At 37.1% G+C, this 127,893-nt stretch overlaps 1 protein-coding gene across 5 annotated transcripts; it reads right to left on the reverse strand.

The window, feature by feature from the left end:
- Window positions 1-2,642: 2,642 nt before the first annotated feature.
- On the reverse strand, window positions 2,643-106,548 carry CPNE8 (copine 8). 5 transcript variants are annotated; one of them, XM_084531318.1, is made up of 20 exons: window positions 106,240-106,547; window positions 94,063-94,103; window positions 87,488-87,534; window positions 73,716-73,819; window positions 70,845-70,884; window positions 67,991-68,067; window positions 56,261-56,324; window positions 53,015-53,118; window positions 51,643-51,747; window positions 46,616-46,657; window positions 40,467-40,542; window positions 32,705-32,758; window positions 29,260-29,321; window positions 22,599-22,645; window positions 21,652-21,833; window positions 19,607-19,734; window positions 15,880-15,982; window positions 12,441-12,498; window positions 9,523-9,596; window positions 2,643-4,620 (listed from the first exon to the last, which is right to left on the reverse strand). In XM_084531318.1, exons 1-20 carry the CDS (start codon window positions 106,359-106,361, stop codon window positions 4,432-4,434), a joined length of 1,719 nt encoding a protein of 572 aa, XP_084387444.1. In that variant the 5' UTR covers window positions 106,362-106,547; the 3' UTR covers window positions 2,643-4,431. The 5 variants fall into 5 exon arrangements, with proteins under 5 accessions (XP_084387444.1, XP_084387445.1, XP_084387448.1 ...); XM_084531319.1 differs by lacking the exons at window positions 94,063-94,103; window positions 106,240-106,547 and adding an exon at window positions 92,576-92,730; XM_084531322.1 differs by lacking the exons at window positions 94,063-94,103; window positions 106,240-106,547 and adding an exon at window positions 92,472-92,580.
- Between the last annotated feature and the right edge of the window lie 21,345 nt (window positions 106,549-127,893).

Here is a 127,893-nt window from a genome sequence, read left to right on the forward strand (position 1 = left end):
CTTCAGTTGTTCTTTTCATTAAATAATGGGCCTGACTTTCCTCCCCTTTCTAGCCTGGGATTTGCTAGCCTTTATGCACTTACTGAGTGCTTCACTGTCCTGATTTTTTTTATACTTGCCTGTGCTAATCTTTTACATTTATCCATAGCAACATATTCTCCTTTTCTATTCTTTTTGATGTTTCTGTTTGAAGAACTTCTGATACAGTCATAATAGCCTCTTACTATGCTCCATGGTTTCCTGCTGCACTGACATAATTTGTCATTTGTGTCCTTTTATTAGTTCTCAAAGATGATAATCATTTATCATTCGGATTGTTTCAGCCATTTTTTTTGAATTATTCTGGAATGAATTTCATCTGACCCTATTTAGCTGAGACTTCCCAGCTTTTCAAAATGTATCTTTCCAGCAAATACCTGTTCTCCTGAATTCTTTATCTCTCTTTCAAATATTTCCCTGGGGACCACCTTTAACAAACCTTTTTGTGTATAGAAGCTGATTTGAAGTCCATGGAAGTTCTGTTGTGTAGGCTGCCACCTTTCCCTGCAATTACAGAATTCTATTCTTCATAACTAAGATCAAACTAATTTCTCCTTCCAGATTACCAAATGATAACTTGCTAGTCTAAATGAAACCTCAAAGTCATTCTCAAATGATATCCCCCATGAGACAGTGCCCTTCCTAATCTGTAGGACGTTTATACAGTTTGCACCCTGCATGTTTGTACATTTTGTCCCATCATGTTATACTTTCCCTTTCTTAAATGTAAATACTCTCTGTTATTCTTTAGTAATTAGAATAAGAGGACTATTAATTATGAAATGCTATCTGCAACAGTTTGGTAGAATTTGCAACCCAACATGTGCGTTACCAAAGCATTACCTTGATCGTGAACTCTGCATAGAGCTGCTTGCACCCTGCTGCCTGGCCAGGACACCTTGTTGCTCCAAGTCCAGCTGGATATGGGAGAACTAGATGCAACTCTCTGGTTGGAGAAGTGATAGTCCAAACCTGGAAATCCTATTGGAAAGTACAGCAGCTAGCATTTCCTGGGAAGGAACAGGAGTTTTATGGCTCATTATTCTTCAGAATAAAGGCAGAAGGAGAAATGACTCCATATGATGCTTTGCAGAAATTAGTTATAACCATTGACTCTCATTGTTATTACTGGTATGAAGGCCTGCATAACAGTATCAAACATGTTACAGAATTAGGATGTTGAACACAGAGACAATGTCACCAGTCCGGAAAAAATTCCTTTTCCTACTAGAATACTTAGTCAAATGATAATAGATTCCCAGAATGGGTTGGGTTGGAAGGAACCTTAAAGACCACCCAGTTCCAACTCCACTGCCATAGGCAGGGACACCTCCCACTAGATCCAGCTGGCCAAGGCCTCACATCTAACCTGGCCTTGAACACCTCCAGGGATGGGGCATTCACAGGTTCTCTGGGCAGCCTGTGCCAGGGCCTTACCACTCTCTGAGTGAAGAATTTCCTCCTAACATCTCATCTAAATCTCCTCTCTCTTAGTTTAAAACCATTCTTCCTTGTCCTGTCATTGACTGCCCATGTAAAAAGTTGCTCTCCATCTTTTTCATAAGCCCCCTTTAAGTACTGAAAAGCTGCAGTGAGGTCTCCCTGGAGCTGCCTTTTCTTCAGGCTGAACATCCCCAGCTCTAACCCACTGGGGACCCACTCTAACACATCCACATCCTCCTTGTGCTGGGGGCCCCAGGGCTGAACACAGGGCTCCAGGTGGGGCTTCACCAGGGCAGAGGAGAGGGGGATGACTCCTGTCTGGGGTTGCCCTGACCCAGGTGCAGCACCTTGCACTTGGCCTCGTTGAACCTCATTAGGTTCACATGGGCCCACTTCTCCAGCCTGCCCAGGTTCCTCTGGATGGCATCCCTTCCTTCTGGGTATCAACTGCTCCACTCAGCTTGGTGTCATCTGAAAACCTGCTGAGGGTGCACTCGATTCCACTGTCTATGTCATTGATAAGGATATTAAACAGTACTGGTCCCAGGACAAATCATCCCTCTGATTACATCTTTTTCTTTCCATTAATTATGTTAAATTTACGCTCCAATACCAAACAGAAGGAAAAACAACAGTGTAGAACAGAATAGGTTGGAACTGGTGCTGAACAGAAAGAAAATTGTGATTAATTATTAAATTATTTATTAATTTTTGTTAATTAAATTGATTAAATAATACCAATCTTTAAAATTTCCTCACTTGTTAATTTTGAGACTGATCTTGGCATTAATAACAGGTCCTGATTAAATGAGAGCTAATAAAGTTACTCCTTTTTTTTTTTTTTTTTAATAACTCAATCTGAAATGAATAAATGCTAGATAAAACACCAAATAGATATATAAATACTAGACAAAAGGTGAAGAAATAAAAACTTGGAAGACCCAGAAACTGATTAATGTAAATTGGTAATTTTGGCTTTCGGATAAAAACCTGCTAAAAACATGGACCCATGTGAACTCATACAAATGTCAGCATAAAGATTCATCTAACAGAACGAAGCAACAGAAATATAGTATTAATTCAGCCATTTATAAAGTGCCAACAATGCAAGCGTGAAATATAAAGGCAGGAGATGGAAGGAGAACACCACCACTGTTCAGTAGATTTAAACATTCTTTATGATGCACTTTCATCAAAATTTGTAATTGTCAGGTATCAAATTTCATTCATGCAACACCAATCCACTAAGAAATACATATTTTGGTGAGAAAATTAAAATTCATATTTATGTAAAAACTGTTTTGAAACAAAAATAAAACAATATTTATTTCTACAAAAAAAAAACCTTTCCCCTTCCCCCCCCTTACCAACAGAATAATTATCTGGAAAAAGGAACTTCCCGCATGAGATAGTTAAAGGAATTTAAATATATTTAAAAATGGAAGATTCTGCTTTTATATAGTTATATGCCATTAATATTGAAGATACGCTTTCTGGAAAAAAACTTTTCATGCTTAAAAAACGCACCTTAGTTTCATACTGTACATTACCACATACAGTAGTAAGAAACAGAAGTAGTAAACAGTTTATATGCAAAGAAAAGAAGTTACATTACAAGACAGTTACAATTGTGACACACAAAAAATAAAAATGTTCAGTTTTAACAGTATTTGAAGGCAATTCACAATCATTTCAGGAGTTTTGTGAAATTTAAGGCCATTAGTTCTAAATAAAATATATCTGACACAAACTCACAAAACTGTGTATTTCGTAAAAACTGTACATGCAAAATCATTTCATAATTATATATGAACAGGCATATAATAAAATTTTTGGGTAGTTCAGTACACAAAATTGTGCACAAAGCAACATGGTTGTGCAATTTTTAAACCAGTTAATTAACATTATCATTCATGCATCCTGAATGGAAATGTGATTAAATGACAATATAAACCCAAATATTAAGAGCCAGCATCCCTTTGAATGGGCAATCTAGACAAAAAAGTTGTAATTTTAAATTAAGTTTAAAATGATCCATTATAAAACATCTGCTGTAATCACACCAAAAGACTCTTCTGATGCAAAATTTCCAGTGCTTTAAGGAATGCATGATAAGATTTAATGAGCTCAGTGAGTCAACTGTAATACTCAAAGTTCTGATTTGAGGTAATTTTCTTTAATTACTTATAGCAAGTAACTCTTCTAATTTGCTTCAGTAACTAGTTTAAAAAACTGTAAACTTAGATAAACTTAGAAATTGGAGAATCTCTGAAAAAATACACATACCTCCCCCTTGAAGTTTGGAGTTGGTCCTAAGTCATAGACAATTTATGATATTCACATTTTAGGAGCTTATTCTCAGAGTGTGAGATGAATAGATTACTAAGCACTGATTGAAGCAATTCAGGTATTGGAAAACACGTATACATTTGTCCTTTTCTTAACTTCCATTTGTATTTGTCTGGACAAACATTCAAAGAGATATTGCTTCTCTTGTGGTCTTGTGACAAACTATTGCAAGCTAGAAGACGTGTGAATCAATATTCCAAACTTGTATTCTTAAGAATAGTTATAAAAGTACTGAAATTTAAAAATAGTAACATGTAAACATTGATACAGAGGAATAGCATTCCTATACATTTATGTACACACAGTATTCAGAGAGGACATTTCTTCTGAGTTGAAATCCTGACTTGTGCTTTCCCCTCGAATAAATAGATCAAAAAAGCAGGGTTTCTTGTCCAAAAGAAGAAATTAAAAAAAAAAAAAAAAAAAAAAGGACTCGGAGAGAACATACACATTTTCATCTTAGCATTTAAAAGCTTTTCAGTTGCTCATGCAACCTTATGGAGAATTTTGGTATGTGAAGAGAATTTTTCTAGCTCCAAAAAGCTACTGCTGCATCCAGAGACTCTCAACTTCTGAAAAATGCTAAGCACTTTGGAGCACTCAAATCTGAGTCTGTAACACATGAATAGGAGGTGTGTAGGGTGGTGGTGCAGGTGATGGCTTTATTCCTCTGACTCTCATGTAGGACAGAAACTGGTCTGGGATCTCAGCTAAAACATCTTTAGCAAGTCTTGCCATGCTTAGCACGTGGTTTCCACTTCTGTCAATGTAATCCCGGAATGGCACAAACTACAAAACAAAAGATACATTCACACAGGTCATTATGCAGACACAGAAGACATCTTACAACACAAAGATGAGAAAGTTTGATGTAGGGAGTTAAGGTATGTGAATATACCACCTTACACATTTTATATATGCATATACACATGCATATTTTGTATTTTATCTACACACATTCTAACTCAATTTAAAAACATCTACTTTCTAATAGAAATAGTATCAAGCTTTCACTTGGATGAAGCTCTTCATATTCTTAAACCATGGCTGGCTCAGATTCCCAGTTACATGCTTTATTGACATATTCTGCTCATCTCTCAACCCTTTTTATACAATAAAATAATTTCGTTTCACAAAGCTAAGAATAGCTTACATGTCCTGTTCGTATAGGTCTCTCCTAACAGACTGTCTCTGCTCTGGCAATTTGTGCACAGAACTTTTGCCATCTGAAGTGAACAAAACAAGAATGGATGACTTTATATTCTTAATCATTTTTCATTATACTCAGTAGGGCTATGAACCAACTCAATACTTTATACCTGACACTAACAAATGCATTAAGGCTCTAAGCTAAAAAGATTTGATTTCAAAAAAGAATGTGCTATGGGATATCCAGATCTGCAACACCTAAAAAGTTACCCACCAGCTTTTCCTTGAAATTCACTGTAATTAACAAGTTGCTTGTGCATCTTAAAAGTAAGGAAAAAAACAAACAGTATAGGCTTCTTGATTTTTATTCACAGCAGGCAGCATGCAGAGATGTAGTTGGTTTAGTTATTTAATCAGTTCTGCCAATAGGAATGTTTATTTGAAATTCTGCTTCTTGCTCAAATTTTGGGGTCTATCTCAGGATTGCAGTTGGGTGACTTTTCGAAATCGTGATTTATTTTCAAAAGCTATAATATGGTTGGCTATGCTAGAATTCAAACCTTAACAGTACCTTTTTTCTCCCTCATGAAACAGAGAAGACTCAATTGTTAACTTTTCTCATATAATTCTCCAGGATAAAACTAGAACTGATTGAGAAGCCAAACCCAGAGATGTCTCGTCTCCTGGCTGAACTCTAAAATGAGCAGAACCTTTTCCCCATTATCCTAACCCGAAAAAAAAAAATTGTCTTTTGGATGTGCATCAAGCAAGACTTTATATTAAATTTCATTTTTCTAAAAAGCATTAAAGCTTTCAAGACTTAGAAGACCACTGAATTACAGTGAGAGTTTAACTTACACCGCATTTCTGAGAATCTTCCAGGAAAGACAGAAAAAAAGCACAACAAAAGAGTACTTAATATATTAAACAAATAAAGCAACTCTTGAAAAAAAAAATCAAGGTAACCTTTCAGCAATAAAGAACTTAATTAAATCATTTTTACATCAGCTCCAGAAAGCACTTCTCACCCTGGACTTATGAAACTAGATGAAGTTTATTGCTACCATTCTGCTACGGTTTTGCAATGAACTTCTTTATTATCAGTGGAGTCAATATTAAAAAAAATGCTTAAAGCAGGCAGGATATGAAAAACATAGCTTGTTCATCAAAAGCAAAATAGTTGAAAATTAAAAATTGTTCTTAAAAGGCAGTATCTCTATAGATTCTATAGGGATACATGGAAACAATGGCACATGCAGAATGACATGAGTGCATGCAACTTGCATGTTGTCTTGTTTTCAAAATCCACCACAAAAATCACAAGAGCGAAGAAGAGGGTAACAAGGGAAGATGAATAAAAAGACTGGGATACTATTACATTTAGTGGTGCTCACCTAGAAAATTAAGCCAGCTCCGGGATATCCGACAAAATTTAGGGATCAAATGTTCCATTCAGGTGAAATTTGGGAATTTGAAGGTTGGGTTTGACTTGAGGCATAGACAGCATTAGCAGTATCTTTCCTATGCTTATTCTCAAGCTTTGGAATCTGTTCAGTATTGTCCCTATCAAGGCATCAATCTCCTACCAAAATATGTTTAGAATTGAAGTAGGAGTTAACTCTTTGCTTCACTCCCTGGATGAGGATCTCAGCTTGCCAGATAAAGAGCTTCAGTCCTCGGTGCTTAAACTATGTTGAGTTACACTGAAACCTGTGACCAAATTAAGCATAAACAGCAACTGATTGGAGTATTTCCCCAGCAAGCAGCTCCCTAGAAGATGATGACTCAGTCACTGAATAGCTGAGTCTGGAAGTGACTTCTTGAGATTATTAAAAAAAAGCACCATTGGTTTCCAAAAGCCAGCACAGCACTGCCCAGTTTCAACAGCTTGCTCCTTCTTAAACTGCATCACATTACTGGTAAGAATACCTCTAACTGTCCCCAGAAGCATTTAGTTAGAATAACGAAAAAAGGAAATATCTCTGTAGCCTGTAAGTTTGCACATTCAGCTGTGAAGGGATAAGCTTGGTGTTCATTTCCCTCTCAGAGGGTTATTCCTTTTCTAATGCAGTCTTATGTAAAAAACATATGCTCTCCGGTTTAAAACAAACATGTCCCATTTCAAGAGATCACCTTAAGCACAGCCATGAAAACTCAGACCACATTTCTGAAGCAAATGGAGGCTATTTGAACAGTGAAGTTGTTGAAATGCAATTACACAATACAGATGGCCTGAATTAGTTCTCCCTCCCCTCTCCTTGAGGTATATAGGTATTAGAAGAGTTAGAGGAACCATGGACAGATAAACATATGCACAGATACACAAGGACAGATGGCAAAGACAGCAAGGCCTAGAGCTACCACACAGAACAAGCGGAGGTAGTAGAAATCTTTCACAGAATGAGAGATGTAAGAAAAATTTAAGGGAAACTGAACAAATGCAAAATGCTTTGCCTGTAGCTTGAGAGTTTATATAAAATTTTAATATATGAAATGTTCAAGAGAAACAATAGGTACCATTACCATGAATAAATATTTCCCTAAAAAAAAAAAAATAAATAGAAAAAGGATAACAAAGGAGAAGAAATTAAATAAACTGAGGAAGAATTGGTAGACATATAATTCAGACTCCGTACAATACTTATGTTTGTTAGCAAGGAGGGAAAAACAAAGATCATGTCTTTCCACGAACTGCAGTCAGTAGTAAATAGAATCAATACAGTGAGTCACTTATAGCAGGCATATTTCTCCATTCCTAATTTACTTATTTCACAGTAATACTGACTACATGTATTAAAATTAACAGTCAGGTTTACTACCTAATTTTAACTAACCTAAAACACACAAACACAAAAAAAAGATTATCTTTTTATATTTGAGTAGTTTATTTCATAAAAGCAAGTCAGTTTTATCCTACCATTTACAAAATAAAGGTCACACTAAACTTAGAGGGTTTGACATCATCCCTTTTTATTTATGTAGCTAGACTATAATGTATTTGGTATTATTTAGACAGAAAGTACACAAAATATTACTGCCTTCAGCTAATTCAGTATGGCTTCAGGCAAAGTTCTGATTGAAATACATTCATAGTAAATAAATGTTTTATTCCATTTCTGATATGCAATGAATTTCAAGGAAACACAAAAAGGTATTCACTGAATTTTATTTTTTATTTCAGCTGAAATTAGAATATTTCTGATGCGTAACATTTTCACTAATCTTTTGTATAACATTTGAAGAAGTCTATTTGTTTATGCTCACTGAATGTAAAAACAGCAGCTTTAGGAGATTCTGTTGTTTGGAGAAATTATGTATAATTACCTTGCACATATTTAAAGTACACAGTGCAATGCATGCCAGAGATACGTGAATTAGCTTTAACAATTCTGACACGGCACAGGGCTTTCCAGAAATATTAGTCTGGAATCCTGAAGCACTTCCAGTTCTGAAGGCAGCTTGTTTATAGCTGACTTAGGCCAGATACCTTAGGCAGATATAATTCTTTCTACAGTCACCAGGTTGATCTAATTTTTAAGTAGTTTGCTACTTTTCAACTGTCAACTTCTTAAACACTTCCTTTAGCAAGAAGGGACTAGTATGCTGAGCCATCAAACATCCTTCTCGGTGTTTGGTTCCCCTTTAGTATCCCATGAAAATAAAAATGAGTATCTAATTTCTGATTTGATCAAGAAAACAATTATGAAATTAAATCTTTCCAGGAGTGTATGTAATCAGTAGGCCAAAAAAGGGGTGCCAGGAGCATGGATGAAATACATGGTTTGGACAAGCTGTGGACTTATAGAAATTTGCTGTTCTTGGGCAGAAAGGGCATTATGGTGGGTATGTGCATGCAGAGCTACCATACCGCCCTGCAAGTGGCTGCTTAGGTGTGAATGACAATCACAGGGCTGACTGAATGGTGGTAACAAGCAGGAACAGAACCAGACGGCTTTGGCAGAGAAGTGGAGGAGCCGGTGGAATGCAGGTGAGAACAGCACTTTTAAGGTTTTGTTCAGTCACCTAAACAAAGTTGCCTGCTATCATCTGTGATACCTTGAGGCATGAGGCATCTGCATGATCATACGTGGCAGACAGGACATAGGAACTGGGAGACTCATGGTCTGCTGTACTGGCAGTTAGAGGCAAGGGAAGATACCCTATACATCTTAAATCCAGTTCTAGAGGTCTAGGTACTGTTGATTTCCGCAGAAGTTGCAGTTTTCCTTCATGGAATCACAGTGAGATTGCAGTACCTGGAATGCAGAGGCACCTAACTCTTCTCCCATGGCTGTATAACCCTAAGACTTTATCTCAGTGTGCTACCAGTTAGGGATCATTTTCTATTCCATGCATATCCAATATTTTGTGTTATATAAAGGCTTAGAGGTATCACAGAGTTTCTGAGCTTGTTATAAACATCCGTAAGATAAAGTATGTCAGTGCGAAGGTAAAATGAAAGGTGGGAATATAGATAGAACAAGAAGTCAAAACAAAAAGGATTAGTAAAATGTAATGATTAGGGCAATTTTTCTCTCCCACCTGCACAATGTCTCTTTCTGCAAACTTTCCTCTTGAAGAAATCCTGACTACATCACCATCTAGTTCTTCCATAGCTTAAAAAAAAAGAAAGAAATTAATTTATCTGTGAGAGTTCAACCACCCAAGGAAAGCATTACTGAGGAAAACTTTGGTCAATTTACACTTTTGGAGGAACAAAACCATCAACAGCTATCTTAAGGTAACTCTTTAGATTATTTGCTCTATAAAATACATCATGCATTGCAGTTATTTTGTACTTTTTCATGCTAACAATACCTATTTTTTGCCTTTATTCTCATCTTCAGAACAAAACACACCATGATAAGGTCCACCATATCCTTCCTGCTCCCAAATCAGCAAGCATATCCTTTTGGTAAGGCTATATTCATACTTTCACAGGTGGAGAATTCATCTTCAGAAATTATTGTTAACAGAAGGTAACATGGGATATAGCACAACAAGGCAATAATATTCATACTGGTAATGACTGTTATTACATATGAATTAGGAATTTTAAAAATAATTTTCTTAAATTTACTAGCCAGTTCTTGCATTTTTTTTTTGAACAAGGTCCAGGAAAACTCTGAAATTGTCAATATACCCAGAAGCTATTCTAGACTTCTGTGTGAAGGCATACCTGCTCTACAGTCAGTGTTGCAATGGATGGATCTGGGATTACAAAATAATTGCTCAGCCCTTGGATCAGCAATCCTACAATCTTTCTTTCAGTACACTGTATGAAAATCTAAGCCCTGGAGCACTAGAGCTTCTTAGGGCTTTACAAACTGGGCTGAGCTCACTGAACCCAAAATTTCAAAACCTATTTCTTCCAATGCAAGATCTCGAAAGCATAAATAAAGCTATCAGGATCCAAGTTCAAAGAAAAGAGAAGGATGTATTTCTTCAAAAATTAGTTAGTAGGCCTGTAGAGCACATTGCTAGATATTGCTGTTGATGCAATAAATGCGTGTATGTTCAAACCAGAAGACTGGACAGGTATTTGAAGAGAAGACCCACTAACAATTTCCAAAATAAACATAAACCACATTCTGCTCAATAAATTCAGAATTGAAGACAGTATTCAGGGAAATACCTTTTTTGCTTATTTCATTTCTAACATTCTCTAGATAAACGCCTGTGGCCATTTCACAGTCTGATCACTGGGCAAAACAGAACACTGATCTGAGTCTTTGTAGTCATCCAGACATCCTTATACAAAGCTGTGCCACAGGTGAATGACATCTATCAAAGCTTCAGACTTTTATCTATGCTCCAGACTTTTATCCCTCTGGTAGCCCCCAGGGGCTTTGAGATCTAGAGTGGGCAGTGATATCTGGAGAGAAGTAGCTCAGTCTCTCTACAGCAGAACTAGAGCTTGACTGGTCTTTGAACTGTAAGAGTATGCCTGGAATGTACACACTCCTACACACACATTTTTTCAGTGTCTACATCAAACATGGAGATTGTTGTTTTCTTCCAGAAAAACAAAAACAAAAACAAAAACAGAACAAACAAAAAACCTAACAACTTATGTATATTGGACAAATAATTTCTCTGCTTCTCTGCCCTTTTGAGTGTTGAGGGATTTACAGATCTGGCACACATCTAATAGGTAAATTTCACTCATGGGGCATCAGTCCAAAGATGGAAACTGTATCCTGCAATAGAAACAGAATCCTGCTTTAACAAAAGTTATAGGGATGACACCCCCAAAACTCAGTAAAGACAGCCTCCAGAAGTAAAAGGAAAGCAGAATCTACATGACCCTACAGTCAAGAGGAGTTTGAGCAAACTCAAGAACTGGACAAAGAGTGAAGGGGAAAAGGCAAAGGAAGGGTGAAGAAAAAATAAGTAACATAGGTGTAGAGTTTGAATTATCTGGGGGAAAGTAAAGCTTGCAAATTTCTCTCTTAATGCATTTTTGAAGAGAAATGGTCTCTTCTCATTGCTTGTGGCATACAATCATCGGAAGTATGAATGTCCATTTGGACAATCTCATAAAGGAATATGATACTTTAATATACCACTTGTCAAAAAGCATAAGAAAGTCAACACCAATAAATTATTTTTCTTGTATCATTTTTTCCTCTTGTTCTCATACTCCTGGAATATTTGTATAGGAATTTAAATGTATAGTCATTGAGGACTACTTACATTATATACCTGTGGTAGTACTAAGTAGTTTCATGTACAAAAGAAGACATACTGTCTAACTAGGAGTACTAAAATGGAAAAGAAAGAAGGATGTGTAACTTTGAGAAACAGATATAAAAGGAATGTCTACACTTCATTGTGCGTTGATGTGCAAGATGCCACTTAATAAATTAGTCCAAATAATGGAAGCAGCTTAGTCATTGCAATAGAGAGTGCTGTTCTGGAACACCATATGAAAGCATATGCAAATAATTTTGGTGATTTCTTTCCTGCTGTAATATTCTCCCAATGCTGGTAGACAGTAAGGTTCACTTCTGTTATAAAGTGAAACCCACTTTAACCCAGATCACCTCTTCAAAGTTATTTACTTTCCTTAGTATTTTATTACTGCAATAAGAACAAATGATCAAATTTCCATTCAGCTGACACGAAATATGCATGCTGAAAAAATTCAAAATTACTTGAGTATACTTATTTTACTCTTTTTTTTTTTCGCTACTCATCTTCTAGAGCAATGTAGATGCTCAGCACCCATATGCTTCTGTGACTTTAACAGAGAGCCTGAGGGGCTATACAGCTCGACATGGTAGCTTGTAATCATACTGAGTTATCAATCAATCCAGCCGGAAATGCCAACAGTGCTTACTGCTTGTTCTATATTATGTTTTTTTTTTTTTAAAGAACAATATTTGTTTGAAAAGCCACATATCACTAATATGTAAACAAACATAAAACATTCTAAAAAAAAACACTAAAACACTTACCATCAAACTCTGCTGGTCCTACCCCCACTATAATTATTGACATTGGAAGCTTTGAAGCCTTAAAAAGAAGAAAAAAAAGAGGTTTAATACATTGCATAACCTCTGCCACTATTACGTAAGATCCGAGGACAATATGAACAAAAAATGTGCAGAAGTAATGCTTGAAAGAGCAATTCCTCATCCTCACCTCCTAAAATGCTGAGTGCAAATTGTCTGCTTAAGTGCAAAGCATCCAAAGCATCTTGGATGAAGACAAAAAAGGCAGATGATCATTTTGATTTATTTTTTCCTTATAAAGTCTTTGAATCATATAGGATCATAATTAAACACAACTATGCTAGGATTTAATACTAAGATGACAACTAAGAAGACAAATTTCTCTTAGAATCTTTTGTAAACTGACAGTAATAGTAAATATGTACCTAGTGACAGTCTGACATTTATTTGAATGTACTCAGTTGCTTCTCGATATTACATAGCTGCTTGGAATTACACGATTCCCTGTATTTTTTACATAGATCTTATGCCAACTTTTCTCAGAAGAATATATCACCTATTTGAGCAATATCTACCTGATATTTCTTCCATGAATGAAATTTTATTCAAGTTAATCATCCATGCCACAAAGTAAACAAGATATTGAACTGCTTTATATTTAAGATTTTTAATTTTACTTTATCTTTTTCATTCAATGAAAAAAGGCAAAGATGATATCTGGCTTTCCCTGACTGAACTCTCTGTAAAACCTTTAAAATTACAAAGACAGCATCATAAATATTGGATTTTCCTGCCCTGATGGCAGCACCAGATATCCAGTAGAGAAATCATCTGAAACTGGCTCTTTTGAGGAGGGTAACAACTAAAAAAATCACCTAACAAATGTCAGGGCTGACAAATGTTCCTTATTGAGATATTCCATTGAACTGTGAAATGTCTACAGTCATTTTAAACAGGAGTCTACACTGGCCAAAAATCATAGCTGTATGCTTTCTGCTAAATTAAACTCAGCATCACTGAAGTTTGAAGTCAGGTGGTTTTAGAACATACTGTTATAGCTTTCTTCCGGATTATAAAAAGTGTTTTTCTGCATGATCTAAAAGACATTCTCTTTTTAGATGCACCATCCCCACTTCCCATTCTTCATCTGTCATAACATTGCATATAAAACCAACTTTCTTCTAGCAGAAGGTTTACAGTTAATTAGTGTATACACATTAACTAAAACAGTGAAAGTATGACATTCTGTAAATCACTAATGTGCTCACCACTCTACATTGTACGGTGTGTGCTATACACTATCTGCAAATTCACAATGAAGTATTCCTACGTAGTCTATCTTCCAACTCAAATCTTGTAGCAAAGTAAAAAGATATAATAATCCCTAGTTAATTTAAATACTAAAGATATTGGTTAAAGACCAGACGTTGTCATGGTCAACTGGCTCTGGGTGTCCCTGTTGGAGCAGAGGGGCTGCACCAAATGGCCTCCAGAGGTCCCTGCCAACCTCAGACATTCCGTGACTCAAGACCATCAAGAGAGTGTAACTGTACCTGAGTTGCAATTAACTGTGTAAGACACTGATAGTAAGTATAAAGTATTTTTCAGACATGAAGTCTCTACTTAAAATAGCATGGAACACATTCTGTTTTTCAGATGTTTTCTACAATCTCAGCATTTGAGTGTAAATAAAACATTCTTCATGGACGTTCCTGTTTAGGAAGACACAGTAGTATGTGATACAATACATTTGAAACAGTAAGTGGCAAGGTCAGTGAAAAGACAAAAAGTTCAACTTTTGCACATAAACTTGGTGTTGGCATTTACTGAATGACAGAGTAACCTTTAAACGATTTAATAAAACAGCATGTGTGACATATATGCTGTAAAAAGGAGGATGTATAAAGCACAATTAGCGAGAAAAAATGAAATATACTCTTCCCAAGTCTTATACATATCAACTTGTATTTAACATCACTGCCCTTTTTATTAATTCAAATATTATTACGACTGAAGAAAATGCTATTGCATTTGATTAGTTCAGTCATGGTATACTCACACTGCAAGAACTACACAGAAAATTTAATGAATCTTCATCAGAAGTAATATTTCTGAATTTGTGCTCATTCCAAGCTAACAATACATCTGTACTTCCAGACAGTTGCAGAGTAACAGCTAGTGTTCCTATTATTCCAGTAGCATTTTCTACTCATGGAAACAAGGCTTTTCTGTATTTCTTAGTGACAAATTACTTAATCTTACAAATTCACAATCAATCAAACTTGCTGGTCTCTTACTTACCCTCTATATGGACTTCGAATTGAAGGGGACAGTTAAATCTAAAGCTTTTATTTTATTTTTTTTCCTCCATGTAGCTTTTTTGCCACGTAAAGGAAGCTAGATAACAAACTTCCAGGGTAGGCTAGAGAATGAACTTCCAAGATAAAAGCTTGTTTATCTCCTATAAAAGTAAGAGTGGCTTTATCCTATTTTGAACTGGAAGAGGTAAAAATTTATCATATGGTTTGAGAGAGTCCTTATCAACATACAAACTCTGTCCATATGCTGCCAGGTAGAGCTTGAGGGCATCTTGCTTTCCAGTGAGAGAGGGAACATTTCAGTAATATTTTGTTGTGCACCCTACAAGTGGAATGGTACTACTGTAGGAAGTAGTGAAAGCGGGCCTTCAAAAATATGTCACTTAATTCTGTGCCATTCATTTTGACGTGATGCTTAATTATTTTAATGTAGGCTTTTCACCCATCACTTTCCTAGTAACTAGATCCACTGTGGTGTGTTTAAAATTATTGGTATGGATCTTTTCAAGCTCTAGATGGAAGCTGGTTGTGTGTGTAATTTCATCTGACATTTCCCAAGGGCGAAAGAAGAACAGAATGTGTTTGTAATGCAGAATATTACTTATACGCATAGCAGTTTTGAAGAGAAAAATATTGAAAATAATGAAGAAACTGAGAAACAATTAAGAATTTTTAAAATTCATGGGAACTATCTAAAAGGCTATCAGCTGACAGTCATACCTGACCTTTGGGACCAGAAAGTTTGGGGTGGTTTTTGGAAGGTGGGAAAAAAAAAAGAAAAATCAAAGCTGTATGCAATTATTTGAAAAATAAACAGAGGTTCACTATGAAATGCTGCATGGTGGGATGTGCATGAGGGAGGAGGGATCAAGACACAGATTATAAAAGTTGTATGAATATACAGCGTTAGATAGAAGAGTATCATTTCTCACAAAACACTAATTAAGCTGAGACACAACTTCTGGTTTCCTTTAATCTTTGTGCATATTTTTTTTTTCTGTTTGGAAAGAATGGTTAATTTACAGAACTAATTTAATGTCTAAAATAATAACAGGCTTAGTTTATTGCCTAAAATATTTAAACCGAGAATTATTTTAATTTTCAATACTTTTTGCAAAACTTACATTCACTATGGATTCTTTCGTCTGAGCCATATCTGAAATAACTCCGTCTGTAATAATGAGAAGGACAAAGTACTGGGAGCCATCTTTTACTGAAGAAGCGTATCTAAAGGAAAAAAAAAAAAAAAGAGCATTATGATAGTAAAAGAAATCCCTTTACACAAAAGGAGCTAATATGAGGAAAAGATGTATTTTTTAATTTGACTACTAAGGACTAACAAAAATAATTAATTGTGATGGATCTCCAAAAGTGAAGACATTCATAGTTAAGATGGGCATTCTACTTTCAACTGAGAACATTTTAAAGTATATAATAAAATAACTGTAACTAATACAATATTGATACTGATAATCTGCACGTGTTGAATCAGTTAAAAATGGGGCCTGTATCACCATCAAAAAAAGCATGGACACAATGCAATTTATAGAATCATGGGTCTTTAGAAAGTTATTTAATAGCTATTACCTTTGGGAAACATCGTTTGGTATGCAGAGAATATATTACTATTGAATGGTTGTTTTTATAGCACAAATAAAATTTATCAGGAGTTAGCACACTACATAAACACCATTATTTTTCTGTCTTACAAAAATAAGTTACATACCATTGACCTCATTTTCAGATTTATAGTTCATGTATAGATTTGTAATATGGCTGAACATGCACCCTGAAATGTTGGCTAAGGTATTTACACCCCTTTATATCACCCATAAATAGGCCCTCTAGACTCAAGCCTCTCCCTGTACTGTATATAAGACAAAAAACATACAGTGCCATCCCAGTCCTGCATCAGCCAAAGGAACCAAGAAGCAACTACTCTTTGAAAATGAACAGCTTTTGAAGATTTGGAAAGTTCTGAAAGACAGCGAGTCTGCAGCAGCTTCACTGAACTCTGTGACCTGCATATCAGAAACCAAGACTTGAATTTGTTTGCTTTCAACTCCCAAGGGTCAAAGTGTCCTGTATAATTGGTTTTGCATGGAGCATCATGTTCCACTTGCTGCTTCACTCGACAGCAGCATTCATGAAGGCTCTTGGTGCTGTCAAGGAGTCAGGTAGTGGAACTCTGTAAGAAAAATGGCCATGAGTAGTGTGGAGAGCAGGGGGAAAAAAGAATTCTCCATATGGAGTTATGTACTTGGGGATGATACAAATGCCCAGGTATACAATAAGACTGTCAAAATTCACTGTCTTATTTCAGAATTCACTGTCTTATTCACTGTCTTACTGGACAGGGTGTGTTCTAATGATGTTCGTGGTGTTACTTCGAATATTCTAACTCTGATGTAAATTTGCAAGTAAGTGCTGCTAGTAAACAAGAGGCTGTAACCATAACACTTGCAAGACTTTGAAGGATTGGGTATGAAATGGAATCTACAACTCTCAGAACGCCATCACGCTCCTCCTTCTCCTTCCCAGGATATAGATGGGTATAAAAGTCACATGGTCAACAACCTGTCGAACAGCTTCTGTTTGTATGTTGGCAGTAGGGACTGGAATCAAATGTATAGATTAACAAGATGTACCATGGAATACATTTTCCCTACAACATCAAGACTTCTTTCATCTCATTTTTCCACAATACTCATAATCTTCTCATTAATGACTTCAGAGACAAGGGATGATCAGATGAGAGAGTAAAATAAAAATGCAATACCCCTTAAAAGCACTTAAGTCTACATGTCTACACTATAAAGAATGGAACAGAAATTTGATTACTTCAAAATATCCATGGAAAAGAGCACAGTCTGCAGCCTTTTGGAAGATCGTATACAAAGAGGAGAGATGATATAAGACAGTAGAGAGAACCTGGTGTAGTTTGGATAATTTTTTAGCTAGGCATTATCCTAGTGAGGGAAGTATAACAAACTCATTACCTGCTTGAAGACCTCTGGAAGAGTTCTGAGATCACAATAGATCTGAGAGCACAGTAATATCTGACATAGTTTCCAGAGATTTCATCAGAGATGTATTTTTAAGTAGGAGGGATGTGGGAAGAAGAAATTTCTTTGAGACTGAAGTTAGGTTAAAAAAGCAGGCTAGAGGAGAGGAGTAACTATCATAATTCCTACCGCCATGTCTATATGTCCATAAGAGTCAACAGAATAGCTGAGAAGCTGAACTTTGAGGGAAATGCTGTTACTGAGTCTAGTCCATGGATTGTATTAATGATGGTCTTGCAGTAGAAATGAAGACATCTAGCTTTTCCACTTCTAATATAGAGCGACTCATTATCAGAATGAGTTCCCAAAGTTTGCAATGAGTTGATAGTTAGATGGAAGTTCACTGGAAGAACTACAAATGACGGTGACAGGCTTCTGCAATTATGGAAAAGTTGACAAGTATTCAGAAGAAACAAGTGGTGAGAAGAACTCAATTTATACCAATGTTTTGATGGTACTAGGTCAAGGATTTCAATTTTTTTTTTTTTTTTGTAATGAACAGGAGGCTTCATGTTAATTGCCAAAATCAGAACCAGCCAGCTCAGTTGGTACAATCAGTTTGAAAGAAGATGAAAGTCAATGGGTTTCATTTCCAGTTAACAAGGCAATGACACATACATGGAATTCATCTATCACAGGAGCTGGCAGGTTTCCTGACAGAAGACTACAGTCTGAGGACTGCTTCTGCAGAGATCATGTCAAATTGAAGACTAAAAGGAGATAGGTAGTTGCTAAGGGAAAGCAATGGAATATACATGTATATGATTTAAATAGTGTGATGCAAAGATATAGAAATTAATCCTAATGATAAATAACTGAACTCAGCTCTCTAGCCCTGCTGGAGTGCACAGCCAATTATCTGTACCATAGAATTTGCAAATTATTACTACTGGGCAGTAGAACAACAGCAAAAGCAGTAACAAGAACAGATAAATAAAACAGATAAGCAAATAAATAGAACAGGTAAATATTTTTTGCTACAATAACTGCAAGCTCATAGTAAAACATTAACCATGCAATTATTTACATATCCCTGATGCTTTGTTTTATGAATATTAGTTCTTTCTATGTATCTATGAATAAAATAACATTTGTTCAGGTAGTTACTCAGTTAAATTATCTGATCTGTACCTCTTTTCCTATACCAACACATGGAGGAATACTGTAAGACAAGATCTTGTCTGCTAAGATAAGGCAACATTATCCTCCTTGAGAAACTTCTAAAAACACAGGAAAGGTTATACTTCAAGAAGTTAGAGGAGGTGTTGCATAACACAGCATTGTGGCTCCCCAACAGAGACTGTACAACTGCTTTAACAGTACCCTTACTAGCTGAGAATCATAGCAAGAGTCCTGCAAAATGTATTCGACACTGAGATTAAAGGAACTGCATATCTCTAAAAATTACGCTTTAAGAATTTTTTGATAGATTTATGTCTTATCCATGAATCGGAAATTCTGATTACTGTGCTTCAGATGACAAAAAGGGAATATAGCAGAGTGATCCCATGAATAATTTTTTCTTTATGAATTCTCCTAGGATTTTAACACAGGGTAGATCAACTGGATCACTTCTATTTACTTTTAATCAGCTCTCAAAGTCTGTGTAATACTATCACAAGGTCTTCAGATCTACTTAAACATATAAGTTAATCAAGTCAGAAGAAGAAAAAAACATCATAAATACCTTTTTCAAATTTTGGCATCATATAACTGTTGTTAGTTTTCTACATGCAATAACTATACAAACAATACAAAGTTTCTGTAAAGCACTTCTTATGCTTACCTTGCTACATGATTAATTACAGGGGCAAAGTTTGTAGGTCCATAAAGCTGGACAGATTTTAGACTCCTATAATATGCCTCCATTACTCCATCAATGCCATGGCAGTACGGATTTTGAGGGTTTCCATTCTAATGAAAGTAAGAGACAAATAATCACTAAAAATAACCATGAAGGAAAAACGATGCAGCTTAGTGAAAAATTATCCAGTGTCCATTTTTCAATGGCAAAGACCTAAGAATTTAAGGATCTCTTCAAAGAGTTTGCTAGCAATGTCCAATGTATGAGTTATGACTGGTTCTGAATATTAATTGCCTTTAGAAGGAGGTTTTAGCAGCCTCATGTTATATGCAGTCTGAATCACTGGCACAGGTTCCCAGACATAAATACCATCTTAAGGGTAATTAAACAGTCTTTATATGGAACAGTAACAAGCATTTCTCTGTGCACATTTAAGGTATGAATTATGGGACAAATGTAAAACTGGAATCGTATTTAGGAGCACAGTTATGTCTCAATAATTTCTTATTTTAAAAGCATGAAGAAAAAGAAATGGGAGCCAAATGCTGATCTTCATACAGTATGTGAGTATAAGGTAAGCTATAACCTCTTCGTTGTTTTGGTATACTGTTCTACATTGGAAAACTCATTTTAGATCTAATATAAACAGATGAAGAAATGAACTTACTCTCTGGAAACCCATAGAATTATTTGGGACTTGCACATAAGACTGTAAATTCTTTGGGTAGGCATTTTACTGCCTAGTTCTATTATGACTCTATGAGGATACCTATTTTCAGATGATATTACAAATATAAAAGCTAAATTGCAGATTAATGATCTGTGTCAGGCTAGATAGATAACCATGTAAGGCTTCAAACCTTCCAAATCACCTTACTCTCTTCCTTATGCCAACACCTCATTGACTTAATGTGCTAGTATCTTATTCTGAAGTACACTGCATCTCCCTTAGAATCTAGAAAAGCGAAGGGGATTTTTCATGGAATTGATCTGGAATGTTAAAAAAGATTGCTGAAATCACTGCTAAGAATTAAATGGGAGACAACTATGCATGTTTAGGTCTGCAAGAAGGAAGAAAGACTGTTTATTCCTCCTGTAAAAGCACCCACAATACTTTATGTATTAATTGAATTATTTTTAGAATAAACTTTTAAAATCTGAAAGTAGCCAGGAATAATTCTGCTGTTTTAATAGTCTTAATTACTATCTGTTTCCATGTTTTTGAACTTGCTAAAAGAATCCCAAGGGAAGTCTGTAATTCAAAATAATATCTGCAATTACATCTGCTTTAATTTGCCATCCATATGGAAAACTTCTCCTTGAAATGTGGCATTGGTTTCTAGCACACACTAACAGATGATTTACACATCTACAATCACCAGTCTATTCTGCCATTGTCTTTGTTGCTATTTAATTGAAACTCACCTGATACACCTACATTTGCTGAGAACTCTATCCTACTCAGGTAAGGACAAAAAGCTCAAAATAAGCAAATAGATAAATATCCACACTAATCTCAAACACCAGTTTCAATGCGTTAACCTTTCTAGCAAATCCAGTTAGATTTTAGCTTTGTAATTTAACTGGCCCATATACAAAATCTGATTTGTTCCTGTAACCTCATCCTATACTCCACTCTAGGAATCTCTAAACTAACAGCCTGTAAAATATAAAGAGATCCCAGAAAATGAGAGAGAACAACAACAACAATAAAAGATGATCTTGGATCATGGTTCACTTGCATGTTAAGATAGATTAGCTTCAAGCTGAAATCTTACAAATATTTATTTCTCATGCTGCTACAGATGAGGCTTATTACTATTTTTGGCCTACAGGGACATCTTGACTCTGGACTTCTGTCAGTAACTTCACTAGCATGAACATTTTGAAGTAGTCTTTCAGACATAAGAATTAGCATATTCTGTTCTTTACTTGCCCAGTAATTACTTAACACTAAAACCTTAATTCCGCAAATTTGGTTGCAGTAGAGAAATTCAAAAAATATTTATATATATTTATTAGCTTACCAATGCAAATTCATGTGATACTCTTCCATCTGGAGGCAGCCTAGCTCCAAAACCTAGAGCTGGGAACATTTTATCACTATCATAGTCCTGAATTATTTCACCTACTGCTTTCAGTGCCATGCCGTAAGCATTCAGCTGATAGGGATTCATATAGTGCAGTGAAGTAGGCTGTGAAGGATTACCTGTTGAAGCAAGAGTCAGGTTTACTTTACAACTGAATCACTCCCAGATTTTCTCTCCTAAAAATGATAGAAATCTAAGAAAGCAGAAATTGAAAAAATCATGAAAAGGAAAAAAATAAATCCTATACACATAACTGTGGTTAAGTCAGGTAAAAATGCAATGTTCTGAATACAATTTTAATAGGTTAATAGTAGTAGCTATAACCTTTTCCACTACTGAAAGGGCAGCAAGAAATTGTCATTAAACTTGTAAATTTGTATCACTGTTATAACATACAACATGTACTTTTAAGATGAAATATACAAAAGTATGATGAGATTTGGAAAGTAGTTCTGGAGTAGAATCAAAATTTATTTTAGTTTCACCACACTTAGCCTTACTCTACCTGAAACTCCTTTGTTTTGTCCCTCTCAAGGGGGTCTCTAATTTAGCCAACTTTCTCCCAGCAATAATAAAAACATAAACAAAAAAATCAGAAAGTACAGGAATATTTGCAAACTGTTCCTACTAATTTAATTTTGCACATAGATTTAATAGATAAATAAATAAATCTAGCTGTTCTGTTTGTCCTGCTTTTCTGGACAGGAATTGGTTTCTAGTCTGTAACTGCTCAGCTGATTCCAGATGGTACAAGTATACAAATACTTAGTAATACAAAGCAGTTAAGCACAACACTGGTACAGGTACACACACATATCTCAAAAAAAGTGCTTTAAAACTGAACACAGCACATTAATAAAGAAGAAACTTATTTTTATTCTTACCATTTGAGGCTGTGAAGTCAATAGCTACTGTGAAATTGATTTGGGTTCTGTAAAATAAGCAAATACAAACTTTATCAATAGCTTAACTGTTATATGGAAAAATAAACAAGAAATTATATCAGTTGAGGACAAAGCATAGGACACTGACTTTCTAATACAGAAAAAAAACCACATTGAAAACCCTTCTATAGGATTCCAACAACATGCTACACAACACTATTGTATTAGCATATTGAAAAAAGTTTATTTACTTCATCCTTCCTATGTTTTCCTTTGTTCATCATTTAGGAAAAATTCTAAATCAACAGTAAGGTTATTATGATCCATGTACATTATTAATTCATTCTCAACATTAACACTGCTTTTTCCTTGGACATAGTTTAGCTTTAGTCATGGATGACTCTGACAAAGCATGTAGGGTTTTACTAACCTGCTCTTAACACCAAAACCATGTCTTTGGTTAGAATGTGCTTGAAATCATGCTATATATAAAATCTTTGGAGAGGATAGCATATTTTTTGGCAGGAGATTTCATTAATGTGAATATAGTCAATTGTTTGAGTGAGTGCATCAAGGGACATTTTGCAAGATAAAATTAAAATCTGGCAGCAATGATTTTGAGCAGTTGCTAAGTTAAAGCCATTATCATGCATTTGTTAGCATAATATTGTTGTCAAAAAAATCATTCACTGATGTACTTCGTGAGTGGCAATCCCATTCAATGCAATTCTGTTCCATAACTTCTTTCAGGACAAAATACTACCATTCTGGAGATAATCTCTTAGCTAGTAAGACTCTGATCAGGCAGAACAGTTTGGATGGATCTGAAAATTGCCTTTTTACTCAGACTAAGTCTTTTACATCTTCCTTCAAATTTCTGCCTCTCGGTGTGCACTACAATGAACTTACTGACCAAATTAGCAAAGATTAAAGCTCTTCGAAAATTACTGAACAGATTTAACTCATGCACATTTAGATGAAATATCAACAGTTTGACACCTGGCTTTTGACAAGATCTTAGATTGCTGTATTTTGTGTAACAAACAGTAGCCACAAAATCTTTCATTTGGTATAAGGATGCTCAAAATTTAAAAAAGCATCTGAAATTGAAGTTCTTCAAGACAAATTTAGATGCACGATTAAACAGTCCAAATTTTAAAACACACCAAGAAAACTGAAGCTTTATCTAAGATGGTTAACTAATTGTTTTTATAAGTCTTCTAAGCTTAGAGTTACATCTGAAAAACGAAAAATAACTGCAGTGAAATAATGATTATTTAGAATGGATATGCTGAGGTACCTTAGGGTTTAACTCAGGACAATCTAGTTTAGACTTTAAAACAATACAAACAGCTGTTTCCTATGGTGCTGATGAAATCTAAACAAGTATTCATATGAAAATTGTGAATGAAACTTGGGGTGTTTTCATGAGTAGTTGAATGCTGTTAGAAGGGACGTACAGTATTAGTCTGAACAGCAAGAAGGTAATTTTACAAACAGTGCTCAAAAGCACACAAAAACATTAACTGTTTGGCAACCAAAGATTCTCAACACACATATAAAAAGCAGAAGGCATGCACCTACACCTAGGAAATCTTGAAAACCAAAAAACTTCTTTTTCACAGTAATATATGAATGCTATGTTGTTATCTCTGTACATTTTTCTAAAAATCTTAAAATGCCACTAAAGTGCACTTAAGATGCAATATGAAACAAAAATACCTCACCTTTAGGGAATTTTCCCAAACTTAGTGGCACTATATGAGTTAGATTTTAGTTTAGAGAAGCACAGAATCTCCATAGTACTATGCTACAGAAACTGGCAATTTACAAGACAACAATTTCATGCACACAAACCACAGAAGACCCAAGGCATTCTAACTGTGCTGAATTTTATGGTAAAGCCACACTCTGTTTAGGTACAATGGCATAAGGAATTATTCAATTATGTAATTCTTCATTTTGTGAAAAGATAAAATCACCGTACTGGCAACTGTTTGACCTATACAGATATCAAAGTAAAAATAATAATTAAGAAGGGCTAGAAAAGCAGTGAGTATAAGAAGTACTCAAAAATCAAGTTCCTGAGTTCAACCCCAACCTATCAACTCATATGCCCATCATTGATAACGTGATCAGATACAGTCTGAAACCCACCCATCTCTCCTATCCCCCGTACCCAAGAGCAGAATCTGCTTCAAAGAACAGGCAAGGGATGGGCAACACTCAGTATTTCCTTTTATCCTCAGAGCAGCCTGTTGCATTTACTACACACTACCAACTCCCTGCCCTGATGACAATACTGTTCACTTCTTTAGTGACTTTTAATCACCCTTATCACTATTGCTTCACAATTAATTTATTTCCTCAGCACACTTGTAAAGCAAAGGGACCTTACAGTTGTTATACAGATGCAAAATTGAAATGCTGGAATTAAGGTAAACATTTCTATTCATTTTGCATGCTTTTGTTGTTGCTTTGTTTTGTATTCAGCTGATACAGCATTGCACCTCATTTCTTCAATATAAGCACGCAGCAGTATTGACCTCAGCATTGACAAGGAATGTACAGTGCTACTGCTGACTTGGTGAGATGCTTAAAAAAGAAAAGTCTGATTCATGTGATTTGGCTGCTATCACAGAACACCACTGTGGGAGACTAACAGATAAAATCATTGCTTGGGGAAACTTAACTGCTCTAACAATGAGAATTCTGTGATGGAAAAAAGTACAATATTATGAACTCTCCTTTTTATTACATACCTCATATTTTATTAAAACATGGCCTTCCGAAAGTAGAAGGTTCATGATTTGTCATATTTGGTCATTCCCTCAGATCAGTGTTTTTTTTATACAGAAAGTGCAATTTGAAGGAGGAACTCTAGTTTCCTACATTAGAAGGTGTACCCAGTAGGGGATACTGCTCTGAATGGCAACACAAACTTTGTCAAGAGAAATCAAAAGACCTGCAGAAGGAGACACTGCTACATCTAATACCCTTAAAGAACACAGGATAGTAACATGCTAGCAAATTTCCCACAGTGAGAGGCAGGAAGGCCCTGGGAAGTGGAAAGGACAAACTACTTGAGGCAAAGGTCCAAGGCTTTTTTTTTTTTTTGTCATTATTTTAAAATATTTCTAATTCTCTGGATTTTTCAAAAGTTAAGTTATTTCTAATCAGGAAATTCATTTACTGAGGTTGTGCCCCTGCTTTTCCAGCTGCACACTCCTCAAGCAGCTTAATGAGAAGCTCGTGACACCACCACTTCAGTGAGGTTGCAAGGTCATGAGACAGTGTGCAAAAGATGCTAAAACATTGCCATCTGCTTGGCAGGCTGAGGTGCTGAATGTCCTGACCCAGGGAGGGCTCAGAGAGGACGTCCAAGCACAGCAACGTGCCTTGTGGACTCAGAGCTGGAGACATCACTAATGCCACCATCTAGCTGGTAGAGAGACACCACAGATAGACCTTCACCACACAGCAGGTATTTTGTTTGTGTATTTGGGAGAGCAAGGTAAAAGCCAGACTCTTTCAATAAGGGTTCTACCAGAACTGATAGACATAAGGGAACAAACTAAGCCTGGTTGTAGCTTTTGACTAGGCTTGACAGCATCCGATTTTTAAACGGCATGTTGGAAGAAAACACGAATTGCCTCCTGTGGCTTCAGAGAGAAACAGCTGGTCTGTTAGCAGGGGGGAGCTGGTGAAGGTTTGAGAATCACTTACTGTGTGGAAATCTGTAACTGAGCTAATGGAGTAACTAACACTGCCAAGGGTCTGTATCGTCACCATGGCATTTAGTCTAAAAAGTCCTCGGTGACATTAATTTTTTTTATTTCCTCTTTGCAGATGCTTGCAAATGCAGTTTCAGCATAAAGAATCTTTTATTGATAAAAGCTGTATAATACAGAATATTCCTCCTGTAGAGTTTTATTACTTCTAATTATTCTCCAAGGATACAATATACCTGGTTAAGCCTCTAAGATACACCGCTATGGCAGCCCTTGCTTCCCAGCTATAGCTCAATGAGGTCTCCTCAGAACATCAAATATGTATGTCATTACGTTAGATGCTGCACTGGTTGGATGAAAATAGCTGTCATAAAAGCAATTTTAAATTTCCATTTTGGCCATCAATGATTCAGTAAAGCTCAGTTAAAAATGAATGCCCAAAGCCTTTAGGATCCAAACAGCATGTGGGTGTTCGTATCTGAAAACCTGGATGAGGGCAAGTTTTAACATGATGGCGGGGAAACATTTCCACTCTTCTTCTACTAATCTGGGACAGAAAAGATGACAACACTTTTGGATTGAAAGAGAATTCAGCTCCTGAAATTTTCATGATTTACAAATGTCTAAAGTAGCATGTTAGCTCACACCCTACTCTAGTAAGTCAATCTAGAAACTTTGTACAGAAATGTCCTTTCTGTATACTTAGTCTTGCAGCTTTCTCTCTTAGATAAAACAGAGCAACTTATAAACTAATCTACCTGAACAGATATTTGTTTGTTTGTTTGTTTCACAGTCATTCCTATAAGCCAGGATTATTTCAACTGCATTCCTCTTCAAGGCAATATCTCATATTCCTGGCTAAGTCATATACTGGGAGGTGTTTTGATAGGAAAATACGCTATTAATTGATATTAATTTGTAAGTGGTAGGAGGTATCTGATTTTGAAATATACTTTTTTTTAGCACAATGTGCTCTCTTTTAAATGTGGGAAGGTCAGTGTAGTAAAATGTGATTAAGTGTCAAGACACAAGGAAAAGCCAGCTACCAAAATGGTGCTACTTGATGCACCACAGATGTAAAAGAGATATCCATCTCTTTCTGACCATACTGATATAAAAACCAGTGTTCTGAAATAAAACTAAATTAGAATTTATGGACAAACTACTATTTCATTCTTCATGGCTCTTTAAAAAAAAGCAACCATCACGTTGATGATACTTATAATGGAATACCCCAATTAAACACATGCAGACTCAAAATACAAATCAAATCAATACTGTAATCCCAATTTGTTACAGTTAAAGCTGTCAACTTTTCCATTAAATCAGTATTAGTTCTAGACACTTCAAATCTATTACAATGAAAATTCTGAACATGAAGTATTTCACAAGCATCCATTTATAGAAGAGCCAATATCGTGCCTATTGCAGATTCAGTGTTTTCTTTCCCTTGCTTAACTAAATGAAAGAAAAACAGGGAACTAAAACCAAAATGTTGGAAAACATACTTGATGGGAAAACAGACTTATAGATGAGGAAATCTTCACTTCCCCCTCCTTTCAAAATTTGTTAACTGGACTGAAACTGATATGTAGTAGTATTAAATGAGATGGAAGGAAGGTAGGAAGGAAGGAAGGAAGGAAGGAAGGAAGGAGGGAGGGAAGGAAGGAAGGAAGGAAGGAAGGAAGGAAGGAAGGAAGGAAGGAAGGAAGGAAGGAAGGAAGGAAGGAAGGAAGGAAGGAAGGAAGGAAGGAAGGAAGAGAAAAGCAAATAAAATTACTTTGAGATTCAATCTCCTGGTCTTGCCTCCATAGAACAAAACTGCATAGGTTCCAGAAGGAAAGGTAACATTTTATAAAAACCTTTACAGTTTTTCACTGTCATGTACTTCGAAATAACTGTATGAATCACCAAACAAGTCTTTGTATAAAATAATTAAATGATAAGTATTACTGCTCAGACTTTTAAGCACATTATACTAAATTATACTGCAACCCTTTATAAAAAAGAGGAAAAATCTTTACAAGTGGTAATTATTAATACCACAAGAGTTATTTGATTTGCATTTACAGAGAAATACACAAAATATCAATAAGAATAACAAAGTATTATTTGTATTCAGAATTTCTATTATTTATCTACAGAATGCAGATAATTGAGCTTATTAACTGGCATTGTAACATCTCGGTGAAAAATGTGATAACTCAACCTGAAAGATTATATGTGTGTCCACTCTATTCTTTTCAAATTTAGACATAAAACTTGATTTCTCCATTACTTTTCTATACCCTCCTTGCAAAGACAATCTATGAATGAATGAGGAATAATAAACTGTGGCATAGATGCATACGATACACTTCAAAGAACAAACATATCAGAGGTAGGACCATTTCTTCATCCATGTACACATGTACCTCATTCTACGCAAACTTTGGTAAACATGGATGGATGGTCATTTCCTTTTGGGAAAATAACGATAAATGAGAAATTGAACATGTTATAAATTTTAGATAATTAATATGAAAGAAATGCCTTTGAAGGGGAAAGGCTCTAAATAAATACCAATTTTAAATACACAAAAGGTCAGTGTAATCAGAAGAAATAAACCAGCATTTTACTAGTGTAACATAAAGAGATGGATATAGAATATAGATAATTCCCTTTCAGTTAATCCAGTTATCATTGGTTGACTAGATGTCATTACTCAACGTCATTATTTTTGTACTAGTACCTATTCCAGCGTTATAAATAAAACTCCATAACTTAACTGACATCAATAACTATTTGTAGGTTTTACATAAGAAAGTACAGCCTCTATCTAAACAAGGAAAGAAGAAATTGGAGCCAGCGTATGCAAAGTACAAATACAAATTATTAGTGAATTGCAATGAGACTGTGAAAACAAGAAAAAATTGTTATCAATCACATACCCGCCTTTAATATAGTCAAGGAATGAAACTTCTGTTTCAATTAGGAAGGAAAGCAATGTTACCTGAAAGCAAATAAAAGAGAGGAAGATATGAATTGTCATGTTCCAATTGAACAAGTAGAGACATAAGCACAAGGTGAAAAAAGAACATATGAAAAACAAGGAAATAGTTTCAAGAAGCAGTGTTTGAAAGGGAAGAAACAAGTTTGGAAGTCTACTAAATTTATTTTTTAATTGTTGTCGTTTTGTTTTGTTTTGGTGTGTGTGTTTTTTTAAGTGAAAGATAGGGAATGGAAGACCATTTTCCAGGGCATGTTACCACGTGCATTTCTTCTGATCACTGTATACTACTTCTCTATGTGAATATTAGAGGCCAGATGATAATATATATCTATTCTTTTTGAAGTACTCGTTGAGTACTTTAACTTTGTTTAAAGAACTCAATTACAATTATTTATGTTATTTCCTGTCTCATATTAAAAGTGGTATTGAGTATTGACACAATCCAAGAATGAAGAAAAACTAGTAAGCTGTATATACATATATATATATATGCACACACACATGTATATAATATAAATACTTAAAGTGGAATACACTACGTAAGTATGTGAAGATAAGAAATTTCTTCGCTCTCAGCTTTCATCATTCAGAAATTACATGGGTCCAAGACACAGGCAGTGGCCTAAAGTGTTACTGGCATTTGCAGCACTCAAGTCACAGAAATTTAACTAAAGATCTGATGTTCAAGATTTTCATATGCTGCACAACATTCATGAAGCAAAGGATTCAGCCCGTATTATTTTGATTTTATTTACAAAGTGACATACAATTATCTCAGAACAGAAAATGCATCAGGCAATCAGTGAAAACTACTTATGCAACTATTCAAAACAGGTTCACTCAGAGAGTTTTTAAAAATAAAAATGAGGTTGATTTTTGTCCATAAAACCAAAATTTTATTTGCTTCCAATTGCAGTAAAATATAAAAATTGCAAACATTTCTATTATGTAAACTTACATTCAGAACAAGATTACAGGTAGTAATTGTATTCTCTCCTACTTCCTTCATCACAGCTTCTCTGTGGTTCTTAGTGACTTGCAAAGTTTAAAACCGCCAATTTACTTTTCTTGTTGAGAACAAAAGATCATAACAAAGTTCTACCAGTCTATAAGTAATAGTCTTGAATATAAGACTAAAATTTCTATGCGTTTTCCCACTTCAGAGTCATTTCAAGGGTTCATCTATTATTACAGGTGGTCAGTCACCGTGTTCCTAATTAATTTAAGCAAATGTTTTTAGTGAATCTAATTTTAAATGGTAAAAAACACAGACAACACTTCAGAAATGGCTAAAATGTTTACTTCCATACAGACAGTAACTACCAATGCTACAATTTCTGTATAGTGAATTTTAAATTTGACTGCTTCATTTGAAACTAATCATATTCAGAAACATTTCTGCTTAGCGTGTAGTTTGAATGTCTGAACTTAAAATGACCTCCTAAGTAATAATGAATTGAGATGGCAACTATCTGTGTATTCCTTAAAAGCAGCAGTGAGATAGAAGTCAAGGATCTATATCCATTTTGCTAACATTTTTCCAGAAGCCAGCTTTCCATTAGTGAGAATGATGGTGGCTTTCCAAACCAAGTCTTGGTAAGTGGTTTGAAAATTTAGGTATCTGTTGGGACAATTAAAACCTTGGGTGAATGACAGAAAGAAGTAAAAGCAAAACTACAGGCAAACACACAGGGAAGTGACAATTTGGAGAAACTTAAGGGAAACTTGAAGACAGAATAGAAGTAAGAGCAAACAGGGACAAAAAGGTATTGATAAAGAAATTATAAAAGCAACGGTATAGGACACTGGCAGAGAAGGAAAGATTAAAGAAAATTACTAACACCAAACCAATCATTGTAAATTTCCATGTAATTAGAATTTATTTGAACACCTTAAAGTCTAATAAAAGGAATATATTAGCAAAACATAAATTATCTAATGAATCAGATCTTGCATGGCAAATTTTCATGGACAGACTGCTAGTGACTACTTCTCTTTTAAAATAAAGGTAGAAAATAAGTCATCATTTTCCTACTGATGAACAGACTTACAGAACGTGAGAATGACAACTTGTTCCTTCAAGGCTATAGTTCAGAATGGAAGTAGTAGCCCTGATAAACTTTTAATGTGAAAAAAAAACATACTTTTTTTTTTTTTAATCATATCTAAAATCTGCTTAGATTTCTAATATATAGTTTTTCAACATTTATGTTTATTTTTTTCAGAGATGATGTTTTCAGTATCATGGATGCCAGAACACGGAAGCTGAGAAAATGCTGAAGGGTGTCCTGGTTTTGGCTGGGATAGAGTTAATTTTCTTCCTAGTAGCTGGTATAGTAGCTGTATTTTAGATTTCTGATGAGAATAATGTTGATAACATTCTGATGTTTTAGCTGTTACCAAGCAGGGCTTACACAAAATCAAGGTCTTTTGGCTTCTCGTGCTGCCCTGACAGTGAGAAGTCTTGGGGTGCACAAGGAGCTGGGAGGGGACAGAACCAGTACAGCTGACCCAGACTGGCCAAAGGGATGTCCCAAAGCATGCAGCATCATGCTGAACAACAAAACTGGGGGAATTGACCTTAAGGGACTGCCATTGCGCAGGGTTTGGCTGGGCACCAGTCAGTGGGCAGTGAACAATGGCATTGTGCATCACTTGCTTTGTTGTTTTGTTTGTTTGTTTGTTTTAATTGTTACTATTCCCCGTCCCCGCAATTTTCTGTTCTATTAAACTATCTTTATCTCAACTCATAAGTTTTTTACTCCTTCCCCCTCACTCCCCAGTTTTCTCCACCATCCCATTGGGGGTGGAGAGTGAGTGAACGTTTGCTTGGTGCTTAGCTGCTTGCTGGGTTAAACTACTACAAGGAAATAATTTGCATTGCTAGCAAATGGTTCATAACAGAATATGGACAAAAGGACATTAAACGCTCATTCCAAATTATACTAACAGATCTTTCAAGATAGATTTACAAAAGCCTGTTGGTAATAACAAATTATGACTGTTTTTGGTTTAGCATAGTAGGCATGACTTACTAGCTTTTACTGATGCTAGCTCAGTGGTCAAATTTAAAAATAAAATTGAGTCCTGAAAATGCAAATATGTTTCAGATAAAATTTAATAGTGTCCAGTGATATAACTTCAAGAATCTGTCTCCAATGTTGGTATGATTCATTTTTAAAATCATTTGCAACTTAACAGCATGCTTGAAAACAACTTCTATCAACTTTATTCAAATGAAAATCTGAAAAGAAATGCTGTAGTACAGTAAATAGTTTATTGTTGTAGCCTTCACAAAGGTTCTATTCTAACCCTGTTACAAGTCAACTATGCTGTATTTCAAGAGAAAAGAGTACACAGTAATATTATAAATATATACTTACTGTTCCAGAATTAATATACTTTTTCTTTTTTCCTTTTTTCTTTGGATTTATTACCTAGAAACACAGATACAAGTATTAAAGCAGTATCATTTGTGACTGAACAAAAGATTATTGTTAAGACACTTTAAATTAGGAAATAGTCTATTTTCAGTGGAATCTAAATTTATTCAGCATTCTGTTTACTTATGCACCTCAATGAGGGGATATACACATATCTCAAAAACAGTGAGTTTATCTTCATGGTACCTGCTAGGTAAACCAGTGCTGCTACCCATATTTGACAAGTAAGGGATTGAAACAACAGAGGTGAGTGTTCATTACACCTGAGTGCTCAGTGAAACACTTCTTTGAATTTTCACAAAATCCTGCATTTTTATGTACACTTGATCCCAGTGTCCCAATGTACAGGGTTGTAACTTCTTTGGCTTACAGTGCACCTCTTCATATCTCAGTTAATCTGTCTCCAGCTTCTCAGTATTATCTGAGAAACATGGGAGTTGTTCTACTCCTGGCTTCTGCATGTGATGCAATGACAGGAACAGCAATTGCAAGGCAAGGAAGGCCCAGATCATACTGTTTCAAAACAGAAACAAGCTAGTTATTTCATGAAAAATGGCACTGACCACCACCTGACTGGCATACGTGCACTCCCAGTACACAAGAACCTTCACAGAACCAGACTACTAGGCATTAAAACATTTTCTTGAATGTCTTGAAGCCACATCCATAAAATCTCTTGCTGTAGCCATGGGAAAAATTGCTTCCCTTCTCAATACCTAAAGGCAAGTCTCAGTCAGTTTTGTTACATGCATGTTAAAAATGTGTTCCTGGTTTATTCAAAATTGCACATGGAATTGGAAGCAAAACATTATTTTGTTAACTAGGTTGATCGACTATCTCCTGTATAACCAGGAAAACTAAAATCCCTGTGGCTTAGTGCCAAGTTTTACTGTAAACTACTCACAGATGTTCTGTGAATGACAAGGACTGAAAATGTACCCAACTGTAATCTCAGTCCCTTAACTGCTATAAAATATTTCATCGATTATGCCTGAAAATGGGAAAACCAGTAAAACATCTTCCAAAAATTCTCCCCCAACCCTAATGAAATTACATTTAAAGATTATATCCCTTGCACAGCACAGAACAACTGTGAAGTGAAGAGCAGGAAGAGATAACCATCATTTGAGGTCTTCCAGAACAGGCTAAACAAGAGTGACTCCTTATTTCCCTCCAGTAAGCCACAGTGCAAGCTGCTGAGTATTCTTCAAACCTTTTCCTGTGTAAGCCCTCTAACTTCCTAAAAAATCCCAAACAACCCATCCCCCTCCTAATTACAGTGGCTGAATGGGTGAGCTGTATAGTAGCAGTTTAGATACTATGCAATAACTCTTGCTGAACCAGAATCTTAGCCAGAAGGTGACTCCAGCAGAAAAATGCCCAGACTAGGAAGATGAAGGTAACAGACTGCCTGCCTGCCCTGTGGCCCTTTGCTCCAGAATCCAGTGGTCAGCCTGAGTTAGCAGCATATTTCTTGCTAGCAGTCATTAAGTGCCCAAAAAGAGATTTATCAGAATCTTTTGCTTCAGATACCTTGACAATTGTCTTCTTAGGAATGGCTAGGAAATACACTCAAGCTTGGACTGAAATATCAGGGGAAATGAGGCATCTACTTGGGAGCAAAGACGAAATAATTCACAGTTTCTCTGTCCCCTATAATTGCAGGTTCTATGATTATAATAATTATGAGGGATTTGCTTAAATTTCAGTTATCTTTAGTATAAAAAAACATTTGTTAGCCTCTGAAAGCCTCACACTCCTGCATTAACCTAGAAAGCTACATGAGCTCTTACCTGTTAAAAACAAGTCTATTGAACAGAGCTTGTTATAGTAATGTTTCTAACACAAAGCCACTCACACACAAATTTCTCTATCTGCCTTGGGGCAGTCTTCAATGGCAACACAATTAAAAAAGAATTTGTCTAGTCTCTTTTGTTGCGATACTGCATGGACAGATCATGTAGAAGCGGTAGTAAAGTACAGCAGGTTGTGATGTGGGGAGGGAAACATGGGATGTTCAGGAAATGTACACGTATGTTATTGCTGGGAGTAAGACATTGATACTGTATTTAAGAAACTGCAAAATCACTGGAAGGTGTTATGACAGAATTCATTCCTGCTAGGGTAGGAGTCATGTTGGTGATACAACAAGAGAGGACAGTTTCACTGAACACAGTAATCTGTGCTGTGACACTATCTGTGGGAAGCTGCTGTAAATTACAGTAACTCTAGGGTTCATCCTGGAACTAAATAAGAAAAAACAAGGCTTTAACTTATCTTTGTCCTGCTTTGCACTGCTGCATCTTTGCTCACCTTCAACATAAAAGTGCAGCACATAACTGGAACAACCTTCTTCCCTACCTTGCATTGTTACTTGCATAAACCACCATATCTGTGATCACTTACTTTAAGGAGTATGATACAGTACAAAATACTGAAGTTTAATGCCAATGGACCAAGACCAAGGGGTGGCTTAAGGCTTGAGGAATAACAAAGATCTGCATACCATACAGAAAAAAACAGCCTATAGCTGCATAGGCTTTCCTTCTCTTCACTTGCAAGAATATCTTTCCATGGGGAACTAAAACCACAGCTCCATTCAGAGAGCCACTAGGCATGCAAACTGCATGATGCTTGAACTCATGATGTAAATGCAGAAGCTGACCTAAATCCTTCAAAAAGCATACCTACAACTGAGAAGGTCTTATGTATTTATATTTAGGGACAGAAAAGGCGTTGAAATTAAAATTATCTACCAGGGTAACCACGATTATATTAGATTTGTCTTACTTCTAAAGTACCCTTGGAACAAGCAGAATTTAGAATGTTCTGATTATGGGATTAAGATCACATCCACGAAAATCTTACAGACAGGTTGGTCAGGAGTTTCACCAGTCCGGACACATATGAAGTCTAAATGTAAGAATTAACTTTGCTATCAACATGCAGACAAGGAGAGAACAGGAGCACGTCCCTCAAGACAGCCAATCACAGAACTATCCCAAAAGCAACTACAGCCCATATAAATCCTCAAATGAGAAGGTGGCATCATACAGAAGTGCCTGTGTTGCCTGCATTGTAAAGTGAAGGCAAAGTAGCTGTCCATTTAAAAGAGGAGATGCTCCATTATAACAAGACTACGCTAAGTGGAGATTTGGTCAAAAAAGGTATTCCTGGTTTTCTGGAGGGCCCCAATGACCACTGTTGATAGTGATGCTGGGGAGCCTTAGATACTGCTTCTTCCTGGGGAAGGTGGAGGGTTAAGAACAAAATCTTGGCTTTTGGTAACACTTGGAGGCCACAGATAGAGCCACTGAACAAATATGAAGAAAAGTATCAAACACAAAGTCACAAGTCCCACCCACAACAGTGCTCTAGAATACAAGAAAATAAATACTGTCAGAAACCTCCAAAGCAACAGAACTGTAAGTAGAAAAAAGTGTTAACTGTCTTTTTTTTTTTTCAGTTCCTATACTTGGTCAGTGTTATACAGGACAAGGGTTGAAACTGCTGATGCAATAAGACCCATTGTATGCTAAGAGAACTCCTCCAGAGAAATGGGAAGGCTCACTGTACGATGACATTTTCCATTTCAATCCTGCTAGCAATCAGACCCAAGAGTGGGGACGTGTACTGTGGTGTGATGACAACAATCTATTGCATGAGGATGAGTCAAGGTCTAATCCAAACGACCAACAAGGCTTTATGAACTGAGACAAAACGAAGGTAATTTCCACCAGGATGCACAGTTGCCTTTTCTATCTTTCCCTCAGGAATTCTGGCAGATGTGGCATTTTCCTGGGTTATGTTCATTCCTCAACTGATATAAAGACCTTGTAAGCTCATTACTGAGTAGACCACAGCCTTTTCAATATGAAAGAAAGGAAAGCACAACTAAACTTAACCTCATAAACAGGATGGAATATTCCTATGCACTAATAAACTCTGAAAGGGACAAAAGATCCCATATTCCATATTCAGTTTATCTTTATAAAGGATCTGTTACAAAGTTATCAGAAAGTTTGGAAAACTTTTGGAAATCATGAGGCAATGCACATCAAAAAAGTCTACCTTTAACACTGCTCTTTGGGTGCATGACTCCAAGATCAGAAGCACTCAATACAAACTTCACACACAGACTTTTCTAAGGTTCCTCTGTTCCCAGCGTATAACCACCCTGGGACAATAAACATAGCACAGACTGGACCCTGCCAAAACAGCAGTTTTCTTGTGTTGTACGAATGCTCATATCCAGAAATGAAAGACAGCAAAAATAATAGAATTGACTGAGGAAGACAACAAAAAAGTGAAGTTAAAATCAAAGAAATGCTCTTTGCAGGTCTCTGAAAAGTGAGGCTACAAAAGACCTATAGAGCAAACCCTACAGAGCACTTTAGCTTAGAGAAAATGAAAATACTGGGCACAATCCATCCATGTAGTCTACGAGCATATGTGAAATGGAGGGTGCTATAAAGCTTTCACACAAATGGCTAGATATATGCCTACATATATGAAAATGCAGTAGTGTGCATTTTCTCACAGGGAAAAATGTGGGTCCCTGGAATACGTGTGTTATTTCCATGTGAAAATTGCTACTCTAAAGCCTCTGTGGGGAGTACCTCTTTATGGTAATGCTGCTTTGATTAGGCAAACCACCTGTGCTCAAACACCATCAGTATCACAAAACAGCTGTGGGTTTCTGTGCAAAGACATCAGGAATGCATACCACCAGAAATTAGATGCTCAGGTACTGCAGTGTACTGAAGCACTAGTCTGCTGCTGGGAGAAAAAACAATGATGAAAGGACACACACAGCATTCAGGCAACTACACTTAGTCACCTATTACCTGCACCACCTCAACTAGTGGCAAGTACTTCCTGACTTCTGGTACATACGTGTGTACACACACACACACACCAAGGAGGAGAAACTCAAAACACTTCATGTGGTCTTACCATGGGAAATAAATCAATTCATAGAATCACCGAATCATTGAGGGTGGAAAACCTCTAAGATATCTGGTCCAATCTTTAACCTAGCACTGCCAAGTCCACCATTAAACCATTCCTTTCACTGGAAGTCTGGAAGACAACTCGAAGTGTGCAATGCAATACAGTGCAGATGCTTGACATAGGCCCAGGTAAGTGAGTACGTGCAGAACAGTGTAGGCAGACTTCCTACCTCTGGTCCCAAAAGGAGGATGACTGTGCTTTATCAGTACCAGAACTGATCATTAGGCTATGACAATTTAAACAGAACTTCCTAGCTCAGGCAGCATAATTGCAAAACATCTATCCTGCTTCTAGCTGTGGAACACATCCACAGCTTTTGGAGTTGCTGTACTATACACTGTCTACCAAAAATAAAGCTGATGTGACCAAAATACATTTTACATATTTTACTCCTATTCCCTCTCCTCATTTAACACACCTTGAAATCTCACATTATATTTTTCATTTCAGATTGAAATTCTTCTGAGATATTAATTTTAAAGCGAAGTTTTAATGCATGAGTCTTAATGCTTTGACTTTTGTTGTAATTTTTTGTCTGTGCCAAAACCTGGAATCATTTTTAAAGGGACTTTTCCAAAACAGAAGAAAAAAGGCTGAAAATGAATCCCTTCATGACACCTTAAGTTTGTGCAACTCAGGTTTTGTTTGTACAAACATTTTGATTTCTTCTGACAATAAATTACAGCATACTTTAATGATCTAGTAAAGTTTGACCATGGGTGAAAAAAAGTCTATTTTTTTCCCAAATCCCAAACAAATTGAAAAAGAACCCCTAAATGAGGGACTTGCTAGATCTGAAATAAACAAAGCTATATAATTTTGGCAATATGGCCTTGAGGACAAAGGGAATGTAGATGTAGTCTACATTTACCTACAATACATGAGAAAGTCTTATGACAGTTAGAAGTTATCTAACGATGTAGAAGCCTGTATTTGAATTGATAACTGCCTGACAGTCCCAGCAGCTGGCAGACGAATGAATATCAAACTGGAAATAAGAAGCAAATTTTTAAGCAAAGATGGTAACTGATCACATGACAAAAAACAACCAACCACCAACAAAAAAAGCCTCAGCAAGCTAAATTCTGTCACTTGTAATCCCATCATCAAAACTGTTAAGATTCTGAAGTCTGTACAAGATCAAACACACAGGGATCTGTATGTGATGTAGGTATCATCAGGTATTGGCATAAAAGAAACTAGCATAGGATCACAGAATCACAGAATGGCTTGGGTTGGAAGGGATGTTAAAGACCACCCAGTTCCAACCTCCCTGCTAAAGGCAGGGATGTTACCCACTAGGTCAGGTTGCCCAGGGCCCCTTCCAACCTGGTCTTGAATGCCTCCACAGATGGGGCATCCACAGCTTCTCTGGGCAGCCTGTGCCAGGGCCTCACCATTTTCTGAGTGAAGAACTTCCTCCTAACATCTCATCTCTATCTCCTCTCTTTTAGTTTAAAACCATTCCCCCTTCTCTTATCACTATCTGCCCAAGTAAAAGGTCGCTCTCCATCTTTTTTTATAAGCCCTCTTTAAGGCCACAATGAGGCTGAACGTCTCCAGCTCTCTCAGCCTGTCTTCACAGGAGAGGTGCTGTAGCCCTCTGATCATCTCTGTGGCCCTCCTCTGGACCCATTCTAACAGTCCCACATCCTTGTTGTGCTGGGGACCCCAGACCTGGCTGTAGGACTCCAGGTGGAGCCTCCCAAGGGCAGAGCAGAGGGGCACAATCCCCTCCGTTCCCTGCTGGCCGTCCCTCTGGTGATGCAGCCCTGGACGCAGTTGGCCTTCTGGGCTGCAAGCACACACTGCTGGCTCGTGTCAAGCCTTTCATCCATAAGAACCCCCAAATCCTTCTCTGCAGGGCTGCTCTCAGTGAGTTCTCCCAGTCTGTGCTCATGTCTGGGATTGCCCCAACCCAGGTGCAGCACCTTGCACTTGGCCTTGTTGAACCTCATTAGGTTCACTGGGCCCAATTCTCCAGCCTGTCCAGGTCCCTCTGGATGGCATCCCTTCCTTCTGGGTTATCGACTGCACCACTCATTTTGGTGTCATCTGCAAACCTGCTGAGGGTGCACTCAACCCCGTTGTTTATGTCATTGATAGGGATATTAAACAGTACTGGTACCGAGATAGACCCCTGAGGGGCATTACTTGTTACCAGCCTCTACCTGGACACAGAGCCATTGACCGCAACTCTCTGTATGCGGCCATCCTGCCAATGCCTTATTCACCAAATAGTCCACCCTTCAAATCCATCTCTCTCCAATTAGGAGATAAAGTTGTGTGGGACCATGTCAAAAGCCTTACAGAAGTACAGGCAGAACTTATAACAAGTGTAACAGTTGGTAAAAGGAGAAATCAATGACAAATTGCCTATGCAGAAATGAGGCATATCCCACTAGTTCCTCCAAGTTATATGATGCCAACCCAGCCATCTGAAGTTCTCTTCTTGTCCTACTACAGCTCAGTGCCTACACACATGCACGCATACCTACTCTTCTTTGTATCTATTTATAAAGCAACACTTTTAGATTCTCTGTTCTTCTCTATAAAAAGAGAAATGGAAATTAATTCCAAAGCTTTGATTTTGACAAGCACTGTGCAGATTTGATCAGTTCACCATGAAATTACTGGAAGTTTTCTCATTTATTTTCTGAAAGCAAGTAAATATACTCAAAATACTTACCTCATACACGTTGAACTGAGACTGCCCTCTTGACAACTCTCTGTAACTTGTTGTGAATTCTCCAATGAAATCATGACTATATAAAAAAAATCAAATCAAATGCACAGTATTTACTCATTTAAATATGTAATATACATATTCATAAAAATAGAAGTACAGCCAGTACAAACTGACACCCAGAAAAGCAGCAATGTCAAAAGATGCAATTTGCTTAAAAAAATTCATTTTCCCTCCGTTGTGCTTACTCTATTAGTAATCAAAATGAAGAGATGATTTATTAGCTTAAATCTTTCTGCTTAGCTTAGCCACATAATGGGGACTAGGTTGTAAATTAGTGATCTGTGCCCCATGAAAAACCAAACAAATAAAAAAAAATCTAAAAGAATTTCTTTATTTCTTAGATTCTTAGAGAATCTAAGAAAATAGAGTGGGCTATCAAAGGTTATCACTACTTTCTCACTGGATTACCACTGGCACCACAGATATCTAAACGGTGTGTGTGACTGTATGAAAGGGAAGTATCCAGAGTGAGAAAGGAGTAACTTACATCAAAAAAGACCAACCCTACAAGTTCGTGTAACGTGACATTCAATGGTATTTTTGAGAGGAAGAGCAAGGCTTATCACAGTTGCTGCCTTTTCCTGTCCAGGAGGAGAAAAGCAGTTCACTGAGGCTACTCAGGACTGGACTCCATCGGAAAGTAGATCTTACCCTAACACTAAGCAGTGGTTACAAGCTTTTCCTTTCTGAATTCTACTCCTGTTCCAAGAATAAGTGTCACAGTGCCGTGCTGTGTCACCCACGTTTTGAAAACTGCTTTGTCAACCCATAACCAGGGTATGGCATGTAGCCAAGTAGCTGCTTGGAGCAGGGTGGCCAGAGGGAGCGTCCTGGGTGAAGCATCCTTGTGAAAGGCTTCTGGGGTCAGGGAGCTGGAGCACGGAAACCACATGGCTGCTGCCAGAACGGACTGACCTGCAGTGTCACATCTCAGAACACCTGGAGCAGGCAGCCAGCACCCAGGTGACTGCCAAACAGCTACACAACTGCCAGGGGCATCAGTGCCCATTCTCTTCCCTCTCCAGCTGAACACTTCTCACTGCTGCTCCAGCTCCCGTTCCCTCCTGGCCCTGTCTCTGTTTTCAAACTTGTTCCCTAACAAGGCATTGTACGTCCTCTACACTCTGCACTCTGCCTTCATTTCCAGTGAGCTATGAAACTAATTTAAACTTTTTTTTTTTTTTAATCTTCCCTTCAACGGCAAACAAAAATACAAAGTCAAACTTTATAATTTTATCACTTGTAAAATTAGTTTTTGAGAAATACAGCACGTTTCTAATTATGCTATAAATATTAAAAGCAAATTTAAATAAACCTGCATATTTCAAGAAAAGGAAAAACAAACAATCCATAGCAACATGAAATTTCTTTATTCATTCATAATGAAATAAGAAAGAAACCCCAAATAAAAATCTCTTGTTCTGAAATCTGTGGGAATTCAAAAATATATGTAAACCAACCAAGTAAAAGGTTCAGCCATCATGTAAGATCCCATGAAATAAGCAAAGCACCCAGTAGAAAGCCTCAGAAATCCTATATAGTGAAGTGTTACTGACTACTCAGATTCAGGAGAGACCACCTGTCGTGGAACAATCCCCCTCCACTATGGAGATTAGGAAGTTGCTTCTGAGAGAGACTTTTTTCTAAAGAAATAAATTTTAGAGATAGTATTTCCTTTCTCTAAATGCTCTCAAGATTGCAACAATAGGGCAATAGAAAAAGTATCATATCTATATAGGCTGTAGCACATAAGGTGCGTTTAATTCTGGGTCACCACAGCACTGGAAAAAAAATGCACCTTGGTTGAAGAGGAACCTTTCCCTTTCATAACAATTCTTACCTTAAATTTTCAAGTCAGTTTGCTTATTTCAAAAGCAGAAATTCAAGCAATAGCTCAATGACTACATATGAATATGCTGGAGCAGACAATAAGCAATTCCAGACGGGGTTGTCTCTGGTAAAGGTACTTAAAAATCTGTACTGCTTAGAAGTAACTGTTTCCTTAATTCTGAGAGACACTGGAATGCTTCCTTTTTTCCTGTGGCAATGTTCACAGACTGGTTAAGAGCTAGGAAGATTTAATTCCTCTGACTAATCCTGTTAAGAAGGTGTGGACATAAATTATCATTCTCAGAGTTCTCTGCTCTTAAAAGATCATTAACCTAGATCTGAATGCTCACTATTCAGATGGATGTATGCTCCTCCACTAGACTGGCTCTGAAAAACAAGCACCTACTGGAAGAATAAGAAGATCCCTCCCCACACTCCTCATCACACAGCACCCCATGCATTTCCTTATTAGTCTCTGAATTGAGAATCCAAATAAATACTTGTCTTTGGCAGAGTTTTGCCTTCCTAACACCAAATATTCATTGGCTTAAACAGTTTTGTCCATGAACTGTGTATCAAAGACTCCTACTACATCAAATAATCACTTGAACCCCAAATCCCTAAAACTGCCACATCTGGTACTATGCTTCAAAGTGCTGAAAAACACTTTCAGAATTATTAACTTTCCTTTTTTAACAATCTAAATAAAATAATAAAAACAAACAAAAAAAAATGGAGGAAAGGATAATTATCACGAGAAATGTCAGTAAGTAAGGTGAAAAGCCCCAGCATTTAATAATCAACTAAGCAAAGGAGAAGGAGATCAAATATGGAGGACAAGAAATAAATTCAAAGCACCTGGAATCTGAGGTTTATGATCTCTCTTGCAGTGTTTAGGTTCTCAGATATATAATTTTTTTAATTTATTTTTATCTGTTAGGCTCATTCTATATCCACTGGACTGCTTTCCTACTCAAATTTTTATGTCAAATTTTTATGCACTGGATATCAGTGCAACATGTCCCAATACAGAATCTTCCAGATGTTTTCAACAATAAATGACATCAGAATTCAGCACTGCAAATACAAGCAAGTTAGTATTTTTGTTAAGAATGTATAAGCTAGAGAAAATAATCCTGTGCAGTTAACTATCAGTACAGAAGTTTTTGTACTGCTTGATTAAAACCATGGAAAAACTGTTTTTGTTGGAAATGTTAAGTCTACTAAAATACACAAAAAGAAGAAAATCTTTTAAATGAAGTATGGAAGTATCCAATGTTGCATATTATCTTATTTTTTTCTTCCTGTAATACCTGCCTATATGTCATTGATAATGACACTAAACAAAAGAAGTCACTAGTTTAACACAAGTGGACTTCTCTAAAGCAACAAAAACAACTTTTGTGACTTTATAGCACCAAATATTTGGGGGGTTATCAAAGCTCTTAGAAAACAGGGGTATGATTCAGAACAACTGTTTCACATTTTGACTATTTTTGTATGAAAACTGGTTTGAGACAATGAAATGCTTAATAATTAGAAGTGTTAATGTTACAATTGTCTAGTGGCACATTTTAGTCAAGAAATTGTAAGTGATGTTTGAAAATAGATGAGAGTTAAGAATATACAATTACTCAATGTAATTCATGAACTTGACAGTAAGTAGCTCAACCCTCGAGCTGTTTTCTCAAAGCACAAATAACAAGGGATGAGGAAAAAAAATGGGAAAAAAAAAACAACTCTAACTGAAGACTGTTGAATAAAATAATATTGTTTCATAAATCAAGTATACGCACACTAATGTTGTCTTTGTGATTGCAGAATAACCTGCAACATTCAGTATAACTTGCTTTGATATCTCCAGGCTCTCTGATGATCTTTCAAAGGTTGTTTTTGCCCAGAGTACACAACACTGGAGCCAAAAGTTGCAGCCCAGTGAGGTAATCAGATTGCATATCAACTGTTCATTAATAAAGTGTCCAAATTTGTGTAACAGTGGCTTAGTACAAAAAACTGATACACTAATTAAGCCATCTTGAACAGGATTCTCTTCAGGTCCATTTAGTTAACTCAAAGGTAAATTAGTCAGTTATGTTCTTGCTATGATCATAGGAAAGGTCATAGGAACCACCAAATGGCTATTTATTCCTGTTAGGATGGAATCAATCAGAATGTTGAAGACAATTTTCACCTGTTTGTTACTGAAGTAGCTTAAATGTTTAGTTGCTTGGTTTTTAAATTGTCTGAAGCTACATGAGATGGGCACTGTCTCGTCTTTGAGGAATTTAACATGTGAAACGTCAATGTTGTCTGCTTCCAATTTCAAAAACGATGGAAGGCAAGAGGCAAAAAATCATACAGTTAGAATAAAAAGGAATACATGTAAGTAATATTCTTTATTTATTTTCATTAGACACTAGTATTACAGGTATTAGGAATGAGATGTGAGGAAAAGCAGATAATGTTTCAAACTGTTTGGCACAGTAGAGGCTAATGAGTTCCACAGCATGTAAAAACTTTCACTGCGAACTGCAGCTATACAATATTACTTCACAGATTTCTTCCCTTTCTTTCTAGTCATACCTCAGTTTCTGATTTTGGAGGAAATAGGTCAGCACATGGGGCTCAACACATTAATAAAATACTATCTTTAATAACTTGTAAATATTTTAGTTTTCACTATCAGATTACTTTCACAAAATATTGTAGTTTAACTACAAGTTATAAGTATACTACATTTTTTGAAGATTTGGCAAATCTAAGTGAAAAACAGAGGATGTTAATAGAAATTAATCTTTACAGTGATGCAGCAACTTTTTCTAATAATGCTTTGATAATTTAAATCCCCATATTTTTAATTGCTAGAATATGTTATTTTGTCCCTTCAGGGAATAGCTAATCAAGAAGGATGAATCTGCACTAGCAGGTGGTATTTATAGAGGGTAAATATGTGGTAAGAATACTTAAAAACCAAGAGACTTTATGATAGAACCAAAAAGACAGTATGAACTGAGAAAGCTGAAACTGGTTTTGGCACTTGTCAGCCAAGAAATGAATGGCAGCACAGAATATATTTGCCTATTATGATCAGAAGATCTACTGGGCCACAGAAGCACAATATCATTAGCTATAATACCAGTAAAAATTGCTTTAGTAACATCAGAGACATTACTATGTAATATATATGATATACTCTTAAAAAGTATGCATATTGCATATTAAATATGCATATTAATATATAGAAATATACATTATATTTCTATTATATATATGTATATATAATATATATTAATATGCAGTAAATGCATATTAATATATAGAAAATATAAAGATTAAAAAGATATAATGAAGACAGACCAGCTGATAGAGCAATGAAAATCAATATATTCTTGTATTACATGCAAGATCTAGTACCATGATTTATGAATATGCTTCCTATCCAATATATTAAGATACAAGCTCAAGCATTTTTTAAAGAAAAGGTATCAATCTAGTCTGACTGAAAATAATTGTGTCTTGTTTATCAAAACAAGGACAATTTGAAAAGCTGATTTCTTCAGAAAAAGACCGTATACTCAGTAAAGACAGTAAGGTTGAACAACTATAAATTCCTCATCTTGAAATTAGCTAAAGAAAATCCACATATATTCCACCACCCTCTTTTTAGTGATGGAGTTATTTAAAATCAGGTCTTACTGTTCTAGAGTTTACAAGAATGTTTTGATGAGGACAGGCATAGAAATGAACATTCACATCACATCTGAAATTATGATAATCAATAGGTAGTTTCTACACTGCTATATCTAGGCAACCATGCCTATCAGTTACAGGCTCAGGCATTTTATCCTACTTGAAAAGAAATGCAGCAGTTCGTGAAGCAACATTTTAAGCACAGAAAGGAGTTTATAAAATGGATTATCCCTCCTTTCATACATGTACAGTAACTGTTAGAGATCACAAAGCATTCCATCTTACTTGTTCCATGTATGAACATACACGCATCATGTTTGAAATGGGATGATACATCAACATTTACCTTAATTGCAAAACAAGACAGAACTGCAGTACAACTTTTTTTTTTCCCAGTACTTGTGACTAAATATTGAGAGTACATATATTGAGAGTATATATTGAGAGAATATATAGAGAATATACTAAATATTCTCTAGCTCAGTTCTGTCCACTATATGTTTATACATTTTAAAATATATGTAATACATGTTCATGGAAAATCCCGAGGTTTAATAATAATGTCTTACCTTCCATCTCTATCCCAATCATACACTTCTACTTTAATCGTCCTAAAAAAAAATAAAAAGAGAAAACAATATATAAATTCAAATGTACTCGATTGCCTTTAATATTTATATTTTAATAGGATATGGATACATCAACTGTACCAAAGCCAGAAGACCAATTTTTCCAGTCATTTCTCATGGTGCAGAAAACAGCAAGTCACTCGGGCTACCCAATATATATTCATAAATGAATTGTAAAATATGGTGAAAGCGAAGGGAACAAGTAAACATATTAGAAGCTTAACCAGTATATTTTTACTTGCTGATGCTCTGATTTTTTATTTTTGTATTTTTTTGTGGTAATTGATCCTTTAACCTTAAAGTATTATCTATCAATATTTTTAAAGAAAATCAGCAAAATGGAACTTACTGTGGTTGTTTCTTGGTATATGCTATTACTTAGAAGATCTTGGGGTATCTACTGTGGGGTAGTAACATCTTATAGAAAAAAAAAATCTGTATTTGAGAAGATTACTCTTCTCTCAAAAAGAAGAGAACTTGAGGTGAACCTTATGAAACAAAAATTCTTGGCATAGCCCTGTTTGAAAAAAATGTTCACCATACAAAGTAATGCACACTTCTATAATTCTATATGTTTTGGTTCTCTGCTAAATATTCTGCTAAATATCTCTGCTAAATATTCTGCAGTGGTAAAAAATGAACATTGTGTGATTCAGCCAAGACTTTGTGAAGGCCCTGTGGCTACAGATGAAAGAAATCTGTAGTACTGCAAACACTGCACTTTTTTGACCCTTAAACTCCCTCTTACCCCACAACAGAGGAAGAGGCTGCTTGGATGTCTGACCAAAGACAAAAAAAAAAGTGCAGCATCATTTCTTTGAATTCTTGTAAAACCACGAGAATGGTTCTTTAGTTTTTGCAACAGATTATATTAGATAACCGATAGATTAAGCAAAATATCCAAGGCTCTGGCTTCCTAGAATGAAATGGGATCAGCAGCTCATGGAAGCATGGGTGGGAAAATGACAGAGGCAGCAATTTTTCCCAAACTGACTGATTGTCTTGGTCACCCTGTGAATATTCACACTCCTCTTAGTGAATTAGGAGCTGGTGGGCAAGTTGGGTAATAAAACATTAAAGTCTGGCAATATACATTTACCCAGTGTAAACACTTATTCAAGAGGAGAACTAATAATTTATCTAAATCAGAATTGAGAGACAAATTAGCACATTATTATATCCATTAAAAATAATGAAATTACAAAATAGGCAAAGGAGGAGTTGTTTTTTTCTTGATGTTTCCCTTTTCAACTAAAATTTAATTGCCCTAACAACATGATTTTATACATTTGTAGCATTTCAGTTTGGGGTTAAATTACCTTAGAATGACAACTAATTAAAATTACAGTTGTTCTTTTGTGGAATGAAATCAAGAACACTTCCAAACATGCTTTATCCCACTAAGTGTTTGGTTGTGTAAGGAAATGGTATTTAATTTAGTCAGAAAGGCAGTATCATGGAGTTTCCTTCCCCAGACAAGCATTATTTTACTTCCAGGTTTCAAAACCTGTAACTACTAAAACAGATAAGATACTGATAAATTAAGATTTACATGAGGGTCAGTGGGACTTAAATTTTGAATTGTCCTACAAATCTGTGTTTGAATATCTACATACCTACCTAGTTAATACCTGAAATACCTACATTAAAAGAAAGCTACAGAAAACTTGAATTAGTAAGATCAGTTCTTAAGGTTGTTGACATAAATTCTCAAGAAGTACAACTTCAGTAAGAACAACTCTTCTTTGAACGAAGAACCTTTTTCCTCAAAATTTATTCCACATTAAAAAGATTGATCACCAACCTTGAGTTTCACCTCTTCTGCATGACACATGCATGGCTATATGCACTGTATTAAAGGCCTTTCAAACTTTCATGTAGTAGTATTTCAGCCTGCTCTACTCTGCTATTTTACCTTAAAGGACCCAGTTTCTCTATTTTCATTTTAGAAATTATAGTTACACAAAATTGGGATTTAGGAAACCTCTGTCTTAAAACTTTCATGCAGAAAATAACTGTGTGTAGGTGCTGTTTGAGAGCTCATATTAAGAAAAAGAAGAGAACAAAAATCTTAAAGTTACTAAATACTACTGTCAAAATCCCTGTGGTGGTTTAAAAGATATTGTATGATGGTATAGTTTGAGAGAAGCTAAGCAAATCCTTGCCATTTCACAATGAAAACATGGACAGAGTTCACTTGGAAGCATTAGCTAACTGCAGAATTACTCTCCCCCAAACTAGAAAGAATGTTGACTGTGATACATACCCTTACCAATTACATTACTCTCATGTTTCAACATCTATCACAGAATCCAGAGCATCATCTGTCAAACTACCATTATCCAAAAGAGACTTTGGGGTTTTATGTTTTTATGTATTACCAAACTGATCTCAGGAATCTAATCCTTACCTTTAGAAATAAAAGTTTTCACATTAAACAAATGAAAAAGCAACAACAAAATCTTTTGACGCTTCTTTTGGGCCATCAACAAATAATACTTTGAATTTGATAGCTAAAATGTATTTCTTCAATTGAAATATGATTATTATAGGAAGGACTACTAAGTTCCATGGAGACATTTATTTATAAGGCATTCACTGAGTACATTATGTAGAAAGAATTCAAAGTACAATCAACATGAGAAAACAGTAGTTACACAATAATTTGAAGCATGCCATTATATTTTTTATTCTCTTTTGGAATGCTGGAATTATTTCAATATTGCTACTAACACAGTATCTTTTTTTTTTTTTAATTATTATGAAAGCCTTTTCTTTAATATGGTAAACAGTGACAAGTACAGAGACTAGCTTTATGAGCACTATTTTGCTTTGCATTATGCACGTATGTGTTTAAAATTCTATTTGATTAGAATTTACTTATTATGAGATTTCTGCATTTTTTTTCTATCTCACTGAAAGAGAAATGAATATGAATGACAGTAACTGTATTGAGTACTTCACAAGGAGATTATTAGGAATGTAGGAGAACCCTTTTGCCTCCAATTTGAAGCAACGTGACACCAAGTATTGGAAGAGTATGACATAAAATAAATCAGCTAAGATCCAGTAGGAAGCATTAAGAATGGTCATTCCCAAGAAGAATTACAAAAATTTCACTTTCCTAGAAAAAAATCACAAATCAATTAGCTTTTGACCTTTCAATTTTTAATAAGCAGCTTATAAAAACAGAACTTTATTACCGTGAAAGCATTCTGCATAGCTTATTGAATATAAGCACCTCTTACTGTCCTGCTTCTTCAATACTGCCTACTTAGTTTAAGTCAAGTGAAGCACAAGTCAGTACAAGTGTTGGTTTCTGTTTATACCCTGGCATCAGCTGGTAAATTACAAGTTGAAGGAACGTCTCCCCAAAAGGCTAGGCTTTCACGGTAACAGATTAAAATAATTTTACTTCATACATTTCACCAATTAATTAGCTTAATAAAGTAATGTAGGTATGATATGGCAAAACCATGTGCTACAACAATTTAATATGTACATGAATGAACAGTAGTTACATACATGGAAGCTGAAAATGAAAGGTTAGGTAGAGAAAAAAAGTAACTACTTAGATTCCAAATTAAAGATTCTTTCAAAGACACAATCACAGGAAAGTGATCAATTTTGAATAAATTCTTTATTTCCCTACATGTAGCAATAGGTTTCAAGAAAGGATTGGGCTTATGCTGATGGGAACATTAGTTCAGGGTTAGAAGAGTGCAATACGAAACTCTTCTATCTTAACTGGTATTCTATCTTAACTGACTTTTTATATGAACTGATAAAATACATTCAAATTATAAAAGATAATATGACTATACCAAACTCAACTTAATGAAACAGATTTTAAGGGGAAACAAGGCATTTGAACTGTATTTTTGACCTTTTGCCTTTGAAATACCCAGACAAGTACATCTTGCATCTCTTGTATTTTCTCTCTTTTATCTTTCACCCAATAAGGCTGAATTGAATCTATGCACTACATGCAGCTTACCTATTACTCATATTCCTATTCTAGTCTTCATATATTTCTTTCATATTTCTTTCATTATTTTAATCTAAATATTACATTATACACTGCTAAAAGAGTTATGACTAATGGTAAGTCTATACTTCCTTAGAGTCTTACTAAAATAATTTCAGTACTCCAGATTTCAGGTAATAAGGATACATAAATTACCAGACATTTATCTGGGTATATAATAGTAACAGTGATATCTCAATGCTTTTCAAAAAATATGAATAGTGACAACAGAACTAGTCATTAGAAGGGACTTAAATATTTCTCTTGTTGATATTGTTAGAAGTTAGCATGCCCATTTTTTAAGAAGTCTAAACATATCCATAATTCCTCAACTTAACTAACCAGCTTGATATTATTGGTAAAACATTAGTAAAGCCACAGTTTATGACCATGTTTTTCAAAGATGGACCCTTTTGCATTGAATCACTGAAAATGTCAACTCCGAACAAGACCGTAATTAACTTCTGGGTTTCTCATGTATTTATCTCTAGATGAGATCTACTTACCTCATCTATCTATATATTTTAAATGCTCTCATTTATCAGCATCTTCTGACATTACAATGTCAACCAAAGAAGCCAAACATTGGTGTACACTTTTCACTCAAACATTATATATTAAACATTAATCCTTGTGCATACTAGTAACAGTGGCCAGTCATGTTAGTTTTATTCTTTCTAACTCCTTCTTAACCACCATAGAGACTGAAGAATTGTTTTCCCGACATCACTGCTAGCATTTCCTACAGATTTAGCATATTGACTTCATTTTTGGAAATTTAATGTGGTGTTCTGAATACATAACATCTTCTCAAAATACTAAGTAATTAATCTAAACAACATCCATAACCGAATTGTTTAGAAAAATGGATCTATAAAGAATACATGAGTTAGGAAAAAAATAAAAAGTATATGCTAGGAAAGCATAACCTACAGCTTACCGGTCATAGTCTCCATTACACAGTGCTCTGACAGAAATCTTGAATGCCTGCCACACTGGATTTAATGTATTTTTTACAACTTCTGTTTTGTGGCAGATTGTAAAACTGCAATAAAAAAAAAATTAAAAAAAAAAAATTAAAAAAAAAAATAAAAGAGAGAGATATTTGGATTTATGTACTTTTTATTTTGTGTCAGCAAACAAGGAATAAAAAGAGCTGTAATCTGTATTCACTGATACAATGTCCATATAAAGTTTAAGCTAAGAAAAGAAAAGTAGTGAAATGCAGGAGAAGGAAGGCAAGGAGAACTGACGAGAACAGACCTGTTTGTGAGTGATTACAGACTAGGTCACTACGCAACTCTAAACCTAAAATGTTTTCACCCAAAACTTCCACCAGACTTACAAGCACTCAGTGAATTAGTTCAGGGAAGAGCACTCTCCATCCCACTTGTTTAAACAGGCTTTATACAGCCAGAAATCAGTCACAGATCCAGAAGGAAAGAAGTCTTGAGAGGATTTGACTTTTTTTAGCAGTTAAGATACTTAGCCAAGGGAATCTTGGCTATCTGACTCTCGTTCCCCAATTAATGTCTGTATTTTTTAACCAAGGCTGTCTCAGGTAAAAGATATAAACTTACACAAGGTTCCACAACCACTTTATCGCAAATGAAATGCAATGTTTTAATATATATTTTGCTTTCTCTATATGATGCAAAATTAAAATACGTCTGAAACCTCATCATGGAAAGCAAATTGTTCAAAAGAAAACAGGAGGCAAGGTCACTGGGGGAATCAATAATGAAATTCTCCATACAGATTTAACTAAAATTCCCATCTGAAGGAATATGTTCCTTAAATTTCACAGGCCTAAGTTCTTATCCATGCTATTTCTGAGAAGGCATGGCTAAAAAAAAAAGTTTTCGATTTGAGGTATTTTAATTCTATTTCCAAGAACACTGTCAAAAAGGTAGAAGATATTTCCAAATTTGCAGTTTAAAGAACTTTGACCTAAATCAACATACATGTATTAGAATATTCTGAAGCTATTATTTTTTTGGAATATTCTATTTAATTTAAAGACAAGCTGTATCTTAGCAAAAGTCACACTATTTAACTATTATGACTAATTTTTTGTGTTCTATATTTACCAAACATTCAACTCTTAAAACCCTTAATTGCAATATTTGATGTTTGTTACAATCGTTTTATTTCTATGCAGCATAACATTATTTATTAAAATTCAACAAACATAAAAGGAATGCAGCTTAATCTGACAAATATGTATATAAAAAGAAAACTATATTACCATCTGCAAATAAATAAGTTGCCTACTGTTTAGCAGCAGACGTACTTAACAGGCATCTATCTACCTGCCATCTTCATTGCTTCGATGAAATACCAGGAAAGGATCGGATTTCCCAAAGAAGTCCTTCTTGTCTAGTTTGTTCGCACAAAATTGCATTAAAACTGAATCCTGAAATTGATAATACAGAAAAATTACAAAGAACATGCAGTTTGATAAAAGAAAATTATCATTGACTACTGACTATACAAACAGAAAACAAACTAAATGAGAAGTATCTGTCTTCTAGATACTCTCTACTCATTCACATTCTTGCAAATGTCCTTACAGTGCAGCTTGAACTGCTGGAACCAAGAATTTGTTTGGAGAAGCATAAAGTTCTATGCTAAATGATTCAGGATTTTCCAGTACTTTTTGACATCCAAAGCTGTCTTCTGAGATGCATAGGCAAAGAACATATCAGAATTAATTAAAAAAGCTGCAGTGAGATACAACTACGCCTTATTTCTTCAGTGACTTACACCTTCAGTTGTCTGCTCCTGCAGTCTGTAAAGCAAAAGGCTTAGCAAAGAAAGAGTCTAGACATTTCCAGAAAACGTCAGCAAGAGGAAGACCACAGAAAACACGGTCCACCACTGACTGGGGCAGGATTGACATCAAGAAGCTTGGGCACCTGGGACCAGTAATAAGTAAAAAGTAATTTGTACCAGCAATAGGTAAAAAACGAAATACAGGAAATTCCATTAAAATACAAGAAAAAAAGCTTTTTACTATGAGGAGTAACACTGGAACAGGGAAACTGTGGAGCCCTGATTATCCTTGTCTATGCAAGTTCTGAGTGGGGTGAATCTGGAAGAACATGAAGGCCTCAGAAAGCACTTAATATTTATCTTCATTACAAGGGAAAGAAAAAAATCCTGTTCCAACTGTGGGTTTAATTACGTATTCATGACTTTTGATTGATTTGTTATAACTGGAATGGCAAAGCTGATCTTGATGGTTAAATCATAATATCAGGAAAAAATATTCTGCAGTCTCTCCTAAGGTTACTTATAAATGCTCAGGGTGATGGCGAACTAGTCTTAGGAATGGTTAAGTAGGAGCATAATTTCTGCAGGAAATCAATTAAATGATATGTTATTTTTGTCATTCAATTAAGTGTGAACATTTTGATCAGTTACTACTTCCAGATGTTCCAAAATACTTCCCAAAAAAGGAGAAAGGCATTTTCCATGACCATACTTACCATTCGTACTAGTAACACAGACATGTCCTATTGCTACACCAGAGAGCCATCGCTTACTGTCACCTTTCATATCATCAGGTGTGATAACACTCTGCATTTACTGATTTATTCTCTTTTAATGAAAGTAGAGATGTGAACACAGGCTAAGAAGATGCCATTGTGTAGAGCAATGGCAAAGTTAGTACTCATCCCCCAGCAGATCAAACATTTGTGTACAGAAAAAAATGAGTAAGAAGCCAATTTCTTGAATTGTAGTTAGATTAGTTTTTCCCTTTAAACATGACAGATAAGAAAGAAGAGAATTAGGATCCTTCCTCAATAAAAACAAAAACAAGATAAAACAAACAAAAAAGAAGGCAACAGCAAAGGACAAAAGTAATAAACAAAGCCTAACTACAGGTGTCAGAATTAGGAATAATCTATCCTAACAAATTCTAGTTCACGAACAACATTTTTTCTGGTTCCACTTGCTATCAAACTTGAAATAAAATTAAGTGTCCACTGCCACTTTCAGAAATCCTTGTCACAAAAAGGCATGCTTTTTGTAAGTCTATTATTCCACCACTCAATAGTAGCAGAGAAAAGGTAGCATATATGAGTGCACTCCCACGGACACTGTTAATGGGAGTTAAGTGAGACTGAGTCGGTGCACCCTATTAGCATAACAGTGCAGGACTGGTAGGTTGTCTGACAAAGGCAAATAAGATTTTAGCCTGTGTGCTATTCAAATACACCAATTCTGCAGAGAAATAACACAAATTTAGCCAAGCTGGAAAAAAAAGGCAAAAAAATAAGCATTTATTTCTTATGGAATGTATTTCTTCAGATATCTAATGAACTTAAGACCTAAACAGATTAGCTACTGGATATATCAGTAAAATACAAAGTCATTACTATTGCAGAAATAGATCAAGAATTAACAGCTTATGACCCAGTGTGAAAGTTAAGGCAACTGTGAAGCGTTATCCCCCAACGTCACCAAATTGCGAAAGCTAAGCCCCAGAAACAAATCTCTTCAAGCCTTAAGACATTTTTGTAGGTTTATGTATCTAATCTTATATTCTCCAGATCCCCTGGATCTCACCAAACATCTGATATTATTGCTTTCCTCATTAAGATTTGCTATCTTGTCATTGCAAACTCTTCTAAGGTACACACTACAGCCTCGTTCATTATATACCGTGTTTGGGCTAACTCCCCCACCTTCAGATTCCAACCCTTCTTTATCACCCTGTGCATATAATCCTTCCTTATTCTTCCTTCCAGTCTCTGTTTCCCTATGATTTACGGCTTGCTGCTAGCTCATTCAGTGCTGGGAAGCCACAGAGCTGGCCTGGCTCCAGGTGCTTTCTGACCAGTAAGCCTTCTCCTCTGTCCAATCTACTTCTCCATGAGCACCTAGGAGGGGGAAAAGTGGTGATACACTTTGGGAAGGTCATGACCGTACCGTGTCTCTCCCCTTAACCAGCCAAATTCCCAACTGATCCCACACACTGAGATATTCTTTTGATTTCTATTAAATAAGTAATATTATAGCTACCATTAATAGGCCAAGGCAGTCTTAACTTGAAAGAAAACTGTTTACATTCTTCTTGTATGGAGATTCTTTTAAATATCTAAATAACTTTTGCCAATAAACATTAATTTGATATTTCTTTAAATAATATGACTATTAGCATGAATTTTTTAAATTACAAGGCCAATTTTGCTGCGATGTTCATGCAATATCAATATCCTGTAATGGAAATGTAATTCCACAACTGAAACAAATGGATCTTTGTTAAAAATTGGACACTAAGAGATTAAAATACGATTACTTGGAAAACCAAAGACTAGATTTAAAACTCATTTAAGAGTCAAAAACCTTATGCTTCAAGTTGTTTCTGCTTATTTCTTTACTACATAAAGGTAAGAGTAACTCATGAGGGAAAAATATCCTTACTTCTTGCAGATATCAAAAAATATAAATTTATATATATATATGTATATTTAACAATCTGGTGCAGGGTAAATCACAAAAACATTTTCACTTTACTTTTCAAAAGCAACGAATGAATACACACTTACTCGGCAACAGCCCAGCTCCTCTGCTGTTACGATGACTGTTCCACATTTCTTCCCAGGAATGCCTCTATAAGAAAATATAACTACATCAACTCAGTACCTTCAGATCATTCTATATGAGAAATATAAGCTACATAAAAGCTACAGCTGAGACAGATTAACATAAGTTAAGCTTTCAAGTCACAAAACAGATGGCATGCTATGCAGTTTCACTCTTCTGTCACTTGTCCCATGTTAAAATGTTGGTTGACTTCAGTAAATTGGTAAATAAGTTGCATATTCCTTCTAATTTGCATGGACAAGCAGTTAAAATTAAAACAAAACATTTAATTTTAAAGGAAATATAAAGAGTTTAAATGGGATGAAATGATAATATCAGAAATTCTATTTTTTACTCTCTCATTAACATTTTATTTAGAGATGGCTCTACAGCTTAGAAATTCATGAAAATGATCCTTTTGCAGATTTTCCTTAAACAAAATGTCAAAAATAAATTTTAAACTATACACCAGCCTCATTTTTACAAAGACATTTCGTCTGAAATGTTTATGAAAACATGCGATAATCTCACCATAATATAAAATACAGTAGTTATTAAATAAATCACAATTCACCCAAACAGCAATTGAAAACACACTGCTGCAACACCAGAAAGCACAAAACAAATCCTCAGTATATAGGAACAGAAGAGTCACAAATAATCTGACATTATTCAGTGCCAGCACCTTTTCTGGGGAAAAAAAAAGTACATGTATTCAGATACAACTTGTTGCATAATGCTGCCGTATCTTATCAGCTATTAGTAAATCCATTAGCAGATGCATCAGCAATTACTACTGGATTTTTTTTCAAGGTGAATGTTATTGCTTATGCTATTTCAAGTTCTTTCCTGAAAATAAATAATTATTTGAATAAAATTATTTTCCAAGGAGACATGGAGGTAAAATTAGGCTTTTAAATTGATTATATTTTTCAGGTTTTTCAAAGAGGACTAGAGGGCACTCATGTTCTTCTGTTATGACATAATATCAATGCAAATACCGTTGCTCTTATTTTTGCTTACTGGTTTCCTTAATCCTTTTGATTTTTGTATAGAGCTCTAAAATTTTAAATAAGTTCACCAAGACTGTGGTAGGGCATAGCAAAAACAAGCACAATGATGCAAAGAGAACTACGGGCTGTGAAGTTTTAAGCAACACTACACCATATCTGCAACCTCTAGAGATGGGAGATGGGAGAGAGCAAGAGACAGAGGGCCCAGGGAAGTGGAGGGGAGAGGAAGGGAAAGAGAGAGGGAGAGAAGAAAAAGAAAGAACTGGTGGGGGTATAGTTCTTACAAGCAGATCATGAACAAAGACTGATGCAAACTTAAGTGAGGATTTCAGAAACTCATTGAAACTCCTGTTTAGAATGGGATGTTTGATACATGACTCTCATCCTGGACCTAGTATCTAGCCTCAGTACAACAAGGTAACTCTGATTTCACATGTTTAATAGTACATAGAGAAGTATTTTACGTGAAAACTTAAGTGACAATTTAAATTCATACAGCTCTTAGGGCACCCTTCCATTTAACATGGTTTAATTTATAAAATATAATACCTTGAGACCAAACAGGAGAACTTTACAAAAATAACAGAAAAAAAAAAAAGATCAATCAAGTGTTACACAGTATGATTCATATTTTCATCAACTTCTTCTGACCACCTGGTTTTAAATCTGTCACCCTTCAACAGCTCAAAGGCTGAAAAGTATCCATTCCAGTCTCCGTAGCAATAGGATTTTGATGTGAAATACCAGATTTTCAAAAGATGAAAAAAACTGTGGTTGGTTGAGGTTTTTTTGAACAGTACAAGTTTAAACTTCAAAAAACTTTTGAAATCTGCTAGTAAGAGCAGCAGTAGAAATGACTTAGTCATAAGAGTCATTGAATTTATACGGAAAAATGTTTCAAGGAACAAATGACCTTCACCCCTGCTTTTACAAGTGAGGAAGAAATAGAAATCTCAGAAGTGTAACTAAAAAAGCAGAAGGTTGCAGCAGCACCATTCTGTAGGCTATGTCACTCGAACAGAAAGAACCAGTATCAAAATTACCATAGCCTGAACCAAAACTCTTGCTACAGAGACATTTGTGTTCAGGATGGATTCAAATTGGCATTAGGGATGTATTTGAGAGGTAGCCCGAGCAGCAACAGTATTAAGAGCAAAAGCACCAAACATCTCTTTTTGTACAAAAATTCAAATAGATCTATTTCACCCTCAAAAGGTTATTGTGTCACATGCTAATACAACTTGAATCTCCTTCTGAAGACCTGGAGCACTGAACTGTTGATAGCAAGCTCCATTTCTGACAAACTTGTCACCAAACAGTTACAGAGGAGAATCTTGTGCCACCCTGCTTACAGATATAACACATCGCAGCCAATACCTGCCAGTCTCAAACTGAGATTTGCACATGAAGACATGCTTTGAACATGTCTTATGAACATGGAGGCCAAGGCAGGCCCAATCCCAAAAGATACCCGTGTCTGGAATTACCACTCCAAAAGCTGGGGAAACTGGAGGGGCAATCCCCTGTAGATACCTGGGTGGGTATGTCAGCAAAAAAGGGAATTATTGATGAGACATGAAAATTGCACACTGCTATGTCATACCTGAAAGCAAGATTTGGCTTGATGTATCACCAAGGTTCTAGAGGACGTGCCTTACAAAAGAAAGATCATTTCACTACGATGGCTGGCAAAGAGGTGAAAATGCTTAATCAAGATTAGCACAGAATTTCCTTACAGCACAAAAAGCTCTCATTATTCAGGGACTGAAAACTACCAAATGACCTCTACAGTTTGAGATGCTATTAAAGATGAGTTTTCTACCCTTGTCATCAGACTACAAGCATGAAAAAAAGACTGAGACATTTACAGATGCTAAAGAGTTTCTTCTCTTACAAATTCTCTTTCAACCATTTATCAAGAGGAGAAATCCTTAAATGTACAGTCAGCACCCTGACAAAAACTTCAGTGGTCACAGATCAGCCAAATGGAAAAACCTTTAACTAGCAATAATGCCTTGTGAGAAAAGAATAAAATAATGTCCAGCTGGTCTTACCTACATAAAAATACATTAGGAGGACTTCTGCCTGTTTAAATCCAGAAGCAGTGACACTGCCCACCTTCTTTAGCTTTAGGGAATATCTGGTTTTGAGCTGTCCTGGAATTGGTTCTATAGCACTGAAGTGACAATACAGTACTTATTTTCAGACTGCCAAATTCTCTGGGTAGGATTCTCTGGAAAATGTTACAGAATATGATTTGTGGGGCAATGTGTATTGCACAGCCACTGTCAACTCTATCAGTGCTAGTTACCTGATATTCAGATATAGAAAATGTGCCAGTCGGGGCGTGAGTAGGTTGCATACTGAATAAAGGAAGGTATAATGTGAGGAAGATCTACTTATAGGGTTCTACTGGTTTGAGCCCAGAAGCTGTGGGCGTACTACAGTGATTAGCAATTTTTACGTGGTTTAAAATGTCTTTCTGGCAGAAGTTGTTACAGCACAGGGTTCACCTGAGGCCTCTGATATTACACAGAATGAAAGATTCTGTCATTAGAAAAAAGATGCGCATGGAAAGGTTCCCAAAGATGGCAAAATAATTGGAAAGTCTCTGAGGGAGCAATTAACTTGACTGTTATGGGAATTGAACATGAGACCATCATCGAAAGAAAAGGCCACAACAATACCTGTATGTCTCTAGACTGGGTACGGCCTTGAGGAGTGATCATCTCCTTAGAACAAATGATTGCATGATTGAGACACAATATCTGCAGCACCTAAATAAGCTTGAAAGGTCACTCTGCCTTAACAAGGACTGAAAGGAGGACCTTGTGAGACTCAGTGGAAAAGTCAGAGAAAGATGACAGTTCATCTAGGAATTTGAACATCTGAGAGTAAACAGAGCAGTGAGGCAGAGAGGATTGAACACTTTTCAGATCATTAAAAAATTTACAGTCTTAACCCTGAATGTACAGAACTAGCCCTCTGGCAGTCACAACCACGGATAAGAGGTTAGGACAAATATATAGTAAGTCCCTTTTCCAAGGTTCAGGCATTTTTTCTATCAATTATGTTGACAGCAAGATGACGGGAGAAAGAACGTCCCAAAATAGGCCAGCTGGCTCCAGTGCAGCCTCATTAACAAGCAGTGGCACTCAGATCTGAATAGCTGGTGTAGAACCTTCATTAAGCTCTGCAATGGCTCTGCCTCATCATTACAGAGAATCCTGACAGCAGTGCACTTATTAGATCCTGAAAGGAATATTGCTCAGAGTTACAAATGTAGCTTCTCTCCAGGAAGACAGAACACACAAATATCTATTTGTGAATAATTTCAAGGAAGGTGACAGTCTCTTGAGAGAAAAATAAAGCTGTGCTGTTTCTGGAAGTAGATACATCTGCACCTTATCCTTTCATGCTATTACAACTGGGGCACGCAAGGTCACTGAGTAGATCTTACACAGAGCTTGTCTTGGAAAAGCATTTAATGAATTCAGTAACCCAATAACTAAAGAGAGTAAAAATTACTGTTAAAATGACAGATTCCCCATTTCCCCTGCCTTGTTTGACTAGATTTATTTTGCAGGAGAAATTAACTAGAGGAGATGTTCACATCCGTACCTGGCCAGTTTGTAAAATGAAGTGCAGCACTAAGGAATTATGATCATGAACTCAAAGGCTCACGCTCACATAGGTAACAGAGCAGTGCACTACCACACTGGGAGTGAGAGTCTTCTGCAACAGAGTGCACCGAATTCAAAGCCCTTAATGCTATCAGAAACAAACAATGATGTTGAGGAGATATCCTCATACCTGCCAAGAGCAAACACGATTAAGTTCATGCCTCTGAGGCATAATCCACTGGAGCTTTTAAAACCAACAGAACTGCAAGTCATGCCTGCGATGAAGGCAAAGAAGAAAAGTGTGCATGTTTATCTTCATTTTTGCTCTCACCATGGAGGACAGTGCCAAGGTATGTGTTTCAGCCTGCCTAGTAGACCACTGTAATAATGAGCCTCTAGGCTTGAGATGTGTTGCTTAATTTTGATGAGGTGTAGAACAAGGATGTCCTTTCAGGGTAGAATTTCTAAGGGAACTTTCCCTGGTAGTGGGCAGTCTGACTTGGCCTTGGCCAGATCACAGCAGCCACGGGCTCCCAAATCTCACAGAGCTTTTGTAGGTGTTGGAAGCAGATACCTCTGAAGTTTAACCTTCAAATGCTTTTTTAACTTTCATTTTGAAAAAAAAAAAAAAGTCAAAATTTACTTGAATGCCATTAAGAGGATGGAGTTCAGCTTCTCAAGCTGCTTAAGTACAAAAAGTGGTACTTCAGTGGGGCGGCTGATTGGGACTAAAACAGCTCTGAGCATTCCTTTCTTTGCACACCTATTAGCAGAGAACAGAAAAGGCAAACTTTTAATGAACTTCAGCAATACTGTGAAGAGAAAAAGCTCTCTGATCTCAAGTGAAAGATCATAAAGAACATTCAAAATATGTGAACGTGGACTTGACTTTGTAAAGAGAACTGTAAATTCAAAGCAGAAGATATCCTTAGGAAGGAATGACATACTATATTGCCAAATGAATCACAGAATCGTTTAGGTTGGAAAAGACCTATAAGATCATCAAATCCAAGAGTACAGACTTTAATCACACCTGTATAACCAAACAATTTTGAAATGAAATGTAATGGTTTAATGAACAAGATAAGATAACAAATGTCTCCTAGACACCAAGATAACCAGACTCCAGAAAGTCCAGAGTGAAAAATCAATGAGGCACAGCTGTCTAGCCACAGCACTGTCAAAACCCCCATGATAAAGTAAAACCTGAGCAGTGGGAAGAGCTGAAAAAACAAACAACATTAACAAATATCTTACCCACATCACTTATACAAAAAGGACAAGATATTTGGAAACATTTCAAGGAGAAAACTGGCTTGGGTCCATTTAGTATCTGACAAACAACAGAGCAGCCTCTCTAAGCACAGACCTAAACAACACTTGCTTACCCAAGAGAAAATGTATTACACAGGTCCACACAACCATGAAATAATAAGACTTTTTTTCCCAACAGGAAAAGGTATCAGTGAAGATTCTTTCTCATAGCTCATTTCAAACTTTAAATTTCATCTGTTAATTCTCTTAATCTGTACCAAGTGATGACAGACAACTAGGTCTAGTGGGAGGTGTCCCTGCTCATGGCAGGGAAGTTGGAATTAGATGGTCTTCAAGGTCCCTTCCAACTCAAACCATTCTATGATCCCAATTATTTTTAATCTACATGTTTAAAATAAATGTCAGGAATTTCCTCAGAGAAAAAAAAATAGTTTGCTGAATAATATAACATTTTTAAGCCAGAAAAAAAAAAAAATATATATATATATACATATTTATATATTAAGACATTCAAGCAAGATTTGTCTTACAAAATGCAGCAATACAGGTGTCTCCAAAGTCAGCACCCATTTCTGGCGAAGTCACCAAAGGTTCCCAACAGAGTCAACTAACAGTTGGTCAAAACAGTCAATGGAGTGCAGAGTGCAATTCACTGTGAAATTCACAATTCAATAGCAAAAATTAAGCCTAATTAATATAGCTGTTAGTATAGTCTGTGAACTTTTTTTTTTCAGTAGAACGAAACAAAATAAGGCCAACCCCCTGTCCCAAACACAGGATAATTTGTATGTTCAAGTGAATACACAATGAAACCACCTTGTTGACCATACAGAGTGAAAAACATGTCCAGAACAAGCAGACAGTGTGTGTCCCCAGGCCCTGGTGTTCACCTGGGACAGCCCTGGGAGGAGCTGGACGGAGGTGGAGATGGGTCATTGCTGGTCTGATGGCTCTTCAAGGCTATTTCTGGCTATCTCAAGGCTATTTCCTGGACAGACTATTAGAAGTTTCATATCCAGGATGGGTGAATCACAAAACACTGTTGTCTAACAGCCACAATGTTTGCTGACGTTAACTATTGTACCTGAAAGTTGCTTTTTCTCGGTAATTTCCCAAGTCATTTAAGGAAGTGATAAAGTGAAGCAGTACTACCTCTAACGTACTATGTTACTGTGTGTACAGATGTGTTTTTAAGATTAAACAGTATATTTGTCATTTGTATTTCCTGAATTATGCTGCAGATACTGAAACCCTCCTCACCTTGAAGAGGAGCTTAAGATTTTATTTACCTTTAAAACGAAGCACTTCCCAATGTGCACAGTCTTATTATTGCAGAGAAGGGAAATAGTAACAAAATACATAGGGACATTAATAGAGCTGTTTATGTATAGGACAATTAAGCCCTGTTTAAAAAAATAAGTACTGGCATAGTCCTTGGGAAAGGGAGGGCATGGAGGACAGGATGGGTTTCAGGGCAGGGGATTACTAGGGATTTGTCATAAAAATTGAGTTTGTAACTGCAGTGATGAGGTGACTGGAACCCCTTGAAATTCAGCAAAACGCATTTATTATTAACTTCAGCTCTGAGCATTGAAGAGAAAATGAATCACATTGTTAAAGGATGTTGCAGCAGTAATGATCACAGCATTCATGGAATTCAGCAAGAGAACTAACAACTGACATTTATTACAAATCAATTTGAATCGTCTGCGGTTGGCTGTAAATTAGGGAAGCTAAACCAAAGATTTATTTTGATAAAATGCTACGCAAAAATTTTTTGCAAACGCTTTTCATTTTTTTCATGTCATTCAAGTTTTAAGCATGAACTATATGATAATGAGTCCCGTTGAATAGCTGATATTGGCCTTTGTATAAAACCCAAATGATTGGAAATAAAGCATTTACAGACAGAATTTAGTCAAGCCTAATGGACTGGAAGGGCATAAGAATAGGAGTGCCTGCCTATAACACAGTGGTAGCCTACCTCTCACATCTGTGATTCAAAAATATTTTTTTGTTTTATTTTAATTTTATTTTTTCATAAGTCTCAGAAATCCAAGTAGTTGAAATCCCATTTAAAATATTTAAAATATGAAATCTCATTTATAATATTTTCAAATTTTAAATGTAATTATACAAAGCTTACTTTTTGTAACCAAAACATTTCTTTTACTTTATTTTTATGAGGACACTTATGTTACATTAAAAGAAAACTATGTAAATTCTCTTTCTATTTATCAGTCTAAATGGTCTGTTCTGAACTGTTATTTCATCCAGAAGCACTACTAGAGACAACCTAAAATTATTTTTGGCCTGGAAATATGAAACTTCAGATGCATTTCCAAGCTACAACTGTGTTGGAACTGTAAAATAATTAGAATTTAACTGGATTCAAACATTGAGAGGAGTTTTTAGCATGACACTTCAACACCTCAAAGTTACTGAAAGAGAAAATGGCTATAGTAGTTCTCCTTGAAGCTGGACACTGTTTTCATGAAGCTAAAAATTTTAAGGCCACCTCTGCATATCATTAAGCTCTTTTACACAATGTAGAGGAACGTTATTTTTTGTTACTATTTTATTGATGACATTAAGTTTTTTACATAAACAATAAAAAACAACAACAACTGATAAAATTTAGAGAAAATTGGTATGTTTTGGCCACTGACAACAAGACAACAAGATCCTGACCTCTGAGATTTTTCACAGGACTTCAGAACTACTCCTTAAAGTAATGTTAAGGTCTGAAGTTGACAGGATATAAAAAATGCACATGAAAAGATGACTAATGTGTAAGCCACATAAACCACTAAAGACATTATTTATTTTAAAAATAAAAAGGTCACCTAAGTAACAGAAATGATCAATTACATCATATATATACCTAGAATAAAGTATATGGCTAGAAACATACTTCTTCAGCATCCTACAGCAGAGTAATAATCCATCATTTAATGCAACTCAATTAGGGAGTTTTACTCTATTTGCAGTAATACTAATAGACTGAGTACATTCTGAGCTTTGTGAATTGCACTTCATGCTGATATTGATTCTTTTTATGTGAATACAAAGTCCGAATATGTACCATTTGTGGTCTTTTTACCAAAGTTTGGCCCAGAAGAATATTTTCCTATAAATGTCAGATGTCTGCTCAGTAGCCACTTGGAAGACAATGTACAAACCTAGTATTTTCCTTAAGGAATCACACAGAAACATAACTCAACCCACACATTGCTTGTCAGTATTTCTATGTAAGGTTTCCTAAACCAGAAGACTTCACCTGCACTTATAAGCAAAACAGCGATGAGGAAAAGTAATCAAAGTAACCCTTGTATATATTCATAGTGAACCCAGTAAAACATGACAAGAATACTCCAGCAGTCAGAGTAACCAAATTCATGATCACTAACTGCAGTGCAATCACTGTTTAAAAACAAAACAAAACAAAACAAAACAAAACAAACAAACAAACAAACAAAAAAAAAAAAAAAAAAAAAAAAAAAAAAAACAGAACAAATTGAACAAACATACTAAATGAAAAAAAGGTATTGCTGTCACAAAAAATATCCAGCTACACCTTTAAATATTTGCTTTTAGCATACCATACCTGAATTTGTAGTTTACGTTTGCATAAAAAACTGTAAGTTATTTTCAATTACTGCATTTTTTAAAGGAATAAATAGTGAAGAATTTCTCAAATAGTGAAGAATTTCTCAAATTATTTGCATTTTAAATATCTGTATGAACAGTAGTTTTCAAACATAAAATCCTCTCAGAGAAAAACCCATTGATTGTATGAAAGGTTTTGATAAATTTAGTTGGATAAATAGAAAATATTTGATGCTCTGGATTGCCTCATTGACAGGGAATTGCATTATTGGGAACAACAGAAATAAAAGTAGGAAAGTTTGGCTTTAAAACATGGCATTTTCTTCCTTGATGCCCGAACAAAAGGCAATAAAGTGTTATGATACTTTTAGATGTAGAGCTTAGGGATACAGTCTAGTGGGGCCTGTTAGTGTTAGGTCAGAGGTTGGTCTCGATGATCTTGAGGTCTCTTCCAACCTAGAAATTCTGTGATTCTGTGTGTGATTCTGTTAATTTGGAAGCCAGAATATCTTTTGGTTGTGTTACAGAGAGATTGTTACATGGTATCTCAGCGCATAGGTTATTTTATAATGTCTTATATTGCTCAGATAACTGTGTCCCATGCAATATTAAGGATTTGATAAGATTCATTAAGCACAGAATGATTCTGTAAATGTTGGGACATAGCCATGTAAATTAGTGATTGCTAAAACCAGTGAAATAAGGTAACATACCTGTACTATAGGATTAATGTAAAATGAAATGGAAGATTTTATTACTTGAATTATAAAGTGCAATACCTAAGGAACGTTTTTTTTTCATCTTTATGCAACATGACAGTTTCATACTCATGGACAGGATAGGAGGTTATTAGTATCAGTAAAAGGATAAAATTTTACTCCAAAGGAAATTTTGTTTTAATCCTAATAGTATACTATCATTTTTGACCGTTTTTTGTTTTTTGTTTTTTTTTCTGAAGTAAAACTGTGACTTTCTTTAATAATTATGGTGTTACAGGTTACTACCTAATAGTCCAAGTTTTTGATCTGCTCAATATAAAAAAAATAAAGCCTTATGAAGGACAAAGGGATTTAGTAGATTTAGATGATATAATCCAAGTATTTTATTAAAGTATAGAAGGAAAAAATATTTTAGAAGAAAAAAAAATCAATGCAACCAAGCCCCTTCAACTGGTGACAATGTACTTTTGAGAAATTTGAGATGAAACCTATTTAATTCTCAATTGCACAAGTAAGTACTCATGTGCGTTTTAAGACTACAGACCCTTTGGACCCTTTGAGATATGGATTCATTTGAACTAATGCCTTCATTTAACCTGAATAGATAAAATGGCTGCATTTTTATAGCAGGGACTCAACACCAAGTGAATTTCAGAGATGGAAATTCTTGAGTCGTTATTTGATCTGGCACTGAACTTTAGTTCTAGCTATGTTTTCTAATAAAGAAAAGTTGAAAATGCAGAGCTATGGTCATCTCACAGACATTCCCAAGTATTTTGGTAAAATTCATCAGAAAATAAATTAAAATACATATTAGCAACGTTACCATGATATACATGTTTCTTGTACTTGAGATCATGTAAAAAAGCAGCAATTTCATATTTTTACAGAAAGGTGATTTATCATAAAGAATTGTGACATCAACTATTTAAATATTTTTTTAAAATATAATATACAAATTCAAAGAACAGCCAGAGAATAAACATTCATGTTAAATACTGGGAATGATTCTTTTGAAGAAGCAGAAGTCGATTATTTAACCTTATCAATGATATGAGCACAATTAAAACTGCTTCTATTTCATGGTCATACCTAAACCTCCAAGGACAAGAATAAACTGTTTACAACACAAAATAAATAAAAATATTTTTAAATTTATTATATTCAAGCTATTTCTAATGCACAATATACTAAATTTGACAAAAAATATGGATTGGACGATTCCTTTTGCAATTGTCTACATTGAAATTTAAATTACCATAGTCTCAAAAACTTAAATTACCATCAAAACTTAAATTAAAGAAAGAATTTTTCTGTACCTAACAACTTATTCTCTCTTAGAAGGCATGTTTTCCAGTTCTGCTTATCAAGATAACTCACAGCAAAGAAACCCCACACCTCTCAGCTAACGAAGCAGTATGTATTCAAACAACATTCCAGAATGACATACTTACACAATTGGTTTTTCCAGTCTGCTACCCTGTGATCCAACTATTTCTCCCAGCGTACAGAACATTTGTCCCAAAAAATCCTGAAAAGCAGTAACAAAAGAACTCAGAAATTGTGTTTTCCACTAGGAAAAAATAAATGTTTTCCCATTTATTTGGGCCTTTCTTCAGGGTAAAACACATTCTACCAAACATTGCATCTTAATAATAATTATGTAGTAATAAAGCATAAACCAGACTCACCATTACACATTTCACATAACTCTGGGTTACATTTACAGAAGTAATCCTAATACACTGCATATACTGCTTTTATACTACCTTTTTCTTCAAAAAAAAAAAAAAAAGAAAATGAGATGAAAAAAAATGTAAAGCCATCAGTAATATGTCTTTTTCTTCGCCAAACTGCAGCATTTTAACATTGCTCCTTTATGAAGAGACTCTACAGTGATTCTACCAATTTCAGGAAAGTTAATTATGTTGTCAGGAATTCAAGCCTGTGCCGGATCTCTGTGAGCATCCTGGATTGACAGTCGTACACAAGCATTGCTTTAATGACAGACATTATTTTTCAATTTTCTAATTTAACTTTATCACTAAAAATCAGGTAATTTTCATATTCCATTTCCTTGTAACATAAGTAGCACCACAATACGAATGGATTTTTTAAAAAAAATCATGCTGCAGTCCAACTCCTTCACTTGCATATGAAAGCAGCTTGCTGGCTTTATTCTTGCCAGCAACAGTGGCAGCAGGAGTAACAGTAGGATGTGACATTTGTTCACAAACATTAACAAGAATCAAAACACTTTGATCGCTATACAGCAAACCATAACTTTATGATACAGTAGCAAATATCTGTACAAATAGCTCCTGCTCTTCTTTAAGTCCAGGCCACTCATTCCCATCTCTGAGTCACCTTCCCAGCTGTGCTAGTTATAGGTTCATATTACAAATTGGGTCTGAGAACTAATCCCACTGAAGAGGAAAACCACTTTGCAAAAACACATTTTTGAACTGTGTCCTTTGACTGATCTGATACTGTGACACTGTTTCCATCAAAATTAAGTCCTTTAAAATGGCTATGGCTAAAATGCATCTGAAAATACTCAGCTCCTCACTCATTTTTAAAAACATTCAGCATGATACATTCTAAAACATGCCATGTTCTACACTGAAACCATGTACTCAACGATTTTCTTCTTTTTTTACCCTCACAGATCCTGATATCCATTTATGGTGGTGTTTCTATGATTAATTCCTATTTGTTCCAAAGTCTATTATTAATTACAATTGTTAACTACTATGCTTCTTTGTTTTTGTTTTTGTTTTTGTTTTTGTTTTTGTTTTTGTTTTTGTTTTTTAAATCTCTAAGTTACTATGAACCTAAGAGTCTAATTTGAGGTAGCCAGATTTATACACATTCTTACAGACAGCTACAATGGCAGCTGTCTACTAAAAAAGACTATTCTGCTTACTTCATATATCCATTATAACAATCCATTTCAGTTTCTTCCCATTTTGCCTAAATTCAGTCACCGAGACTGAAATTCTTCAGGTTTGCTCTTTACTATCTCCCCAGATGTTCAGCTGTTATATGACACTGCCCGGTATTCACAAAGAAATAGGTTAACAGCAATTTTTAGGGACAGGAAAGTTGTTATTGCACACCAGGAGACTATACTATGTGAGAAGTCTAGCTAAGCAAATACTATCTGCATGATATTTTTCAGAAAAGCCAAGCTCCCAGTGCATGAATATGAGCTAAGCTCTGCTCAGTCCATACTTACGAACTGTTCAAATTCTTAAGGCCTATGTGAAAGAGGTGAGGGGAAAGCAAAAGGCAGACCAACCTTGAGCACCCAGAAAACAATGGAAATGAACTGAAGTGGCAAGACATCTCTAGCTACCATCATTCACAGGGCTCTCAGGATTCTTCTTCATGAGTGCAACATTATATGGCACAGTTTGGATGTCACAGACATACAAGTCTATACAAACTTGTATACACTTCCTCTTAAAGCAAATCTTTAAAAAAAAAAAAAAAAAAAAAAAAACAAGAAACCAAACCAAAACAAAACAAAAAAAAACACATTTATATCTTAGGCTTTTGTACTATGAAGTATGTTTCGGGGAAAAAATAAAAGAATTCAGATAAGCTACTTACTAGAGAAGAACAAACAATTTTGGGGAGAGGCTCATGATGCTTTATCCTTGCTCAAGTTAGTATAGGAAGACTTCTGTTTTGTGTGGCTATTTAGAAAATCTTGCCATGATGACAGAAGGAAAACAGTTTGCCGTGGACTTTAAATCTTTACAGTAAGGATATCACAGGAGATGAAAGGCAAGAAGCCTCATCTTTTTAGTGGGCAGCACACACACAGAATGTTCCTTCCATTATATTTTCCTCTGCTCCAGATTCTTAAAGGTTCTCTTACCAAAGTCTCCCTGTGTTTATTTTTAAAATTTCACTCAGCAGCCCCTAAATTCTACTCTGGCACCTCTAAATATTGCAGTTGCCATTTAATCTCTTTCAATTTAAGATGCCATGAGCATAAAGGAGTTATACTAATATTAATTGTGACACAATCAAAATATATTTACAATTTTTAGGAGAAGTATCAACAAAATGCTGCATATACCATATGTGAATAGATGTATACATGTGCTCAAATATGCCCTGTACAGGAGGAATGTCATGTAATCCTCATGAGTTTTATACATTTTATAAACAACAATACAAGCTCTCTATTTGTCTCTAAGCATCTGATATTATTTACAGTCAAAAGAAAATAAACATATTTAGGAAAACAAAAGCATTTCAGTACAAGAAAGTGTAATAAACAGGAAAAAAACTTACATGCTTTGATAGGTTAGGACTCTTGGAGTCAACATCATAGCTTTAAAAAAAAAAAATAAAAAGAAAAGTTAAATCCAACTTGCCAGATGACAGATCTGAGGACCATGTAAAAATGAAAATCAAACAATTCTTTCACCTACTTCAATGTGTAAAATTTACCACAAAATGACACCTCAATGGAAGTCTCACAAGTAAGAAAGGCAATCATGACAGATTACAGGATTACTGTTCACTACCTATCTGAAATAAAATTGTTTTCAAAGTACAGGCTAGTAAGAGAAATTAATCTAATACTCCTGTTCGAACAAGAAGCAGAATGAAAGCAGGAAAAAAATGAGAACAAAATTTCAAGATTAATCTTTTAGCAGAAAGCAAAATACCTTGTGAACTATTTTCTTTGGTAGTTTTTCTGTTGCTTTATTAATTAAATAATAACAACTGCCAATAAATCAAATTTCTTTTAGCAAGCATTTGACTTGTTCTTTTCAGGTTTTTATCATAATCTCGTTCTTCCTCCAACTAGAAAATACCATTGTTTCCTTTTCACTATCAATTCAGGTTTCAGAGAAATTACTCTGTGAATTTGAGATAAATTTAAAAATATGTAATACAAGAATCCTTATGGGAGTACTAATCCCTATACTATCAGCCTTCCACCCTTATCAGAAAATCCCCAGTATTATTTTTATCAAATTATACATTCGATTCAATACAAGTAATGGAATTGAAGAAGTATTCCAATCCCCATCTCAGCCTCTCATTGCACATTTCCATTCCCACATTGTGGTATGGAAACCCGTTTGTGTGTGCTGCCACAACTGGTTGTGGGCATGGATGATGCTCTGTGGACCGGATCAGAAATTAGGAGGATGGGAAGCAGAGTGTGGTGCAGCACAGCCAAAGTTTCAGACACATTTGTAAAGAATGACTGCAGAAACCACTAATAGCTGAGTTAAATAATAATAAAAATAACTGCACAGTATCTGGTGAAATTGAAAAGAGGAAAAAAAAAAAAAAAGATAACGACTCTGAAGGCTAGATACACTAATGAAACAAAAAACTACTTCACTGTCAAAATTAGGAAGAAATTATAAAATATGAACAGGAAAAAGGCTGAAACATTGGTGGCTATAAAATGTATGTAGGTGCTCATGGTCATTTATGAGTACCTCGTAAAACAAAGAATCAGAGATATGCCTGCCTTTTTCTTTTTGTTGCCAGAAATTTAAACCCATCAGAACTTTCACTCCTTCAAAAGTAACACTTTGGCCAACTGGAGTACACACACAATTTTGCAAGGAATTTAAAAAGTAAGCTTTTAAAAGATGTTTCTTTCTTGATCTATATCAAAGTTTTAATCCATGATTAGTTACATGAGTCACATTTTTAGCTCAGAATTCTACAATAATTCATTTCCAATCTATCAGAGTTATAGGACTTTGAAGAGAATTCACGGACTTGGGCAATATGGGCAGGCAAGCATTTAAAACTGTCATTCAGCTGTGAGTTCATAATAGACTTGTAGTCACAAGGTGATCTGGAACAACAGTAGAAAAGTCAGGTCTTTCTGTTAAGTACAGAGTATGATGTTTATAGCTTTTTAAAAATAAACAAATAGGATCAAACAGGAGATTGATTTTCCCCTGTCAGGTTCAAGTCCTTTTTCAGATCACACATCCAGAAGTTCTTTACAGATTTCCCTTTCTTTGCCTAGACTGAGCCTAGCTTTCTATTCCTTGGTCATTTCTTTTGGTCTTCACATCTATTGGACCTTCTCCTCCCATAACATACATGCAGCCTATGAGGAGCAACAGATACACAAAATAAGATTCCTACGTGGTCCCAGCTGTTTCTTCATTTCTGAAATGCATCACCTATGCTTCGAGGGGGAAACCTTTATTTTGCAAAGTGACAAGCTCTTACTTAAAGTTATTGTAAATGGCAGGAAATAGTTATACTCAGCAGACTTAATGACATCACATCCGAATTCTAAAAAAAATGGAAAAATAAGAAAAATATCTGCAACATGCTTTCATGGTGAAACAGGTAGCTGATATCTGTGTATTTAATACAATGGAATTTTTTTCCCCTTACTCATCCTTCCAACACTTCTTGTTAACTTACATGTAGGCAGCACTGTGATGTGCTATAGAAGACTGATAAAGCTAAAGAAAAATAAAACATAATTTATTTTTTGTTTTTATGATACAGGAGATGAGGCTATTCAAGACTATTTTAGTTCCTTTTGCTAGCAACTTAAAACAAAATCAGCAAAAACATGGATACGTTTATTAACTTTGTTAATGTCTATTTATCAGGCACCATACCTTTTTTTTACTATAGGAAAAATCAACAATAATGCAATCACTGCTGTATTTATTTTATGCCCTGCCTAAAATAACAATTGATTTGCATTCCAGAAACTCTAGAAAAAAAAATAAATCAAAGAGACTGTAAGAGTCAGTTTGAAGCAACTATTTGGATAAGTAAATGACTAAAGCCTAGAAGATTTAAAGATGGCTTTGCCACAGACTTGCTAGGAGATTTTAGGCAAATAAAGAGGCATTTGTCCTTCTGGATTGCTGTCTACATGATAAAGATGCACTAAATAAAAACTACTTCAAACTACTTTTTAAAAGCAATGATTGTGAGCATGAATACATTTTGACTAGTTAAAACCTACCAATTTCTTAAAATTAAGTCATTATTACGTTACATGTTTATTTCTGAAGAAGCAATGCTAAATCAATCATGTTTACTAATTTGTTCCATGTCAACAGATACTATCTCTTTTCAAATTAATTTTGTGCTTTACAAATCTTAGTATGTTTACAGAGATTTTAATATTGGAGTCAAAGACTGTTAACTTACAAATCAAATCGAAGATTCTCTCTTTCTTCAAAGAAGTAGTCCATTATAAATTTTCTTACAAAATCTGGATTTAAAGTATTATCAATTACTTCTGTTCTTCCAAACTGTAAAAGAAAAGCATCAGTTTAAGGCAAGTACTTTATGGAGATGTAATTAAGAAGTCTTGCAAAATCAGCAATATGTGAGATACAGAAGAGCCTATAAAAATTTCTCTTCAACAGATGTCATGAAAGAGAATGACTATGTTCACATGAATAGATCAGTTATCAGAGGATGAAGATAGAGTGGCAGAAGTCCACATATTCCAGTGTGAAGAGTGGTGCACACTCTGTATCGTATGATCTGAACTTTATAAACATCAGTCCCCAAAGTCCATCAGAATCCACAAAAATTTTAGAAGGAAATTCAGTAGCATAAAAATCCACTTTTTCCTCAAAAAAGACAATAGCAAGCAAAAGCTTACATAGACCGCTTATTTCAGATAAATTTAAATATTAGCTAGTTTAGTTCTTGTGCTGGAAGTGAATCATTTTTGCACTATCCAGCTCTTACTTCACCTCAGTGAAGTAACTACATTTCCTCTCTCTGAGCTTTCTGCAAAACACTTTTTTTTTTCCCCTTGGTGTTTACACCAAGCTCTTGACAAGCAGAAAATATTTTAGTTTAAAAAAATAACTTTTGATTGACTTCAGTTCATAAACATCACAGATCTAAATAACAGGTCATAAACTATGAACATTGTGTTTTAGCTGTTCTTTCAAGCCACTTTCTTTTTGAAACAGAAAACAAAACAAAAAAGGATGAGTTAATGACATGAGCATTTCATTTTGTCCTACATATTGAAAATACCAAGACATTTTAATATAGCCTACTGAAAAGGTGGTTGACACTTTTCTGAAAGATCATCATTAATAATCCTCAAAACTGCAATTTGTGACTTCAAACTTTGAATGAGTCAAAGACTGCCAACCTCTTCATTGACAGGACTGAATTAAATCCATAAACATGGATAAAGAAAGAATATAAAGACAGCAATTTTCTTGTAACTAAAGTTCTTTTAAAAAACTAAAAAAGTTTAAGAAAAACTTTCTAGGAAAAGTTTATCACAGCTGTGAGTGTAGCCATTGCACAGACCCCTCAGTCTCCAACAGGAGCCTCCCTACCCTGGTCCCTGAACACCCAAGTGAATGGATCCTCCGCTGTCACTTCCTCTCAAAACTCAGTAATCTCCTTTTATTACTTGATTCTTATTAAAATAAAGCAGTAAAGAACTCCAGCCACATTATTTGTGTGCTTTAAAGGAACTCCATTACTTTCAAATACCATTTTCTTCTTCAAATGACTGTCCGTGCATTCACTCAAACTGGAGGGGTCTGACTCCAAACACCACTCATTCACATGGGTCATCTGTACCTGAGAGTGTGACTGCCTTGTGAAAATCAACTACCCACCTCAGGTACAATAAAATATTCAACAAAAGTTAACACATCTTCAAGACACAGCTCTATAAAGTCTCAGAAACAGGAACAGTCCTCTGAAGTGTCACAGTGGTGATTTGCATCTTTACAGAGTGTGCTTGAATCCTGTCAGGTACTTTCACTTTTGCTATGCTGTGAGAGGTTCAGTTGTGATGATATTCAGAGATATCCATATTCTAGCACTTCCCATGAAAGACAGAAAAGCAAAACTATCTTCCTGATGAACAATATCCTCGCCAAATAAAAAGACAAAGAATATTTAACATGTAGTGTCAATTAGTATGCCCCTCTGCCAAGACTTTACATCAGTTCTTAAAACCTATGTAGTATGGTTTCCTGACCTCACTGGAAACTTGTTTGAGATCCCCTGCAAAGCTTCTGAGCATGTCTTAAAACAAATTGTTTAGAAAGCAGGATCGCTCATGAGCAATCATTCTCCTAAGCCAAAGCAGTAACTATGAAGAGGGTAAGCACTGTGCAGAAGTGGGCAGGAGAAATCTCCAGAAACTCTCCAGAGTGGTGAAGATACTGGATATTCAAAATGATCTCCCTGGATCTCTGAAGAGAGGGCTGGCATTTGTGCACAGGATCCTGGAAACAGATCAGAACATGAACAAATAGTTTAATCCTTACAGATGAAAGAAGTTACTCTCTTGCGCAAAGACTCAAAACATCCTCTGAAATGCTTGAATAAAGTTGACAGGTAGAGTGCTGAAAAACAAACAAACAAACAAAAAAACACTCTCTTGAACCGAAACTGGTGACTACTGTGGCCAAGTATTTATGAATGAGCAATGATAGCAGCACAGGAAAGCTGGTGTTTCTATAGGAACAAGTATGGCTGGAATATATGCATGGCTAAAAGGCCTTTCTTTTGCCTTTGAATAACAGCATTCAAATTTTTACATACAGCTGAAGTCTTCAATCAGCTTCCAGGTCAAATAAATCTCAGTGTTTATAAAGAAAATCTTCCCCTGTCAACTGAATGCTTTATAGCATTCAACAACACTGGAGCCAGGAAAAACTGAGAGTTGGAATGGCTGATGAAATATGCAGCAATATCTAGGCAATTGGCACTGTCTGAAGTTGTGCACTAAGAATAAGTAGCCACTCTCTGACACAAGCATCAAACCAGGAATGAGAAATGAAAACAATGGGGTCATAAGGACCATCCATTTTGCAGTTCTGAGCAAGAATACATCATCTGAGTATTTTTTTTTTCCCTGGCGCGTCCTATTTCTTGCATTTGCATTCTCACAGCAAGCTGGCCACGTACTCTTAAACACTGGAATCAGCCACAAGCAGAGGAGATTTACACTTAGCATTGAAATCTGATGAACACTCAGCTACTCAAGAAGGAAAAGACTCGGGGCATTCAAAAAGATGTGTACCAGACCCTAGGATGAACACACTGTAACTTGCAAAGCTACCTGAGGCACAGCAGGTAAGTAAAGAGTACTTACTAAGTTGCATCTCTCATGCTCTGTCCAATAGAGTCAGATGCACATATGCAAAGATATTGATAAAGATATTTCCTAGTATGCGCAGATTTAAGTATTAAGTCGGCCTGGGAGACCCCTTAATCACAAGGTTATTGAAATCCTTTAAACGCTCAGATTAGGGCAAGCTTGAAGGAGAGTAAGGGGATCTTTCATCATGTGGGGCCTACTTCTACATACACGGAAGACAAAGAGGAACATGAAGAACACAGGCAGCTGTAACATAGGTACTTTCTGCTGCCAAAGTTATCATTTAAATTGAAAGATGTGAGCTCAGAGGATCGACTTGTCAAGAGTCCCTTTAGGGGTACTCACAACCCTCTTGACAAACCTCTGGCTTGACACCTTCATAAACTGATCATTTTCTGATGTAATACTTCTTGAAACAGTAAATGCAGTTTGCATGTACAGTTTGCATTTGCAGTTACAGCTGACTTTCAGAGAGCCGTTCAGAGAAGAACAAAATTAATGGCTAAATAAAACAGACAAAAATCACAGAATACTTGAGGTTGGAAGGAACTTGGGGAAAAATTATCTAGTTCAATCTTCCTTCTCAAAGACAGATCAGCTCAAGTAGGTTGCCCAGTCAGGCTTTGAGTACGTCCAACTGTGAAGACTGAACAACCTCTCTGGGCAACCTGTTCCACTGTACATAGTAAAAATAAATAAATAAATAAAATCTTATGTTTAAACATAATTTTGCCACTCATTGTCTCCTGTCCTTTCACTGAATACAGCTGAGAATAGTCTGGCTCTGTCTTCTTTACTCCCTTCCATCAGGTATTTATACACATGAATAAGATGTGAACTTTCTCTTCCCCAGGTTGCAGCAAGGGCAGTGTCTATCTGTTTACTTAGGTGATAAGTGATAGGGCACTAGGAAACCGTCGCAGGTTGCACCAGGGGAGGGTTAGACTGGATATTAGGAAGAATTTCTTCATGGAGCATTGGTCAAGCATTGGAACGGGCTGCCCAAAGAAGTGGTGGAGTTCTAGTCTCTGAGTTATTTAAGAGACATATGGTCGTGGCACTAAGGGACATGGTTTAGTGATGGGACTCAGTGGTCAGGCTGATTGTTGGACTTGATGATACTGAAGCTCTTTTCCAACCTACATGATTCTCTGTTTTTATGAATAATGTGGCTGTGGATCTGGAAGAAGAGTTCTGCAATGAGAGTCAGATGTGCCAAAGACTGGAAGGTGGATAGCTGGAGAGAGTCCTGAAAAGAAAACTGGCAAAGACAGTAAGGTCAGCAAGGCCCTGTCCCTCCTTGCACTGTTCTGGACTTTACAAAATAATGAAATTAAGACAGAGCCCACTCTTGAATAAATCCCTCTTGCAGGAGTAGGAAGCAAACAACTCTATACTTGACAAACCCAATCAAAATGCTCTCAGCAATTTCAGAACGTAACATTCACTTGAGGGACAGTACAGGGACTCATACCACAGAGAATCAAAAAATCAATACGGACTTAAAATGTATGACCCTCACTGTCTATGCACAGTTCATACAATAAAGGCTGTTTGCTCTTCTGTTCAATTGCCCATTCCCTGAACATGCAATCCTCAAACATGAGGCTGTTCATCACCCAAGGGTGCAATCCTCAAGCATATTCCACACAACTCTAAGCCTCAAGATAACGCTTTGAAGACCTGAATTTCACCGATCAAGAAATTGCATACACTGCTTTTATAATGCTTGGCTGAACACGTAAGAGAGAATAGCCTCTGCACCTCAGGCTTTAATGTAAAGGTCTGCTGGCTAGCTCACTGGATGCTACGAAAAATGATCTGTAGGCTGGAACATCTGGCATGTGTCATAAGCTTGGTGTGCTCAGCTTGGAGAGGATAAGGGAAGATCTACTGACACTACCACCCTCTACTACCTAAACAGCACTGTAGAAGACAAAGCCAGACAGTTCACAGAAAACATAAAAAAGACAAGATGTTTCTGTCACCATTTACAATAAAGGAAATTATGATGGGGTATAAGGAAACAAGCCTCCCAGAATGAGTGATTAAGCTCTGGAATGGTTCACCCAGACAGCTGTGCAGTCTCTGCCACTACAGAATTTCAAACCTGATTTGGGAAAGGCCTTGAGCAACCTGACCTAACTGTGAAGATGGCTTTGCTTGGGTCAGGAGACTGAGCTAAACACAGCAGAGGAGTTGGAGGCTCAGTAACACAGAGGTTCCCTCCACCTAAATTATTCCATGCTTATGTCACATTTCATATCTTGGGTTGTTAAGTTTTATAGTTCCATTAGAAATAGTTCTATGTATGAATTAGAAGAAAAATGTTACTTCAAAGGAAAATTTTTAATGTCTTAAAATCATGGCTAAATGTCAGTTAATTTTTTCAAACAGTAAAATATAAACTTATAAATAGCTTCAGTCCCTTCAAAACTGCATTTTTTCAGTAAACAATATTCCACTTAAAACAATAACCAGTTACACTTGGGAAATCTTTTGGACTTGATTTAAAATGCATGACAGAAGCCTATCAGTGAAAGAAGATAAATATGCAGTATCTTGATGATTAAATCAGACTGAGACCAGAGGAGGCCGGACAGAATGCCTGCTATGCTGCTGCCTTCATAATAAAATTGTTAAAAAAAACTCAAGAGATTGAATTCAGTGGCAAAGCTAACTTTTCTTTAAAATACTTTTAATGACTTTTCTTACATGAGGCTTCATTTTTTTGGTCTGTTTACTTTTTTTCCAAGGGCTACTTAAACAGCTCTGTAATATTAAAGTAGCATAACAAATTACTTAATTGTCAAATTTTATCTTATAGATGACATTGAAATACTGGCCTCTAAAAATCATCAGTCTACACTTTTCAGCTAAACAAAACATCATCTTCTTAAATCCCTTTTGCCAACAAAGTATAGCTTTTTTAAACAGAACAGGTTATTTCTATAATCCGGTGACTTACAACTAATAGCATAGCTGCTAATTAATTAGCTCCCCTCCTGGCCTAGTTTCCCCACTAACAGCTGTGAAAAGCTAAAATCTTAATATGGCCAACAAGCAAATAGTTTTAGAAATGTCATTCAGGTGAGTAAGAAAATCGATTTAACTACTTAAAGGGAAAAGAAATTCAAGAAAAAAAAAAGAAAAAGAAAAAGAAAATTATTCATTTTTTGGATTGGAGAATGAATCTTTGCCACCTCCCAATGTAAGATTTTCTGGTAGAAAGACAGAAATTTTGTTTATTTATTTAGTCATCTGATTTTTTACACCACCTCAATTTAGTGATCCAATCCTAGAGGCACTGAGGTTAATGTAAAATCATAGCCTTCATTGCAATATTAGAATTATAAAAGACTAGGAAGTTAGGTGTCTGTTCTGTATTTCTCAATCAAAAGATATGAAATAACTTCTGTAACTCTGAGGTCCAACCTAACCATCTGCTCAGAACTCTCTGAATTAATTCTTACTTCAACTTTAAGGCTGTGACTGAACTTGAGAATAATATTTAGTAAGACATCTTTTCTCGGTTTTTAAAATTTATGATGTTTTACCACAATTACAATAAAGTTGTTCCAATAATTAATTATCTCTGTTCTGAAAAAAATCCTTCGGTTTTTTGCCTGATTTTATCTCATTTCCTTTTCCATCTCTTGGATCTTTTTATAACATCGTTAGACAGAAATGTTTTCCATTATGAAATTTATGTTCATAGTGGTGATATTAATAGCTGATTACAATTATCGTTAATTCGCTCTTTCATTAGGCAAATAATTTGATCTTAAGTTTTTTAGTGTGGCATATTTTATCTAGTCCTTCAATAATTCATTACTCTTCTCCCTCGTCTTTTGACTTTTAAACATCTTGCCTGAAATATGAACAGTCAGAACATCGTATTCTATTAACAGTTCTAGGAAAATAACTAAAGAATGCTTTAAACTACCACTAGGTTCTTGGCTCCGGTCTAAATGGTTTTTGAAAATTCTTTAGGAAGCTCCAAGTAACAGTCTCCACTGGAAGCTTGCTCCACAAAATGGTATATGAACACACAACAAAAAATAATCCTAATCTCAGAAATTATAATCCAGTTTCACAGTATGTGAACAGAACAAATAAGGAACTTGAACTGGGAGAAGAAACAACAAAATGATCCTGTTACAATTATCACCAATAGCCTCAAATCATGAGGATTAGAGGATACAAGGAAACAAACAATTCACAAGTGTGCATTGGGTTTACATGGCAAGTGTTTGGTAGCTGCTGAGGTTGTGCCTGTGAGAAGAACCCAGCATCTCTCCCATGTCAGGTAGCAGCCAGTTCCAGATGAATTCAAAAGGGACCTGCTGCTGGCCACAGCAATGACAGCGAACAATGTTGGTTGGGCCTCTGGGAGAGCAGATTTAAGAAAGGGGAAAAAAAATATATCTGCTGCACAACAGCAGCTGGGAGAGTGGGGAGTGAGAAGCAGCCTTGTAACCCCCAAGGTGAGTGCAGCAGCAGGGCAGGAGGTGCTCCAGGCAGGCAGCAGCAGTTCCCCTGCAGCCTGTGGAGAGGCCCCTGGTGGAGCAAGCTGTCCCCCTGCAGCCCATGGGTCCCACATGGAGCAGATCTCCACGCTGCAGCCCCCCCAGGGGTGGAGGAGCCCCCGGTGGAGCAGGTGGATGTGGCCTGGAGGAGGCTGCAGCCCATGGAGAGCCCCCGCAGGAGCAGGGCCCAGGCTGGAGCTGCAGCCCATGGAGAGGAGCCCACGCAGGAGCAGGGGGTCTGGGGGGAGCTGCTGCATGTGGGGGACCCATGCTGGAGCATGGGGGATGCTGGAGCATGGAGCATCCTCCTGGGGGATGGATGGACCCCATGGGACGGAGCCGTGTGGGAGCAGTGCTTGAGATACTACCTGTGGGCAGCCCCCGCAGGCTCAGTTCGGGAAGGACGGCATCCCATGGGAGGGACCCCACGGGGAGCAGAGCAGGGAGCGACCATGAAGCAGCAGCAGAAATGAAGTGTCAGGGACTGGCCACAGCCCCCACTCCCTGTTCCCCTGTGCCACTTGCGGAGAGGAGGTGGAAGAGCTGAGATTGAAGCTGAGCCTGGGAAGAAGCAGGGTGAGGGGAAGGTGATTTTAGTTCGCTGTTAGTTTCTCTCTGCTCTAGTCTGCTTGTGATAGTTAATTGATAGTTAATAAATTATATTAATCTCCCTATGCTGAGTCTGTTTTGCCCATGATGATAACTGATGAGTGATCTCCCTGTCCTTATCTCAACCCTTGAGCCCTTTCCATCGTATTTTTTCCTTGCTTCCCTTTGAAGAGGGAGAGTGAGAGAATGGTTGTGGTGAAGTTCAGCTGCCCGGCTGGGTAGAACAATCATAAAGTGGCAATCCCACTACAGCAAAAGCATAGTCATAAAATGTTCTACAGTGTGTTTATACCAAAGGAAAAATAATTATTTTTATATATAAACTCATAGTAATTATCAGAAAAACAGCAAGAGGCTTCTAACACATGCAGGCATTTGTATGAGACCTGTATACTCCATGTACAAATGATGGTGATTTCTAAGCAACACTTTTTAACTAATGGCCCTCCAATCCTAAGTATGTAAAAAACAAAACGGATTCATAGTGCTTCTGCACTTTGGCTTTTTTCCATGAACTTGAAAGGAAACATGACTTCTTTGAAAGGAAGATGGCTTCTTCCCTTAGTCAGCTGCTTCTTTTAAGAAATCTGCCAGAGAAAGTTTTTCAGTGAATTGGATATCACACAATAGGAAAATTTCTTCTTTCTTGGGATAGTGTAGGCTTCCTCAGTGCTCTCTGTTGTTTGCTTCCATGTATTGAAAAGTTTTCTATGGAGCTGCTACACTACATTCCTACTGATGTCTCAGCCCTCTGCTGAAGAGGAGACAAGGAGGGGAAGACGTACGAGGAACGGCTGAGGTCACTGGGCCTGTTCAGCCTGGAGAAGAGGAGGCTGAGAGGAGACCTCATCACAGTCTACAACTTCCTCGTAAGGGGGTGTCGAGAGGCAGGAGACCTTTTCTCCATTAACACTAGTGACAGGACCCGTGGGAACGGGGTTAAGCTGAGGCAGGGGAAATTTAGGCTGGACGTCAGGAGGGGGTTCTTCACAGAGAGGGTGGTTGCACACTGGAACAGGCTCCCCAGGGAAGTGGTCACTGCACCGAGCCTGTCTGAATTTAAGAAGAGATTGGACTGTGAACTTAAGCACATGGTCTGAACTTTTGGGTAGACCTGTGCGGTGTCAAGAGTTGGACTTGATGATCCTTAAGGGTCCCTTCCAACTCAGGATATTCTATGATTCTATGATTCTATGATTGCAAATAAACTTTCACTAGTGCACTTAAAAAGACCTAAATCACAATAAATGTAAAATATAAAATCTATAATTTATATAAATTTTATAAGTTTACAAAAATGTCTCATTTTCTTTAAGACAGACTGAAATCTACATAGGAAGACTCAAAAGCATATCGTACAGGGTACAAAAAGTAATGAAATTGTAGATGCTACAATGAAATACATAATTACCAGACACATGACTAAGTGTTCACTTTGAGCAAAATCAATTAGATTATATAATATCTTATGGTAGAATGAGAGGATGCACTCATCTTGAAGGTCAATTTATTAACATAATGACTTAATTATAATTTACTAATAATTAATTGGTTTTATTATTAATATTACAGAAATTTATTGATTTATTAGTACATAGGAAAGAAAGCGTAAGAATAAGCAGCCAATTTGCTGGATGAAAACTCCTTGCAAGCACTCAACAAGTTCCTATGATTGACCCTTGCAGTACAACACAAGCCTAAATGATCTGGAACAAGGACTGAAATAATAAAGGGACAAAACAAATAGATTTTTAAGGAATTGCACATATATATGAAGAATTTACAGAACTGCTTGTATATATAAAGACAAGTATGAAGACTCTGAAAGTATAAAGACTGTAGACAATTTTTCATCCTGAGTGATCAGACAATAAAATGGTAGATGAAATTCCATATAGATGAATGAAACACTACATGAACATGGGGAATACAGACTAAATACAGAATTTAGGATAGCTGAATAAGCAATTGTGAGCACATAAAGGAAGAAGTCTTTCTGTTGATAAACTGTACAGTATAGGGACTAGGTACAGCTAATGACAGAGTATTTTTTCATTCCTTTACATCTGGCCACCTTTGCTATCAGGGGATCAGTTCCACCACAACCTTGCCTCATCTCCTTCACTCTTAATTTGATGACTCAATCAAAACAGAACCTTCGTCTCACCTCTAGCATACTTCATACAAATCAAAAAAAAAAATAAATAACAATAATAACATGAACAGGATTAATGAATAGGAAGGCCTAATGAATGAGAAGCCATGAAAAATTTCAGAAGACACAGTGGAAATTTACTGAGAATATAAAAAACAAAAACAAACATTTGGCAGCTCGTGAAGCTGGAAGTCAGCATGATGAGGACCAGCCAGAGATCTAACTTCCAGACAGGTATACAAATTTAGTTTGCATCCAATGCATTCTGACAGTGGGTGCCAGGGGCTCAGAGCCTTGCTCTATGCACAGTTTCTTAACACTTACCATGGGTGGATAATGCCAGTAAAACTGCAGTTGGTAGAGTATTTCATCAATTCTATTATTTACTTAACATTCCCCTTTGAAGTGCTCTCTCTAGTTTTCAGAAATAACATCCTCTTTGAAATGAAGAAATTCACATTCTTCCAAAATATTACTTAAGGCTTCTGCAGATAACAATAAGTAAGTTATACTTTACCATATTTGAATGTATCTTCACAAAGTAAGGGGAAGTAAATGTTTTTAAAACCAAAGCTCAGATTCTGGTGATGTATTTGTTGCCAATTACACTAGTGGACACCTGATGATCAACCTACAAGTGATAACAGATGAACTGTTCTGAAAAATAACACCCTACTAAACTGAGAGCTAAACATTTTTATTTTTCGTTTGGATCTGGTGTGCCAGAATAACACTGGGTAAAACACTAGAATCTGTACTGCTCGCAAACAGTAGTCAGGGCCCAGAAAACATCTACTCAGAAATTAAATGAAGGGTTCAATTTAATGATTCTATTGAATCAACTTGAATATCTCAGTTGAGGGGGAAAAAAACACACGCTGGTAGGACAGAGTGCTAGGGAAATTATGGAGATTATGAAATGATTTACTATGTTTATGATCCCTGAGTATTTTTCAAGTCTGAAAGAAAATCATTAGCCAAAAGAAAGAAGACAACTGTGGATAAAAGGATATGGAACAGAAATGAGGTGAAGTATGTTGCAATGACTGAACACCATTCCTTAATGTCTACATGTATCATCAGGGTCTTAATATTTGTCTCACAGTTTTCTCCACACAGTTCCAGGTGGCTTCTACCTCTACAAGCTAGCAAAATATCAAACAAGTATTTTAATGCAACAAAATGGACACATACACAGAGTTTTGTTTAAAAACACAATATTACTGCGTTCACCACAGCAGACAGAAAAAAAAATAAAAAAATAAAGATGTGGTTACCTACATTATCTAACGCACATTATCAACTAGTCTTCTATCTATCCCCATATGTTTTACCACTGATATAAATATCATACACCACAATGTATTAAATGCAATCCTGACCCCATCCCTCTACCATGCCAGCCTCTGAATTTTGACTGTCATAACAGCTATTAGGAACAGGATTCTACTGAACTGAACTTTACATCCAACATAGTCAAAAGCTATCGGCACTTAGAGGCATTTCTAAAGAATGATTCATCTGGTCTACAGTGGACATCTAAATTAGATCTGATGAACTGCCCTCAAGAGTTATCTTTTGCCATTAACCATAAATAGTTTAAACAGTCAACTGAGTTGTAAATACCTATAGCTAGATAACAGACAAGATAGAGATAATTATGCCTAAAGAGGGAAAATAAGCTAAGAATTTCTAGCTACTGACATGTTGAAAGTCTGTTTTAACCCCTGTAGCTCCTAAACTGGCATATGATACCATAACTACATGCCAAAGGGCATCATCTAGACGAGACATTCTGTAATCAGTGAGAAGACACAATAAAAGCACATTATCTTACTTTGCTTTGATCAGGAAGATAAAATAGCAGAAAACAATATAAAGCTGAAAGATGGTAGCACACTTCACTGGTTACAAACTTGGATCTATGAAAATGGAAACCAGATGGAATTTTTTCATTCACAATCTCCTAACACACCTCACAACTGTCTCGTGGAATATCTTCCGAGAAAGATGGTAATATTACAACTCAACCATCAGGACAATTACTATAAAGAAAATGCTTCATACCTATTTTAACAGTTACATCAGAATAGAATGAAAATTTCACAAATTACACACCAACCTTAGACAACAACAAAAAACAGAATTTCTGACAAAAACCTTTTAATCCTAGACCAAAAATTATCTGGATCTTTAATAGCAGCTTAAGCTTGACTACCAAATTGCACCAAGCCATTTAGGCACTCAAATGCCTAAAGACGCCTGTTTTCAGAGTTACCTATCCAGACATTCAGAGGTCTATGCATGTCCACTACATCTGCCTATTTAATTAAGAACAGTGAACTCCCATTTAGGGTCTTCGAACTAACATTTCTTCACACAAATCATCAGAGGAATGTGATCCTGTAGGCATACTGAAAGCATGTCTGCTACACAGTTCAGAACAAGAGAGAGCAGCTATTTAACTATAAACACAGTAGATAAAATGCTTCACATGTTGCCCAGTCATATGAGCTTTGTCCAAGATGCAGACAAATTCAATTTTCTCAGCCTGACAGAACTGAAAGCTATATTCACTATATCTTTCAGCAAAGAAAAAATATGTTTCTCCAGCCAACTAGCAAGGACAGCAAGAATAAGGAAAGAGATCTGGTTTCTGTGGCCTTGGCCCTTCCGCTGGAATTTTTTAGACAGTAGTAATCGCATAAAATATCATTTCTGAAAACAAGAATATCAGGGCTCCTTGTGCATTCCTCTCTTGGCTCTTTACACATGGCTACACAGTGGCACGCATACAGTGAACAGTACAATCAACCATCTCTGTAAGGCAGCTAAAAAGCACATTTTATCAAGAGAAGGAAAAGATGACCACCCTTCCTCCAATGCTTCTCTTTCAAGGAATAATATTAAGGAAAAAGAATTAGATGACTCAGCACAGGAAGACAGTTCCAGGCTGTGTATGTTGATATTCTGCAGTTATCCAATTCAGAGATGTTTGATTTACGTTCTTAAGGCATATTTCTCCAGTATTTACATGGATAGGCTAACAAGACAGTGCAATCTATGTATAACACCATCCCTCCTTTTTTGCCTGGTAAATATTCAGCCACACCTAACTTCTCCCAAACAGTGCACAGGAAAAGTAGGTCTCTACCACACCTGTGGGTTAGTTTTGATGACACTAAGCATCACAACAGCCAAATCTTCCCCTAGATCTTGCGCTGCTTGAGTATCTTCCTCTCGTTATTCACAAACCTTGCCTGGATTGATAGTTAAGTTTGACTTCACAAAACTCATGGAGAGTGTAGAACAGGAAACATGTATTTTCTTGTATTTTGCTCTCCCTTTTGATGGACATGTGGGTACAGATATGAAAAGTGAGAATAATGTGACTGGATATTGCTTACTGGAACATAGGATTCCCATTTTTTAGCATGGCTTTCAAGAGGCTATGACATCAGTTTTTCTGCCAGGGCAAATTACCAGCATTAAATACACCCATAAAGTTTATATATACCCATGTGTATCTTACCTCTCTCCATTCTTTGTTTCCAATGGCTTGTGTGTACAAAACACAGACTGTGAAGGGAAAAAAAAAAAAAAAAAGGTTTGGTCATTTTCAGAACTGAATGTATTTTTAAATTAAATAAGCTGATTTTGTTTTGCTGTTGAAATTATTAACTATGACAATCAAATAGTAACGTTTCCCCTCAGTTTTCAGTATGCCTACCCAGATCAGTGACAATATGGTCTAGTTGTTGCTGCAATGAGCTAATAAATAGTGTGGTTCTAAAATGGGAGGTAACTTTTACGGCTGACCTCCAGTAAATCACCTAAAATCCTTAGAAGTAAAATTACATAAAAGCAGATCTTCATTAAATGTGGATGGTCTGGATGGCCTAACTATCCTGGTTAATCTAATGCATAATTACTCTAAATTATGCTTCTTTCAAGAGATGAGAGAATTAAAATAAAAACAAATGAGGTTCCTACTAGAAAAAAAGAAAGGAAAGGAAAGGGGAAAAAGGAAAAAATAATTTCTCAGGTATTCTTCCTCAATTCTGCGACAAATTATTCTCTTATATGTAAGTATCTTGCATATACATCATTTTTAATTAAAACCTAATAAAAATAGAATCTATGATACTTGTCTACCTAAGCTGTGTTTGAAGCATCAAGCAGCACAATCCCACTGGCTTCATGGTGCTTACAGATCTGTTCTTCTCCTGTTCTAACCCACCACACATCCATCTGCAGCTCCCCTCACAGGGGTTGGTGACAGAGGTAATACACTGATTATCTGTCTTCCATACACTGTTACAAGCACCAGTATATGTGTAAATCATTTGCACTTGCAGTAATGTAAACTTTATTTTCTGCAGTTTTGAACTACTCGTAGCTAGCAATTTGAAAGCAATTTTAACCTGAAATTCTCACCCTTTCCTAAATAAGGGAAAGACAGACATGCGAACACTTTTCTGTGACAAATTCTTCTCCTGTGCCAATCATTACTTTTCAGCACAAGGTTAAAAATAGTACTATTTTGGGTTGCTGCCTTGAACAATAAAGGTAGAAGCCTGGCTTCATTCTCGATGAAGTCAGAATCATAAACTGACCTCAGAAGAAATGAAGGCAAGCTTCAAACTATGTTTTCTTCTTACTTGGAAGGCATTTGCTCCACACTAAAAACATATCAGGCAGTAGTGAATAAGAGGAAGAACAGAAAATAGCAAGTTCAATATTTTAGCTAGACATAGAAGTTAAAAGTTAACACATTTTTTTTTTTCAAATAAGATGTAGAAGAAAAAAGCTTTTACAAAAAAAAAAAAAATCAAAGTCATTTGGGGATGTGTCTGTCTTTCTACATTTACTTTAAATGAAACCTTGGACAATCACACTCCTAGCTTTGGTTCCTGCTTATAGAAGGATGAATCCAAAGCTATGAGCATATTACAGCTCTTTGGAGTAGATTGCTGAAATGTATTACATAAAGAATGAAGTTAAATGGGAAAACAGAGTGAAACGGAAGCTATAAAGTCAGCTGTGGATGTATCTAAAGGTTACTGAATTAGTGACTAACCTTTGTATCTATTGAGATCCATGCCAGGATAATCCTGCCAGATGACCGAAGTGTTGTCAATGGAAGTTTCCGTAAATAAAAACAATCTAAGAAACATTCTCTGGAGATAACCCTACTGCTAACATAAAATCACGTAGTCTGTCAAAGATCCCTTCCACTTTCCCCACTGGCAACTCTTTTTTAAACTAATGCTACCGGTTCTGCAATGATAAATATTTTCCAGTCTTCAGTGTTAGCTTCCAAGAATGCAGATGTCTTACTAATTTCAAAAGCTGATATAATTGTGTATTTTGTCCATTTTGCCAACACCTTACATCTAAGTTTGCAATTAAAATTTTCTCATAACTATCACCCCGGTTGAGAATACAACTGAAATTCATCTGGGGAAAAAGCCACTCTTTACAGATAATGTGCACTTTTGCTATTCAAATATTTCTATTGTCTACTCTTTTCTTAAACATAATCATTTTTCACCATCGATTTCCTGCTTTACTTTTTGTGCTACATCCTGCCCTGTGTATTAGTGTTAATACAGTAAATCAAGTAACAATTGTGCATTGCAGCTGCAGAACAGAAAGAATATTAAAAAGTGAGAGGTTTAATATTGAAGAGAAGAAAGCAACAATACAACTGTAAAATACCCTCTACTATCCAATTTTCAGAAAAGAAGCATTCTGGCACTGCCTTATCTCCCAGTTTATGAAGCCAAATGAAAGAAATGCTATGAAAAGAAAAAAAAGAAAACAAAAATAAGATTAATGTTGGATAGTTTTAGTCTCCTACTATGGTTGATGGATGGGAGTCACAACATGTAAAAGGGTTAAAAAATAGTAAAGCTTCACCTTAAAGCTAATTCAATCTCACTCTATTTCTACCTTCTGGAAGGCTGCTCACACCTCTCTGTCTGCTGAAGTCTGTTTCTTCATGGTCAATTTACTATTATTTGGGTTTTTCTCTTTGTAGGACATAGAGTAAGCAATGCCATCCTTCCTACTTTTTCACTGCTCAAGCATTAGCAGACTTCTGTTCCCTTCCACTCCCAGGGGCTCCCCAGTGCTTCCAAAACCACTACCCAGGAGTGGGACCACATCTCTCGTTTAAGAATCATTTATAAACTTAAATTATTGTTATTATAGTTAAATGAGGAGAAAGGAGCTAAGAGTCTGCACTATGACATGAGTAGCAATTTTCTGCTATTTAGCTAAGCTGCAGATATGGCATGTACTTAATATATAACTAAGACAGGCTAATAGTCATCATCAGTAATATTTATTTTATTATACATGTAAGATGCAAGTTTGACAGTAATATGGAAATGTGCATCTCATAAACTACATTTAAAAAAAAAAAAAAAAAGTCAGTCTTGGATGTAAATAAAGATAATGAAAACCCCAGAAACGACATACATTCCAGACTATCTGATAAAGACTTTGCAAATTTAGAACAGGTTAAAAACTTCTACTTTCTTCTAAAACTGCTTGCCCCACAGATTGTCACAAAACTGTCCATGTTACTGGTCTCCACTGGTGGCATGATTTACTAACCTTAATGTCTTCTGGAGAGAAGGTTTTATAAAGACCCTAAACAACTTCTTCAAAGTAATTTGCAACCGAAGAATTGCAGCTTTTCTGTACGAGCTCTTCCAACAGAAGATACCAACAGTCAGAAGTATTAACATTTAGTCATTTTAAACTCTGGACACTTACAACACAGTGTCAAATTCTACATAAACATAATTAAATATTACAGTGAGGAAGAGGGCAGATGTTTCAACCACTACCACTCAGCTCTAGATTCCGTTCCAAAAATGCTGTAGTTTCCCACTCTCATTTTCCCACATAGTTTGGGCCTCCCTTATCCTACACCTGTTCTCTCCTGTTCAATGCATATATACTCAACATTTAGCCAGGCAACTGTAATATCCAAACTGCCTACCTCAATTTTCCCTAACATAAAAACATCTATTCCCTTTCAAGAAAGTCTTAGCTACAGCACAGTTGGCCTTGGCTCCATGCAACCTAAATCTTTTCACGATCCAGCACCCAGTTCACACCATTACCATGTTTTTGCCCAACTGTCCCAAGGAAGATACACCAACTTAATTAATCTGTATCTCCTCTGCAGAAGATCTTAATCCTGTCCTGTTATGGAAGCACTACTTTAGCTCAGTCTCTATGAGAAAAGTTAAAAAGAATGGGTTTTCTCAATAATTTTGCTATAAAAAAAATAAATCTCCGAACTGGAAAGACAGAAAGGTCCAAATTTACTGTAATAAATAAGTATATATGACTTGTTGTGATACCACCAAAGAGAAAGCATTGTCAGTGAGCAACTTCAGTATTGTTTAAAATACTCCATGAGTATTCAAGGACTATCCAAGTCTGTCCCATCTATGTCTAATAACTCTACATTATTTTGGTAATTTGCCTCTAGGGAGGCAAAGTACCACATCCCTCTTGGCATGAATATTCTAGATTGCAGTGAAGTGGCTAGCATTTGAATGAATACCGAGTAGCAATTACAGTATCAAAAAGGATAAGCAAGCTTCCTCAGAGAACTGGAGAAATCACAGGTTCCTTTTTATTTTCAGGAGAAGGCAGCTTTTGTGGACAGGGGAGTCAACTATATTCATGTGTGACTCTCTAAGCAGAAGACCGAGAAGTCAAAATTGAATTTTTACAGTAACTACGATCCCCATATAACTGCACTGCAGTTTGAAACGTATTAGAATTGGTCTACTCAAATCCAGTCAGACCTGAACATAGAGAGTAACTCTGCATGGCTCTAACTTTTACGAGATCTGATGGTTGTGAATGCAGTGTGTCTAAAAGCGGATCTTGTGAAACGATGATGCTGGTTTTGACACCTTTTTTAGCTAACAGGATAAAGTTACTGTACACAAACCAGCGTAAGCATGGCCTTTGTCCAAACAAACAGACACAGAGGAAAGATATCCTGCTATACTTCCAAGTACAGAAAAGAATAGCAGTTTTTATAGTACACTCTTATCCCTTTAGCTGTTACATTAAGGCCATATGTCTGCATGGAAATAAAGGACACTGGCAGCAAACTGATCAGCTAATAAAAATCTTCCACAATACTAAATCCACACTGTTTGGAGGGTATCCACAATCAAAGCTGCTTTGCCAAGTCATTTATTGAGTGTGAATACAGCATGAGCACTCCTAGATTTAACAGTTTCCCCATTCTCTCTTTACTAAGGCCGGTAATACTGTATTACATGTTTTTAATCTGCTGGCCTGAGACAGATAGGCCTGATTGGCAGAATAACTGGATGCTTACAGTGTGAGCCTAGACCTCCAAAGCACACCATCAATTTGAGTGCTTTAAATAAGCTACTTACCAGAAACAAGAAAGCAGTATGTTTGCAATTGATAGGCAAGGTTATGATGGCTTAAAAAATATTTCCACATACCTTGAATCTATAAAAAATACCACTGGATTACTTCTCAGAATTACTTTAAGGATAGTAAAGTTTCTACAGGTTTTCCTATCCCTTCCCTCGTGTGGGTCACCCACCAGACACAATCCCTTGTAGAGGTGTCCCGGCCCCAGCACGGGATGTCCACAGACCATAGACTTCTGAAGAGTCTATGGTCTTCACAAGGAGTGTCTTGTTTAAAGAGTGCATTCCCAGCAGCATATCTTCAGAAGTATGGCTCTGGGAGAATCTTCAGCAGCTGTGTCTCTAGCCCCTAGCTGCTGCCACTTTCTTTCTGAAATGCGTTTTGGCAGGGGCACTGTGTGCTCCCCTGGCTGGCAGAAGTTCCAACTGGCAGTGGTTACTCACAAGGCTTCCAGAGCTGACTGCAACGAGCTGTGACAGCCACTGAGTGATTCGTGGCCTCCTCCCACACAAGTCACACGGCAGTCGCCTGCTACTCAAATCCTGTGATTTATGCCTAATACAGTCTCCTACCTGAGAAAATCTTGAAGCACTTATCCCTAATAGTATTTAAGTTTAAAAACTAGACATCTCATCACTTTTGCTGAAAGATGCCTTGATTCAATACAGAAAGCCCTGAATTTAATTTATCAGGGGCAACGTATCATTGACCACTTTTCAAAATTGCTTAAAAAATAGTTTGCTATATGCAAGATACTCAGTTCTGCTTCTGCGTGATTTCTCTACATCAGAGGTATGGTATTGCCTATGTCTCCATTAAAAAAAAATAAAGTTTTAAAGCTCAGAAATGTCAAAGGCACTCCTAACTTCATGCAGCTTTTCCCCAGGAAGCAGAAGTAATCAAAGTCTATTGTGGAATCTCTCTCAAGAAACTTTTGATTAAGAACTGACAAATAGACCCTTACAAAAGCACTCAAATGTTTGGCACTGCCACATGACTCAGTATTCAAGTACATCCCATCAGGACATGGTTACGCGTCCAGACACAAGATGGAAGCATGTATGTCTCGGGTTACTTCCAATGTCAGTAAGCACGACATACAGTATTTATTCTAAGGAAGAAAAGCCCAGGCTTATTAAAAAAAAAATTAAAAAAGTAACACAGATAAAAATAGACATGGAGAGCAGTAGAGGAGACAACATGACCGAGACAACATAATCTAATGACTAGTCAGTTAACACTGAAGAAGTACTTTGATCAACCACTATCAGGAAAAAAAGCAAACACAATTAGAGGACAATATGTACTAGCAGCAAGAAGTGCTCCCAGTTTATCAAGTAGCTTTGAAAACAAACCAGAACAACATATAATTATTTTCTTAAAAATTAATGGTTTTTCTGCATTTATTAATTTTAAGAAAATGTAGTTTTTTCTGCTCAACTGAGGGACCATGTAGTTCAGGAAAGCAGGAGCGATTACAGAGCCTTTAAAATTCCAGTTCCTCTAATAGGAGCTATGAGCATAACCAGCACTGTTTTATGTAATTGTCACAATGTAAATCTAAATGATATCACAGAAACCACCCATCTAATTTTTTATCGAGTATTTACAAGTTTGGAATATATGACGAGGAGACAAAATAATATGCTATATACTTACTTGGATCAGATTTAGAAAACGTATCTCTGTCCAAAAGATTTCTGTTTAAAAAAAGAGAGAAAAGTCATCTTACTAAAAGTGATGAAAAATACAGATCAGACACCAATGTATGTATGTTTTTAACAATACTGATCAGAAGTCTGCTTAGTTTTTCCCCTCATACTGCATAAGATTTACTTGAGGTCAGTCAGCACCATACCTTGAGTCTTCTCACCCTTCTTTTTGTTACACATTCTGGATTTGAGCAAACTAAACCTTAAAACTCCAGTACTTTGAAGTGAAAAGTGATACATAACAAGCACGTTAAATATATGCAAGGGACATCAGGAACAGAAATAACTTTAAATCAACAACTTCTACCACAGATTAACATGCTAGTTGAACTCAAAAAAGCTTGGACTTCATTTAAGAGAATGGTTATGATATCTCAGAGCCATCAGCGAATACCTAAAAGAATTTATCATGAATTAGTAAGGTTAAGCAAAACTAAAGGATAAACAGGACATATACCAAAAATAGGAAATTTCTAAGCACCTACAAAAAAAAAAAAAAGTAGGGAGAACAAACTTCTTTGTTATGTGATACAATCCTAATGTCATGTCAAGTCTAGAGGAGCAGGACTGACCAGAAAACCAGTCTTTCACAAAAAGCTATTCATCATCCCAACCATTTCATCAAAAAAAAAAAAAAAAAAAAAAAAAAAAAAAAAAAAAAAAAGATTAAAAAGAAAATAGTAATAAAAAAAAAGATTTTGACAAACCTGAAAAATGACCTGAAAACAGAAAACTATTGCACAGGGACAAGAAAGAGCTATTAAACTTAGGCAGATAGATTAAGCTAGGTATTAATCAAGAGCAAAAAAAAAGTAGAATGGAGAATAGCTGGATATACATGTACAGCAGTAATGTTAAAATTGGTTCTAGGCATCACAATAGACTACAAATTGAATGCAAGTCAAAACCCTTGTGCCTTTGGAAAACAGGGCTAACTATTAAAGAAACATATTAAATAAACAAGATTTAATAAACAAAAATGCCACTTTGGAGTAATTGTCTAGTATTCTTAATGCTAGTAAACACTCAGTTCCAACAACAACATTTTAGGCACGCCAATGTTTTGCATTCCAAGGAATTCACGGAGCCACTAGAGTCCAGAGGAAGCAAAAATCAAGGACTGTCTAAGAAGAAAAAGATGCTGATCCCCACATAGACAGAACGAGAAGGAAGAGGCCTGACCACAAGCTGAGTCTTCGACACAACAAGTGCATAAGTTGAACTTTGTGGTTGAACGTTGTTTTACCATCTTTTGTTGTTAAAGGTGGCCAGACATCATGTGAAATCTCTGCCACTAAAGGTCTTTAAGAACATATTAGGTAGCTGCAAGTCCTAATTAGTTCTTTGGTCCTACCCTGGAGCAAGAGGATGTATTAAGTAACCAGTTTACATGTCTTACAACTTATTATTTTTAATAATTAGTGCAGCCTCGTTAAAGGTCACCACTTATTACTCTCATTCAGATCTAAATCACATTTTCATGCTACTGCACAGTGTTGAAATGCACATTAATATGTTTTTAACTATAGGTTTTCTAAGCAGTCCATTCAGACTTCAACAAAGAAAAAATACTGGATCCCCAGTTTAGATATACCAAATCCATGATTCAGAACAAGCAATATGAAAAAAGATAGCTTTAAAAGAACGGTATATTTATTTTTGCCTAAGGGTTTAAGATTAGTATTTGTGAATGAACCTGAAGTCTGCACATACTAATTCTTCAGAACTTCTCTAATCTATTCAGAAATGGGATTTTTATATATCCATTTGATCATATCCAGAGAGACTGTATTCAATCTTAACCAACAGTGTGCAAATATATATTGAAATATTAACAAACCAAGGAAAAACAGTTTCAAGTTTGTATTTGATAATGACCACTACAAAGTGCTTCAAAGTATGGTACAGAAAGGTCTGCAATGCCAGAATTGGCAATTTTAAATGAAAATTGTGTCTTATTTCATTTTGATTATACATACCTAGACACGTCATTAATTTGTGGTAACTAGATTATTTTTATTATCTCAAAATGAGTACCTGAGAATGTTATAAAACTCTAGAAAAATCCAGATTAAGGGTTGTATGAACAAAATAGCACATTAGGTGATGGGTAGTCCTCCCCTAGATAGACTGGCCATACCAGGTATTGTAAAGCTCAGTCTATCCTGCTCCTCTGATTCCAAGACAGGCAGAAAGTACCTGCCATGGGAGGATATAAGAATATGATAAGAATCTGCAACACTGCCTGAGAATCCTCCTAGTCATCAACCATTCACTGCTCAGGGACTTAATGAACTAAAACACTGCCATACAGCCAACATCCCTTAAAGGAGGCTTGAGATACCAAAGTTTAACACAGTAACTCAGGTCAGTAAGTACCACTAATGCACAGTTTTGAGATGATGCAGCTTGTAATATCCTCAATTTGATCCTTCGTACATTTTACTATAAATAAACAATGTCTTCAGCAAAGTTTGCAGACATGTCTGATTTTCCAAATCATTAATAACCAGCTAAAATAGCAACACGAGAACTTAGCAGGCTGTTCAAGCAGTGCAGGCAATTTTGGAAGGAACTTAAAGACCAATGTCAAAAGGAAAAAAAAAGAGCCTGATTTCCCCACTAATTCCTCTAATAGCTCAAGAGGCTACACAATTTCCTTTGTGCATTCTCATTTTAGTGGGAAAACAATCAAAATGTTCCTTTAAGTATATGAAAACTGCATGGCACAGAATCATACAGCAAGCTACAACCAGAAGAAATAACTAAAAGCAAAAGGAGAAAGAACACTGGATATATTTCTAGAATTTTACATAGCCTTTATCCCCTCAACAGCACTTTCTGCAGAGTCTGAGCAGAAAACTTTTTTCCTTAGAAAAGCATTATCTTTGGTAGTACAGTGTTTTGCCTCAGGAAACAGTCCTAGGAAAGCTCCCAAACTCAGAAACTTGAAATGCCCAAAACTTCTGTTACTTCCTCCTAACCAAAATATCAAGAGAAACAGACTTCTATTGCAACTCAACATAGTGAGCATATTCTTTCTATTCTATTTATGACTTTCAGATAAACAATGCAAAAAGAAAAGGAAAGGAATGACTATCAATCTTAAGGAAGAATAAAAAAGGAGAAAAAGAGCTTTTTGTTTGTTTGGTTGGTTGGTTTGTTTTGTTTGTTTGTTTGTTTTTTACCTGGAGGAAAAAAATGTACATCAACTATCTATAGCAAAGAAGTCTAGTAACATCTGTGCAGAAAGCATTATTCTACCATCACAGATCCTGAAGGAATTAATTTTGCACCTGTTTTGGACGAATTCTGGAGTGGACCTTCCGAAACACTTGCAGTAGCATTGATGACTAAGGGAAAAAAAATAAAAAATAAAAATAGGAACCATGGCATTAACACCTACTTAGTATATACTGGAAAATACACGGGAGATTAGAGGATTAGAAATGCTGGAATAAAGATTTCTTTATGGGTATAAGGAGAGCAATTTCCCCAGATAAAAAAAATAAATTAAAAAAATGTGTAAAAAGAAAAGTTAAAACATATTTAGCTATGCCTTTCAGAATCATGTTATTCATTCACAGTGTTTCACAAACTCCAGAAAGGTTTGTCAATATGATACATTTTCTGCCCAGTGCTTTGCTTCAAAAGTTTTCTGTATTTCACATAAAAATTTAAGATCTCACACATGTATTTCTAAACCAGTTTATTTAAGATAAAATGACCTCATTAGCTGTAGTAGCTAAACAGAAATCATTATTATGTTGCTTTGTGTGATTTAAATATACTGTATATACATAGCATATATACATTGACAAAGACTGATCTACCTTAAAAACTAGCATTTACTCACCTTGTTCATGAATATTTTGCTTCAAATTAGACTTTTTTTTTAAATGATCAACATATTAACTTCCTGCTCTGTAATTTTTTGTTATAAATTTAACGCTTCTTATGCTTAACTTAGAAGTTAATTCAATTCCTCCATCAGAAATGCCAGAAATCTGGCACTGAAGAACAGACCACAGGAAACACAGAACTGAGTATTTTAAAGTCTATTTCTCTTGTTTCAAAAATACCTGTTCCTATCTCAACCCCACACAGTGTTTTTTTATTTGTTTTGTTCTGTTTTTCCTCCATCTCGTTCCCCACCCAAGTGACCGCTATGTGTGATGAGCCACGTTTTCCTGGAGACGGCCCAATGCCTGCCTCTGAACAGGAAGCTATGAATAAATTCCACATTTTGCTTCACCTATTAAGTTGTCTCTATATCAACCCACCAGTTTTCTCACTTCTACCTCTGCAATTCACTCCCCCATCCCACGGGTAACAAAATTTAGTTACCCATGCAAGATTGATTTCATTTTTTAGAAAACATACATTTTCAATGTATTAGATTCTTCGATGAGCATGCCTCACTTTCCTCAAAGTACACTTGAATTACTCCCTGGGAAAAGGAATTGTTCCTAGCTCATTAATCAGTTATCCTGGTTTGGGCTGGAAAAGAGTTAATTTTATTCAGAGGCTTGTATAATGCCATGTTTTGGATTTGTGATGAAAATAGTGCTGATAGCACACTGATGTTTAGTTGTTGCAGAGCAGTGTTTACACAGAGCCAAGGACTTTTCTGCTGCTCGTGCTGCCCTGCCAGAGAGCAGGCTGGGGGTGCACCAGGAGCTGGGGGGGACAGAACCAGGACAGTTGGCCCAGACCAACCAAAGGGCTGTCCCATGCCACCTGATGCCATGCTCAGCAACACGAGCTGGTGGGAAGGAAGGAAGAAACGGGGACGTTTGGAGTGACGGCGTTTGTCTTCCCAAGAAACACGTGATGAGTCCTGCTTTCCTGGGAGTGGCTGAACACGGGAAGGAGCCAATTAATTCCTTGTGCTGCTCTGCTTGTCCATGCAGCTTTGGCTTACCTAGTTCATTAAACAAATGCATTTAAATTTCCTTCACTTATTAAAAGGCCCATGCACTTTTTTTTTAAAGGAACATCCTGAATAATAGAAATATTTCCTCTTTTTTTTGTGCAAAGTAGCAACCATTTCACTACTGACTGTAACGTAGCTGTATTACACCTCAGTAGTCACCGTCCTTCAACTTTAACTGATACCATTGGACTTGCAACAGTCAGCCCTAAGTAAGGCGACATATGGTCCAGAAAGTCTCCTTGAGTGAAGAGTCCACTTGACTTCTTGCAGAGTAATTTCACAAACAACCATTCAGCTGTAGTGCTAGCTTAAGTAGTCACCCTTCCATAGCTACTCACGCTCTTCTCCTGTATTCTGCCAGAACGCAATAAAAAGGAAGCTAATAGCCTCCACGTCCCTAGATTCAAAATGCCCTGGACCTCAAAGCAGACCAGACAATTTCTCAGAGTTTTACCTTCATTTCAGAATGACTGGTTCTTTTAGGAAAGGCCCAGAGGTGAGAAACTGGTGGCTCTCCCGACTAAGAGGCAATTAGGATGATCTCTCACTTTCTGTTCAGATTGCCTCCCCTCTTTGGGGCACTTGAAGGACTGGGAAGAAAGCAAACGCATCTCCGATAAGCAAACTAAGGAAAACATCCACAGTATCTCTTTGGAGAAGTAACTGACTCTTCTTGTTCACAAAAAGATGAAGAACTAATTGTCAGCCTCCCAAGTAATGTTCTTTGTCAAGTTATGAACAGACTGAAGTCACTCCCTGAAGAGAAAGAGGGAAGCAAGTTTTTATGGCAACACACAGAAAACCTTTGGCTAGATGTGCCAAAAAAGTTCTAGGTCAACACCTCTACTAAAACTGCTGACTGCTCTTGGGGGTTAAAACAACAACATAATTGCCAAATTTGCATACAACATAGCAATAGTTTTGCAGCTGTTGTTTTGTGGAAACAGACTAGAAATTCTTAGTCAGGAAAAGCTACTCTTACAGATGAAGCAGACCTCAACAGGTACTTGGGCTGTTCCACTTTAAATCAAAGTCCATTTAGGAACATGGCCTGGATTCGGCTGGGACAGAGTTAATTTTCTTCATAGTGGCTGGTTTGGTGCTGTATTTGGGATTTAGGAGAAAATAATGCTGATAACTCACCAATGTTTTAGGTGTTGCAGAGCAGTGCTTATACAGAGGCAAGGACTTTAAGCTTCTCTTGCTGCCCTGCCAGCAAGGACATTGCTCAAAAGGCCAGGAGGGGACAGAACCAGGACAGCTGACCTAGGGGATGTCCCAGACCATGTGGTGTCATGGTGAACAATAAAACCATGTTTTTTTTTACAATAAAATCAATAGGAAGTTGGCCAGGGGGCTGCTGCTCGAGGATTGGCTGGGCATCAGTTGGCTGGTGGTGAGCAATTGCATTGTGCATCACTTGCTTTGTTTGTTTGTTTTTTTCCCATTCGTTTATTTCTTTTTTTTTCCCTCTTTCTTTCTTATTAAACTGCTGTTATCTCAACCCACAAGTTCTTGCACTTTTTTTTTTTTTTTTTTTTTTCCAGTTTTCTCCCCCATCCCACTGCAGAGTGGGAGGTGAACAAATGGCTGTGCTGTGTTTAGCTGTCTGCCTGGTTAAACCACAACAGCATAACACAAACTGGTTGAACTCTGCTTCAGCACAAGCCCAACTATTACTTGAAAACAACAAAATGAGCCATCTACGTTTATATTCCTAATGCTAGGCAGCTAAACAGTCTGTAGCTCTGAGCTTCTAGGGACATATCCTGGGCGATGGCACTAAGGATCCCTGGCAGCCCAAGGATCTGTCAGTTCAAGGTAACTTCAACTCATCAGTCCTTCTCCAGCTGCTTTTACCCAGTCCACCCAAGCCTGTGGAGATGCAATTCTATTTTAGATATGGTTTCTTGAAGGATGTATAGTTAACAGAATATTTTATTAATGTATAAAAGTACATAAAGCATAAAACCAGATTTTGCATGGTTTTTCTGAAATGGTTCTTAAAAGGTATACATCAAAGAAGACATTTAGAAAGTGAATGCAAACCACCAATGTAAGATTCCTCCTTCCTTCTCAGCCACTGTTTGCTTTTGTGAGGCATTGCTTAGATGGGCAGATAAAGAAATAAAAGAAAATGAGGAAAATAGTGCTAACACTTAAGGCTAGTTAACACTAGCCTTAATACAGTTGAAGCTGTCACACGCTTCCTAGTACCTGATCCTTTTTGTGCTGGCAGGCTTTCCCTTGTATTCCCTTCCTGAGACCTAAGGCTGTCAGCTTCAGCTGTGGGAGGGCGTCACAGCGAGCTGCCGGCGAGCATCCCACAGGAGGATGAAGTTCATGGTGGTGGCAGGGCTGGCACAGGACGTCTCAGGAGGAGTACGATGTTGATGGTTCCTTCCTCCAAACTCTGAGGCTCCCCACTATGCCCTTCTGTGCGGGTCACAGCTATCCCATGCTGCACAAAACCACCACTCGCTACAATTATCTATAAAAAAACTGCAGTTATATCACACAATTATACAAGCCAAAGTGAAACTATTTCAGCAGCGGCCACCCGGTCATTAGAAAAACTGCTGCTGGAGCTCAGCGAGGCCAAACAAAGCTCCAGCTGGGCAGAGACAAGTTCAGACAGAAGCTGACAAGTCCCGAGACCTTGCACAACTTGTATGAAACCCGGGACCTGTTCCTAGCAGTAGCAAGTCTGCGTCTACAGGGCCACAGATCTCAAATTCTTAAATTCTACAATTCACACGTGTGCCTGCTTGAACTTCAAACGATAAAGACAGGTACAGGAATGCCAAGCCATACAGGTGATAAGAAATGTACCTCCGTGACTGTTTTGAAGAACACTGCCACCCATATATACGGTTTTTGTTTTGTTTTGTTTTTCTGAAACACCAGTTTTCCTCAGCTGAAGCCAGCTGGTTGTCTAGGAAGTTTCATTTCAAATAAAAAGATGTAAGGATCAACCTTCTGTTGTCAGCCATACACAACCACTACACAGGTTTTTAATCCAGCCTGGACACACACACACAAAAGGGCTGGTAAATGAAAACCAGGGTGAATTTTAGTTTCTGTACTTTGTATTATACAGTTCCAAGCTCAAATAATTTATGTAGGGTCTCTCTTTTGTCACGGCGTCTTTCTGCCATGGGAATTTCTAACCAATGATTAATACTTCCAAATACCCGGGAGGTACGTATACGGGCCAGAGAGAAGAGATGTTGCTAAAAATCAATCCTTAGGACAATCAAAGATATAATCAAAGACATATAATCAATGATATAATCAAAGGTATAATTAAACATGCTGTTAGGTACCACAACCACCAGAAAGCAACTGGTTAGGACTTCCAGACCACCAAAAAAACAGAAAGGCAAAAACCCTGAGGTAGTAAGTTTTGTTCCTCCATGCAAGAAACTTGAAAATAGATTATTTTCATAACTAAGAACAGGATTTGCTTAATTCCATTCAGCCCATTCATTAACACGAGATTTCTGTACAAATTGTGAAGCAGCACAGAACTCATTCAAATGAGGCACAGGCAAGCAAATGTATTTCTGCTGAATTAACCAGAAGGAGTTTGTGCTGCCTTTCCACATGTTGTGCCTGCTATGGGAATACTGACAGCACAGAGCCCGCCCGGCACAAACCCAGAACATGAGGACAGTCTGCTCGACCCTGCACAAAGCCTAGCAGACCCATGTCAGCATTTTATAAGCCTTTTGCCATCTCTCTGATGAGCATGGCATCTTTGATACAATACTAGAAGTCATAACATGATCAAGCTACAGCTTCACTTTCCTATACATACACACAAATTACTCTTAGGAGGACAATTCTGTTTGATAACTTCTCACTCAGTAAGTAAATTAACATGGGACATTATGAAACTCTTGGTCTTCCTTGTAAATTAAGGTTTCATAAAGGCTGTGGCTCAATCAGGAGACTTCAGGTCAGTCCACACAGCAACCATGAGGAGCAGCGATGACCATTATATAGATCACGACAAAAACTGAAAAACTTGAGAGGCCACTGAGTAACTGCACTGACAGTAGGGAAGGTGGGACCAGGATATGAAGTTCCTCCAACATTTAACATGCAACTGGATTGCAATTAACAAAGAACATGACCAGAGAGGGCCATACAAGATGGCAGGCACGATGATGAGCAATCTCAAATGTCCCCATTATTTCCTTCCCTGAAACACAGCCTGGAGCTTACCTCCAGCTCACCTGGGACCGCAAGTTTCCAGCCACAGCTTCTAAGTGTAGATTCAAGTCTAGACACAGGTCTAAATCAGTGTGCTATGCAAATACACCTTTGGAGAAAAGGAACCTTTTGGCTGGAAAACAACAGTAGAGTTAAGATAAAGAACAACCTATATTCTCTTTCACTTATTGACTGGAAGGCCAAGGTCCTGATCTTTCTTTCACCACAGGACAATCATCTAAAGCGATGCCAGCCCGCAATCAAAAAAAGACCACATGGCAGGTGACAGCCTTCATCAGACCATGGATGCATTCCTGGGCACGTGACAGAGGGAGTGACAGGGCGCAGGGAGAGATGGCTTCTGTAACAACTGGCCCACGCAACAGTGGACTCTTACCAACACCAAAAGATCCCTTGGGACAAGATGTTTAAGTTGTTCTGCCGCTTTAGATCTGGCCCTTGCACCTAAGAATATAGATTCCTGATTAAAAAAAAAAAAAAAAAAAAAAAAAAAGAAGCCTTAGAAGAAAGCTTAGAAATCTACATCTTACAAGAGTTGGAAGAAGACCGTAAACTTTTTGTCTGATAGACACTGGGTAGTAATAACTAGAAAGAATTAAATGAATGTCTTGCTTTCCTAGTATTTGCAAAACTATAGCCAATGCTGGCATTCAATGAGCAATGAGTATCATAGGAAAGATTTTTATTCATAAAGAAACCCCAGAAGAGCATTAACAGAAGATATTCATAGACAAAGACTTTCCGTGCCATGAGATGCACCTCACCTAGTGGCTGCCTCGCAGGACCCCAAAGCTAAAGCAGGCTGGCTTGCAGAGTAAGAAGTCGTGCAACCCCATCTGCATAGTACTGAAACCTGGCTGGTTTGATCACGTTGACAGTATGGACATGCTGAGCAAACTGACTTGGGAAATGCCAACAGATGAACCACCCTGAAATGTGAGTAGAAGCTGTATCCTTACTGAATAACAAGAAACTGAAATAACCAAAACAAAAACCACAGAGTTAAAAGGATTGTCTAGAATCACAAGTTTGTTTTGTGGCACAGCCAGACATGGAACCAAACACCCTGCACAACTTCACTAGCCACCAATTATACCACATGTGTAACCTGGAAGAAGTTCCCATTATTACTATTATCAAAACAAATAAAGCAAAAAAAATATATCTAGGAACAAAAGTATAATTATCAGCTGATAACTACTGATATAAACTATTAATTAAATTGGCTCTGCAACTCTGCAGGTATCAAGAGAAAATTGATGTCATGACTCAAACTATTTTCAAAGCATGTCTCTCCATATGTTTAGGTATACACAACTGCTAATTATTAAAGAATTTTCAGCATTCCCTGAACTTTGCACAGTGGACTCTTGCTGTATTTCACAATTTCGTTTTGCACTGCTTTTCCTGTGCTTTAGCCAATGACTGTGTTTACAGATGAATCACAGCCATATGCTACTGGTTAATCTCTGCCCCATTCACTTTACACTCAATTTCAAAGCATGATTTTGCAATCAAAAGCTGTCATTCCAGCACATGAAGAAGGGAATCACCTGGGTAATTCCCATCCTTCTGCACTTGATATTGAGACATACCGGGGTGAAAAAACGTTTTTAAAACTTTTTTTCTTGCTTCAACAAAACAGACATGGCTTTTGAAGAGAGGTACAGAGAAATTAACATGTAAATTATGTCCTGAAATGAGCTATAAATAAGGTAACTAACATCAGAAATGATCAGCTGTTTCATACACCTGCCTTTCTTAACCACCAGATGGATTCTCAAGTAACTATAAAAGTAAGGTTAGAAGCAAACATTGCAGGGTGATTGATACAAACAATACCTGGAAGGAAATAAACTCCCATTATACATGAACTGGGTCAGAACTTGCACAAGAACTCTGCCATATGTAAAGGTTATTTGAAAAAAATAAAAGTAATATAAAAGGTCCTGGATTGCTTTTACACATAACAGCATGCCTTCCCCAGGACCAAGGTTTCTCTGCTTGCTGCTAGTAAACTTTGTGGAGACAGGCTGAGCATCAGCACGTTCCTGTCAGCCCAGAGATACATTTCGTACACCAAATTCAGCCGTGTTACATTTCTCAGGGTCTCTGCCTTCTTTTGCCATGCAGCCTGGACAAAGCACCGAGCCACACTTCATCTGCTAAGGGAGGAGAGGAAGCAGCCTGACAATTTAAGCCTTTTTTTTTTCCCCTCACAAGCAGCAGCGTTGGCAGCAAATGGAGCTGCGGGACAAACTTTGCCTCGCCTCGCCTCAGGAACCCACACCGAGCCCTCTCCAAAGCCGCTGCTGGACGCTGCCAACTCCGAGCGGCACGGCTGCCTCGCAGCCACCAGCACAGCACGCCTTGTAGCGGGGCTGCGAAACGTGGATGGAAATGCACACGTAGAAAATAAATAACTGTAGACCTCCAACAGCAAACGCTCTGTTCCCTCCAGCGTTATAGTTGAAATACCGATAAACACAAATAAATGCTGAGGAACGGGACCGCACGCACCGGGCTCTGTTTCGGGCGTGCATTTTCTGATTTTTAGTTTCTCAGCGGCAGCGCTGGGGTAAAATGTGCCAAGGTAACACGCCCGGTTTCGCAAGACTTTTGCAAGACAGCCTCCAAAAAAAAAAATAAATAAAAAAAAATAGGCGCAGGGATCAGTCCGGATGGGAGTTTTTCTCCTTTCCCCACCCGCGGCACTTGGGACAGCTCCAGAAGTTAAGGAGCCGCTGGAGGAGGCGAGGCGCGGCCCCGCTCCTCGCATCTGGCCCCGGAGGGACCCGAAGGGGACACGGGAGGGACCCGGAGGTGACCACCAGGGCCACGGCGGCCGCTTTTCCCCGGGGGGGCCCCGCAGCAGCCCCGGCGAGGGCTCGGTGTCCGTCCCCGTCCCCCCGCCGCTGAGGGGGCACCGTCCCCCGGGCGCCGCCTCACCTGCAGGACACGGAGAGCTCCACCTTGGTGGCCGGGATGCTGGAGCTGAGCGCGTTAAAATCCCCCACGGACGCCATGTTGGGGAACCCCCCGCTCCTGGCCGGCTTCTCCAGCCCGAACATGGATGGGGCAGCGCGGAGAGGGAGAGGATGGAGGAGGGAGAGGGTAGAAAGGGAGGGAAGGAGGGGAGGGAGGCGGCGCCAGGCGGCCCTCCCCACAGCGCCACGCCGCCACCGCCAGCGGGAGCCGCCGCCTGAGGGGACGCGGTGCAAGGAGCAACTTCGGGGGCAGCCGCGGCGAGGTTGCAGCCGGGAGCGGGGGGCGGCGGCTCCGCCGTGAGGTGGTGGCTCCGCCGTGAGGCGGCTCCGCTCCGAGGTGGTGGCTCCGCCATCGGGTGGCGGCTCCGTCTCTCCGCCAGGGGGCGCGGGGACGGGGGCGGCTGAGGCGGCCGCTGCCGGCTGCTCGGTGCCCGGTTTGGGGAGAAACCGCTCCGAGTTTCACCTATTTCACCTCAAGTGGAGCCCGGGGAGGGTTAGGTTGGGTACTCGGTGACATTTATTCACTGAGGGGGTTGCGAGGCATGCCGGAGCACTCCCCGAGCAGGCTGCACAGGGAAAAGCTTAGGGATGTGGCGTAGTGGGTGGCATTGGTAGCAGGGGGATGGTTGGACCAGATGATCTTGGAAGTCTTTTCCAACCTTAACGATTCTGTGATTCTGTTCTATGAGTCACCATCCCTAGAAGTCTGCAAAAATAGTGTGGATGTAGGGCTTAGGGATGTGCTTTAGCGGTGGACTTGGCAGTGCCAGGATAGCAGTTGGGCTTGACGATCTTAGAGGTCATCTCCAACCTAAATGGTTCTGTGGTTCTATGGTCATGTTTCTGTCCAAAACCAATTACTACAAGGTACTAGAGGGAAAAGATGTGTTTTCACCTTGGCTGTTCTCTACACTAACGTTGGAAATGTGGATTTCACCCCCTCGTGTACTTCTGCAGGGTCATGCCTTTCTTTAAAGACCACTCATTCAGCCATGCTGAATCTATACAAAATACTTCACAATTACTGTAAAAGTTACATTATCTTATTTCTCATGTAATTTTATGTTTAATTTCCATCCATTCTCATGGCATCCAAGTAGCTTTAGATATTCATTTCTCATCATAGCACTTGTATGAGATGGAATTGATACCATCCCCATTTCACAGACGGGAAAGTAAGGCAAAAGCAAATTAAACACCTGTGTTATCATTGTCTGTATTTACACAACATAACTACACACATTGTAGTTATACGATACATTGTATTTATAAAACGTAACTACAGTTTCTGTAGTTGCACAATATGTAGGGTAGGTCAAAGATCACAGGATATCACCCCAAATCCTGTACAAATGTCTACTCCTCTGGCTGTTTATAGTTCTACAAGTAGAAATAAAGGTGTTTCATGTGATTATTTACAAAAGACAACTGTAATTCTGAAGCCACAAACATTGTCAGAATACATTCACTCTGAATTTCATCTCTGAATTCTTGTCAGTGTAATTCAAGTTAAATACATGATCTTGGATAGTACATCAAAAAATGATGATGAGAGAACTTGAATTTAGATGCCTTCCTAACTCCTACCCAGCAGATTAAACACTGTGAGTACAGAAAACAGTAATGTGGTCATATTTACAGGACACATACTTCCCATGCATGCATCTGAAACCTTGCTAGAGTTTCAGTGGCAGAAACTCAAGGAAGATAAACACAGATATCTCTGTTCAGAAACTTCCAACTTCACACCCTGCTCAATCTTATGCCTCTTTGTTTTCAGGTAGGTGTAACCTGAATTTTCTTTCTCTTCCGTCTCATCTAATTGTTGATCACAAAGTCATTTCTCGTAAGGTATAACCAAAGTATTTCCTCTAAGATCAGCCTTCTTGAAGTACTCAGTGCAGACAGAAAACCACATGCTTCACAAGTATTCTGGGTGTGTCTGCAGTCAGCCAAGCCAGCAAGCCAAAAGCTGAAAATCCTAATCAAAGCAAATTTATTTCACCATTATCTTTTTCAGTACAGCAGTGTGAAGGGATGGGTGAGGGATAGCTGATATCTTGAGAGATTAATGCCAAGTAGGAATAGGGTGCTAGATGACCAAAAACTAAAGAGCAGTTCTTAAGAAAACTTTAAAAGTCGTTTTCAGCATTATACTACTGTTATTCCCTCTTTTGTAATATGCTCTAAAAATCTAAACTTAGTGGAGCCCACAGGGAAGGGCATGAATAACTTTAACAGCATGAATAGGTATAATAACTATAGCTTACTGCTATATATAACTACTGTAATAACTATTGGCATGTATAACTTAAAAGGATACATGTGAGTGTAATATGATCTTATATTTTTCCCAACTAAGCCACTTTAGATCACTGCTGAAGACAGGATATGAGGTTAGATGAAAGTTTTGTTCAATGATGTTATACTTTTGTTATCTGATTTTAATCTTTTATTTTGCTTACAAAACAGTCAACTATTGGTGATTCCGTAAATGGAGCATCCTATGAAAATGATGGAGGAGCTAATGAAAATAACGTCACCAGTATTGCTGGGAACATACCCATGTTCTCTCATCATGTTTACCAAGGCACAGCTATTTGGTCTTCTAATGTTTCAGCTTAGAGTAAGTACATAGTTCTCAGACACTGAGAGTGATATATACATCAGAAATATCGAAACTAAAAAGTAAACAAGAGATGGTTGAAAGATACTCATGATGCAACTAAATATACATTATTCTAATTCCAGAGAGACACCTTGGTTTTGCTCATTCTTAACTGCCAGTATGGTCTGGTGACTTGAAGAATACCTAAGGATTAGTGCAACGTCTGGAATTTGCATACAAAATAGCCATCAGATTACAGTGCACAAGAGACATCAGGGCTGGTTTTTGTATGTACTACATTGACATTTGAATAAGAGTACTGACTCTAAAAATTTTGTAGTGGAAAGCAGGATATATTTTCCTCACTTTCTTTTGTGATCGTTATTTTATGTTGTCAGCTGTTGCTAATTATCAGACAGCTACATATCTCATTTCAATAAGTGCAACCCAGTTTTAGGAATGAAGGACATACTTGAAGTAATTACAGCATAAACTATGAACAAACTACAGATGCCAAAATAACTGTAATGTGTAACACTGAATAATTGCTTTAGAACATTGCTGTTTCCAGGTTTCAGCAGTATAACTGAACCCGAATGCCACAGGATGCAAACACTGATTACTCCCCTCCACTTCCTCAGCTTTCTGCCTTGTAGATCATTAACTTGACATCTTAAGAAAAACACTTTGTAATTCAATCTTGATACTCCTAAAAACAAACACACAAACAACGAAACAACACAAACTATTCCGTAGAAAGCCAAGGAACTCAGAATGGCTTCTTCTCTTTTGCAGATGTGAAAGAATATGTGGAAGAGTATAGGAGTGAGATTAGAAGTGAGCTTCAGTGTTATTGGAAAAAAACAACTGTGATTCTAAGACAAAACTATTTGTGTAACAAACAAAATAGTAAGTCTGAATTTGTGATGAGCATACATATATTCCCTGCTTCTTCTTCAAGCATTTGTTCAGTAATTCATTGATTAACATCCAATAAACACTTTTTTTTTTTTTTTTTTAGCCCTGGCTGCTGTCAAACTGTTTCTTTCAAGAGGTGAAAGAAGGGATTGAACTTAGGCAAAACTAAGTCCTTTCTAATAGCTGAACATAGCACTGAAACAATGCCAGTATGAATTGTAGTTTGAGAATCATTACATCTTTCTTTCCTGTCTTTGATTCTTATACTTTCTCTTACTTTGCTGCTGGTGCTTATTTTAATCCAGTGACCAAAGACAAGACATTCAGCATTTGCTGGGGCCAGTGTTATTAGCAGAACCATCAGAAAACACTATGGCTGAATGTGGACCACAGGCTTTAAAAAACATCTGTGATACAGTGTGTTGATCATTCTTCTAGTATTAATTATCTTCTATAATTCCATGATTTTGTAGCCCACTTTCAAAACACACAAATACCAATGAAGCTCTGGTTTTGTAACAGTAAAGTCTAAAGGAGTTGTCTGACTCAGAGGTTAGACATAAAGAAGAAATCTCCACTCCTTCAAGGTTTTCACTTTAAACACTCTTTTCTTTTCAAGGGTTTATATCTGCACTTCACAGGTGTCAAGGAGAATACATTCATTAGTATAAAGTATCTAGGCCTGCGTATCAAAGCCTTTGAAATATATCCTTGATGTCTGCAGGAGAAAAGAGCACCTTGTCACCATGGCGTAAGCATGAGGAAGTTCATGAGTCATCAGTACAGAGACAGCAAATGATTTCACCATTTCTCTACGACGGCAGTTAGTACCCCATTTGTTTGTACACCTCGGTACTGATTCCATTATTCTCATTGCACTGTACTATCCTTATCTACACCGGAGCTAGCTATGAAATCCATCACAGCACCTTTAGCACCAGGTAAAGTTTCCTGGATTATTTCAAGCTTGCTTCCAGTTCATTCCAGTCCAGAAGAGACAGGTCATCATCAATAAAACCATAAAGCTCCTTCCTTCCACATCCTATGGAAAGCATTCTTCCGTAGTCATTCCAGGTTAAGTGGTGGTAGCATCAGTTCCTGTCACAGTTTTCAGTCTGTTCAATATCTCTTCAAAATAGCAAAAACCTCTGATGTACTCTCAAAATCATCCAGGAGAAGTCATGTAATCCATTTCACATCTTACATTTGGTACTGTGTAGTCAGGTCTCTCCATCAATAAATAGAGAAATTTTAGATCTAGAAAGCACATTTTCTGGATCTCATCTCATTGTCAAGCACGTACTATGGATCTCAAGTTCTAATCATGTGTCTTGGAGTACTTTCAGTACTGGTTTTCAGCAGCCAATGAAGGCAGATTACAGCTTAGATTTCAGTTTTAGGAATCGTACTTTTTGAATGAAGAAATATTGATACACCTCCAAATGAACCATGGGCCAGACTGATTTCATTTCTGGACAAGTTGCCAGAAACATGTAAAGATGTGTTTTAAGCCATTTTTCTAGAAAGACAACTCATCACTAGTTTATGGCAACAGACAACTTCAGGTACTGCTAAAGTGTTTAGGATGGCAGCAAGGATGGTGACAAAAAGATTGCATACAACTTATCTTGAGAAGTCTAAATAGTAATCACGGGCTTTCAATGAGTATAAGATCAAACAGCTCCAAAACAAAACCTCAGTATGTTTATCGCAAGATCTGCTGAGCACTTACAGACAGTATCATAGAGTCACAGAATCATTAAAGCTGGAAAAGACCTCTAAGAATCCAGTCCAGTTGTCCCCCTACCACCAATATTGCCCACTAAACCATGTCCCTAAATACCACATCTACCTTTTCCTTCAACACCTCCAGGGACCGTGACTCCACCACTTCCCTTGGCAGCTTTTTCCAATGCCTAAGCACTCCTTCTGAGAATAATTTTTTCCTAAAATCCAACCTGAATATCTTAGATACAGATATCTTAACTTCAGAAGAGGAAATCTACTTCTTCCTCTTCCATCATTTCCTGTGTTCTTGGACTACGCTTAAAAGATTGGCATTCTCTTTTTTCCATCCTTCCTGCCATGCCCACTCACCTCTAGGCCTTTCATATTTCAAAGAAATATCAGTTGGGTTTGCATAAAATATGAGAGTATTACTAATCTTTTAGTAATAATATACTCAACAATTTCTTTCTCAGACTAATCTCTGCCCACATTTTTTCCCTCAGATTGCTTCCAGGGTGTTCATAAAATCACTGCTACCATTAGGAAACACAACTTTGGAGGTGAAGTCTTTGTATATAAAACTTGCTTTGAGAATTAGCTAATTCAGAAGTTAACACACTCAGCCTCTGCAGCTAATTAGTATGTTCTCCACTGTATTTTCTTCACTGGAACTAAAGACAAATGCAGTTCTTTCAGAAATGAACTATAAAATCATAGTAATTCTAAACCAAGGAGCAGCAATACTCAAACTGCTACATTAGAACATCAGTCAGGTTGTACCTTTCATTAATTATGCACATGACTTCTTCACATATTTCCTAAATACCATTGATGAGACTTCAGCTCACACTGTTTAGGGCATGGAAGAAAACACCATCTCTGCCAAAATCAGCACAAACTGAATCTTTGAGTATAGACTGCACCAGAGATTCCATCAGGGAGCACTGACTGCTGATATGTTATCTACTCACAAATATTCAGACCAATGTGTGCACGACGAGCGTGATAACCTTGTCTAATCTGGGTAAGTGTTGTATCCACTGCCTATCAATTTTCACACACAAATATATAATCTGGATGATATAGCAAGGTCACATATCATTTCTACTTCTGACAGGGGTCCCAGTCAGGGTAACACTGTATATTCTAAATAGCCAGCAAGAAGCAAAACTAAACTTTTACGTCAATTGCTTTTTAGCAGTTTCTTTCACGAATTTGTCTGTGTAAGCCAACAGAGTAGAATCTTAAAAAAAAAAAAAAAAAAAAAAAAAAAAAAAAAAAAAGCCATTATACATGCCCCTGTAGAGTTTCTTGCTTCATTTTGGGAAAAACAAACCAAACCAAACCAACCAGCCAAACAAACAAAAGTATTAATTTTTTGTTTTTATTCTTTCAAAGATAAATGAAATTCAAGCATGTTGCCAAGTCCCTCCATGTCCTATTTTTTCATGTAGTTAGGCTTACAAGGAAGTTCTGTCCCAAATTCATCTTGAAAGCTGTACTGGATTTTTATGTCTATTACTTCATTCACTTCTCGGTTCTTTTCTTCACAAGATTACACTATTTTTTGTGTGTGTGTGGAAGAAACCAACATAATGCACTTTTTGCATAAATAGAACATGACCTACTACTTTCATAGAGGAAAAAACTTCACAGCTCCTTAAGGCTCTATGTCATATTTGGTAGCCCACTGTTAGATGTGTAACCAGAAAGCTCACACCTCTCCCACACTACGGGATGCTGTTGTCTGGAGCCTGGGAAGGGAAGGAATCATGTCAGGAAAGTTTTGTGAAGTTGTGAGAGGTTATTAAGCCTCCTCTATTTTCCAGCTGAAAGATTTTCTGAGAGGATAACAGACTATCAGTACCATCGATAATATCAGTTTGGTTTCTGCAATCAGTTTTAAGTGTCAACCTGCAAGGACTCAAGCAACAGTAAGAAAAATACAGGAATACTGTTGAAACTCCCACTCTTATAATTACCAATTGTTATTCCTTGATAGGATCTTTAAGGTTGGGTACTCAGTCTGGCAAAGCAGGGGTTGGTGTCTGTTATCTGTTGAAACACATTGGCTTTCACGTACAGAATAGGCCTCCAGCAGTAAGATCTTTATGTTCAGATACTCCAAGAAAGTTTATTATTTTAGAGTAAATGCAATTTTCTGAGATACTCCAGAGATCTTGAAGAATTACAGTTACCTTATGGCAAAGTCTTATTTTTCTGCCTGTTTACCAGAAGCAAGCTTCAAAGTGTATACACTAATAGTTTGAGAAACTAGTTTTAATCACTCCAGAACTATAGCACCCAACCACGAAGTGATAAATGAGGGGAAATGGCCTCAAGGAGTTGAATATTAGCACCAACAAATGGCACCAAGGGAGTTGAATATTAGGAGATACACATTTGTCTGAATATTTACGAGTAGGTAACATATCAGCAGTTGAATAGTAGGTTGAATATTAGGAGAAATTTCTTTACTGAAAGGGTTGTGAGGCATTGGAACAGGCTGCCCAGGGAAGTGGTTGAGTCACCATCCCAGGAGGTCTTCAAGAAACATGTAGATTTAGAACTTAGTAGCATGATTTAGTCATGGACTTAGTAGTAGCTTAAAGGTTGGACTACATTATATCAGAGTTCTTTTCCAATTGAATGATTCTATACTTATGTACTAAATTTTCTTACTTTATAGCATTTATTTTGACTGCATTTCATAAAGATGGTTATAGTCCCAGTTACCAAACATTAATTTATAGCATGGGTTGATTTTGCATTATTAATGAACAATCAAAAAGATATCGTGACTTCTAGTAATTACATTTAGCAACTCACTGAAATATCTGGAGAGGAAGTAAATGAAAACTTCTAAGAGTTGTTTCTCTTTCTTCCATGGAAGTAGAAAAGGACCTAGGATGGTCCTTCACTAAAGTGAAAATTTTAAAAATATTCCTTATTTTCCATAGCCATTTATTCCATCTTCCTTTAATTTTAATTTTATATTATTTTCCATTACATTAAAATTCCTTAAACAGTTGACAGCATGTGAACTGTCTTTTGTGAGCACTGTCCATCAGAGTTTCCTCATTTCATGGCAACATTCAAGCAATTAGGGTTTTAATGAGGCAGAAAATCTGTAGCTCAAATAATGTAATGAGTTTGACTACCTTCCAGAACAACTATGGCACTAATGCAGGAATGCATTTAACCATATGCTTAAACTCATGACTGTGTTGTTGGACAGCAGCAGTCTTCCTGAGTAAAGTGAGGTGTAAGACCACACTTAAAATTTTCTGAATTTGGGTGATTTCTTGTACTATTTCCACAATTGTGTGAAAAGTACTAATATGATGTTTCTGTTTTTTTCACATTGCTTTCTGTTGTCTCAAAATACTTATTCATATTCACAAATTATTCAAATGAGCCCTGATCCATTACTCATTTTCAATTTTAAAATATCACTTAAAGGTGCACAATATTTTTGAGATGGAAGGCAAATTGGACTCCGTTACTTAATAGAATATGGAAGATTAAACTACATCTGTACCATGGTGGCTGTCAGGGCTTCTAATTCTGTATCTATCTGCAATAAATGAGAACCTTTTGTTTCTCTTCCTTTCAAAAAGGACTTGCCTTCTGGTAAAACTATGTTCTTCCTGAAGTGATATCATGCACATTATTTATCCAACTGTGGAATAAACATTCAGCTTCATAAATAAAGAACTAATTAGTTTGGGGCAATTGCCAGATACCAGCAGCATACATTCCAGAGCCACAGTAGCAAGGATGCCATGAACATTTTTATACTATTTAGGTAACCATAGTACAGTTGTGTTAAAGTTATTCTGCAAAAATATACTGGCTAGCTGCCAGGACAACCGGCATTTGTCAAATCTGAGACAGTAACATCATGAATGATTTGCTTTGTGAAAAAAATGTTCACGTAAATGCAGAGAAAAAGTAAATGGCCAATTTTAAATCATTCACATGGATTAAATTTCCTCAGAGCTAAACTCAAAACTCCGTAAGATAAATAAATAAAAAATAAATAAGTAAATATTATTTATTTGGATAGTGGTCCTTCATTTCATGTTAATGCAGTAGATATAGAAATTAACTATAAACAATGAAAAATTAAGTTTGTGAATTCTGAAGCTCTGAAAATTTAAATGAATGTTACTTTGTATGACTAAGAGAGAAAAAATTAGAAAAAAAAAAAAAAAGAAAAAAGAGTGATTCTTAAATGTATTGGATGTCTAAATCATTGCAGAAAATTAAACATCCTAAGCCAAATTCATCCTTATAAGAACTCAACAGAACAGAAAGGAACAATGAACTAATTAACCCTCTTGAGTTTAACTGATGTTTCAGTACAAATTAATATTTTACTTTGAATATTAACTTCAGGTGCTTAGTCATTTACATTGTTCACGTATCTTTTCATTGTGATATAGTTAGCACGGCTATATACAGTTATATCGTACATTTAGAAGACTGATTACAAAATACACTTTTAGTCCAGTTTGTGTGTCTCCTAAGAAACATAACCCTTCAAAAGGTCAAGCCATTTTAAAAGTTTGTACTTCTAAAAAGTTGTTTTTCTAAGTCTTTTTGAAGAACATTATACATGCTTCTGTATTAATCTTTATAAAGAACAAGCTTGAGCTCCTAACACAAGACTCAATTCTTTACACATAATTTCTGAAGATGCACTAATCCTATTACCTAGTCCAGTTTTAGCCTTGCAACATACCTTGTTCCAAGAACCAGCCCCTGAATTCAATACCTTATTAAGTTCCCCTATTACCCAACATCTTGTAGAAACAGATGCCTAACACAGCCCTTATCCTCAGTGCCACCTAGATCTCAAGAACTGGACTAAGAACCTGTGCATCTATATCTGTGCACAGGGTCGCACAGTGAAAGTGAACGTGAAAGGGTCACATTCAGTTATTGTTGAAATGCAACCCAGCACTCCTTTCTTAAGTCTTAGCTCTGCCAGTAATCCTAAATTTGATTTCTACAATCCTAATCCTTGCCTCATTTTAGCATTGGCTAACAAGGCACGCTCACCACAGAAATTCAGTATGGCAAGGAAATTTTTGGAGTAATGCTTCAAAACTTACTTTATAAACCCCTTTCAAATCAAAAACATATTTTACCTAACCATTCTATCATTTTGATATGTAGCTGTGCTGACTCTAATCTATGTTTAGCCTTGAATTAATAGTCCTTCCTTGTAGAGAATCTACATGAAGCAAGTTAGGTATTCTTTATTCTTATCTAAAGCTTAATCTGACCTTTTACACTCAGTAACTTTCATTTTACTTACCGCAGTAGCTGTCTGCCCGACTTTATATCTAACAGAAACCTGAAATACGGCTTTACATCGTGAGGCCATCTCAGCATGATAGCTAACTTCGCAGGAAAATCACCATTTCACATTGTCCAAAAAGTGGCAACGTGCTGTTTTGATCGCAGAATCATACGATCATTTAGGTTGGACGTGACCTCTGCGTTTCATCTAGTCCAACCTCCTGCTCTCAGCATGCAGCCACTGCCTCTTTCAAAACAGCTTGATGTCTCAACACAGCCCTGCGACACGAGATGTGGATTTGAGCTTCTAGGCTCAGGAAGATAATGGATATGTTTCGGTTTCAAATCACTGCACTTGTACACAGAATACAGGACAGAACAATGCTTTTCATGGTTTACAGGAAATGTGAACCTTATTCTGTCCTTGAGATAGCAAATATTCCAGGGTAGTGCAACATGCAAAAAAATTATTCTGTCATGGAGAGTGGTAGCATCTCAAACACAGCCTTGTTTTCAGTATTTCTTATAAGCTAATTCTAAATAGCTGTCTTTTCCAGGTGTCTATATGCTCCATTTAAGAAGTCTGGACTTCTAACAGAGGCTTCAAAATTCTTTTCAGGGGCAGAATCCTATGATGTAGATGCTTCAAGAAGAAAATTTTAGGTACCAAAGTCTTCTCTGGACTTGGTTCTTAAAATTCTTTCCTGTCTAAAGTAATGCAATAAGTATGAAACAACTAGATCACAGCAGAGTGTTGAAGAATAATCAGCATACAGTTATTATTAGTAGTTCTCTGAATTCCCTTTGTGCTCTGCACTGTCTTAGCCCTGGAATTGTTCCTGCCTCAAAGAGATTAAATTAGGCTAAGGTTCAACATGTGAATTTTAAAGATAACTGCAGAGGGTGGGCAACAAAGATCACACAGAAAACAAATAATGCCAAATAATTACTTCTATTGATAAAATCAGTGAATGGGGACAATGTAATGTAATATATCTAGATTTCACTAAAAGATTTGATATAATTTCTCACCAAATGATGTGTTGATTAAAAATTAGCACTATACAAAATGAATGCAGCACATGCAAAAAAGATTATGACTCAGAAAATAATTCCAAAGAGCATTTATAATGGCATGTTTGGGGATCAGTGCTGTTCAATGCATTTATCATTTACTAGGAAGCTTCACAGATAAAACATAATGGAGACCATTAATAAGGAAAAACAGAGTAGTCCTATCAAGTGATTGGGATTTTATGGTAAATCAGATTCCCTGGAACAGTGGTAAAATGCTACTAAATGCAAACACTCCTCTAAGAAGCAAAGGTACAGATCATGCATGCAATATGCAGAGCTCTGTTTTAGAGAGCAGAATTTCAGGTGTGGACCTGGAGACAGGACGGACGGCTGCTGTAAAGTATTTGTAGTGCGGTACAACAGGAGACAGCACCTACAACCTTCTCCAGACACTTAAGACAAGAATTTTTTTCCCCTTGACAAACAATATTTAAACATGAGTTTAAATAATAGAAAGTGTTAAAGGATTGGTGAGAAATAATTGGCAGCAAATAAAACACTGGCTTCACTCCAGGCCACCAGCCGCAGCCCTCCTCCTTCAGCCATGCCCCACGTTTCACCATTTAATCCACCTGATTACAGGCTGTCGAGCTGGTCTCCCAAAAGACAGAGCGTGGCTGGTGCTGCACCAGCTCCAAGGGTCACCGCTCTGCTTCAGGAGGAGCCAGAAAGGATTTCTGTCCCCCAAGACCTCTCAGCAGCAGGTGGGTGCTCATTCCACTCGCTGCAGGACTGTCTGGTCGCGGCTCTTCCAGCTGTGCTCCACCAGCTGTGCAGGCTGCTCCTCCCTGTCATCAGCAGGCACGGCGACTGCTCAGCTCCCTCGGCTGCAGCCTGCTCTGGAGTTTCACTGAATTATTTCACAAAGCATTCCCTGAAGTGTCTTGGCTCTTAGGGAAGGTTTGGTGGTGAACAGGAATACAGTGGAGACATCGCCACGGTGAGGAGAGTCCCCAGGTACTGTCTGAGAGAAACCTTCCATCCCTCTCCTTGGGTTTCCCTGTCAACTCCCCCTACTTTATCAATCTACTGTAAATTTGTAGAATCACCCAAGCTTCTCTCAATCCAATACCTTAGCTGATTTTAACAAAAAAAATCTAAATATTACAAAATGCTTATGAATTTTAAGTCTGTTAAGGTATTCCACATTGTCTGCTACAGGCAGCAGCTCCTCTTGTCCTACAGGTGCTAAGAATGGGCACATTCTGCACAAAAGCCTGCTGCTCCCAAGGACAGCCACACTTCTCTCCACAGCTTCAGGCTTAGCCAAGCACTGAAAAAAACAAACAAACAAACAAACAAACAAAAACACAATTGGTTATCCAAGCACTTTTCCAAACACTGGAAAATACACAAATGGTCCCCCATGCATGTAGTCAACACAACAAACAGCATCCCTTTACATCCCTTTAAATAAGGCTTCGGATTGTGGGGTTCTTCTGTGGAGTATTAGCTCTGCAAGAAGTAGTCCTAGATATGGTTCTCAGCAGCATCACTAAAGTAGTTACAGCATCGGGGTTTTTCTACAAGTAACATTCACTGCAGGACCGAAGCAACAGGGGGAGAGCAACCTTGTTAGGCTGCATCAGTAAGACTGATCACTTGCCTATTTTTGGCTGATTGTCAGAGCAAGATTAAGGAGCCAGTTATCCTACAAAAACATTACAGCTGACCTTTAATCTGCACCCTGCAGTAGTCTTAGAGAGCACTTAGCTGAACCAAACCAGACAGACAGGCACTGCTGTCATACCTACGGGATGCAAGTATCTCCCAGATTTAGCACTTTAACGATTTGCCTTGTTCTTCACTTATTCAGATTACTTTCATTTAAAAGCCCCATTTCCAAAGAACTCCAGAAGACAGAGATGGCTCTAAAGCTAGGGTAAAGTAAGCTACTTTATCCTTGTCATTGCGTTTTCGGTGTTGCGATCTCCACTATCTTTCCCTGCATTTTGTGATGAAAGACTTTGTGTATGGAAGACTGTGGCCCACTTATCTCCTTTGCAAAGCCCAGGGACTTCCAGAGACTGGATCCTGGGAAGCACAGGACCCTCTGAGGAAGTAGCCCTCCTTCCTGCACTCCAGGAGGGAAGAGCAATCAGTCAGTTTGGCAATCTGACTGCAGTCCAGTGCCCACTGATCTGAACAGCTGCCGCTTAGAAGCAGTGGAAACTCCAGGGATGGGAATCATCCCAGATGGGATTGGATGTCCACAGAGCAGGTGTGCACCTGGGGCTGGCTGTCCAAATACCTCCTGTGACCAACAAGCGCCAGCAAAAGCTAACCATGGCCTCTCCCAGCCTGTGCTGCAGATACCTGCATGTAAGCAGGAAAAATCTCACTCCATTTTTCTCCCTGTATTCAATAAGACCAGAGAAAGTTTAGCATGTACCAATAAGCCCATAGCAGTTTCTAGTCCTAAATGGTACAAAACAAATAGCATTAAGAAAAGCAACTATAATAGGTTTGACTTGTTAAACATATGCAAGCATCGGTTGCATAGGAACTACCACATAAAAGTCATTGTAATTATGTCAGTGATAATAACAACTACAGGGAAGATTAATTTCTTACTGTCTCTAAATTAGCATCTTCTGTTTTCCAGAGGTGGAAAAAGAAGAAAGCGTGGAGAAAGCATTTGGCTTGAAGGAGTGGATTTTGAGATCTACTTATAATAAGATAATTATTGCTTTTTAAGGTTCAGCAGGAGATATACTTATTACGTTTAATAATGGCTCTATTAAGAACACAGAGCCAAATAAACAACAGCCTCCTGCCTCACAGGATTTACAATTAAAGGGTGCGATCTGGAACAGTGAAAGAAGGAACAGCAAAGTAGGCAAAAGTGAGAGATAATCTGCTCTGCTTGAAATCCTAACACAGCAAAACAAAAGGCTATTAAAGAATATCTGAAGTAGGTTAATGAAACTATGCCGCCAGCACCTCTAATGCATAGAGCAGCTTAAATTTTACAAACCTGTGAGCACCATCAAAGCAAAACCTAAAGTTGCGTTTAAAAGAATATCCTTCCCAAAGCGGAGTTTCAGTAGTTGCTGGTTTGACTTCTGCACTTCAAAACAAAGTGCCATAACAGTCTTATAAAGTTAGGAATCATAAAAGTTGATATGCTATCCCAGAGAAATTAGCATTAGCAGGCTAAGCTCATAAAGGAGACGGAGGAACGCTGTGTGAAGTAGGAGTATTTTAACACTCCGTTGGGAGATCTGGGCTCACACCACCTCTCCAGCAGCTGGGCTGACAGTTTCTCAAATTTCTGTTATAGATGAGGTTTCTGAGGGGAAAAAGGCAGAGAATTTTACCAGTCCTTCCTGATGGGCAAGGGTGAGCTCAGTCAAAAACAAAACCCCCAAACTTTTCTGTAAATATTTTTTTTTTCTGATTTTTTCCTCTTCTCCATCCCCCACCATTTTTATTAATTTGTGAGGAAAACTTCAAACTGAATTTTCAAGCTTTATGAGCTCCTGGGCTAAATTTATTCTTGAAGCTGATGTCTGTCTTAGAAAGCAATACAATGCGAAGTGAAAGACTAGGGACTGAAGAGCTAACATCTACCCTATATGCTTTATGGTTGATTTATTTCCATGTAACCTGAATGCTCCTTGATGTTCGGAGTCCACTGAGTGTTATTCTGGAGGACCTGTTCTGGTTTAGCTTGGGGTGAAAGAAATTCCCTTTTCCTGCTCCTGGACCCACGTGCAGTAACTGGGTCCTCATCTGAACTACAGTGCCAATACAGGTGCATCCTTGTCATATATATCACCTGCAGAGGAGTCAGTAGCAATTCTGTGGATGACCCAAAATATCAAATTTAACCCTTCAGACAATTTGAAATTAAGAATGCAGGCAGATATTTTATATAACATTGGTTTCATAATCCCCTTTTAAATCCTAACTAAAACATCCTGTTATTCTAATGTTATTGCCAGCTTAATATGAACATTTAACATGCAAGTATATTTTATGAATATATAAATAGCTGCTTTTTCAAAACAAGCCTCAAATGTGTAGCTGCAGGTGATTCACTAAGAAGGAAATTCAGAAGCACTTATAATACATAAAAAAATACATTTGTCTAAGAAGTATACACAAAAGCAGGTTCATCCACATATGAAAGAGCTCTTGAAGACATAGCAGTCATCTTCCAATTGTTGCTTCGTGGTTTGAAGTTCCCCTTAGAAGCTGAAAAACGGAAAGCATCTGTCTCAGATAGGCAAAACAGCTCATGGCCTGCCCCAGTAAGCACTGTTTTCACTTCCCTAGCTTTTCATCTACATATTAATTCTAGACATTGTTGGTTGGAGTTTCTCAAACGCCTTCTCCTTTTCTAGCCTCTGAACCTTTATGATCACATGAAGCATTAAGAAACAATGAAGTGCTGTGTAGTTTGTGCACTATATTATTTTCTTTTATGCATTACTAAAAATAAGAAAATAAAATTGTTTCTCCTCTGCCATAAAGTACAGTACCTCCGGCTCCTTGATCTAAAAACCTCTGTCAGAAGGAAGCGCTCTTTTATCTTTACCGACTTGTCAAAGGCTCATAACAGTTGTCCCTTCAGACTTTTCCAGTTGAAAAAAGAGACGAACGTTTCACATATCTTAAAATTTTGTGCAAAATTTTATATATTTTACATGTGCATATATATAGACCCAGTAATTGCCATGCTTTTTATCCCAGCTTTCGCAGAATTATTCTCCAGTATGCACGGTCAAGTGGTGAAAAAAAATTATAAACACCTTTTCAAAGGGCAAAAAATTGTGTCACTTTCCTTTTTGCTTCTTCTGAATTTCTATTTTAGAAGACCAATATTTTATCCCAGCTTAAAAATGGGTTTTTAACCTAGACATTTAGAGACCTGTTAGGAATGATTGGAATACTGTCATGGCATAAGAGTTTACTAAAGAAGTATTACTAATTTGAGATATGGACTATAGAATGAAAATGCCCCAAAATGATGTTATTACTGCTTGGACGGAATGGTTCATCAGGACAAAAATTAAAGGAAGAGGCTCAGATAGACTCAGAGCAGGAAACCATGGGAAAGCTGAGCAGAACCCTCTGATCACCTGGAGATGAAGACAGGCTCTGGAGAAGGCAGCTAGCAGTTGACAGAATATTTCTCATGTTTTTGTTTTGCTATTGGTTATTCAGAGATCACCGGTGCCCCTTGAAATAAATGTCTGACTTGATGAGCATCTTGTAGTCTAATCACTTCTGAAGATGAAAGGAATTGAGGGGATATCAAATAGTAAAAGTATGGCAAAGAATAGGGTCAAAATATTGAGCAGCCTTTCTCCTCATGGCCCTCACCCAGCCCCCAGCACAGCAGCCAGGGCAGGGCACAGGAGCAGCTGGGGAACCCCAGCTTTGCTGTTTGAACAGGAGTATCTGCCCAGGTTGCACAAAACTTCCTCAGTTTATGGGGCAGTCTCAAATGGGAGGATACCAGAAAACTCTGCTGTACATTTATTTTCCTTTGAGATGCTGACAGGGGCAGTGGCTGACACAGCCAAGGCATGACCCAGGAGCATTGCTATGGCTTTCAGAGGCAGCATTTTGCATCTGCAACAAGGTTTAACCCCTATAGTTTTTAACCCATTGGCATTTTGTTGTGAGCACACTGATGGGAGCCCAAATCTCCAGCCCCCTGCACCCGCAGGTCTGGCAGCCCAGAAGCTGAGGTTCCACTTCGGGTCCAGGCCTTCCATCCTGGTGGGATCTTGTGCCTGGGGACGTCCCCGGGAGGCTGCATTTTCACTTGGGTCGTGGTGCTGAGCACTGCTGTGTGACTGTCCCCATGTCCACCCTGCCACCTCACCTCAGGCCTGGTGTACCTGGGCCTCACGCTCACCTTTCTCCATCACACCAGTGGTCAAGCAAGGCTTGCAAGCCTGCCCCAGGCCATCTGAGTGACAATAAATCCCTGTGTAGAATGGCTCTGAACTGCTTTAACTTCCAAGGAGATTCTGGGTACACCTGGAGACAGGAAAAAATAAGTAACAGAACCTACATAATGAGTTAAACAGTCCAAATACATTACACATCAGAACCTACCAATGAGCTGACTGTATCAGTGGCATTTTCTGATCTTTCTAACTGTGGAGACCTCCAAAAGCACTGACTTGTCACAGAAATTTTAATGTTTTGCGAAAACCTACAAAACACCCCTTTCATTATTCATAATTGCAAAGCCAAGAGTGATTGCTGTGATCAGTTGGCATGACACAGGCTAAGGATACGGTTAAAAAAATCCTGAATTATTGAGCAAGAGGATTTCTTTCAGAAAAGCATTCACTTCCCATTTAAAAACCTCTGCCACAGGAAAATTCACCACAGCTTATGACAAGCTGTTCCAACAGTTAAATGTCAGCCTTGAAATTTGTCTGGTTTCATTAACAGATGTCGAACCTTACCTTTGCTAGATTAAAGAGCTTCTTTCACCAGATTTCTGCCCCTGTGGTTACAGGGAGACTCTCATGGGCCACAACTCTCTCTTGGCCATAAAGCAGAGCTCCTTTGTCTTCTCTTTGGAAGACACAATCACTAGTCATTCAGATACATTTGTGGTTTTGATCTGCATCATCTTTTTTTTTTTTTTTTCTCCAGTATATTCCATGAATTTCTGACACCAGGACAGGCAGGACACAGCGTTCCAGCAAGATGGTACAACACACAAATGAACTATGACATCTCTGCCTTTACTTGTCTGTGTAGCTGAGATTGCTCTACCTCTTTTCTGATAAAAAAAAAAAAAAAAAAGATAGAGCAATCTCTAAAAGAGAGGAAGAGAGGTTGCATTGGGAACTCATTCTCAGGTGGTCATCCAACAGAATTCCAAATCTTTTTCAATATCTCTTTGCTCCAGCAATGTCCCATATTCTTTTTTACTTTCTTTATTCCAAGACATGCAATACTACATTTGAACACGTCAAAAAGTGTTTTTTGTTTGTTTGTTTGTTTTATTTTATTTTTATTTTGTCTCTGAACAGAGCCCTCTGTGCATGTCTCCTTCATTTATTTTGTGCTTTTTTTTTTTGGTGTAACTGGTTCAGTCTACAACCATTTTGTCATGTTATACAAAATTAGTATGAAGGTTTAGCAAAAATTGGCAGCAGGATCCTTTGAGATGAAGTCTAAAATTTCTCACTGTAAATAAAAATATTGTAAATATACATGAAGTAGAATGGAGGATGTTTGCGTCTTCTTTCTGTGCAGAAGTGAAGCCTAATGGCATACTCTTAGTTGTCAGTGTACACTCGCTATTGATTTTCTGTGTTCGCTTTATGGTTTTATAAGGAAGGAGCCTGCAATTAACTGGGTTTTGAAATACAAATTAAGGTTTTCCCTTTACATTTCAACTCCTTCAGGTTCTGAAGGACTTGGCTGGTGCGTTTTATAGCTAACAAAGGCAAACTGGAGAAAGAAGCTGAATACAGACACTTTTAAATCCCAGCCAGAGAAGTTGATATAGATCTTCTTCTCCACCAAAGATCTGTATCTATAATAAATTTACTCCACCTAGATCAACACTTGGGAAAGTTCATATTTAATCTAATCTAATCTAAGAAGACGATAAAATATTTGGCTATAGATTCTTGGATCCAGTTCATATCACTTGTAGCACCTGCTTCATATTTTTTGTCAATGTGTTTATCCTTTTCTCAAAAACAAAAAAAAGAAATTAATAGTAAGGATGGGAAAGAACATTAAATATAACCAAAATTTAAAAAAAAAAAAAAAAAAAAAAAGTAGAATATCTAAAATTACACCTGCAGAACAATGCTCAGAGAGGATAAATAGCTAGATAAACACATGCATACGCACGCACACAAACACCATTTTTCTTTGATGTCTCATACAAATGCCTACCAAGGGCTGTCTTGCTTACTTTTATGAAATAAATGTGTGAAATCAGAGCCCAGGGTAGATGTATTACAGACTGGTGATTTCCTGTTGTGTTCACTGACGCTACAAGGAGCAAGGTAACAAAGAAATAAGATCCAGGTTGTAATACAAGCCTGAACAGCATATTGATGCTGGCAGGAGCGCATTTTTCTGCTCTTATTTCATTAAGAAGTATATGAAATTGCAGGGTTAGTCACTGATTTCACAGAAAACCAGTGAGCATCAGCTGCCTTCAGATGGTGATCCAGCTAAGGGCTCTCTGTGGAGGTGACGTCTCTCCTATTCAGCCACATCAGCACTCGAGCTCCCACACCAGGCTCCTCTCTCACCATTTGTCACTTTTTCCCCTGTGAGGCAGATTAGAGACAAATCCTCCTCACTAAAACACACACACACACCCCAAAACAACCCAAAACACCACCACCCCCCCCCAGCCAGGCTGCTGACAGTTCTGCTTTCTGTGGTGTTCGGCATTAGCTTTCTCTCTGCATTTTGCCATGGTAAGGAGCTGACATCCTCAGCCTGGTGGCTTTTTTTTCAGTTTGGGGGGAAAACTGGGAGCAGAGGTGGGTACTTTGATGCAATCTTTGCACAGACCAGACATGAGGGGTTGGATTTTGCACAGGATGGGTCTGCTTTAGTTTTCCCCATCTGTCCTGCACTGTCAAGCCATCTGTGTCAAGCTGCTCTGAGCGCTCCGGTGCAAAGCTGTGTCATACAGCACAGGCAAGGTCCTCTGGGTCCACAGATTATGCAGCAAGTACTACTTGAACTATGTTTTATAGCCTTGTGCAAGGAGGATGGTTGTCAAATCCATTGCCTCAGACCATCTTTCACTCCACAACCCATATTCTGCCCTTCTTCTTCAGCTATGCCTTTGTGTAGTGTCTTCTCCAGCTCCTTCCCACAAGAGCTGATGAGCAAGTTGCTTTCTCTGCAGTGTGCAGAACAGACACATTTCACAGCAGACCTTGCTGCAGCCGAAAACAGCTCTGGTGAGACCCTGGCCTTAAAGCTTCTCTGCAAGGCCCAGCTCTCTTTGAGAAAGCAACCTTTTACCAGTCAGACAAAACTGTGTTTGTCTTCCTGCAGCTAGCATAAGCCAGGGGAATTTACTTCTGTATCGTGGGCTTGGATAATTCAGAAGAAATGTGTTCATGTAAAAACGCCTGACATGGGTGAAATCTTTGACATGGAGTCATCTAGGAATGATAATCGAGAAAATCAGAAATACTTGCAATACTTAAAAGACTTGCACTAGTGTTAGTAGAATCAGCGAGTCAGAGAATATCCAGGTTGGAAGGGTCCCACAAGGACTATCGAGTACAAATCCTGGTTTCCCAAAGGACCACCCATAGAAATAAATAACTAATCAGACCATGTATCTGAGAGCGTAATAAGCCAGAATTCTGGCGCAGAATTCTGACGCATGGGAGATTGGTGAACAGTTTCCCACTGAGAAGGAAATAAAGGTGGATAATTTTAAGGGATAGCAAACTGTGCCCTTCCACAGTGCTGAGCCCTTCCACAGCAGAATTTTGGAAGACAGATCTGGGAACAGATCAGGCTTTTCTACCAGCAGTGGGATTTTCTGTACTTTCTGCAATAGTGGGAGATAGGAACAGGAAGAGTCATCTTAAGAAGCCTCCGATGAAGGATAACCCTGCCTACAATGCTCTGAGAGGAGCTTAACTGCTGGGAGAGGAAGAGCTGGTATTAGCAGCCTACACTGGATGCCAGTCCCTTCCCAAAATCCTTACTGAAGTACCCATTCACTATTAAAGTACTAACGGCTGCAGATTGTGACTCAGGTTTCTTATAGATAAATATCAACAAAGGTACAAATAGTGCTTTAGCTCATAGATAAAAGGGTGGAAACTGTTGAGTTCATGAAGCCCCAACCTTGCCATAATTTGGATCCCTCCTGGCAGCCATCATGGTGTATGTTGAAGGGGAACCGGTAAATGGTTGATTCCATTTCATACTATTACACATGGAAATAACAGTGTCTCTGTAGGTACCATGAGATGGAGCTTCTCACAGTCTTGG

Source organism: Aythya ferina (genome assembly GCF_964211825.1).
Source record: "Aythya ferina genome assembly, chromosome: 1".
NCBI lineage: Eukaryota > Metazoa > Chordata > Aves > Anseriformes > Anatidae > Aythya > Aythya ferina.

Coding starts and splice junctions, on each gene's coding strand:
- CPNE8 (XM_084531318.1), bottom strand. CDS start 106,361: ATGTTCGGGCTGGAGAAGCCGGCCAGGAGCGGGGGGTTCCCCAACATG. Junction 73,820..87,487: donor GAAACAAAGAATGGAGAGAG/GTAAGATACACA, acceptor TTTCTTTTACAG/TTTGGAAGAACAGAAGTAAT. Junction 51,748..53,014: donor CGAAGCAATGAAGATGGCAG/GTAGATAGATGC, acceptor TTTTTATTGCAG/TTTTACAATCTGCCACAAAA.